Source organism: Microcaecilia unicolor, unplaced genomic scaffold (assembly GCF_901765095.1).
Source record: "Microcaecilia unicolor unplaced genomic scaffold, aMicUni1.1, whole genome shotgun sequence".
In the NCBI taxonomy this organism is placed as follows: Eukaryota; Metazoa; Chordata; class Amphibia; order Gymnophiona; family Siphonopidae; genus Microcaecilia; species Microcaecilia unicolor.
Genome location: NW_021963379.1, coordinates 1 through 109,523, shown reverse-complemented (window position 1 = coordinate 109,523; position 109,523 = coordinate 1). Strand labels below are relative to the sequence as shown.

The window sequence follows — 109,523 nt, the reverse complement described above, 5'->3', positions numbered from 1 at the left end:
GTGCAGGTCGGCTGAGCAGGTTTCCTGGGACGTTGTCCGAGCCGTCCAGGAATTGGCACGCTGGGAAAAGGTGGAGGGGGGGGGGGGGGTACATAATTTTGGGGTTTGGTGGAAGCATGTCCGCTTGAAGTTGATTTGAATGTATGGGGTGGGGGGGATTTGGGGGGGACGGGTTTTATCGGGTTTGTATTTTTTGTATAAAAGTGTAGTGGGGCTGGTTTTACAACGGCATGATGTAATGTCTTGAATATTGGTTTTTTCCGTTTTATTTAATAAAGGAATTCTCCAAGCATCCATCACCCTCTCCGTGAAAAAATACTTCCTGACATCTTTCCTGAGGCTGCCCCCCTTCAACCTCATTTCATGTCCTCTCGTTCTACCGCCTTCCCATCTCCGGAAAAGATTTGTTTGCGGATTAATACCTTTCAAATATTTGAACGTCTGTATCATATCACCCCTGTTCCTCCTTTCCTCCAGGGTATACATGTTCAGGTCAGCAAGTCTCTCTTCATACGTCTTGAAACGCAAATCCCGTACCATTCTCGTAGCTTTTCTTTGCACCGCTTCCGTTTTTTTAACATCCTTCGCAAGGTAAGGCCTCCAAAACTGAACACAATACTCCAGGTGGTCAACATCTTATACGATTCTGCACTGGTAACCAATAAAGGCTCTTCAGCATTGGTGTCACACGTTCAAATTTGAAAGCTCCCTTGATTAACCATGCAGCAGCATTTTGGGATTACCTGCAGTGCCCTACATTGTGTTTTAGGAGTTGTAGTAATCCAATAGGGAATTGTGTAAACATTCAAATGGTGCTGAAATTAGGAGAAACTCCATGCAAGGAACAGGTAGCACATTCAAAATGATCAAAGCATTTTTATTTTCCATTGTTTTTGAGAAGAATTCCTACATTCCATTTGCTTTATTCACTGTTACCACTTTCTGGTCTGAGGATTTCACTGTGTTGTCCACACTGACTCCAAGATCCTTTTCCTGAGTGGTGATTCCAAATGTGGAACTTAGCTTCGTGTAGCTATAATTTGGGTTATTTTCCCCAGTGTGCATCACTTTGTACGTGTCCACATTAAACTCCATCTGCCATTTAGATGCCAAGTTCCCCAGTCTCCAGGTCCTCTTGCAACTCCTCACAGCCTGCTTGTGATTTAACAGATTTGAACAATTTTGAGTCATCTACAAGTTTGTTCACCTCAGTCCTTGCTTCCTTTCCCAGGTTATTCATAAATAGGTTAGAAAGCAACAGTTCCAGTATAGATCCCTGGGGGCACTCCACTATTTCCCCCACTTTTTAACCAATTACCAATCTACAGTAGGATTTTCCCCTTCTGCTCCTTGACTTTTTACTTTGAAAAGTCTCTCATGAAAAAGGTCAATAAAATGCAATGAGATCATTATAGGGTCTTGGTGGCCTCAACATAATACCTCCTTGTCCCACAAAAACAATAGCAGTGCTGTAGCCCCCAAAATAACACCAACTTCACCTATAAAAAAAAAACCTGGAGCTCAGCTGCCCCAACATAATCCTTTTGATTCCAAGAAAAATGACAGGGGGTTAGCAGCTCCAGCATAGCATTTCCCAACTCCATAAAAACACCATCACCAGTGTTCCTTCCCAATCTGTCATTTACATAAGAACATAATAGCCATACTGGGTCAGACCAATGGTCCATCTAGCCCAGTATCCTGTTTCCAAGAGTGGCCAATCCAGGTCACAAGTACCTGCCAGAAACCCAAATAGTAGCTACATTCTATGTTACCAATCCCAGGGCAAGTAATGGCTTCCCCATGTCTATCAATAGCAGTCTATGGACGGTTTCTTCAGGAGCTTGTCCAAACCTTTTTTGAACCCTCTGATCAGTGTGCAGCAGCAGCTAAAAAATGCAAATAGAATTTTAGGTATTAGGAAAGGAATAGAAAGCAAAAATGAGAATGTTATAATGCCTTTGTATCACTCCATGGTGCGCCCACACCTTGAATACTCTGAGCAATTCTGGTCACTCCATCTCAAAAAAAAAATAGTGGAATTAGAAAAAAGTACAGAGAAGGATGACAAAATGATAAAAGGGATGAGCTGACTTCCCTATGAGGAAGGCTAAAACAGCTAAGGGGAGATATGATAGAGGTCTATAAAATAATGAGTGGAATGGAATGGGGTGAACGTGAATCGCTTGTTTACTCTTTCCAAAAATACTAGGACTAGGGGGCACACAATGAAGCTAATTTTAAAGCAAGTCATAGAAAATATTTCTTCACTCAATATGTAATTAAACTCTGGAATTCATTGCCAGAGAATGTGGGAAAAGCAGTTAGCTTAGCAGGGTTTAAAAAAGGGTTGGATAATTTCCTAAAAGGCCTTAAGTCATTATTAAGATGGACTTTGGGAAAATCCACTGCTTATTTATAGGATGAGCAGCATAAGATCTATTTTACTGTTTGGGATCTTGCCAGGTACTCATAACCTGGATTGGCCACTGTTGGAAACAGAAAACTGGGCTTGATGGACCTTCAATCTGACCCAGTATGGCAACACTTATGTTCTTATTCCATAGCTATGGGGAGCCTTCAGCAAAATTTTGCAGCTTTTGAACTTAACACCATTGATCTGATCATTCTAAACAGGGTTATTTGGGAGCTGTGCTATGAATCATGGCAGGTTTATGGCTACTGTTGCATTCTTTGGAAACGGTTGTTTAAAATGTTTTCTGTTTCACTGATAGAGGTTAACATTTTCGGAAAAGGTATAGCGTGAGGATGTGCCTTGCATTCTTCCGTCAGTGTGCTCCTCTGTTCCTATCAACTAGAATCCAGAGTTCTGCTGTGGGGTTCCAACAGAACAGCTAATTGTGGGATGTGGAAAAAGAATCTTGACCATATTAGGTTTTCCTACTTTATTTGACAATAGAAGTGTGAAATTGAAATTGTACTGGGATGGAAGAGAAAGGAAATCTAAGAATTAGAAGAAACAAGAGTCAGAACACAGGCAGGTTAGTGTTTTAACGATTTGGCCTTTTACTGCTGGTTCCTGGGCCATTGATGCGTGAGATGAGCTCATCTGAGCAGAGGCTGGTAATTGGAAACACACCAAGCTGAATACTTTTTATGTCAACAAAACCCTTCTTAAATCACAAATAGTTAAAACTACAGGGTCTATAGCTCCTTCAGTGTTCTTTTGGAAGCGTGATTGATCTGTTGGCTCCATTGTAGTGTCATACATTGCCATCCTGGAAACCCACTTCAATTCCTGAGCCTGGCTTCTTTCCAAGTTTGCAAGACAGGGCCAGGGATGCCACAGAGGCAGTGATAGCTATTGGAAAGGAATGAGGAAGAGGTCTGCCAGCTATTGCTCAACAGTGATTACTACTGGCTGGATTCAGCACGCACACATAGCAAACCAGGAGGGAGCTGCAATCTGTGGCCCTTAGCCAATGACTGTCCCTGGACTTGATGGAAGGGGAGGTAATTGTGACCAAAGGCTGAATGTGCAATATATGGCTACAGCAGAAACTGGTTCAGGTAGAAGCCTAGAAGAGAAGGAAGAATGATTAGGAGTTTTATAAACTTTATCCATTTTAAATAATGTATTATGGAGAGTATTTTTCCAACAGTCTTATAGCTATAAAACTATTAGATAAATTACATTTCTTATACACAGGGCTGATGGAAAGAGCATGCATGAGGATTCACCCTCCTGTTAGGACATGCAGTAATTGTAAGGTTTAGGGTTTACTTTATTTCGGCAATTCTTCTTTTAGCAATGAACAGAAGTTCTGTATTTTGTTATAAGCATTTATTCCTGAAATGTTAGTGTGATTGGGATGTGGTTTTTGAATAATCCAGAACATTTTGGATACGTGAAAATTTGGTTATGCTTTTCATCACTAGTCTAGGCAAACAATTAATGGGTAAATTTAAATCAGGCATTTGCCTAGAATTTAATTGTGAAATTTTGCATATTGTAAAAATACTGAATCTCTTTCTGACAGCATGCACAGTTATTGGATATCATGCTGTCTCCTTCACCCTACCCTGCGGGCATTTATGATGCTAGATAATCTCAGGAGGCTCTGAGCACCTAAAGTTTAGGGCCTTCTGCCAGATCCAGAGAGAAGGACAAAGGAGCTGATTCCCAGGAAGGTAGGACACAGGGATTGACCCTCTGGCGCAGTGGCAGAGCTGTGCCCCCCTTCTTTATCAGGCGATAATGGCCTCTCCCAAAATGTGGATAAGTTGGTCACAACTTTATGAAGATTTGTAACAGCTTATTAAAATTGAACTGCACAGTGCTTCCTTAGTGGAGTATTGTAAATCTGAAACACATCCAAGGGAGCTACAGATTCGTTTGGCACCTAAATTATTTAGTGATGATACTGAATTTGTTGATCATTGGAATAAAATTTTGAACTGCTGCTCCCTGGATTTGATGTTGTTGTTAATTCAATCCTTGAAAATTAAGGTAGGGGGTTAGTAGACTGAACTATGACAAAGCCCTAGCTGATTTACAGTGACAGTCAATATGCTGAACAGTTGAAGGATATCCATCGTAAACATGAAAAGTTTAGGAATGATTTACATTAACAGAAATGGAAAAAATACCATTGGGAATGTCATGACTACACCGATGGGTGTGTGAATGCGCAAAGACAATGGTGGTGATTTAAAAAATCTGCTCGGTTTCAATCAATGTCTGGTAGTTCCAGCGGCAGTGATGAAAAGCTTTCAGAAGATGAACGTGAAGGGGAAGTAGGGAAATGTTGTGGGAGAGGACGAGGATAAGGCAAGGGAGGAAGGGGTTCCAGCAGGGGCATAGTCAGACCTCAATGGGAGAGGGGGGCCAGAGCCCAAGGTGGGGGGGGGGCACATTTTGGCCTGCCTCCCTGCCACTGTTCTCCCGCCACCACTTCCGCCCCCCCCCCCCCCCCCCCGTGGCCGCTACCGCCTTCCTGCCACCACCCTCCTGCCGCTGTTTCCGCCCCCTACTGGCGCTCCCCCCACCACCACCACCACTGTGAAGGTACCCTGCGCTGGTCACACATTGCCTGACACCCTGTTCTGTTTTCAGTCACTGTGTACAGGACAGGGTGCCAGGCAATGTGAGACCTGCGTGGGACAAACGTTTTAGCTGGTGGGGTTGGGGACCCCCACCAGCCAAACCAGGGGCCCCAGAGCCAATTTGGGGGGCCAAGGCCCCCGTAGCTATGCCACTGGGTTCCAGACCTTTGACTTGGGCTCAAGTACAAGTGTGGTAAATTTGACCAAGAAAATATTGACAGAAAGTGAGATGTCTGTACTTTCTAAAGGACTGTCTTTTGTTAGGTTGGAATTGGAGAAGTTTATCAGAAGACTTCAGTTGCATTTGCACTTTGACACTCACCCTAGTGAAATGAATGATCGTTGTATGGTGGCAGATCGGTCTTTCTGGACACCTCCCCCCCCCCCCCCCCCCCCCCCCAGGCCCATTAGATCCTGCTCTGTTGACATTTAAATCTTTAGTTCTGAAAGAAGCGGAAAAAAATAGAACAATCTCCAGATTTTGTTAGGTTTAATTTGACTAAAAATGAAAGAGATGCTGTGAAGAGTTTGAGGATGGATTCTTCAATTGTTGTATGCTGTGCTGACAAAGGAGGCACAGTTGTCGTCTGGGCTAAAGAAGACTATTTGATTAAAGCCCAGTTGCAACTGAATAACACATAATTATGTTGAGCTGCCTACGGACCCTTCAGATCAGATTGCTAAATTACATAGTAACATAGTAAATGACGGCAGAAAAAGCCCTGCATGGTCCATCCAGTCTGCCCAACAAGACAAACTCATATGTGCTACTTTTTGTGTATACCGTACTTTGGTTTGTACCTGTCCTCTTCAGGGCACAGACCGTATAAGTCTGTCCAGCACTATCCCCGCCTCCCAACCACCAGCCCCGCCTCCCACCACTGGCTCTGGCACAGACCGTATAAGTCTGCCCAGAACTATCCTCGCCTCCCACCACCGGCTGGCTCTGCCACCCAATCTTGGCTAAGCTCCTTAGGATCCATTCCTTCTGAATAGGATTCCTTTATGTTTATCCCACGCGTGTTTGAATTCTGTTACCGTTTTCATTTCCACCACCTCCCGCGGGAGGGCATTCCAAGCATCCACTACTCTCTCCGTGAAAAAATACTTCCTGACATTTTTCTTGAGTCTGCCCCCTTCAATCTCATTCATGTCCTCTCATTCTACCGCCTTCGCACCTCTGGAAAAGGTTCGTTTGCGGATTAATACTTTTCAAATATTTGAACGTCTGTATCATATCACCCCTGTTTCTCCTTTCTTCCAAAGTATACATGTTCAGGTCATCAAGTCTCTCCTCATACGTCTTGTAACGCAAATCCCTTACCATTCTCGTAGCTTTTCTTTGCACCGCTTCAATTCTTTTTACATCCTTCGCAAGGTACGGCCTCCAAAACTGAAAACAATACTCTAGGTGGGGCCTCACCAACGACTTATACAGGGGCATCAACACCTCCTTTCTTCTGCTGGTCACACCTCTCTCTATACAGCCTAACAACCTTCTAGCTACGGCCACCGCCTTGTCACACTGTTTCGTCGCCTTCAGATCCTCAGATACTATCACACCAAGATCCCTCTCCCCGTCCGTACCTATCAGATTCTCCCCGCCTAACACATACATCTCCCGAGGGTTTCTATTCCCTAAGTGCATCACTTTGCATTTCTTCGCATTGAATTTTAATTGCCAAACCTTAGACCATTCTTCTAGCTTCCTCAGATCCTTTTTCATGTTTTCCACTCCCTCCCGGGTGTCCACTCTGTTGCAGATCTTAGTATCATCCGCAAATAGGCAATCTTTACCTTCTAACCCTTCAGCAATGTCACTCACAAATATATTGAACAGAATCGGTCCCAGCACCGATCCCTGAGGCACACCACTACTCACCTTTCCCTCCTCCGAGCGAATTCCATTCACCACCACCCTCTGGCTTCTGTCCGTCAACCAGTTCCTAATCCAGTTCACCACTTTGGGTCCTATCTTCAGCCCTTCCAGTTTATTTAAGAGCCTTCTGTGGGGAACCGTGTCAAAAGCTTTGCTGAAATCTAAGTAGATTACGTCCATAGCTCATCCTTGATTCAATTCTCCTGTCACCCAATCAAAGAACTCAATGAGATTCGTTTGGCACGGTTTCCCTTTGGTAAAACCATGTTGTCTCGGATCTTGCAACTTATTGGCTTCCAGGAAATTCACTATCCTTTCCTTCAGCATCGCTTCCATTATTTTTCCAATAATCGAAGTGAGGCTTACCGGCCTGTAGTTTCCAGCTTCTTCCCTATCACCACTCTTGTGAAGAGGGACCACCTCCACCGTTCTCCAATCCTTCGGAACCTCTCCCGTCTGCAAGGATATGTTAAACAAATCTTTAAGAGGACCCGCCAGAACCTCTCTGAGCTCCCTCAATATCCTGGGGTGGATCCCATCCGGTCCCATGGCTTTATCCACCTTTAGCTTTTCAAGCTGTTCATACACACTCTCTTCTGTGAACGGTGCTCTATCCACTTCAATCTCATTTATACGTGTCGTTTGCTCCCATGGTGGCTAATTTGTTCATGGCAGCATTTGAAGAACAATGGGTGTACACTTCTAGTTATGTAGAACATATTAAATATTGGATTCATTTTATTGACGATATTTTTTGTATGTGGACGGACACACTGGAAACTTTACAACAATTTGTAACTTAAATTCCTGCCATCTGACGATTAAATTTGCAGTAAAAAGTGATTGTTCTAAGATTACTTTCTTGGATGTATTAGTGGAAAAAAATGATCTACCAAGTTTGTAACCATTGTGTTTTCAAAATCTACTGATAGAAACTTTGTTGCAGGATTCTAGTATACATCCCTCATATATGAAGCAGAGTATGGGCTGAAGGTTAGGAACTGGGAGAAAAGTTTGTCCAGCGGGGTTTCCCAGAAGGCTTGGTTAAGCGTGCTCTGTTTAATCCATGGGAAGCATCGCTGCAATATAACACAACAAAGCAGAATGAGGACATTATTCTCTTTGTTATGAAATATAATGCGACCACTGAAAAATTGTACATAGCGATCCCACATTGCATCAACCTAGCTAACCCAATCTCCCTCTGTCTACCTGCCTTCTCATACTTCCTATATTGGCACACCAGATTCCACCATGAATCTAGTTTTAGTTTATCTGATTTAGTAACAAAGGAACCTGTATTCAGCGGTCTGTGTATCTGGGTTTTAAAAAAGGTTTGGACAAGTTCCTGGAGGAAAAGTCCATAGTCTGTTATTGAGATAAACATAGGGGAAGCCACTGCTTGCCCTAGATTGGTAGCAAGACCATTTGGGATTCTGCCAGGTTCTTGTGACCTGGATTGGCCACGGTTGGAAGCAGAATGCTGGTCTAGATGGACCATCGGTCTGACCTAGTATGGCTATTCTTATGTAATACAAAATTAATCATCTATAAGTAAGAAATTAACAAGTCATATTCCCACTAGCCCATATAATGAGGGGAAGGAAGAAAAAAATACATAACAAAGTACAGTACAAGCAACTGAAGCACAAAGCAATTTCTCTGCCCATTACATCACATCCTCAAACTCTAGTCACCAGCCTCTGATTGAACACCTTCCTTAGCTAACAAAAATTGTTCCAATTAGATAGAATCATAAAACGATACAAAGGCAATTCTATAAGCTGGTGCCAAGAGGTACATGCTACTTGTGCATATCAAAGGAGTGGCCTAGTGGGTAGCGCACTGGTCTTGCAATCCAGAGGTGGCCGGTTCAAATCCTGCTGCTGCTCCTTGTGATCTTGGGCAAGTCACTTAACCCTCTGTTGCCTCAGGTACATTGTGAGCCCTCCTGGGACAGAGAAATATCCAGACTACCTGAATGTAACTCACCTTGAGCTACTACTGAAAAAGGTGTGAGCAAAATCTAAATAAATAAATATATGGAATGTTGCTCCTATTGAAGATTCTACATGGAATGTTAATGTTGCTATTCCACTAGCAACATTCCATGTAGAAGCCGGCATCTGGGAACCGCTTGTGAACATGGAGTGGAGGAGTGGCCTAGTGGTTAGGGTGGTGGACTTTGGTCCTGAGGAACTGAGTTCAATTCCCACTTCAGGCACAGGCAGCTCCTTGTGACTCTGGGCAAGTCACTTAAAACTCCATTGCCCTATGTAAGCCGCATTGAGCCTGCCATGAGTGGGAAAGCGCAGGGTACAAATGTAACAAAAAAAAAACATGAACAGCAGCAAGTTTTTGCCGTGATGGTGGTTGTGTAGTCCCTCGCCCAAGCCTACTATTTATCGGATTAAATCTGACAGCGCGCTGGTGTGTGTAGATCAAGCGCATGGACTTTGTTATACATAGTGCTTGTGGGGATCATGCGTTAGTACAAGCAATGTACAAGAAAAGCTGGCTGTGTGAATGAAGACGCAGCTGAAGCAAATAAGCTTGTTTTAAGACCAGCAGCGCTTGGAAAGACAATAATTTGTGCTTTAAAGTCAATATTGATGAACTGTGTGATATATATTATGTGATACATCGTGCTCATGTTGTTTGTGGGCAAGTTGATAATGGTCATTGATATTTGAAGTTATTAATAGCAGGTATCATCTTATTTTCTTTTCCATGTTTTATTTTGTTTGATTTCTATTGATAACCTTTAAGAGTGGACTAACACGGCTTCCACACCTCTCTACTTAATAGCAGGCAGTAAGGGCGAGTGGTGTATGAATGTAGATGGATGTGAGTGTAGTCAGATGACGTATGTCACCTGTTTTGTAATAACGCAATTGGCAATAATAAAAAGTTAAGGTTTTGGTATATCACTGGAGTTTTTTTTATTGTGTTAGAGTAAAGTTATAACTCCGGTACTTTATTCTTTATCCGCTATTTTTTGGAATGGGGATTGTAGAATTGGTGCCAAGCACATGGCATTGGGACCCTCAAACGAGGTGAGACACATGGGAACTTAAAAAAAAAAAAAAAAAAAAAAAGAAGCTTCCAGAGCAAGTACCAGTGATTAGAGAACCTTTCCTTTTCAACTGTGTTGGATGAGCGATATCAGGAAAAAAATTGTAAAGGCCAGCGGCGTAACTGCAAGGGCGCACCTTTGTTGTGACTGCAGTGGCGTTCCGAGGGGCGCTGACCCGGGGCGGATCGCCCCCCCCATGCAGCGCGACCCCCTCCCGGCAAAAGAACCCCCCCAGGTTACTTCCTGTTCCGGGGCAGAGGGAGCATGGAAACCAATGACGCTGACCGGCGCGGACTGCCCCCACCGCCCCCCCCTTGGTACGCCACTGTGTGACTGGCAAGGATTCCCCAGTCGTGCTAGCTGAAAAACTCCTGGCAGCAATGTTTCTGGGCTGCTGCAGCCATGGGCATCCCATTCATGCTCAGTTTTTCTCACGTGTGTGAGAACTGAGCAGGTGGTGGTGGCTGTCAGGGATACGGCCACCGACTGCTGAGCTAGGTAGAAGTTCTGGCCACCTGTGTCACCCACCCTATATTGAGTCTTATTCTGGTTTTTGTTTCTCTGAAGAGTTCCAAAGAGAGCACAATAAACAGGAAATATGTGGCCTTACCTTGTAGGTCTTTCTAAGTTAAAAAAAAATAACAATTTTGGCCCATAGACGTCGAAATATTAGGTCTGTTTTGAGGACCTGGGCTCGTTTAGACCTTTTTTGTCAGGAGCCACATAGCACTCCTTGAACTTGTGTAACCCTGCAATTTGTCTCCGGGTATTGCCATGGAACTTTGACGTTGATTATGCTTATGATTTTTTTTTTTTTTTTGGGGGGGTGGTTAATTTCCGGGGGGGGGGGGGGGGTTGTTTGATTTTGTGTTTATTTTTGCATTCTCTGTATGACAAAACCTTTAATAAAAATATATTAAAAAAAAAAAAATATATATATATATATCTATTTATAAAATATTTATTTATTTATTGCATTTGTATCCCACATTTTCCCACCTTTTTGCAGGCTCATTGTGGCTTACAATATATCATGAATAGTGGAAATATATTGGAAAATAGACATTTAGTGTTACAGAGGAACTTGGGCAACATGATAATGATAAGACATGATAGCAGTATAACAAGCAGATATTCATAGGCGCCCGGTATAAGAGGCTTGGGGAGGCTAAGCCTCCCCAGCCGCGCCCACCTGATAAGCCTCTGCTGCCTCCACAAGGTATCCAGAGCACGATGCACGCACCACAGCATCAACACAAAGAAAAAGCAGCAACTTGGTGAATCCCGGGTATCCAGGAGCGGAACTGTGCCTGGGGCTGTTACACGCTCTGGCCAATGCCCGGAACTACAGTGCAGAGACCGTCACCGGAGGCAGGCGGGAACGGGGCCCCGAGGTCCGACATGCGCGTCACCCATCCACGAGCCCCGCGGGAAGGAATAGAAGGAACCCAAGTTACCGACTCTGTCAAACTTGTTTCCAGTTCCCACGCGTGTACGCCTATTTTCTTATCAGTGCACTACAACCAATCAGAAGCGATGGCCCAAAGAAACCAGCCAATCAGAAAGGGACAAGGTGATACCACGCCCAGAAGTAGGTGGAGCACAAAGAAAGGATGTATGACGTAAAATACTTGAAGGGGGCGGGGAGGGGAAAACTGAGAAGGGGTAGGGAGTAGGGATGAAAAGGGAGGGAGTAGAAGACGGGTTGTTTGATCCTGTTTCATGTAAGAAGATTAAATGTATGATACTTATACCTGCAATTAAGAATGGAAGGATGAAGTGAAAAGCAAAAAATCGTGTTAGGGTGGCATTATCTACTGAGAATCTACCTCAGATTCATTGGACTAATGAGTTACCGATATAAGGGATTGCTGATAGCAGATTAGTAATTACAGTGGCCCCTCAGAATGATATTTGTCCTTAAGGCTCAGATAGGATGAGGAAGAGGGAGGAAGGCAGGCTGGAGATGAAGGGGAGAGACAGGCTGGAGGAGGACAGAAAGGATGAGGAAGGGAAGAGGCAGGCTGGGAGAGAGGCTGGAAGAGTTAGGGGAGACGCAGGTTGGGATAGGAAGGCAGAAGGGAGACAGGTAGAGAAAAAAAGGATGAGGAAGGGGAGAGGCAGGCTGGAGGAAAAATGAGGAAGGAGAGAGGCAGACTGGAGGAGAGATGAGGAAGGGGAGAGGTAGGCTGGAAGAGGAGGGAAAGGGAGAGGTAGGTTGGGAGAAGAGGGTAGGAGTAAAGGGAGACGAGAAGAGGGGAGGCAGCAGAGGATGAGTTCAGTATTTTGTCTTATATCTGTTGTGTTTTTCATGTGTGATCAAGATGTAGTATTTGCAGCCTTTTTTGTTTTGTTTTTGTTTCTCTTGGTTGTGTACTGGTTTTAGAGTCCGGTATAATTACAGTGCTGCCTTTCCACGCATAAGGTTATAGCTCGTCCTGTCCTTGGAATTAGTGCTGTTATGGTTTGGTAAGGTTATGAGTTGTGTTTTTGCACAAATTTGTATATAGTGTTTTGCAGTAGAGAGATTGTGTGTTGGCCTTACATCAGAAAGGGTGTAGAGCCTAAATCATGACACACTACCTCTAAAAGGGTGTTTTGTGGCTCTGCATGAGAATTGTGATATTATGATCCCTTGTTTCATATTTTTGACGGTCTGCATTTTCTGTATGGGTGGTATATTGGTGTATTAGAGTCTGCCCAGTGTAATATTTAGGGTACAGTAAGGTTCTGAGTGTGTTTTTGCACAAAGTTGTGCATAGTGTTTTGCAGTTGAGCGATTGTGCTTAGAATATGCTTTGAGCAACCACTTTATTCTTTGACATATGATACATATCTAATATCTAAATTTAATAAAAGGAATTAATTGTGACTATTTTATTTTTACTTATTTTTTTTCTATGTTGTCAGACAATTATGGATGTAAGCTTCGCCCATGGCCCCACCCCATAACCCCGCCCCCTTTAGCCTCCCCAAACAGTTGGGCCACCGACCGCCTATGCAGATATTGTAAGACAGTTCAGAATAAATGTGGAGGAGTTGTGTGTGTTCACATTGGTTGATCTTTGTGGTATGCCTTGTTAAAGAGATGGGTCTTCAACAGTTTGCGGAAGTTCATTACTTCGTAAATCGTTTTTAGGTTACGCGGCAGTGCGTTCCATAACTTTCATTGACTTTAACACATGCTCCAGGCTGTGTAGTGGTCCCACATCCCATGGAAAGCTGGTTCTTAATAATAAGAAGGGTGAAGTTTCTCCTCTGCCTTCAAAGGGCCTTTGTGAGCAGGGATCCTCATCCTGGCTGCTGAAGGGTTACTCTGCTGAGGGCTGCCGAGCATGAACACCTTTTCAAGGCCATCTGTGTAAAGTTCAGGACGTTGCACTCAGTTTCTTGAAATCTGGCAGGAGGATGCAAGTCCTGTATATAATTAGCAGCTGGTACAATCTAATTTCTCACCAGCTGGACAGCTGCAAGGTCACATTTAAAAAGCAGAGGAGAGGGTTTTAAGCAGGGGTGTGCTGGTAAATGTTTAACAACAGGCTCTTTCTCCGGACGTAGCCAGCTCTGCAGTTTTGTTAGGGCCAGGGGTGGCAACACTTGCCTCTCTCTCCTCCCTCCCTTCGTGTGGGCACGCTAGGCATACCTTTGCTGGCAGTCAATGAATGGACTGTCACCACTCCCAGCGTCTTGCTCTGAGCAGCATACTGGAACTTCTCTGACATGCTGGAGAAGTCCCAGCCTGCTGCCCAGAGCTGGAAACAAGGAGCGGGGAGCAGCAGTAGTCTATTTACTTGGCTGGCAGGGCTCAGCATCCCCACCCGCAAAGTAAAGGATAATTCAGCAGGGGGCCCAAGCCCACATTTTGGGAGCCAGTTGTTAAAGTAGCCATGGAGAGCCCTACTTTAACAACCGGCTCCCAAAATTCTTAAAAACTTAACAACCGGCTCTTGCGAGCCTGCTCCAGCACACCACTGGTTTTAAGAGATGCCTTTTCATTAGTTTGTGCTGATCTGATCTTCAGTGTCTTCAGCAATAGAACGCAAGTGGCAGAATTCCCAAACTGATTTCTGGGAAAAGTTACAGTATGTGCCTTGCTTTGAACTGAGTCCTTCTGGCTATGTTTTGATTACAATTCACATCTTTTTCATTGAACATTGTTTTAACAAAATGTTTACATTTGACTTGGCTGATGTTTTGTGTTAAAAATATTTATTCCCCATGGGTGGAACATAAAAACTTCCCAGGGATTGATTGCTGCCTCTTTAACTGCATAGTCTGGCCTTCTACATTCAGAGGAATTTAGGAGGAGGAAGGCAAAAGAGGAGCTGAAGGAAAGGGAGAAACAAGGAGTAAATGTGAAAAGACAAAATTCTGTGAAAAAGGCAAAATAGATGAAATAGGGGAAGATGAACAAGGGATTTAAAAGGGATGACAGAAACCAGTAAAAATGAAATAGTTAAAAGACTGTGGCTTCACCCCCACATTCCCACATATATACGGATAAAAGGAAAAAGTCAGCCGGTGGTGGGAGGCGGGGAAAGTGCTGGGCAGACTTATACGGTCTGTGCCAGAGCCGGTGGTGGGAGACAGGGATAGTGCTGGGCAGACTTATACGGTCTGTGCCAGAGCCGGTGGTGGGAGGCGGGGATAGTGCTGGGCAGGCTTATACGGTCTGTGCCAGAGCCGGTGGTTGGGAGGAGGGGCTGGTGGTTGGAGGCGAGGATAGTGCTGGACAGACTTATACGGTCTGTGCCCTGAAGAGGACAGGTACAAATCAAAGTAGGGTATACACAAAAAGTAGCACATATGAGTTTATCTTGTTGGGCAGACTGGATGGACCGTGCAGGTCTTTTTCTGCCGTCATCTACTATGTTACTAAGTCAATGTTTGCTACAGAAAAAAAAAATATATATATATATATATTTTTTTTTTAAATTTAGTTCACACTTTTCATTGGTAGCTCAAGTCAAGTTAAAATTTCAGGTAAAATACATATTTCCCTGCCCTAGAGGGCTTTGTACTTGACAATGCAGGGCATGGAGGAGTGGCCTAGTGGTTAGGGTGGTGGACTTTGGTCGTGGGGAACTAAGGAACTGAGTTCAATTCCCACTTCAGGCACAGGCAGCTCCTTGTGACTCTGGGCAGGTCACTTAACCCTCCATTGCCCCATGGAAGCCGCATTGAGCCTGCCATGAGTGGGAAAGCATGGGGTACAAATGTAACAACAACATGGAATGTTGCTACTATTGGAGATTCTACATGGAATGTTGCTACTATTAGAGATTCTACATGGAATTTTGCTATTCCACTAGCAACATTCCATGTAGAAGGCTGCGCAGGCTTCTGTTTCTGTGAGTCTGACGTCCTGCACGTATGTGCAGGACGTCAGACTCACAGAAGCAGAAGCCTGCGCGGCCACATTGGTGATCTGCAAGGGCCAGGCACAGGCAGCTCCTTGTGACTCTGGGCAGGTCACTTAACCCTCCATTGCCCCATGTAAGCTGCATTGAGCCTGCCATGAGTGGGAAAGCGTGGGGTACAAATGTAACAAAAAAAAATATGATTTGCTCACAATCACTAGTATTACTGGTATTTGAATCTTGGCTTCTATGGTGTTCATCCCACTGGGCATGTCTCCAGTGAAGAGACAAATGAAGAAAGAGATGAACACATGATGGAAGAAGTAAGGAACAGTAAGGCCCCATGGAGAAATGTTTGATAGCTCATATGCTTCATTCTTTCTGTTTGAATATTTTTACTGCTGTAAATTGTCTATTGCTTATGTTTGACTAATTCTTACTGTACACCGCCTTGAGTGAAGTCCTTCAAAAATGCGGTAAATAAATCCTAATAAATAAATAAATATGGTGATTTGTCTATGCAGTGCCACTATTGAATCAGGTGCTGTACAGTTCTCTATTTTGGGGCATGGCTGCTATTGTCCAGCCCTGGGAGTACAGGAGAGAGGTGGGGAGGGGGTGCATGGGCATGTCAGGGGACATGTTCGTTGCAGGTGGCTTTTCCAGTAGTTAAATGGCTATTTACATCTTCTACACCCTAAATCTCCTAAGAGAATCCCAGGAGATCCATTCAAGCTCAGAGTCTGTCCTCAGACCTTTCTGTGTGTTATGGTGAAAGATAGTGGTTTCATTCTAGACTTTGCTGCAAATGTGCTTAAATCAGTTTAGTTTCGCCTTCAGTGAGTTTGAAGCATAAACAAAGGAGAATTTGTTCTAATCAGATTAAAATGTATTGCATTACTGGATGCTTGAAGCATAAGCTGGAATTTCAAGCTGCTAACCCATGATTGAGGTGTTTTTGAAAAGGGCAGCTGGAGAATTCCTTGGCTGGAAATGGGAGCTAGGTCTTTTGCAATGAGAATGGTGTTATTGTAAAAGGATGCATTTGGGCTGGCCATATCGTATCTCTGTTTCAATTTTTTTTAACTTCCACACACACACTTTCTCAGCCACTGACAGCTATTCACTTACTCATACACACACACAGTTGTAATTTTATTAAATTTTGCAAATAGAAAACTACCACTATTAATCCGTAAATGAACCTTTTTCAGAGACGGGAAGGTGGTAGAACTAGAGGACATGAATTGAGGTTGAAGGGGGGCAGACTCAGGACTAATGTCAGGAAGTATTTTTTCACGGAGAGGGTGGTGGATATGTGGAATGCCCTCCTGCGAGAGATGATGCAGATGAAAACGGTAATGGAATTCAAACATGCATGGGATAAACACAAAGGGATCCTGTTTAGAAGGAATGGTTCCACGGAATCTTAGCGGCAATTGGGTGGCAACGCCGGTAATTGGGAAACAAAATGGGAGCTGGCCAGACTTCTACTGTCTATGCCCTGATTGTGACTGAATACATAGGGATGGGCTGGAGTGTAAATTTTAAGGGACGTCTACGTTAGCGCCAGAACTTAGTACAAGAACAGTGCTGGGTAGACTTCTACGGTCTGTGCCCTGAGAAAGGCAAGGACAAATCAAATTCGGGTATACATAAATGAAGTATCACATACCATGTAAATGAGTTTATCTTGTTGGGCAGACTGGATGGACCGTACAGGTCTTTAGCTGATGTCATTTACTATGTTACTATGTTACTATGTTACTACTACTTATCATTTCTGTAGCGCTAGTAGACGTACGCAGCACTCTACACTTGAACATGAAGAGACACTCCCTGCTCAACAGAGCTTATAATCTAATTAGGACAGACAAACAGGACAAATAAGAGATAAGGGAATTACTAAGGTGGGAATGATAAAATATGGGTACTGAACAAGCCCCCTCCCTGCCCATCTTCAAATCCTTACTCAAAGCCCTCTTCAATGTTGCTTTCGGCACCTAACCATTATACCCTATTCAGGAAATCTAGACTGCCCCAATTTGACTGACTGCACACTTTGTCCTTTAGATTGTAAGCTCCTTTGAGCAGGGATTGTCCTTCTCTGTTAAATTGTACAGCGCTGCGTAACCCTAGTAGCGCTTTAGAAATGTTAAGTAGTAGTAGTAGTAGTAGGAGGAGGAGTTAAAAGCAGCATAAAAAAGGTGGGCTTTTAGCCTAGATTTGAAGACGGCCTGAGATGGAGCTTGGCGTACCGGCTCAGGAAGTTTATTCCAGGCATATGGTGCAGCAAGATAAAAGGAACGGAGTCTGGAGTTAGCGGTGGAGGAGAAGGGTGCAGATAAGAGAGATTTACCCAGTGAACGGAGTTCCCGGGGAGGAGTGTAGGGAAAGATAAGAAGAGTGGAGAGGTACTGAGGAGCTGCAGAGTGAAATCACTTGTAAGTCAATAAGAGGAGTTTGAACTGTATGCGGAAACAGATAGGGAGCCAGTGAAGTGACTTGAGGAGAGGGCTAATATGAGCATAGCGACACTGGTGAAATATAAGTCATGCAGCAGAATTTTGAACAGATTGAAGAGGAGAGAGATGGCTAAGTGGGAGACCCGTGAGAAGCAAGTTGCAGTAGTCTAAGCGAGAGGTGATAAGAGTGAGGGTAAGGGTTCTGGTAGTGTGCTCAGAAAGGAAAGAGCGAATTTTGGTGATATAGAGTAAGAAAACATAAATCAACATGTACAAGATCAACACCTTTAACCCTCCCAAACTCCCCCTCTTACCCTTCGCTAAATACAGGTTTATACTCTATTTGGATATTCCCTTACAGACCCCATCACTGTTTAAATTGATCTTCTCGATTGTGTCTAAGACAATCAAATGTTCCATCAGGGCCACATGATACAGCCTTTTGTCATCACATTGGATTTCCACAATCTAGCAATCTCACACTGTGCAGCCATAAAACAATTACCCAACCACTTTTGAGTAGAACGATCTAAATCAGAAAGTCCCATGAACAAATTTCCAGTGAAAAAGTCCATCCTGAGCCGATGTACATTGATTTTCCACTTGTACTTGTTCCCCAAAAAAAAGGACGCATGCCCGGACAGGACCACAATATATAGATATAAGTTCCCTGTTCCCCACAGAGCCTCCAGCAGGAAGGACCGTGTCTTGAATCTATATAGCATACAATCTTTTTGGGGTCATGTACCAGCGCAGTAAGTCTTTCAAATTATATTCTTTTAACTTAGCTAACACAGAAATTTTGTTTGCAAAATCAACATCCATGTCTAGCTGAAGATCCTTTTCCCAATTGTACATACATTTTTAATTTTTTTAATTTACGGGTCCTTTTACCAGGGCTTTTTTTGAGGGGGTATTTGGGGGGTACTGAGTACTGGCACCTTTTCCATTGTCTGATAAAATTGACCCATGGACCCCAAGTTTTAATGAGAGAGCTCAGGCTCTACACACCAATTCTGCCTTGTCATAGATTCTGTGACTGGTTGCAGGAGGTAGGTCCCTCAGTGATCACCCCACCTTGAAAGGTGGCCTAACATTTGAGTACTGGCACCTTTTTTGCTAGAAAAAATGCACTGCCTTTTACCATGTGGCATTGGAGCACCTAAAAGGAGGTACCTGCTTATAGAATTGCCCTCTTAATCTCTTTTCCCAGGCTTCGTGGTGCAGGGGTCCAATGGAGAATATGCCTACCTGACAAGAGAGGAAAGGGTAGAGGTGGTCCACAGAGTGCGCCAGGCAGTTCCAAAAGAGAAGCTTCTTCTGGCTGGATCAGGTTGTGAATGTAAGTGGCAGATCTTTTTGGTCCACAAATATTCTCCCCAGCCTTTCTCCAGGATGGGGTCAAAGAAGCCTTTCTGCTGAATTGAGCATCCTGTGACAGCACACATTTACTCCTGAATGTACCCTGGAAGAGATGCAGGGAGATTTATATATATATACTAGCCGTTGAGCCCGTTAAAACGGGCTAATATGGGGTTTTTCCAAGGCCCCCTCTCCTCGCTGCTGCAGGGCCCCCTCCCCCCCCGGAGTCGTCGCCACCACCCCTCCACCCGGCCCGTGCCCTCTCTTCGCTATTGAACTTATGTCGCCGAAACGCAGCAACAGCACGCAGATCAGCAGAGCTCCCGTTGGCCTTCCTTCTCTGCCTGTGTCCCGCCCTCGTGTGATCTGCCTGCTGTGTGTTGGCGATGTAAATTCAATACCAAAGAGAGTGCTCGGGCCGGGTGGAGGGGGCGGCGGTAGTGGCGACCTCGGGGGGGGGAGCGGTAGCGACGTCGGTGGTTCCCTCCCTCCCCTTCGCGCAGTTTCCCTCTCTGTCCCGCCCCCGTCATCACGTATTGACGCGGGGGGCGGGACAGAGAGGGAAGTCTCTACTGCGCATTTGCGAGTGAGTAAGGTCACTCGCCATTTATATGTTTGATATTTTTTTTAAATTGCTGCAGATCTAAACATATGGAAACTAACAAGGAATAAACAGCTGCTTTCACTCGTCAATCATGTTTCTCTCCAGAAAACCTCTGTTTTCCTGAGATTCAGCTGAATGTTTGCTGTGGTACAACTTAGCAAGCATTACATTTTGCAGCTAGATTATTTTCATTACATTTTGAAATTCTGCATTACCAAAAATTGTGTGCCCACTATTTGAATTGCTACTGTACAGCTTTCAGCATCTTTCAGGGTCTGATTACCCCCCCCCCCCCCCCCCCACCACCACCACCACCACCACCACCACACACACACACACACACACACACACACACACACACACACACACACACACACACACACACACACACACACACACACACACACACACACATCACCACCATTCCTTCCACTCATGGGAGCATTTGTTCTAACCTTTCAAGCAACACTAAAACAAGAGGACATTCCATGAAAATAATAACCAGCAGATTGAAAACAAATTTTAAAAAACTACTTTTCATGCAGCACATGATTACCGTATATACTTGAATATAAACCCATCTGAATATAAACCATTTTAGGGGAATATTTTTCCCCTAAAAAAGGGGGTGGGGTGGGAAATGTTAACTTTAGTATAAACCAAGGGTTTATATTCAAGGTTTTCTCTCCTCCCCTCCCCCATGGTGTCCTACATTCCTCCCCTCCCTTTCTTTTCCTTCCCTCCCTCCCCTTTGGTGTTTCTCCTCCTCCTCCCCCCCCCCCAAACCAAAAGAGTGTTCACTTCCTTTCTCTTTCCTGCCCCCTGTACTGAGGAAGCTGCCCGTGAGACTACCATACAGTCCTGTTGGTCTAGTGGAGAGTTGAGGCAGGAGCGATCCTCACTCGCTCCTGCCATTGCCGTCTTCCTCAGTCAGAATGGCTGTTGTGACTTCCATTCTCATGAGATTGCCACTGGAGGTTGTGGCAGCCATTTTGAAATTGGAGTCGGTAAGGGTAGGAACATCCTGCCCGTGCCGGCTCCAGTCCCAAAATGGCTGCCATGACCCCCAGTGGCAGTCTCGCTCAGTGCTACATTACATATGACATTTGTTTCTCTCACTCCTCTCCAAGCCACACAAGCCACTGTTGAGATGACCAACCTCATGGCTCAAGCGGGAGCGGATGCAGTGCTGGTTGTCACACCGTGCTACTATCGTGGAAGCATGACCAGTGCAGCACTCATTCACCATTACACTAAGGTAATAGTTGCATTTGGGTCATCGTCGTTAAGGACTAATATGTCTCATACTGGACAGAAGTCTATGTTAATGTGTTTGTGTTAATTTCTTCAGCCTATATTCTTAAGAATAAGCAGCCTCTGAAAAGCTTGAGAGTTCATTTTAATAGAGGTGTAGCAGTTTTGTGGGCTGAACTCCAGGTGGTAGCGTCCAATGATACTTAAAAGGTAGCAACGTGGTCTTCATTGTATACATTTGCTAAGCGTTATAGATTGGACGGCACTTCCAAAGCAGAAGCTTCTTTCAGAAGTGTCGTATGTATCTGTTTTTGCTGAGTATCAATTAATTTTACAAAGCATCCACCCATCAGTGGGCAAGTACTGGATTGGACACCTAGTAAAAGCGGATGTCAATGATAAGACTCAGTTTTGTGTTAAACATGAATATTTCTCAGGCAGGAGGCCCAATGAAAGGTAAAACTAAAAAACAATCGTCTTTAATCACACAACACCTTTCTGTACAGTCACAGTGAACCTGAGAGGTGAGAGAAATTCTCTATTATTTTGGCTTTAAATAAAGCACATTGAAAGAGAGTTTCTCATCTTTTTCTTTAGAATGCATTTGCCTGGCTGTTTGAAGGGAGATTTGTGATGGAAAGCAGGGTCTTTCTTGAAATGCATCAGAATAGGGGAGAGTTTGGGATGGAAATAGAGGGCAAATGAAAATGCACTTTGGCCAAATGAGAGGGAGTCTGTCCATAGGCGCCCGGTATAAGAGGCTTGGGGAGGCTAAGCCTCCCCAGCCGCAAGCCCCAAACGTCTCTCTCTCTCTCGCTGCCGGTAGCAGCATGCCAACCTTATTACAGCTTGCTTCAGGGCTGCTCGGCCTGACGGCATGACGTGCCCCGCCTCCTCTGACCAGTCTTCCTTATGATGCGTGCAGCCCTCGCTGAAGTAAGAAGGCTGGTCAGAGGAGGCGGGGCACGTCATGCCGTCAGGCCGAGAAGCCCCGAAGCAAGCTGTAATAAGGTTGGCGTGCGTTATTCAGGTGTGATATGCATTGATGTGCTTTAAGGGGGAAAAAAAGCAATCAACTCTTAAAACATCCTCTGCCCCTTCCTCCTCTCCCAGTACCGAATGGACTCAACTGGCAGCGGGGCTGCGCTCCCAAGAGAGCGGGGAAAACACCTCTCACTCACCAGCCGCTCACGCATGACATTTAGCCCCGCCCCTTATTTTTGGGGGGCCCGGTCCACACCTCCTATGGCGCCAGACTCGGCTGGCTCGAGCGCACATCTAAAATCCCGCCTTTTAGCTAGCCTACTAGCGGTAGCGTCTCCATCTTGGAGGGAAAAGGCAAAAGCAAGGCGGGAAGTGGAAGGAAAGTGGCCTTCAGGCAAAGAGACAGAAGGATAAAGAAAACACATAGTGGTGAGGGCGCGGGCGGGCAAAAAAATAATACAAATACAATGAAAACCCGAACCTATGGTGGTGAGGTGGAAAAGAAATGCCGAATGTGGTGTATCTTTGGGGGCCAGGTTGTGACAGAAAAGGGACAGCTTAAAATGCCATGGAGGAAGATGGAAATGGATTAAAAATGGGAGAAACTGGCTAGAAGCAAGATCCCGTAGCCTATAGGGACGGGACTAGATCATGATGGTAGAATTAGACATGAGTGTTGTCAGACAATTATGGATGTAAACCCCGCCCCTGGCCCCACCCCCTAACCCCACCCCTTTAGCCTCCCCAAACAGTTGGGCCACCGATCGCCTATGAGTCTGTCCCCTGAAGAGGGGATGTTGGCAAGACAGCGTTTGGGACTGAATCATCAGACCCTTTATTCCAGCTGAAAAGCATTATTTTATTTTTTTAAGGTTTGCTAGTACCTTATTGATATTTTAAGGCTGAAAATTAAATTCACTAATGAAAATAGGTAAGTTGAAAGCTTGGCTGTGATATATGACTGCAGTGATACTGGTAAATTGGACATAAAAACTCAGAGATGAACACTGATTCATCTCACTTATGCAACAGCCTGCCTGTCATCTCGCTCTCAGATCAATGTTGTTGGATGCTCTGTGGTGATAGATAAAAGGATTGATTTTTTTTTTTGGCTAGCTAGCTTCCTTTTACTCCTGCTTCAGCTATGGTCCTCTGTCTATACTGGGGAGGGAAACTAAGGGGTCCTTTTACTAAGGTGTGCTGAAAAATGGCCTACAGTAGTGTAGGTGCATGTTTTGGGCGCGCGCAGATCCATTTTTCAGCACGTCTGCAAAAAATACCGTTTAAAAAATTTTTTTTCAAAAATGGATGTGTGGCAAAATCAAAATTGTTGCGCGTAAGTCTCACGCGGTAACCGGGCAGTAATGACTGCGCATCAAATGCCATTTGGTGCGGGTCCGATACGCACATCTGAAAATAATTTTTCGGATGCGTGTATCGGACTGTACTAGGCTGCGCAATTTGGTTTGCTATTCGCTAAAACACGAATTCTATCAAATATTATAGAAAAAATTGTACAGGAATTAGAGAGAATTAATTGTCTTTAATTACTCACCCACCAACACAGCATCAGACATCAGTTTCAAGTATAACAAACTTAGAAAATCTAACATCAGTACCTCTGGTAATTATAAGTAATTAGACTAATTAGATAAAGAAGAAAAAGAAGGAAGAACGTTTGTTCCTCATACAAAGGTCACAGAAAGAGAAAAAGAAAATAAATTAGATTCTACCAGGTATGAAGGGGAGGGAGCAGACCCCTTGGGGAAAAGCATAGGCCATTGGATGGATCTGAAACTCTCTCTCCAAGCCTAGTTTTTCAGAGTTCCTTTGTCTGCAGCGTGGTTTTATAGGCTGTGGTGAGCATCCACCTCTCCTCTACCCTGGGCCAATCATAGGTGCTGCATATGGGCTGGAGACTTGTAATTGGGACTTTCATATGTGCTGGAAGCTTGCAATTGGTCCTTGCTATTCCTCTTCTCAGTAACGTATTTTCATAACAGGATATACCAGGTATCTGAGTTGCCTTAGCAACATGAGACCCCATCAAAGCATGTGACCAGCCAGAAATTCCTTCATGTGACTGATAGGAAAAGAGAGATGGGGAATGGGAAATAGTGCAGTATACCTGCAGTAAAACTGTATAGCTTATAGCTAAAAATATAGGACAGGACGCATGCCAAAAATGAAATTACCGCAAGAATCACGTGGTAGCCGGGCAGTAACTCCGTTTTGGCATGCGTAGACACTTATGCGGCTTAGTAAAAGAGCTCCTAAGGCACCATGAACCTCTATTTTCTTTTTTTTTATTATTTGTATGAAGTCTTTATTAAACATTAATACAAAACAATGGGCTCTGAAGTGGAAAACATCCTTACTCAAATACAGAGATATCAAGTCAAACAAAGGACACCTGACATACTCAAAGCTCTCTGCTTACAACATCCAAAGATTTACCTCGATTTACTTCATTAAATTTTTATATTTTTATGTTGATTTATTCCCCACCAAACAGAATATGCTGGATACAAACTATCAGAGCAAATGATAGTTTGTATCCAGCATATTCTGTTTGGTGCTACGTGATCAGTGAGTTGACAACACATATACAAGTAGGACTCTTCGTTTTGCATTCATTACTTGGTGTATTTATTGACCCCTGATGCAGACGCTTTTTAGCGTCGAAACACGGCCTGTGTCGGGTCGTTATCTCTGATATAATAAAGACTGTTGGACTCCAGTGGTGAATTGTCTATTAGTCTCTGCTTTTGTCTTCTATTATTGCTTGTGTGACAGTCAGGGCTCTTCCTCTTCAGGGAGCTGAGAACACAATATGGTTTTCAAAGGTCTCCTTCTTTGATGGTTATGCTGAACCCTGTCCCTTTTTGCTCTTCAGGTGGCAGATATGTCTCCAGTGCCAGTGGTTCTCTACAGTGTACCTGGAAACACGAGCTTGGAGCTGCCTGTGGATGCTATTATTGCCCTATCCCAGCATCCCAATATCGTAGGGCTCAAGGATAGTGGAGGAGATGTAAGTAAATCCTGTGCTTCTGAAGAATATAAGCTCCCTTTAGGTGTCAGAATGGAGAGCGCCACAGGTGCCAAAATATTGAGCACATGATTTGTCATCTGCCCTCCTGGTCCCTGTTGCCTGCTACCCTCTGGACCCATCCAGCACCTCCCTCCCTTCCTGTTTGATCGCCTCCTGCTCTTTACCTTCTTTATCAACCAGCAGAGTGCAACAGTGGTATAGACCGGTAGCAGATACAACAGTTTAAAACGAATATGCGTGGCTGGGCCCTCCCACAGGAGCCTCTTCCAGCCCTGACAGTGGTAGAACCCTCTGACGTGTTCTGCCCCCAAAGGAAATGTATGTCAGAAGGGCAGAACACATCAGAGAGTTCTACCATTCTCAGGGCTGGAAGCAAGATGGCCTATGAGTTGGTTCAACCATTATCTCTTTCCTGGGAACTCTGAGGGAATTTTCCTTTTACTTATCCTCTGTCTGTTTCTTTGAGGCCTAAGAGGAGGGCTAAACAGCAGCAGATCCCTGCCGATTCGCAGACTGTGAGTCTATTTCGCCAGATGGAGACTACTGTCTTTTTCTCAGTTATGATGGGCGAACCGACAGGTCAGGGCATAGGGAAGAGCCCTGACCTCAGGAGCAATGCTCATCCCTGCCGATCCAGTTCCGCCTCTTGCACCGAGCAGCAGAGGAGTTGAGGCACAGTGTCAAAGCATTGTTGCCTATCCCTGTGGGCGGGGCTCAGCCTCTGTAGCTTGAGTTGAGCATCAATGATGTCTGACTCTGCTTTTGCAGAAGGTTTCACCTCAAGCGGCGAAGGAGCTATCAAGCTGGGGGAATGAGACATTGTTCCTACCCCCGTTGCAAAGATCTGCTCATATAACTTTGGATGCGATATGGACAGCATTGGATTCTATGTGCTGGTTTAAGTCCTTCGGTACAAAGCAACACAGAGAATATTTTGAAGTTGGACTGTTCATTGGCTCAAAGGCTAAGATTGAAGATATTTCTTCTCAAATGAATCAACTAAAACAATCTCAATCGTCTGTTCAACAAGATAGACTGATGTTTCAGAGGAAACTTGAAAATCTTGGTAATTATACTTGTCAAAAATGAGAATTTTTGAAGTTTTCCTAAAGTATTGACAATCTCTCCTAAGGAATTGTTTGAAATATTCTGAATCTGCCTATCCACCACTCCATAAGATCTATGCCTGCGAAATTCCAAGGAGGGGCATGTGAATTGGAGAATGTTTCATCAGATAGTCTTGATATTTCTGCTCTATTGGAGAGTTCAGTTGAAGAACCTATTGAGAGATCTACTTTGATTGTTTCCTTTGTTTTCAGGCAAGATAAAGAAGAACTACTTCGATTATTCTTTTGTGTTAATGGATGTGCTTTTATGGGTGGGAAAATTTCAATTTTTCCAGATGTTTGTAGATGGACTCAGACTAGGAGAACAAGATTTTTGTCCTTTCGCCCCCAAGTCCTTCCTGTGGGAGCAAAGTTTCAATTATGTTATCCCTGTAAATGTTCTGTTTCTTTAGATAATTCTAAATATATATTCTATGATCCTTCACAACTTTTCTTTTTGGAGGGCAAGGGGGGCTGGTGCTGTTGGAATATCGAAGCCTTAGTTTAACTGGACCTTTAATAGTTTTCAGCTGGGACTACTCATGATACTTCGTTACTTATTTCTTGCACTTAGACCATCTTCCTTTGGTATATTGATTTTGTTTTCTCCCTGGTGAAGTCTAATGTTAAGTAGGAATGTTAATTCCTGATTAGTATTACTTTTTTCTTTTGTATTCTTTGATATAACTGCTTGTTTTCCTTTATAATTTGTTTGTAACTGAAATTCTTTTGTAAAAAAAAAGAGGCAATTGTAATTCTGTACTGCACGTGAAGAACCTAAGCAAATCTGCTGACTTTGAGAGACACTGCAGATGGGTCTGATTTTTAGCCCGATTTCAGTGGAATTCATTAGGCAAGAAATGCTGTGGCTCCGTAGGGCATTAGAAATGTCCGTTCTAGTGTACAGTGAGCAGTGCTGAACAGAGCACAGTTTAGCTATGGTGGCGACAAGACTGTTTTCACACGTACAGACACCTTTCTGCTGCTGGATTAATTAACACAAAACCAATCAATGGGTGTCGGTGTTCAGCATCAAACCACTAGGTAAGGATGAGCTCACCAGGACACAGTGGTGAATATTCAAAAGGATTTAGGTGGTGTGATTTATTTTCTCCCTTCCTTAGCCCTCGCAGGGAGGGGAAAGCACAAAAATAATAAGACAGAGAACTTAGGCTCAGTTAGGCGCAATCAGTTATTATCCTTATGGATATCTTACAGAGCTAAATACAAAAAATAGTTCTCTCCCTGGAGCAGGTTGCCAATCAGCAGTGCACATCCTGAAAGACAAGGTCTGCTCAGCTAATACTGCCCCGGACATCACATATATACTGTTACAAGTTACATTTTCCCAGAAATCATGTGATTTCCCATAAACCAGAACCATTAGGTAGCCTTATACCATATATGGATAGGTCATGTATTCTATCAGTCTCTCCTGATGTGTTTGCATGTGAACAGTCGGTGGCCATTGGTTAATTGCTTATGAGTTCTGTGTCAGTTCTGCGTGCATAGCCAGAACAATACTCTTGTGTCCTCTCTCTGTCTATCTCCCTTAGCTCTCACACTGTGTCCTCAGCCTGTCAGCAACTGCCAAGGTTACATCCACCTTATATGAAAAACATACTCAGCTGCAAACTAAATGTTATGAAGTGTCAGTTCCTGAGAAAGCAATGATTGTTACACAAGATGCTGAGTTAGTAGGCTAACATGTGAGAACCAAACTGAGCAAAGTACAGGCCTTAGGCCTAGCCCTTAGGAACAGGCCTAAGCATAGGAAGGCATATACAGTGGGTAGAAGAAGCTCCTGCCTGGTTAAACTCCACTGAGTGAGCTGGCACCTGCAAATAGGTGGGGGAATGTGGGATACAAATGCAATAAATAAAATAAATATTTAGTGGCATTTAACTGGTTAGTGCCACTGAATATGTCCACTAACCAGACATCGCCTAACCAGCTAGGTTAAGGACAGGACGGAGGCAGAGTGGCAGTTTAGCTGTCCTAACTTTATTTGGCAGTGATACATAGTTTGGTTGTCACCCGGGGTGGGTTGCCGCTGAGCCCCCCCCCCCCAGCATGTCACACGCACCACCCTTCTTCCTAGCAAAGGGGTGCACGGAGCAGTCGCATGGCCCCCGGAACAGGAAGTAATGTCAGAGGGGGGCAGGGCTGTGTGAATGGTCCATTCACCCCCTTGCTGCCTGAACCCAGGGCCCCACTGCCCCGCCCTTGGTAAGCTACTGTTATTCAGCAAGTTATCTAGGCACTGGTCTGAATATCAGCTGGTGCTTGATTAACTTTTGGGCTGGTCGACATACCTGGATATTCAGTACCGGGAGCCATGGTTTAGTTCAGCTCGCACCAGCCACTTACCACTACCAGCTAAATATTGACCCCATAAATCTTTTTTTTGTTAAAAAAAAAATGAGGCATCAACATCTGACTTTCAAGTTGACTCGCATTGTCCATAAGACATTATTAGGATGGACTTGGGAAAATCCACTGCTTATTCCTAGGATAAGCAACCTAAAATCTGTTTTACTGTTCTGGGATCATGCCAGGTACTTGTGACCTGGATTTGCCGCTGTTGGAAACAGGATGCTGGGCTTGATGAACTTTCAATCTGTCCCAGTATGGCAATACTTATGAACTGCAGAATGGTAGTGACCTGGATTTGCCACTGTTGGAAACAGGATACGGGGCTGATGGACCTTTGGTCTGTCCCTGTATGGCAAAATTTACATACTTATGTATCGTTCAACCCCCTTTCTTAATATCCGCCTGTATTATCAGTTCCCAGCATGCTCAGAATGTGGTGACGAACTGCTGCTTATCACTTGCACTGGTAGAACATCTCAGGCTTTCTCATCTTCCTCTATGATTCTCACAGCACCAACACACAGTCCCAACACCCGTCCCCTTTAATGTCTTATTACCAAAGTAATCTATACAGCCACCCAAACTAGCAAGCTATTGTTCAAGTCATCCATCCTCCCTATGCTTATGCCATGCAGGTCCCCCTCCCCAGTTGCTTCTTGGAGGTCTGATGCAGTCTTGCCACTGCTGTTCAGGTTCTAACTGCTGCCCAGTGCAGATTAGCTTTTGGCTTCCCTGCATCTTCCTGTCATCACTGTTGCCTATATGGAACCCCCCCCCCCCAGTTTTACCCCCAATGATCTTATACAAAGCTGCAACCAATCCCCTTCCCTTATGTCCTTGGTACAAAAGTTCTTCTAAGGGTGTAAGCTTTCTAAAGAAGTCCTGCTGGTGTGTGTGGAGGTAGTGATTAAACCTGAAGCACTGGTTTGACAAGAGTTGATTTCCATTCGGAAGGAATGATACCCGAAGAACGACTCACCTTGAGCTACTACTGAAAAAGGTGTGAGCAAAAGCTAAATAAATATAAAATATTCAGAATCAAAGGCAATAATGCATGAGAAGAGAATGATAGCCATAGGAACTGAACGGGGTCAAGAAGACAGGTTGTTTTATGAGACTTAGAAAATATACACTCAGTAGAAGTGAGCGAAAGAAGGTTAAAAGAAGACCAACGATGGAATAAGCTGGGGAGGACTGGGGTAACAGCAGGAGGGGTAGAAACAGAAGACTGAGATGGTAAGGATAAGGTGGAGAGGAAGCTGGAAAACCGGTAAGAAGAGCATCGATCTTCCCTGAGAAATGAGCAGCAAAAGCAGGAGCAGTTAAAGTATGCTACTACTACTACTACTACTATTTAGCATTTCTATAGCGCTACAAGGCGTACGCAGCGCTGCACAAACATAGAAGAAAGACAGTCCCTGCTCAAAGAGCTTACAATCTAATAGACAAAAAATTAAAAAAAATAAAATAAGCAAATCAAATCAATTAATGTGAACGGGAAGGAAGAGAGGAGGGTAGGTGGAGGCGAGTGGTTACAAGTGGTTACGAGTCAAAAGCAATGTTAAAGAGGTGGGCTTTCAGTCTAGATTTAAAGGTGGCCAAGTACTACTACTATTTAGCATTTCTATAGCGCTACAACAGATATAAAGTCGAGGATGTAAAAGAAGTCAAATCCTTAACAACTTGAAATACTTAGGGCGATTGGGGGCCTTATCAATCAAGGTCATATAAAAAGAAGCCAAGCTTGGAAAGGTTGGGGCCTTGCAGTACTCTATTAAACTCGATATAGGGTTAAGCTATTACCCTCTCACTCTCATTCCTCTCTAGAATCCTTACCTTTCACCTTCAGACTACACCTGCCATACACTTCCTTCTCCTTTATCACCCTCCTGGTGGAGGAGTAGCCTAGTGGTTAGTGCAGTAGACTTTGATCCTGGGGAACTGAGTTCGATTGCCACTGCAGCTCCTTGTGACCCTGGGCAAGTCACTTAACCCTCCATTGCCCCTGGTACAAAATAAGTACCTGAATATATGTAAACTGCTTTGGATGTAGTTGCAAAAACCTCAGAAAGGCGGTATATCAAGTCCCATTTCCCTTTCCCTCCTGCTCATTCCTTTCAGCTTCTGTAGCATATACTCACTGACCACTGCTGGCATGGCTGCAACCCTTTTACCCTAGGAGACTTTAATATACACTTTGATGATCTCACCGCACCTTACCTGATCTCATTAGACTTATCTCAGATCTAAGCCTGATCCAACCTATTGACAAGCCTACACACACTGCAGTTCACACCCTTGATTCTTGCCATGGACTGATCACTGTCTAATCACCTTTTCTTGTGCCACATCCAAGCATCTCTGAAACAACCAGCTCAGACTTATAATTATTGAGATCTTAGTAAGCTGACATCTGAATTTCTCAAACAAACCCTGAATTAGATTATGACGCCTTTTTTGGACTTCCTCTGTCTGATCAGGCTTCGTGTTGGGATATCGCCCTCAAGAAAGCCTATGATAAAGTGGTTCCAATTTCTCACCTGTGCTTCTTGGTACAAACCAGAATTAAAACTCCTGAAACGCCAACTCCGTCACACTAAACGCCAGTGGAGGCGCCATTGCACTGTTACCTCCCTCCTTGCTTACAAAGAAAATGCACAAGTATGTAAATCCTCTATTTTGGAGGCTAAGAGGAAATACTACACAAAATGGATAACTAGGACTCTCAATACTTCAGCCTTTTATCTATGCCATTCTTAAATCTCTTACAAAACATTTCATTTCCTTTGACTCCTGAACTGTCCTTCTATCAGCTCAGGAGCTAGCTACGTTTTTTTTCAGAAAAATTGATATCTTTTCAAGACTCCTTAAATGTAGGGTTACCATATGGCTCCAGAAAAAGGAGGACACATTGATCCAGTCCGGGTTTTGCTTCCATTGACAGCAATGGAAATAAAACCCAGACTGGCTCAATCTGTCCTCCTTTTTCTGGAGCCATATGGTAATCCTACTTAAATGCTACCACTAATTCGGACAGTTTATTTCCAGACCTAACCACTCATAACTCCCTCAGTAGCTCCTTAATCAGCTTTAAGATCCCCTCCCTTCCTATGGTTACAGCAGTCGTAAAAACAGTGAAGCCCAGCACTTCATGACCCTAATCCCTCTAAAATCATTAAGTGTTTCTTCATTCTGCTAGGCCCCTATATTCACCTCATGATCACAGATAATCTTTCACAGGGCTATTGACCCTGAGCATTGGAAGACATTTATTATTGTCCAAAGATCACTCACAACCCTCCACTACATGTTCTAATTATCATCCGATCGCCAATCTTCCATTCATGATTAAGATCCTTGAAAATATTGTCCTCTCTCAGCGTAATGACTTCATTGATAAGATAAATGTCCTCCAACTGAACCAGACTGGCTTCAGAAAACATCACAGCACAGAAATGACATTAAAAGGTATCACCACAGCTATTTATTATTATCTTGGTCAAACTACATCAGTATTCCTTCTTTCTTTAAATCTTTCAGCTGCATTTGATCTTGTAGATCACTCCATCTTACTACAACAGTTATATGACATTGGAATTATAGGATTAGTGTATGATTAGTTTCAATCATATCTGACATCCAGAAAACATACAGTAAGGTACCAGAATATATGTCCACATCAAAGTCGTTGGACACTTCGAGCTTCATAAAAGCTCTCAGAAGGTTCCTCTCAATCCGCGGCCCAGCCAAGCAGATTCGCTCTGATTGTGGATCTAATTTCATAAGCACTTGCAAAGAGCTGAAAATACACTCAGAGAAGATCAACGCACCAGCTATCGAAAAATACCTGAACGACCACCACTGCACGTGGATATTCAACCCCCCCCATGCTTCGAATATGGGAGGAGTTTGGGAGCGCATGATTGGGATTGCTTGCCGCATTCTCGACTCTATGCTATTAGAAGCAGGGGCTAATCGCCTCATCCATGAGGTGCTGACCACACTTCTGTCATCAATGCGAGACCTCTGATCCCAGTGTCCTCAGATCCAGAGTCGCCTTGGGTCCATACTCATCTGATTGTGGCATATCCTTGGGTCCATACTCATCTGATTATGGCATCGCCACTTTTTAACATCTTTATGGTGCCACTACAATCCATCCAATCCATAGGTTTTACAGCGTACATATATGCAGATGACATTCAGATCCTTTTTTCTTTTGATTCTTCCATCATGCAGGACATTCATAATATCAATGACAGAATATCACAAATTGCGAACTGGCTGACTGACAATAGACTGAAGCTAAGTCCCAATAAATCTAAGGCTTTATTATTTTCTGAGCCAGTTGATATGACACTTTCATCTCCAATCCTTCTTTGTGGCATCCAGGTTCTCCCAGTGCCTTTCCTATGGATACTGGGAGTTATACTGGAAAGCACACTTAGTTTTCACCCTTGGATCTCATCTGTAGTCCAGTGCTGTTTTTTTTTTAAACTATGCATGATAAGATTAGTCAGACCTCTTCTTCAGCACTCAACTCTTCAGATTCTTATTCATTCTTTTGTTCTTAGTCAAGTAGACTACTGCAACACGCTGTACAAAGGCCTTAAAACAAAAGAACTGCAGGGTTTACAATTGATACAAAGTAATAACTGGAACCAGGAAATTCAAGCATGCCACTCCGTTCCTAAAAGCTGACTCTTTCTGACAGAATAACTTATAAAATCCTTTTACTGGTTTTTAACATTCAAAGCACAGGCTTTGCGCTCTTTCTATCCCGTTTACTGATACCATATTCTTCACTTCATGCCCTCAGGTCATCACAACCACGACGCTTGGTAGTCCCTTCTTTCAGACTAAGTATGATACCACTTGTCACTCTCTCTTCTCCATTACAGGCCCTACCTTCTGGCATGCATTGCCCCTCTCTCTGCAAACACAGACCTCTTTAGACAAATTCAGATCTGATTTGAAAACTTTTTAAAATTTAACCATCTTTACTTAAAACTCTCAATAATTTCCACCCTTTTCATACAGGGTGTTCTGTGAGACGATTCTCAGCATGATCCTGCAGGCTATAACACTTATCGCCTCTTCCCCTTCCCTTATTACTCTCCTTACTTTTTCTATCACAAATTGTAGTTCTTCCCTCTTTCCTTACTTCTTTCCCTCACCACCAAGTCTTTTCTCTACACACTATTCCTACATCTGTATTATTGTATTAGCACTGTAAACAACTTAGCAATCACTTAATAAACTTGGAAACTTGGCATGGTCCTTGCTTTCCAGTCACCCCTTAGTATGAAAGCAGCACTGCATGTAGAATAAGTGTGTTTCAATTGTTAGCTTTGAGATTTTGCAAATAGAATTATGAACATTCCAAGAAATTCCAAGAACTTTATACTGTCAGAGGATTGGACAGTGCAGAGGAGTCTACCAGCTGCTATAATGTTATGAATGGTTTAATCTTTATTGTCTCTATTTTTAGATAACTCGCATTGCCCTGATTGTTCACAAAACCCAAAAGCAAGATTTCCAGGTGTTGTCCGGATCAGCAGGATTCTTGCTCGCGGGGTACAGTGTGGGTAAGTTGATTAGAACTTTTCTCATTTACTCTTGGGACCTGATATGGCAGGGTGTTCCCTCTTCTGAGCCTGAGGGGAAAAAGGTTTTATAAATCTATTTTAGTCAGGAGACTTCTGTATTAGTGAAGTATTTTTACGATTGTTTTACTTTTGCAAAATGCCTTGAACCCCCTGTCAGGAGATAGAAGTGGGATAGAAATGGCCAAACTGAACTAAAATAAATATGGCCTATTGTATCTTGTTGAGCATTGGCGGCACACCTTCATCTAGAATTGACGTCACTCTGTTAGGGCACATTGCCTGGCTTTCATAGTTTTGCTCTAATTTCAGAATGTACTGATGGTGAATTTATATACCATATATACTCGACTATAAACCCATCGGAATATAAACTGAGAACATTTTCCCCTAAAAAAGGGAGGAAAATGTTAACTCAAATATAAACCAAGGACTTATATTCCGGCATTCCTCACCTTCCCCCCTCCCCCAGGATGTCTGGCATTTCCCCCCTCCCTGTGATGTCCATCTTTCTTCTCTTTACCCTCCCTCTCCTGAGTTGGCCAAAGCTGACATAAAAACAATCACGGTGGACTGGTGAGGGGCCTTGAGCATCCTTGCATGCTCAAAGTCTGCTGGCTCCTGCCCCTTCCATAACAGGAAGTTTTAAGGGGCAAGAGTCAGCAGGCCTTGAGCAAGCATAGATGCTGAAGGCCCTGCATGGACCCAGCACAATCCTTTTTGGGACAGCATCGGCCAGCCCAGAAGAGGGAGGGAAGGGGGGGAGGAATGTTGGGCAGCACAGGGGAGGGGGGAGGAGGGAAGGGGAGGAATGTTGAAGATCACAGGGGAGGGGATGCAATTTTTGATTTTTTTTGGGGCCAAAAATTCTTGGTTTATACTTGAGTATATATGGTACTCTTCCAACACCCTATCCTCTTTTTTCTTCCAGCAATACAAGGTGCTTTTTGACAGGGCCAGCCTTAGCAATTGCACAGCCCTGTGTGGACCAGTTTGGTGGGGACCCCCACCGCCCAGGACTTAAAATGTTAAATGAATGATCCTTCTAGTCATCTCTCCTCTGTTAATATGACTGTAATTGAGGTTGGCTTGGAAAAATTGGTGCTACTGCAGGACCCACCCCCACATTTTATTTTATGTATTTTTGTTACATTTGTACCCTGGCTCTTTCCCACTCATGGCAGGCTCAATGCAGCAGGCAATGGAGGGTTTAAGTGACTTGCCCCGAGTCACAAGGAGCTGCCTGTGATGGGAATTGAACTCAGTTCTGCAGGACCAAAGTCCACCACCCTAACCACTAGGCCACTCCTCCACATAACATATGTGAGTAGGTGAAGCTGAAAATAAAATGGTGCTATCCCTTTGAGAAGCGTAAAACCAAAGGGCAAGGGGGAGTGAGAGGGAAGAGATGTAAGGGCTGGCCTGTAGTGTGGCGGGAGGAGTATAGAGCATCAGTGCTGGGAAGCATGATTTCTAAGGGGGAGAGCCGGGAGGAGAGAGAGAAGGAGATTGAAAGGGAAAATAAGCTTTAACTTTTGATCAGCCACTGGTTGCAAAGCTGATTCAGTTAAGCACTGAGCCTCTAGGAGCATAGGGAGGCCATCCCTGTTATTCCTACTTAACGCTGGCCCCACTTTTTAGCTTTAAGATTGGGGAATATGAAAACCCCTAAAAAGAAAAAGCCATTGCTCACAGTCTTTCCTGAAGTTCAACCATCAGGGTGAACTATCCCCCACCTGAAATGAGAGCAAAGGCACAACAGAGAGGGATATTTGATGTGGGATTTTTGGTTGGAGAGAGGAGGTATTTTTGCTTCCAACAGGGGTCAGAAGGGAATGAAGGAGTAGCCAGGGAAGCCAATATTCAAATCTCACTGTGGCTCCTTTGTGATCATTGGGCAAGTCGCTTAACTCTCTAGTGCTACTGTACCTGAATGTAATTCACCTTGAGTTACTATTGAAAAGACATGAGCTAAATCTAGGGTTACCATTTTTTGTCCTCTGAAAAAGAGGACACATGTCACGCCCCCCGCCCCCCCCCGCCCCCCCATGTCCCTTTCGGATCTCCACCCCTGTCACATTCCCTTCCCCCCAGGCCACATATTCCCCACCCCCGCCCCCCGTCACCCTCCCCTCCCCCTTCTCATATATTCCCCTCCCCTTACTTACTATCTACTGCCCTGGTGGTCTAGTGACCTCTTCGGGCAGGAAAGAGCCCCCTCTTTCTGTCTGGAGCACTGCCTTGCCCTGCATCCTTCTCAGTATTGGCTCGGGATTCAAAATGGCCGCCGAGAGTTGAAATCTCCCAAGGCCGCTTCAACTCTTGGCAGCCATTTTGAATCCCGAGCCGAGACTGAGAAGGATGCAGGCAAGGGCAGACAGCACTCTGGACAGGAAAGAGGGGGCTCTTTCCTGCCCCAAAGAGGTCACTAGACCACCAGGGCAGATAGTAAGTAAGGGGAGGGGAGGGGAGACCCACAGTGCCGCCCGCCCGCCCGTTTGTCCAGAAATCCGGACAAACAGGCAGGCAGGCAAAACCCACCAGACGCCCCAGACATGTCCTCAAAAAGAGGACATGTCCAGGGAAATCTGGACATATGGTAACCCTAGCTAAATCCAAAATATTACTTCCAGCATGAGATGGTACCCTGTAGTGATAATGATACATAATACAGATAATGGCATAATCCTACAGGTTAAAGACAGGATCATTCCTGTAATAAAGAGAGAAAATTACAGTAGATGAAATCTATACAGCCTATCCAGTCTGCCCATCCAAAGCAACTGCTCATTTCTACAATCCCTTCTTCTTTCTCAGAATAAGAACATACAGCCAATGTTTAAACATTGTGGTTGACATTGCGGCGGTATTCAGACCGCTGTCCAGATAACTATCCATACAAAGTTAGGACATATCACAGCTTTCTTGATAACTAGCTACTTTGCCCACGCTCTGCCTCGGCACCATCCAGATAATGTTGCTGAAAATTGACAGCGCAAGTTATTCAAAGTGGTTAAATTGCAAGGGGACCTTATGAAACTGGGCATCCAAATGGCAGATGGTATTTAATGTGAGCAAGTGCAAAGTTATGCATGTGGGAAAGAGGAACCCAAATTATATCTACATGATGCAAGGTTCCACATTAGGAGTCACCGTCCAGGAAAGGATTTATGTGTTATTGTTGATAATACGCTGAAACTCTCCGCTCAGTGTGTAGCAGTGTCTCAGAAAGCAAATAGAATTTTAGGAATTATTAAGAAAGGAATGGAGAATAAAACTGAGAATATTATATCTTTGTATCACTCAATGGTACGATTGCACCTTGAATATTGTGTGCAATTTTTGTCACTGCATCTCCAAAAAGATATAGCAGAATTAGAAAAGGTACAGAAAAAGGCAACAAAAGTGATAAAGGGGTTGGGACGATTTCCCTATGAGGAAAGGTTAAAGAGGCTAGGGCTCTTCAGTTTGGAGAAGACAGCTGATGGGAGATATGATAGAAGTCTATAAAATACTGAGCGGAGTGAAACGGGTAGACGTAAATCTCTTTCCAAAAAACTACTAGGACTAGGGGACACGCAATGAAGTTACTAAGTAGTAAATTTAAAACAAACTGTAGAAAATATTTCTTCACTCAATGTGTAACTCTGGAATTCATTGCCAGAGAATATGGTAAAAGCAGTTAGCTTAGCAGGGTTTAAAAAAGGTTTGGCTAATTTCCTAAAAGAAAAGTCCATTAGCCATTATTAAAATGCACTTAGGAAAATCCACTGCTTATTTCTAGGTTACAAAAATTCAAAAAAACAAAACTAATGGCTAAACCTTGTCCAACAATAATTTGTAGAAATACACAACAATAACTAGACAAAGTAAATGTATTGCAATAAAAAATCTAACGACTGAAGAGGTTATCTCATAACATCCAGAGTGTCCATGTATGCCAACTGCTGTTATGGCTCACAGGTCTGTATATATTTGTAATCATTGAACACCTCCAGCCAGCCAGTAGTACCAAATAGTGCTCATATAAAATAGCTTAAGTGCCTCTTTGTTATTCACTGATTTTTCATTGATTGAATGAAAGCATAGATATCTAGGCACAGGAATATCAATGTGTACTACTGTTCAAAAAAATTCAAAAATTAAACATTATTGCAATAAATAAGCAAATAATGCACAAAATCCACTTAACTTGAGAGCTCCAAGCGCTATCTAGTATCTTCTACGGCTGGAGCTCATCGGGTTTCACCTTGACATTGTGAAACCTCATTGGCAACTCCGATAATGTTGTAAGCCCGACAGGACCCTGTTTTCGCGGTCTCTTGCTTTGTCAAGGGCATAAATTTCTGAAAAACGGAGAAAAACTTATTAGTATTAATAACAACTTAGCTAACGCTTACTTGCTATAAACACCTGGCGTCAGGACTCACTGCAACAATGACTAATGTCGGTATATCGCCAATCCAAAATGGCGTTGGCGTTGTAGTTATATCTCTTATAGGCTCCACCCCTTGAGGTCACGTCATGAACAGCTGATCGTGTAGATGAATGAAAATTAAAAGAAACAGTTCCAATGTAGATGAGCATTCAAGCCCTGAGGCTCTACTGTGTTCAAACGAAAAATCCATTGAGTTTCTTTCTGTAACAATAGTCTATTAATGTTGCCTCCACGAGCATTAGGCATAATACAGTCAATCACCATGCATCTTAAAGATTCAATCGAGTGCTGATTCAAAATGCAATGTTGGACAGCGGAGCTCCAATAGTACGGGCAGAAATTCTAGATCTATGTTCAACCATTCTTGCATTCAAGGATCTATTGGATTTACCAATGTATATCTTATCGCATGGACATCTAATGTAATAAATAATGTGAGTAGTACGGCAGGTCGTTTGATGTTAAGTTGAACTGTCTGACCATTATGGTGGAAGCTGGCTGTCTCGATAGTCATTGGGCATGTTTTGCATCCATTTCTATTACATTTTTTGTGACTGCCATGCATGTTGAGCCAGTGGTTGTAAATCTGGCAAATCAGCCGGACTTTGGAAGGGTACTGCCAGCGAAACTAATAGATTTTCAAACATGGTTAAACAATTGTCATCCTCGGATTCAGTTCACTGTGACTTTTTCAGATAACAACATTCATTTCCTTGATGTAGAAATCACTTTGAGGGACAGTGGTTTTCAAACTAAGGTATATACCAAATCTACAGATAGGAATTCTATCCTAGAATATGGTAGCTGTCATCCTAAAACCCTCCGCCAAAGTTTGCCGTTCTCACAATTTTTACGATTCAACGGATCTGTACAGATGAATCGGAATTCCGCCAGCAAGCCCACACATTTAGCTCTAAACTACTACAACGAAACTATCCTAAAGCAGTTTTGAATAAAGCTTACACGAGGGCCAAATATGTGAACCGCGACTTGCTCTTACAGAATATGACACAGATCCACAAGAAGATCCTATGATGACCTTTATTATGAGATATGTACAAGGAGGAGAAGCCGCTACACACATTATCAAACAGCACTGGGATATCATGCGTGCCCATCCCATTTTTCGAAAATTGCCGCTTGAGGATGGCTTTCTCCTCGTGCACGCAACCTTAGTGAAATTTTAAGTCTGGCTGATTTGCCAGATTTTACAACCACTGGGCTCAACATGCATGGCAGTCACAAAAATGTAATAGAAATGGATGCAAAACATGCCCAATGACTATCGAGACAGCCAGCTTCCACCATAATGGTCAGACAGTTCAACTTAAACATCAAACGACCTGCCGTACTACTCACATTATTTATTACATTAGATGTCCATGCGATAAGATATACATTGGTAAATCCAATTAGATCCTTGAATGCAAGAATGGTTGAACATAGATCTAGAATTTCTGCCCGTACTATTGGAGCTCCGCTTGTCCAACATTGCATTTTGAATCAGCACTCGATTGAATCTTTAAGATGCATGGTGATTGACTGTATTATGCCTAATGCTCGTGGAGGCAACATTAATAGACTATTGTTACAGAAAGAAACTCAATGGATTTTTCGTTTGAACACAGTAGAGCCTCAGGGCTTGAATGCTCATCTACATTGGAACTGTTTCTTTTAATTTCATTCATCTACACGATCAGCTGTTCATGACGTGACCTCAAGGGGTGGAGCCTATAAGAGATATAACTACAACGCCAACGCCATTTTGGATTGGCGATATACCGACATTAGTCATTGTTGCAGTGAGTCCTGACGCCAGGTGTTTATAGCAAGTAAGCGTTAGCTAAGTTGTTATTAATACTAATAAGTTTTTCTCCGTTTTTCAGAAATTTATGCCCTTGACAAAGCAAGAGACCGCGAAACAGGGTCCTGTCGGGCTTACAACATTATCGGAGTTGCCAATGAGGTTTCACAATGTCAAGGTGAAACCCGATGAGCTCCAGCCGTAGAAGATACTAGATAGCGCTTGGAGCTCTCAAGTTAAGTGGATTTTGTGCATTATTTGCTTATTTATTGCAATAATGTTTAATTTTTGAATTTTTTGAACAGTAGTACACATTGATATTCCTGTGCCTAGATATCTATGCTTTCATTCAATCAATGAAAAATCAGTGAATAACAAAGAGGCACTTAAGCTTATTTATATGAGCACTATTTGGTACTACTGGCTGGCTGGAGGTGTTCAATGATTACAAATATATACAGACCTGTGAGCCATAACAGCAGTTGGCATACATGGACACTCTGGATGTTATGAGATAACCTCTTCAGTCGTTAGATTTTTTATTGCAATACATTTACTTTGTCTAGTTATTGTTGTGTATTTCTAGGTTAAGCAGCATAAAATCTGTTTTGCTGTTCTGGGATCTTGCCAGGTACTAGTGACCTAGATTGACCACTGTTGGAAACAGGATACTGGACTTGATGGACCTTCGGTCTGTCCCAGTATGGTAACGCTTATGTTCTTACCTGCTTTTATCCAGATAATCCCTTTGAACATTGGGCCCATAGACCAGAATGGTAGATAGAGACTACAGCCAATTTAGAAGGGACTGGTTTAAGGGAAGTTATCAAGGTGCAGTAAAAGATTGCCTTTTACTGCACTGTGATATACCATGGGATTCAGCACACATGTAAATGGCAGTTGCACGCTTAGCACTGTTCTGTAATCTTAGTGCACAAATGGCTTAGTATGTAAATGGAAAGGGATGTTCACAGGGGAGGAGCATGGGTGGGACATAAATGGGACCTGTTCCCAAGCTCTGCACCATGGCACCCTGGTGCACTGCAGCAAACTCTCAGCTACTGCTCCCCCCAATCTAGCATCTGCCTCCTCTATGTCCCTGCTTCCCCCCCCCACCCATCCCTGCTGCTGCTGCTTCTCTAGGTCTCTCGGCGGCCCTGATTTTGGCCTACTGAAGTAGCTTGTGGAAGGAATTACATTTCTTTTATGAATCACTTTTATTGAGTTTTAGAAACTGGATACAGTGTGAACCAGGAACAGTGTGAACCAGGAACAGTATAAACCATTATTATAAGAACATAAGAATAGCCATACTGGGTCAGACCAATGGTCCATCTAGCCCAGTATCATTTTTCCAACAGTGGCCAATCCAGGTCACAAGTACCTGGTAGAAACCCAAATGGTAGCAACATTCCATGTTACCAATCCCAGGGTAAGCAGTGGCTTTCCTATATCGATAGACATGGGCATATGCAATATACAACTCCCCCCACCCCCCATTTCTTTTAACCTGCTCCTCTTCGTTCTAGGTGCTGTTGGTGGCGTGTGTGCACTTGCTAACATCCTTGGAGCACAAGTGTGTGAGCTGGAAAACTCTGGTGGGCCGGCCAGTGGGATAAAGCTAGAGATTTACAGTACCGTCTAATAGAGCCAAACACTGCAGTAAGCTGGAGACAGGCTTTATTTTATATATATTAGAGGCTCAGAGTATTCTCATTCATTGTCCTTTCTCATATCTTCCTATTTCCATTTGAAGGAGTGCATATAGATGACTGGATGTGCTGTTTCTAGATTCTTCTCTTCTTTCTATTTACTCAAGTCAAAATGCAGTGTCATTATTGCGATAGCTCATTTATAATAGCTCAGAGGATCTGTAAATGCTGAAAGTGGGGAGGGAGGTTAGTAAAGGGTAAAGAGGTCATAGATTTGATATACTGCCTTTCTGTGGTACAACCAAAGCGGTTTTACATTTATTTTATGCAGGTACTTTCTCTATCCCTTGCGGGCTCACAGTCTAAGTTTTGTATCCGGAGCAATGGAGAGTTAAGTGACTTTCCCAGAGTCACAAGGAGCTGCAGTGGAAATCGAATCCAGTTACGAGCATGTGCATATGGAAGGCTGCGTAAAGGGCCTGAAAATGCTCAAGCCTGGCATTTTTCTACAACTTGGTATGAGCTGCACTCCTTTTTTAGATGGCAGCAGCATGCGGCATGTATTAAGATTTCAGTTCTAGTGTATGGGGACTCACCAGAAGTGAAATCTTAATAACCGCTGTTTGCTGCTGGAATCTGAGGAATGAGTGGTGCTATATCGAAATACAAAAAAAAAAAAAGATGCTGGGCTCAAGCCACTTCTCCTCCTACCTCTGGGCATTTCTTCTCTGCTGCCACCCCCTCAGAGCCTTAGACATGTGCAAATGAACAATTTGCTGCTTTGAGTACAGTGGGTTTGGCTGGCCCACGGCTATGGAGTGGCTTGTGCCCTTTCAGCCCCCCTCCCCTCGTGGCTATGCCCCTGTGTTTGGATTCTAGGGAAATTGAGGGCACAGATATTGGCTGATTTCAGTGTATTACCATACAGGTAGAAGTGGCGCTTTCTGTCACAAACTTTGGAGCTGGATAACTGGTCTGGAGGAGGCCTCAATTAGTAGGAGACTATAATTAGATGGCAAATTCCATGTGAGATAGGACTCCAGTGGGTAGGGAGCAATATAAGTAAAAGGAAGGTATACATTGGCTCTGTAAAGAAAGGGTTCCAGGGGAGGAGGAGTATAGAAAGGCAGTATAGAAATAATTAAAATAAATATTTCTAGAGTCCACTGTACGCAAAGCAGACTAGATTATATTTTAGATTTAAATGATTTTATTGAACAATCGGATACATTCAAGTTCAGTATTTTACAATATCTCCCTTTCCTTCAACTTCCCACCCATCCCAATAATAACTTGTAACATATATTAAACAAATATAGAGAGTTATACCATTAAATAAGCATCTGAAATATGCATATTTTACAATAGTAAATCATACCAAACTCCCTCCTCATTTTACCTCCGTCTACCTCTGTTAAATCTGTTGTGTTAACAAGACATCAGTGGTGATTCTAGGTCAGCTGCCACCCGGGGCGGATCGCCACTGTGCACCCCCCCGCCCCCGGGTGCAGCGGCGTCCATCCCCCCAGGGTACAGCACGACACCCCCCCTCCCTGGCGCATCAAGCCCCCCCCCCCCCCCCGTGTGCATTCTTGGCTGCTGGAGGGTGCAGAGAGCAGCTGTGCGCCTGTCGGCTCCACTGGCTCCCTCTGCCCTGGAACAGGAAGTAACCTGTTCCGGGGCAGAGGTAGCAGGGAACCAGCGGAGCTGATAGGCGTGCAGCTGCTCTCTGCACCCTCCAGCAGCGTGCACCCGGGGCGGATCGCCCCCACCGCCCTGCCCTTCCTACGCCACTGCAAGACATAAAGCCCCATCTTAAAAGATACCAATTGTACACTATTTGTAATATTGTATGGGTCTGATAGTTGGCATTTCTCCCTTCCTAAGCTTACCCTCTTTCCCCTTCTTTTTCTAATCACCCCCCCCCCCCCCCCAAGAAACAAAAGATACATACCTTCTTACACGAGTGTCACGGTCTATCTCGGTTAGTCACTTGAAAATTGGACACAGACCCAAGAAGTGAACCCTTATGCTGATCCCAGGGTAGAGAGCCAGGCGAGGAGTTGATCCTAGAATAGGCAGTCTGATAGGCCCAAGGCTTCACCTGTGGTGACTGCCATTCCACAGAAGTTGAGCCCCTAGGTTCTGGCGGCCAGCAGGACTTCAATGGAAATTCCTGTGAGGAGACAGCGGGAACCTGGTCAAATACCTTTTGACCAGGTTCCCGCTGTTTCCTCACAGACAAGACAGGTACATCCCGGGTAGTCTCTTCCAGCCCAAATGGTGCTGCACATTCAGAGAGCACAAGGGATAATCCTTTCTCCTGAGAGAATGTAATAGTCCTGGAACTCGCTCCAAATTAGTTATTACTTATATAGTCTATTTATTATAACTTATGTTAACAGAAATTTTAACTGTACCATCCAGTACACAAAAGCAACAAATAACAGCAGATTTCCATGTCAGCTGTGATCCAATTGGACGTTATCCTCTATTCTAGCCTGGATATTAATCTTCCCACAGTAAAGGTGGTGTGTCAGAAAATCTTATCTACTCAGTCAATTACAACTTGAATGTCTAGGAGCCTGCGCAAAGCAAATCTATCACAGGCAATCGCTAGTCTATTGTTTTCATAGCAGTAGGCTTATTCTCTATTATAATTCTCTGGAGGGGGTTCGGAGCAAGATGGCGGCATGAGTGGAGTGTGTGAGCATTGCTCTGTGTGGTGCCGTTTTTCTTCTGTTTCCTAGTTCCAGTGCCACATACAAACCATAAAGGAGTGGTTCAGGTACTCCCCCCCCCCCCCCCACCAGCCAGAACCTCTTTGGCACAACAGAGCATTGAATGCTTCACCACCTGGAACCCCCAGAATACTGGTGTGGGTTCTCCTGCTGACTGAGCTTAGAGGAGCAGCCGTGGTCTTGGGAACGGAAACATCTTTCTCCCCTGGAAACCTGTTCCACCGTCTTGTTCAACAGAGCTCTCCACTTGTGTTCAAGCTCTCTCTGTGTCCGAAGTGGCAGGAGATGAAGAGCTTTGTTGAGGGGCCTGATGTGGAATTTAGGCCTGCTGTTGACGAGGTCAGCTTGAGAGCTGGTAAAGCTCTAGGGACGTGACTCTTGCTGAGATATGGGAGGTGCTCTGTAAGCTGGAAGGTATGGTGGCCAAATCTTCGTCAAAATTTTCATCATTTGTGAGTAGAATGGACTTAATAACCTGTTTCTGATATAACACAATAGTTTTTAAATCAGCTTTCTGAAGTCCTGGAAGAAATTGTGGCTTTGAAATCTGTATCATCCTCTTTGGTTAAAGATAATATGTTGATTCATAATAAGCTTGAGCAATTTGAAAACTATAATAGAAGATTAAATCTTTGCGTTTTGAATTTTCCAAAACCATCTGGGATGAACCCTATGGATGTGTTTCGAAAATATGCTGTGGAAATTTTTGAAGTTAGCCTCTGAAACGATTCCTCCTTTAAACAAAGCCTGCTTTCTACCTGTTTTGAAATCATCTGGTGAATTACAAGGGGCTCAACCACGAGTGGAGAAGATTGATTTATGTCTGATATAACTGAAAGAGTTATTCTATTGGCATTATTTATATTTGAGCAAGAACAGAATGCTGTCTTTAGATTATATTTTAGAAATGCGAATGCTTTGTTTTGTAGGCAGTGTATTTGGGTTTACCCAGATGTACATAAGAGTACGCAGGAGAGAAGGAAAGCCTTTTTGACCTTGAGAAAGGCTACTAAGGACCTTGGGACTAGTTTTCTCTTGGCTTATCCTTGTAAATGCTTAGTTCATTTTGCTGGAGTGAAATATGTTTTCTTTTTACTGCATCAGCTGAAGACCTTCCTAGATGTAAAAGCCTTTTATATAGATAGATAGAAAATAAAAAGTCTCTTTGGAGTCTACAGAGTGAAAATATTTATAACAAAAGAAGGCTGAGTAGAGGAAACATATACACAAAATCAAATTAACTGAGACAAGAATCCTTTTGTAGGCTAGATGATGTCTGCCTCTTCTGTAAAAGTTAAGATTAAGAAATAGTAAGAAAGTGATACTATCTGGTTAGATCTCTGTGTTCATCAGTTATGAAGATAAATCCATTCTCCTAAGTAAATATAAGAGCTGTTATAAACCATTCAAATTTAACTGGTGCATTTGTAATCCATTCAATAAAATTTTCAGTATAGATATTTTACCATGCTATCCTGGCACATAAGAAGCAGCAACTGATTGTCCTGGTCTCCATGCCAGTTGATAGTGATCCCCCAAAACTTTATCAGAAAATTTATTCCAGAAAATCTTATGCACCAGGTCAAGTGTAACTCATTATGCACTGCTTCTATGAGTTCTTTTAGCTGAGTCTGCCACAAATAGTTATTGATAGTTTCACCAACCTTTGTTGCTGTAATATTCGATTTACTCTAGTTTGAATCTTATCCACAAAATGAGAGGAGCATCACAAAAGATGCTGGTTGAACTCATTATGGCATCTCCACCTTATCTGTGAGAATCATTTTCCTGAAGCTGACGTTGAGGTGTCCTAGAGTCCATTTTCTTGTAAAAGTTTGAGCATCTTGGACCGAATTAGACAATCTTAGTTCTCCCTCATGCACAATTCTTAATTTTGCTGGGTACAAGAGTGCAAATTTAATGTTAGCCTTTACTTGCCTTCTACAGATCGGGGCAGACTCTGTGCCGTCCATATATTTTATTCAAATAGTTTTGGAAGCAGAGGAATTTTTTTTCTTCTGGTACATCAACTTATTATGTCTCCATAGTGCATGAAATATTTTTTTTTTTTTGCGAGCATAATTAAGGAGGTAAAATATGACCACTCTTGACTTCAGGTTTGCTTCTCTCCAAGGCCCTATCCTGTGGGCTCGCTCTATACATAGACTAGCCAAGACTCCAGGAAGCTGTACAGATCTGTGTCCAAAGTGGACTCGGGGAGACCCACTAACCTTAGGTTGTTCCATCGGTTTCAGTTCTCGATATCATCCAATGTATCCTCTAATGTCTGCAATTGCATCTTTACTTGTTTGTTTTCCTGGGTCACACACTCAACATCCAACTTCAGCAGGGTTATATGACTCACTATAGCGAGGAGATTTTGACCCATGCCCTCATTCCTTTCATCCATGCTATTTAATTTTTCAATGATTTGTTGGAATTGCCCTCGAAGAGATGCCCCTACCACTGCCGTGAATGCTAGGAGTACAGGTAGGCAGATGGTGTGCTCTGATTATGCCCTGTTGTGATAGAAATCTGCTTTGAGAGAGTTGGTAAGGGAAATATTTGGAGAATGTCTGGGGATTTGTGTGAAGGCCTGAAATTTGTTCAACACATTAGGTAGCAATGGCAGGAGTGCAAGTTGTGTAATAGAGAGCAGAAAGATAATCTACTTCTGTTTTGGGCCCTACTGCAGAAGTCTGCTTATTAGACATACATGACCAGCTTTCCTGGGGAGAGAAATGGGTATGTTGCATGTTCAGAAGGCATAGTTGGCTGTGGATCAAAGTATCTTGGTTTGGCTAAGTGGATAGGGAGCAAATCTCCCCTATTCAATCCCTGGAGAATACAAATGCATGTTCTGGTTCAAATGGAGTGAACAGCTATGACAGTGAAAGTAACTATGAGGACATGCTTCTTGACTATATAGTACCCTTTTCTAATGGCACTTACTCTAAGTTGCAGAGGTGAAGTAGTAAATGCTATTGTCATTTAAGTGAGTGGAGGGGGAATTTGACTGTTAAGTTGAAATGTAGAGTTGATATAAATTGTATTTTGTCATGTATTCTTTCATTTGTCTGACCTGCAGCTCTCTGCACTGGTTGGCCTTCCAGGTTGCAGCATCAGTGCTAGGGCTTGTAAGATGAAGATCCCTGGCTATGTCTGATTGGTCCATTGTTCTTAATTAGGAGATATATCTTCCAGTGCAAAATTAAGGATTAGTTCAAAACCATAGTTTATTAACATTTGCTATACTGCTGAAACTGAAATCAGCGCAATGCAGCACTCTAGTTGTGGAATATGAATGTATTTGCTATTTGAATCTTTGTGTAGGGTTTTAATATTATACACTCTATGTTCAGTAGTTGGCACTTGACCGATGACGTCCAGGGGTAACATGGCATTTGCACTTTTCTTTCGGTAACTGTTTTTGTTCTGTGCATTGCCAGGTAACTCGGAAGTTTGGGATACCAGCATTAAAGCAAGCCATGGAATGGTTTGGTTACTACGGCGGACCCTGTCGGCCTCCTTTGCTCCCGCTGACAGACAGTGAGATGAAGGAAGTCCAAAGAGCCTTTTCTGCCAATGGATGGCTTTGATGAAGAAAGAGTGCCATAACACCATACAGCTTTTTTGTTTGTTTTCATGGGTTTATTTCTGTTTTTCCTAAGACTTAACCTTTCTTACGCTGCTGGTAGAGCTGCCCCCTCCCCCCCCCACACAAGTACCTTTTCTCATGTAGCTCACCTCAATTTGCTGCACTGTGGTGCTTCATTAACTTGGAATTAGAAGGTAACTCCAGGCCACCTCAGGTAGGTTGAGCTGGTCCTGGTTTTTCATCAGGGGGTTGATTTTCAGGTCAGATTTTGTGATAGAGTTGCCAACTTTTGAGAGAGGAAACCCCACCACCTGCTAATGGCCATACTTCACCCCTGCCCCTTCTCCCCACAACAGATAACTGCATTGGAGGCAACAGCACAGGCTTCAGTGTCTGCAAGTCCAGCGCTGCCAAGTCTCACTCAGTAGGAATGTACCACACTCTCACACTCTTTGAGCCTCTTCTCTCACTCATTAGATCCTCAAGTACCAGTGCACTGATTCCAAGCAGCGCTTTCATGAGAGGCAACGTTAGAAAAGTAAAAGCAAAGTGGCCCAAGTAGTAGGAAGAAAGCTGAGCACAGATTCCTGCATACTGTCTTCCCCTCTGTTATCCCTTTTCCATGGACATAGCCTGTGAAATGTATGTGTGTATCTTTAATGACTGAGTGGAGGGCATATTGCCTCCACTGTGTCTGTATCCTTTAAGAAGCTGCAAAGAAAAGCAAATATTTTATTCTGGTTTCATTTGTAAAGCAATACTACACGTAAATCTTTCTAGATTTGTACCCTGGATACACCTTCTGAAAAGTCTGAATCTTTGCCTTCAGTCTCTCTTTCTGGCATACTGCAGGCTGTGCAAAAGGTTGCTTCCTTCCATAGAGGCTCATTTTCAAAGCACTTAGCCTCCCAAAGTTCCATAGAAACCTATGGAACTTAGCCTCCCAAACTGCTTTGAAAATATGCCTCAGTCTCCCAGCATGCACGTTTCCACATATGGTATTACATCCAGACATATAATTTTGCCTCTGTAGAACCCCCCCTGGCTTCTCCTCCAGCACTGGGAGGAGAGCAGAGCTAGGACCTTTCCCCTAAAAACATACCACACAAAAAATAATTTCTGATTATAGTGTCACCTAAGTAACATCAGTATAAACCCTCTTGGTATCATACATATTGTAAAGTAATACAAAACTACAAAAAATGACACCCAGTACCTAGAGCAAATCTATCTTGCCAGCACTAAGTTCCAAAACTCACACAACAAGGACCCTATCTAGGAAATGGTGGAGCTGTAAATACTGCAGTGAGCCTTAGAACATCAATACTTGTATTGGGAAAGCTAAACAAGCCATATTACTACAGATCACCACAGAGAAAATTCATGTTCAAAGACTACCTAGCCTTGGTCACACACCCACAGTATAGATAGATCCTCACAAAATACCAAATAGGTCACCATGGAGTGAAAATAGAAATATGTAGATAAAGTTTCAAGAAGCCACACTGCATGAAGTACAACACCAGAGAAATAGTATATACAGAGGCAGTGAAGCATTTGCCCATGTACTATGTAAAATATAAAGATAGCATATTCTAATCCTTAAACTGGAAATACATTTTTTCTCTTTGGCTATTTTATTTTCTGGATCATTTTGATCTCTATGGTTTCTGTGTTCCTCTGTCCATTGTTAACTTTATTTCTAGGGTCTCATGACAATTTGTCATTTCTTCTCTCGCCTACTGACCTCATTTGCTCCACTACATCAGTCTCTTAACATTGATCATATAGATCTCTTCTTTTCAGTTTTCTTCCATTTATTTTTGTGCTTTACCCAGATTTCACTCCTCCTCCTTACCAGCTAGCTCTCTGTTTCCCTCTTTTTACTGCATCAACCTACAACTTTTCAACTTACACCCAACCCTCCCATTCTTTCCCCTTCCTCTGCCTAGTGTTTCACTAACTCTCTCCCTCTGATATCCTGCATCTCTGCTTCCTTGTCCAGTGCCTTCCTACCCCCTCCATATATAACATTTTCTCTCTGTCCTTAGCCCCCCCAGTCTTTCTTCAAGGGGGTCTTCTGTTTGTCTCTGGCAGTGGTTGCTTGTGGCCAGGTCCAAAGCCTTCCCTCTGACCCATTCTGTCCATGCAAAAACAGGAAGCGATATCAGAGGAGGCAGAATGGGCCAGAGGGAAGGCTTTGAAGCTGACTGCAGGCAGCATATGTGAACCACTGCTGGGGACTAACAGAAGACGATTTTTAAAGAAGGCCGACATATGAGGGATAATGCTGGAGGAAAATATGCTGGATCATGCTGAGGACAGGGGTCGGGAGTGGAAGAAGACAGAAGATGCCGCAGTGTGATTAAATACTTTAAATCGCAACAAATTTTTAAAATTGTGATCAATGATTAATGTAGTAATCACATATTTAACTGCAATTAACTATGTGATTACTTGCAGCCTTAATTATGATAAGTAACAATAATCCATAAGGCAACCCGTACAACAGCCTCTGTTCACATACTGAGAAGAATCTGTACATTAGCAATCAAGAGCCTTGGATCTGTTAAAGAGGGATGCTGCAGGTCCAATACTTTTTGTGATAAACATTCACTACTCACATCTATCCTTGTGACTCCATTTCTTTCAGTGATAAAACAGAATAGCCCAGCTTTATTTCTACATTTTTCTCTTTTATTTTCTTCTAAAATGCGTTCTTATTAAAAACAGTACAATCCATAGATAGTACATGAAAGCAAGGCACAAATTTCAGTATGCACACAGACATTTCTTGTAGATAAAACATTTGACATCTTGTCAGTACATATTATATACATATGTGTGTCAAATACTGGCTGCCACATTGAATACAAATCACAAAACATAACACACTGATTCACATTAGATAGTGCTTTCCATCCACCACATATAATATAGGTCTGCTACAATGCTCTGTGAAGAGCATAATATCAAATCACACCATGTTTTTAGTCTCATGCAGTACACCAATGGTCTCTAACGTTTCTCATACCTCACACTAACACTATCTACTTTTGTCTCACCTAGAGTGTAAACCACACTGAATCCTGGAAAGGGGATAATAGCAGTATACAAGAATTGAGTTTTCTGCTGATTCTGCAGACAAATACTAGTAAAGCTGGTAAATATGGGAGTTTGAAAACTGCTGCCATTTGTTTGTTTATAACTGGTATAACAGTAAGAGATTGTATTAAGTCCGTGGTAGAGCTGATGCTGAATCAGTTGCTCATCTGCAACAAAGGTGACCCATTTCCGTTCAGTTCTTACTATCCCATTCCCAATACGATTCAAGGTGATTTGTCAAAGAACAAAGGCTTTGCAAGAGAGCTAAATTAAAGTCAATTGATAGATCAAGACAGTAACATTAAGCAGACAAGGCACAAGATAAAACACAGCAGAGAGATATTAACTCAACATAAGGCTAGAGTCTGCTCTCTGCCCTTGGTCACACGTGAAGGGTGGGCGACCACTTTCAGAATCACACATTGCAAACTAGAGGTAGATATTCCAAAGCACTTATGCAGCAGGCAGTAGAGCTGACCACATAATATGGTCATTCAAAACAGCCTTTGCCCTCTTCCAACATCCCTGCACTGTCACCCAATTCAATACAAACACACAATGAAAACATACTACAGCAAATTGGAAACACTGGCTGCAGCTTCACTTGTAATAGTTGGAAGGTTAACATCTCACCTGATCACAGCACCAGGACAATATATATACCATTTTAATGAGCCAAGGAAAAACTGGTGGCTCTGTAAAGACTACCCAGCATGTCATTAGCTGAGGCCACAAAAGACACTTAAGATAAGCCATGCTGCCCAACTGGAAACCTGCCATGCTATTAGCTAAGGTCTACTGCCCCACAGCTGGGTCCCCAGACCCTACCGGCAAAGGCCTGTTTCACCACCTGAAAAAAAAATGGCAAGACCCATCCATCGCAACCCCCCTTCCCAAACCTAAGAAAAGCTTGGGGGACTACTACAGGTACCTTTTTAAAGCCTTCAGTTCTTCGCCAGCAGCAACTCATACCTTCATCAGGTATTCCCTCTCTCCACAAAAAAATGAAGCTGCAGTGCTAGGTCTTCCACACTGGACTAACCATCTTGATGTCATTGATAAACAGTTCCTAGCATGCAACAGGTATACATCGTGTCTTGCACATAAACTCTTCACAACCAAGATCCACCCAGTCATGTCACATTTGGCCCCCATCATAACCCAGCACCTAAAGACCAATCTGCCTATTAACCCTGGGACTGTCGCTTTTCCCCTCTAAAGCAAGGCCTTAGAATTATGTCAAGATTATATGAGCTAGCAGGGAACCAATTCACATTTTGACGGGTCTCTTGCTCATGCAAAAATCAATTGTTCCTAACTCATTACCCCCCCCCCCCCCCCCCCCCCCCCAGATGGATAAGCAGTACATCTACCTGTCAAGAACTCACACGCTATTGATGTAGCACAGGCAAAATTTAGTTCCAGTGCACGCACCTCTCACCCAGTAAATAAAGGCGTGTCCAATTGGCCAAACAGTGGAGACAGTTATTTGCATCTACCACAAAGATAATCAAAGACATCCCTCTCCCCTGACCTTGTGAATCCTCAGGTATCACTGAATTGCCCAGTAGGAATTCACTAACCACCCCAACCCTTACACTGGCCAGTTAACCCCAGCATCACCTTATCAAACTCAGTAATTTTTATTTGTGGTTGTAGATTATTAATTAATGCATTATTTGTTAATCAGCTTACCTCCTAACAGCCATCAAAGGCTTTTGACTCCCCCCCCCCCACCTACCATTTTATTTTTAATAACAACTGTCCCCAGGCCTGCAGCCTCTGCACTCATGGCTCCCCCAATGGTGAATGAACTATCAAGACTTTTCAAAAACTGTAGTAAATTGGTATCTGGTCAAAGCCTGCTCATCCTGGTGAATAAAAAAAAAAGACCCTGTACCCTGGAGCTGAACAGTTACATGTCCCTGAAGGAATGTCAAAGAATAACCACGCCATCCACCTTTTTAAGCACTGCCCCAACCCCAGTTGAGGATAAAAATTGTACGATCCAAAACCGATCTTCATATTCCCTAGATACCTTTACACCATCTATAGACTCTTGCTCACAGCTGCCAATTGAGCCACTAACTCCCCCACCTGAAAAGCCCCCTTCCCTCCAAAAAGGCAAAACTAGAGGCACCCTAAAAGCAAAACTTTGTAAGGGGAAAAAGCAACCTCTGATAGCTTGTGCCAGAGCACCACCAAAACATCATGGTAGTTAATTTGCAAGCACTATGAGTTTAAACATCCAAACCCTGGCATACGGAAGTCATCGTGGCCAAAACAGAGAAATTGGCATTTTACAAAGAGGCCAGGCCAAAACATTCAAGCCATCCCGGCTGTCCTCTATGACAGCATTGCTTGGTTTTAAAAGTTTTCCCTATCCCCATTTTTGAAGACATTGGAGATATACAAACTTCACACAACCAATACCCAAACTGTAACCCCTGAGGCAGGCGTTGTTTAACGCCGAAACACGGCCCTTGTCGGGTCATTCATTAATAAAATACTCCTGTTGTCTCAGTCTTGAAGGCCCAGTGTTGCTTTTTTTTTTTTGTTTGTGTACTCTCTGGCTCATCTTTTTCATACTACATGAAAAACTAAGTTAGGATTTCAGAGATTATTTTATATAAAACTTGAAGCACAGGAAACAGAAAAACTGACTAATCAGTTATTAATGGAATAAACCAAAATGAGACTTAAAAATATGGAGACATGCTTATAACTGGTAATACTAACATTTTCCAGCATAGCCAATAGGCTCTACATAACTGCAGACCTGCTCCTGTCTATACCATTTAATCTTCCTATAGGCTCCCAACAGATCCAGCAACACTGCCTCTCTCTCAATTTTCTTCTTCCCAAGTTTTCATGGGTGGGGTTGGGTACAAAACAGGGCTTCCATTTTTGAATGTTTTATATCTGTGACAGTTTCCCTTTATACACCCAGAAAGCAGATTTCTCCAGTAAAATTCTGCGAATTCCACATTACTACTTCCAAGTTACTGGATTGAAAATAGCCTATTTTACCTTTGCCGCAGCCCTCCCCTTCCCAACCTCTCTCACTCCTGTCTCCAGTGGAAAAGCACCACGAAAACAGATCAAACACCGCAGCCAACCACCACACAATGTACTCTTCAGTATAAAAGGACAGGCCACAGAGGTACAGTATATACTCGGAGATACAACAGCACCACAATTCCATAACAAAGATAACTAACTGCCTTGTAATACCATCATATGAGAGAGCAGGCAGCAGGATAATTTATAGACAAAAGATTCTATTTTTCACCCCAGAAGAAAATTTTCCAAATAAAGGTGACAAGTTTAAAGCAAATTGTCCTATCTCATGCCATGACACCACCAAGCAACAAAGATACCATCTGAACTAGCTGAAAACTGGAAAAAAACATGCATCCTTGTTTGTGTGACTTTCACTATTTAAAGCTTTAAGTTTCACATCACTGTTTTTAAAAAAAAACAAACAAACGTCTGGATCTACCAGAGAAGGCTGGAAAAAAAAACCCACATGGATGGACCTCTTCAGTCAGGTAAAATGTGACCTATTAGACAGAGCAATTGGTCGAGAACCAAGGAAACGTAGACTGATATCCCAGTTCACCCACCAACACTCCTTGGAACCTTCAGCAAGTCTGTCTTCCACTACTTCAGGTACCAACTTTGGCTCCCTTTGTTCAAAACAATGGTACTAAAGCCAACAGCACCCATCCAATAGTGCCAGATCAATGCAAAAATGGAGCCCTCCAATGCTCAAACAATGTGCACTGTAAAACTGAAAGCAAGTTTCACAGTAAGCACAGCTCTCATGTGCTTGCACTTCCAGGTTTGCTCTGACTCGCACACGTTTGTATACTACTGGGGCTTATAGGTTCCATGAGCTTCCTTCCGCATCTTAACACAAAGCCAGAAGTTCAAAGTGTAAAATTCTGAAGAAGTCCTCTTTCCAAGACCTTAAAACTCCTCCCCCGAGCTAGTGGTAGGTTTCCACATTAAGGGTAGCAGTTTTCTCCGCGCTGTTCTGAGCATTGGGAGGGAATACCAAATGACCTTATCAACATCTGTCTTGACTACAACTGATTATGATTTGTGGCCATCTTTGGTATACGTGGAGGAGCATAATCGAAGGGGGTGCCCACGTTTTCCTGAGGATGTCCTCGCAAGACGTCCCGGCAAAGGGGCGGGGAAACCCGTATTATCGAAACAAGATGGGTGGCCATCTTTCGTTTCCATAATACGGTTGGGGACACCCAAATCTCAACATTTAGGTCAACCTTAGAGATGATCGTCCCCAGTTTTTGGTGATAATGGAAACCGAGGACACCCATCTCAGAAACGACCAAATCCAAGCCCTTTGGTCGTGGGAGGAGCCAGCATTTGCAGTGCACTGGTCCCCCTCATATGCCAGGACACCAACCGGGCACCCTAGGGGGCACTGCAGTGGACTTCATAAATTGCTCCCAGGTGCATAGCTCCCTTACCTTGGGTGCTGAGCCCCCCAAAACCCACAACTGTACAACACTACCATAGCCCTTACGGGTGAAGGGGGGCACCTACATGTGGGTACATTGGGTTTTGAAGGGCTCACATTTACCACCACAAGTGTAACAGGTTGGGGGGGGGGGGGGATGGACCTGGGCCCACCTGCCTGAAGTGCAGTGCACCCACTAAAACTGCTCCAGGGACCTGCATACTGCTGTCAGGGAGCTGGGTATGACATTTGAGGCTGGTAAAAAATATTTTTAAAGTTGTTTTTTTTAGGGTGTGAGGGGGTTAGTGACCACTGGGGGAGTAAGGGGAGGTCATCCCCGATTCCCTCCGCTGGTCATCTGGTCAGTTCGGGCACCTTTTTGAGGCTTGGTTGCAAGAAAAAATGGACCAAGTAAAGTCGGCCAAGTGCTCGTCAGGGACGCCCTTCTTTTTTCCATTATCAGCCGAGGATGCCCATGTGTTAAGCATGCCCCAGTCCTGCCTTCGCTATGCTTCCGACACGCCCCCGTGAACGCTGGTCGTCCCCATGACGGAAAGCAGTTGAGGGCGCCCAAAAATCGGCTTTCGATTATGCTGATTTCGGTGACCCTGGGAGAAGGACGCCCATCTCCCGATTTGTGTCGAAAGATGGGCGCCCTTCTCTATCAAAAATAAGCCTGATATTGTTTCCCGCACTAGTGCCCACTGAACATCCTGCGCAGATTAACACCAACACTAATTGCCTCTATCACTGGCATTATGGTTTTGAGAATCGGAGCCTCAGACTGTAAGCTCTTTGGGGGAAAGGACTTATTGAATTCAAAATTCTACAATAGTGTAAGTGACCTTAAAATCTCATATGGAAAGGTGGATTAAAAAGCTAAAAAAAAAAAAAAAGGGTTAAGGGCCTTGACACTTAAAGCAGTGTTTCTCGAGCTGGTCTTGGAGACCTCCTTAGCCAGTCTGGCTTTCACACTACTCATACTGAATATACATGAGCTAGAGTGCACACAGTGGAGTAGAGACCTGCACGGGAATGGGGCTCATGGGAATCCTGCGGAACCTATGGGATTCCTGCGGAGACGGAAGTAGTTTTGCGGGGTTCCTGTGGAAGTGTATGCTGCACTTGTGCCAACTCTCACCTACCGAGTACCAAGCTCTTTGAGTGCCGTCTCCTCCTCGCTGTAACAGCACAGAATCGGAACGTCTCCTTTAAGGTGGTAGAGACACAAATGGTGATGAAATTCAAAAAGGCGTGGGATGAACACAGAGGATCTCTAATAAGAAAATGGAAGTTATAAAAAACCTAACCTTAAATGGCTGCATGCATGTGGATGTGTCGAGTGACGCTTAGATGGCGACTCTGGCTGTAATGAAGTAGGGCCGATACCAGGCAGACTAGCACAGTCTCTTTCTCATATATAGCAATCTGATTTAGGATGGGCTGGAAAGGGATAGTCAGCAACTTCAGTGGCTGGTACACGAGGACAGTGCTGGACAGACTTTTATGGTCTGTGTCCCATAAATGAGAAGATGAATAGGCTGGAGTGGGCCTCGAGGGCAACTCCAGCAGTTGGAACATAAGGATAGGGCCAGGCGGACTTCTATGGTCTATGTCCCAGAAACATCACAGAAAGACCAGAATCAAGTATATAATATCACATTCATTGTTGATTTAATCACGTATTGACAATGAGTGTGACTATTGGGCAGACTGGATGGACCGTTCCAGTTTTTATCTGCTGTCATTTACTATGTTATTAATCCTCTCTTCTCCTGGGCTGCTGCGTAGACCTCAGCTCTGACATAGGCATGAGCATGAGATGTCACCCAACCTACTGGCACGTACATGTGGCGACCTCTTAGCACACAGTGCCAGTGAATCAGAGACAAGTCTTACATGTGCGTACCAGTGTATTCCAACTTCCATTCCTTCCTTGCCTGCAGGTCTGTGGCTGGAACCCAGAGAGACTGAAAGAGCCAACCGGAATTTTTTTTTTTTTATGTACTACTAAATTCTTGCGGGACTGAGTGGGGACAGGTTAAATTCTTGCCCCCATGCAACTATCTACAGTGGAGTACTCCAGGACCAGCTTGAGAAAGATTGTTACTGATAACTTTTTCATGGCACTTTTGTAGAGATCCTTTGCTAGTTGAAAACAGATACACTTGCAAAGAACGAGGGTTTTCAAGTGTAGAAAGTGGGCAAAGTCAAGTGTTCACACATCTTCCCAACTTCCTACCAGAAGAATAAGGGAAATGTCCCAGTGGGTGAGGCCCAAAGCAGTTTTTTTTATTCCTAGCTCTTGAGGGCTTCTGAGTTTAAGTACACAGGTGGTGGCATATCAAACTAGAATACTTGGTATCTATGCAAACCATCCAAAACACTCAAAGAAAGAAGACAATACAACCCCTCGCCCACCCATAAAAGCCTTTGATACCTTAAATTCAGGTTATAAAGTCACAGCTAAATGTCCTACATATTAATAGATATATATTAGATTTTCAAGTATGTTACGAGTGCTTTTTGAAGGCATGCTGCAACACAGCTTCTCTGTTGGCAGAAGGAGGAGCTGCAGCGTGGGGCATGAACAAAGGAACTGGAAGCAGCCTGCACCTGTTCTGTGTTCAGTGATGTACCGTTTTGGTGGTTTATGGGCTGGGGAATAAAGGCATCTTACTCCACTGCTTAAACCAGCAAGCAGTGCTGAAGTATAAGTGAACATGTGAATGGGGCAGGAAGGACGTTCACATACAGTGAGGGTCATTCCGTTAACCATTAAACGGCCAAGGGTAGCGATCACACCATAAGATTATAGGCAGACTTGGATGCACTTAGTGCCCTCTGGATTGTTGCTTGACACTTCTCCCTCTTCAATAATTTGTTGTTTTCAAACAGACCCTCATTCCTCGGGATCCCATGAGAACCATCTGGAAATGTCAACAGTCCTGAAATATTACAGAAGTGGGAGTTAGGGATAAGCATAAGCTGGACATGTTTATGCTATAAATGTTATAAAATTGACCTGGGTGAGGGGAAAAGAAAAGGACAGTTTTTGCATAGATCTGCAATGGCTGTGTTCACAACTAATACACAGTAAAAATGGTAGGCAGAGCTGAAGTGGCACTACCACAAAATACATACCGCAGAATGCAATAATCAAAAAACATGCAAATTACTGCCACAATGTAATGGGCATCTCATTGATAAATATCACTTTTCCTGTCAGTGCCTAAGCAGTGACTGGCCCAGGCACTGACAGGGTGACATTAAAGGGCAAGCACACCACAGCATTTTACCTGCCCCATCCCAACCCCATAATTATTTGACCCTGTTCCCCTCCCATCCCCCTGCCCCAATTAAAAAAAAAAAAAGAAAAAAAAAAGTTTCCTATGGCACCCTCTCCTCACAAATGATCAGCCCCTCCCTCCCTCCCTCCCAAACTGTTTCCCTAGTGTCTAGTGGCAACCTTCCTTCCCTCCCCCCACCCAGAATTTAAAAACAAGGATTCCTTAGCGACAGTAGCAGATGAATCTAGAGACTAATGGGTTTTGTCCATCTACCAGCAGGTGGAGATAGAGAGCGCTGAACTGAAATGCTATATAGGACATCATGCTCCTAGCCCAGTCAGTACTCTGTGTCCAGCAGGTAGATGGACGTTCCCCATGTGCACCTGGCTTCTGTGCTGCGCTTAGTTCAGTGTAGCCTTGGGGTGAGCGGCTGTGCGGTGCTGCCTTTAGGAGGAACACCTGGTCACCCCAGGTCCCTCCCCCACCCAGCTCCCTCACGAAAAAAAAAAAGCCAAACAAAAAAACAACAGGAGAGAGTCTTGGCAGGCTTAGCGGTCAGGGTTTGATTTATGTCTGTCTGATTCCCTGACCTGCTGTGGAGGATTGCTACTCAGCAGTTACTGGGGGCATAAGAGTGGTATGAGTGCAGCAGCAACTATCTGACCTTCAGCAGGACTCTAGCCTTCAGCTGGGTGAGTGTTCTGTGAGCATCATTAACAACAACAACAACAACAAAAAAAAAACACACCACCACCAGCGCCATGGCAGCAGAGCTTAAGCGCTGCTCCCGCTGTAGTAAGTGGAGAACAGCTTCTCTCCATTGTTGGAGGCTGGGCCTGCAGTAGCAGTTTTCCTGTGTGCTGGAGCAGAGTGAGGAGCCTTTGACACTGGGCGTGCCAGCGGCCATTTTGCAGCACGAGTCGGGGATGATGCTGCTGAGTTCAGCGATGGAGGATTTTAATGCCGCACAGCTGATTCCAGCTTCTGACCAGCTCAGGGTTACCGGCAGGGGCAGGCTGTCTGACCTGTTCTCCCCGGAGTTCATTTTGCTCCTTCATAGAGCTTATTTATTGAAGGAATCAAGTTAGTCTACAAGGGCTCCTAGCTTGGGGGCTTGCTGGGACCAGGGACCTCTGTGTTCTACAGCACAGCTGCCAGTGGATCCTGTCCTGAAAAGGAGGTGCTGCAACTCTGTGTCTGAAAGGGGTGGGGAGGGGTCCATGTTCCCCCCTATCTCTTCCCAGTATCTGACGGAGAGTTTTCTGGAGCCGCGTTGTTTACTCGAGTGCAGCAGGAGATGGAGGGGGAATGTCCTCAGGAGGAAGCTGAAGTCTCCTCTACAGTGAGAGTGTTTCACAAGGAGGAACTTCCCTCCTTTATCACAAAGGTTCTTCAGGCTCTTAATATTGCCACCACAGATCAGACTATTTCAGCTGCTTCCAATCCTAAAGGATAGCCAGCATTTAGAAGCCACCACTGTCTTCTCCAGTACATGAGGCCATGCTAGAGATAGCGATCCTACGAGTGACCAAGGCTATGGCTAAACTCTATCCGTTAGCCCCAATAGAACTGGATAAGCTCTGAATGCCTAAAATGGATACCTTGGTGGTGGCTTGTCACCAAGATGACCACCCTCCCCATAGAGGGAGGGGTGGCCCTGAAGGATGTTCAGTATAGGAAACTGGAGGCATCCCTTAAGCTTTCCTTTGAGGTGTCAGCCCTCTCCTTGCAAGCAGCTGTTTGTAGCTTCTATGCTACTCGAGCCAGTCTTAGTTGGGTGCAGCAGTTTGCTGATGACTTGCAGGGTGCTAAGGTTCCATTGCCCAAGACTTTACTGGATGTGGAGTTACGGCAAAGCAAATGTCTCTGGTGGTAGCTGCAAGGTGCGTACTGTGGATGTGCCATTGGGCTGCGGATTTTGCTTCTAAGCAGTGTCTGGTTAAGTTGCCCTTCAAAGGCAAGCTGTTATTTGGGGAGGCTCTTCAGAAGTTGGTCAAGGATTTGGGCAACTAAGACTCAGTGCTAGCCAGAAGATAAGGCTAAGCCTTCCCCTCGGTCGAGTTCCTCTCGGCCTAGGTTCAGGGATACATGCTGGTACCATCTAGGGCTCAGTGGTCTCTCTATTCCGCGAAGCAGCCCTTTCGACCTGATAAGTGGGCCTCGGTGCCTGCAGCCCGACCTTCCTCTGGCTCCCCATTGGCGGGGGGGGGGGGGGGGGGGGGAGGAGACTGCCCCTCTTTGGAGAGGGATAAGTTCACATCACGATGATCAGTGGGTCCTCAACATTGAGACACTTACAGGTTAGAATTCTCAGTTCCAGTCGCCCTGCAGAACCTGCTCGAGTCGGGAGCTGTAGGCCTGGTACCTCTGGATGAGCAAGAGACGGTGAGGTACTATTTACTTTGTGGTTCCCAAAGTGAAGGGAGATGCCTTCCAGCTGGTTCTTGACCTCAGAAACAGGTGCCTGAAAGCGAGGCATTTATGCATGGAAGCCCTGCAGGCGGTGATGTCAGCTGTGCAGTTTCTCATGGCTTTGGATCTCAAAAAGGCTTCCCATCTGGCTTCCGCATTGTTTCCTATGCTTTGCCGCTCTAGGACAGCATTTTCAGTTTCAAGCGCTGCCATTCAGTCTAAGCATAGCTCTGCACACCTTCTCCAAGGTCATGGTGGTAGTGGCTGCTGTTTTATGAAAACAGGGCACAAGGGTCCATCCCTATCTGGACGACTGGCTCAGAGTGTTGTTGGCTCAGCACAGCAGTCGGGCTATGTCTCGTATCATCACAGTGTTGCAGTTGTTGGGGTGGATCATCAATTTTCCCCAAGAGTCATCTAGTCCCCATTCAAGTTCTGGAACATCTCGGAATGCAGTTCAACACTGCTCGGGGCAAGGTATTAACATAGAAACAAATATTTTCTAGAGAAAGGAAGTGGTAAAATTAAAGGACATGAATTGAGGTTGTGGGGTGGCAGACTTAGGAGTAATGTCAGAAAATTCTTTTTCACGGAGAGGGTGGTAGATGCCTGGAATGACCTCCCGAGGGAGGTGGTGGAAAAAAACCAAACCAAACCGAAATCTTGTGCTGGAATTCAAAAAGGCATGGAATGAACACAGAGGATCTCTAATTAGAAAATTAATGATATAGAAGACAAAACTTAAAGGGTGGAAATGTGTTTGTATGTCAAGTGGTGCTTAGATGGCGACTGGCTGCATCAACTAAGGCAAGTGCTGGGCTGCCTTAGTTGATGCAGCCAGTCTGAGTCCTGCATATGGCGATCCAGTTTAGGATCACCATATGCAAGATTTACGGTCTTTGTCCTGTAAAATGACAAAACTGATTTGGATAGGTTGGAGTGGGCTTTGACGGCAACTACAGTAGTTGGAACATAAGGACAGAGCCGACTGGACTTTTACAGTCTATGTCCCAGAAACACCAAAGAAAGACCATGATCAAGTATATAATATGTTCATTGCCGATTTAAATCTTGAAATAATGAATGTGACTATTGGGCAGACTGGATAGACCATTCAGGTCTTTTTCTACTGTCACTTCCTATGTTACTATGATGCTGATTTTGGGAGCTCCATGCAGCCTTAGACTTGGCGGCAGATTTCTGGTGTTAAGCCCCCATGACAGACATCAGCTCACAGCTCTGCATGCTGCGGGGTACCTTATATAAGCTATTTAGTATGTATTTTAATATTCTGTGCATGGATGTCTACTGCGGCAGTGCAGAAGCCCTTTCAGCATACAACAGCCATAACATAGTAGATGACGGCAGAAAAAGACCTGTACGGTTCATCCAGTCTGCCCAACAAGACAACTTATATGTGCTACTTTTTGTGTATATCTTACTTTGATTTGTACCTGTGCTCTTCAGGGCACAGACCGTAAACTGCTCTTAAGGGTGTACTGTAGTCTGTGGCAGCTTTCTGCATTGGTCCCTATGCTTGCACAACACTTTCCTGCACGTCACCTTCATAGGAAATACTATACACAACAGTTCTGCTTATGACTGTGGTCAGACAGATCAATCCACAGTACTTGTGGGCTCCCTTCAGAATTTCCTCTTTGAAAATGATGTTGGGCCAGTGCCAATGAGGAGTCTCTACCCTGTACACTTTGCATACGCAAAATATGCATGGTAGGCGTGGCACAAAGCAAAAATCCTGGTGCTTACTTTCTCTTACCTGGGGACGGTCAGGATCAATTTTCAAATAGGGCTTTCTTTGTGGGTCAACACATGCTTATCCATGGAGATTCCCTTTAATAAAGCTGCCCCTATAACAGTTCACATAGGACTAAGTATAGCTCTGTTTAGCCACGGGAAGGACCAAGATGTTGCTAGACCTTTAAAATCAAAGCAATAAACTTACTGTCTCAATCTAGACAGGAGACACTACGGAAATGAAACTTAAACCTGGATTCATGGACTATAAAAAAGAAAGAAAGACTCAGAAAAGGAACCAAGCTTACCATAACCTTCCACCCGGCCACTTTTGAACTCCCCCTCAAATTTCATGTTGTCATAGCGGGTGAAGACTCCAGCACCCTGGAACTTTCCCTGGACAAACTCCCCTTCGTACCTGCAAACAGAAGTTCCATGAAGTTCAGGAAACAAACACCTACCCCACAGTTTTGAGGAATTGATCATTTCTAGTCTGCCTTGTCCAGGGCGGAGTACAAACATACATAAAATCAGGAGAAATCCAATACTGATGTACTTGGGGGGAAGAGACACATTCAGGTGGAAGTCTCCTTGCCTTCTTCCTTCCTCAAATCCAGAACTGTCTTTCAGAACCACTCAATAAAATAAAAAAAAAAATCAAATCAAGGTGAGTACCATTCAGGTAGCCACACTGCGTCAAGGAGAATGCCAACTCAACCAGATGCACAGAATCAAAACCATAGAATGGTAAACTACACATAGGTGCTTCTGGGTCTTTAGACAATACCAGCACTAAAGCAGCCAAAGTCAAAAATTAGTGTGAATGTATGCAGCTGAACACACCTAAACTAGGGTGACAAACAAATACATGCCTACTTGTTACATCCCATGTGTACAAGCATCCACAACTTTTATTAACAGTCTTTTATGGGAATACAACAGTGTTTAAATGCTAAAACCTTTATTAAAAAAATTAACCTTGGAAAAGTTCAGTTTTAGTGCACAAACCAATAAAGCAAAGATACTTACCTGGAACAAGTATTCTCCAAGGACAGCAGGTCCTATATTCTCACATATGTGTAACAATTCACGTTGCCCAGTCTGGAGCTTGTAATAAGTATTTCAGAACTTTTTGAGCACAAGTCATGCTCCACCGCACATGCACGAGTGCCTTTCTGCCCGCGAGAGTGCGGGACCAACAGTACAATATTATAGCATATTACAAAGAGGAGACAACACCAAGGGGAGGTATGTGAGACTATAAGGCCTGCTGTCCTCAGAATACCTGCTACAGGTATTTTCACTTTCTCCAAGGACAAGCAGGCCTATAATCCTCTCATTTGGAAATCCCTAGCTATCAGGCTCACTGAAAACCACCAGTGGTGAACTGAACCTCGCAATATGAGTGTGCAACCTGGAATAGAACAAAATGGGCCTAGGAAGTTGGGGTTGGATTCTAGACCCCAAACAAATTCTGCAGTACTGTTTGTCCAAACTGACTATCACGTCGGGTATCCTGCTCAAGGCAGTAATGAGATGTGAATATGTGGACTGAAGACCATGTTGCAGCCTTGCAAATTTCTTCAATGGAGGTTCACCTCAAGTGGGCTACCGACACAGCCATGGCTCTGACATTGAGCCTTGACATGACCCTCAAGGGTCAGCCCAGCCTGGGCATAAGTGAAAGAAATCAGTCAGCCAATTACAGATTGTGTGTTTCCTGATGGCGCCCCCCCATTCTGTTGGGATCAAATGAAATAATAAGCTGGGTGGACTATCTGTGGGTCCTAGTCTGCTCCAAGTAAAAGGCCAATGATTGCTTGCAGTCCAAGGTGTGCACTCTTGCCAGGATAGGCACGAGGTCAGGGAAAGAATGTTGGCAAGACTATTGACTGGCTCAGATGCAACTCAGACACAACCTTAGGCAGGAACTTAGGGTGCATACGGAGGACTACTTTGTTGTGATGAAACTTGGTATAAGGTGCATTCACTACTATGGCCTGAAGCTCACTGACCTTGTGAGCTGAAGTAACAGCACCAAAAATATGACTTTCCAGGTCAAAGTATTCAGATGGAAGGAATCAAGTGATTCAAAAGCAGCTTTCATAAGCTGTGTGAAAACGACAACGGAATGCTTATCAACAGCAAACCTCTCATGAAGCGAACTAGAGGCTATCCAGAGGTAGCTTACCCTCTGCATGTTGATAAGAACTAACTGTACCAAGGTGAACCCTTACCGAGTTAGTCTTAAGGCCAGACAAAGGTGTAGAAGGTATTCAAGCAGAGTCTGTGTAGGGAAGAAACAGGATCTAGGGCCTTGCCCTCACACCAGGTGGCAAACCTCCAGTTGAAAGAGTAACATCTCTTAGTGGAATATTTCCTGGAAGCCAGTTAAGACTCTTGAGACACCCGCTGGAAGATACAAGGAAGCATATTCTAAGTTCTCAACATCCGGGCCATGAGGATCACAGACTGGAGGTTGGGATGCAGAAAAGGTCCCTCGTTCTGCTTGATGAGGGTTGGAACACACTCCAGTCTCCACAGTTCTTTGGAGGATAACTCCAGAAGATGGAACCAGATCTGTTGGGGCCAGTGGAGTGATCAGAATCATGGTCCCACAGCCTTTTTTGAGTTTCAGCAAAGTCTTCCCCAGAGAGGTATGAGAGGATATGCACACAGGAGACCATTCCCCCAATGAAGGAGGAAGGCATCCAACTTGTCTGTGATGGGCCTGGAGCAAAACTGAGGAACTTTGTGATTGATCTGAGTGGCAAAGATATTCACCCATGCTCAGAAGATCTTGCTGGCAGCGCCCATGTTGAGACACCACTCATGTGGTTGATTGACCCTGCTTAGTGTCTGCCAGGCTGTTGGATCTGCCTGCCAGATAAGTGGCCCCGAGGGAGCATTCCAAGGTGGCCTGCCAAATGCCACATCCAGATGGCCTCCAGACACAGAGGATGTGAACCGGTGTGCCCCCTGCTTGTTGGTATAGTACATTGCAACCTGACTGACCAAATTGTACTCATTCAGACAGATAACCAGCCAATCTCTGAAAGCCTGTAGAGTGTTCCAGATCACCAGCAGCTCCAGAAGGTTGATGTGGAGGACTGTCTTCTGGGTCTACCAAGCACCCTGTGAAGTCCGCCTAAATGAGCTCCCAACCCCAGGTGGGATGCCTCCGTTATCAGCACCTTTTGAAGCTGAGGAATTTGGAATAAGTCCTAGAGTCAATTTGGATCGAATTGTCCAAACAAAGCAGAGTGAACCAGCTCTGGAGACACTCAGATGACATCCTCCAGGCTCCTTGTGGCCCGACACCACTGGGAAGCTAGGGTCCACCAAGCAGCTCTCATGTGAAGACGTGCTATGGGTGGCCCAGCAACATCTGCCAAGCTGTGACCTGCTGACTGGCTTGACTGAGCGGCAAGGGAGACAAATGTCTGCCTGCGTCACAGGGAGAAACGCTTGAACCTGCTGTGCATCTAGCAGGACTACAATGAACTCCAATTGCTGAATAGGAATCTAATGGGACTTTGCACCGTCCCTCAACGTGCTCTTCATTAGCCAATCGTTCGGATAGTGATGCTGCGACTACTGCAAGACACTTGGTGAAAACCTTGGAAGCCGAGAGGCCAAAAGGCAACACAAGATACTGGAAGTGATATGTCCCCAGCCAAAACTGAAGATATTTCCTGTGAGCTGGAAGTATCGAGATGTGAGTGTAAACATCCTTTAAGTCCAGAGAGCATAGCCAATTTTTTACCTGAATCATGGGGAGAAGGGTGCCCAGGGAAACCATCCTGAACTTTTCTTTGGCCAGGAATTTGTTCAGGGCCCTTAGGGGGGATGACCTATCTTCTTTTGCACAAAGAAGTACTTGGAATAGAATCCCTTCTTCCCCTGGTGGAACGGGCTCGACTGCATGGGCCTCTAGAAGGGCAGAGAGTTATTCTGCAAGTACCTGCTTGTGCTGACAGCTGAAGTGATGTGCTCTTTGTGGACAATCTGGTGATCTCTGCCGCCAACGCAGGGCGTAACTGAGACAGACTAGTTGAAGAACCCACCGGTCGGAGGTTACAAGGGGCCACCTTTCTTGAAAGAACTTCAGCATGCTTCCTGAGAATTGTCCATTTAAACCTGAGCAGAAAAAAAAGCTGTTTCCTCGTTTAGCTATGTCCTGTTACAATAGCGCACACACTGACAATGTGAGAGTGTGACAACTGCTTAATGCACATTCTCCCATGCAGATTCCATAAAATAAACTGCTAAGCTACAGGTCCAAAGTGCTGTATCCAGAAAACACCAACCTTGAACCATCTGGGAAGGTCAACACTCCACAGCCACTGAATAGTCCATTCTCAAACTGGCCCAAATAGATGCTCCCATCTGCAAATGTTAGCTGGCCCATACCATGCCTGCGGCCTGAAAATAAAAAGATAGATTAAGTTAGAAAACAAAAAAAAAATATGTCAAAGACCCCAGTAATATCCTTACAATATGATACAGACCAGATATATACTGGAGCCAACCTATGGTGAAAATTGGTACCTGTTAATTTCCTTTCCTCTAGTCCAGTCCACACTAGAGGGTTGCTTCCCTTTGCTAGCAGATGGAGGCAGAGAAATTTGACTATTCCAGAGACATCATTGTTAAAAGAACTGGTGCTAATTCCAAAATCAAAAGTCATAGAACCAAACCATAACCAAACAACATGCAGAAACTAGGATCCACAGAACCCCCAAAGGAGCTCTCTGTAAGGTATCTATAATGTACAGCCAGATTGACAAGCCAGAATCTGCTCAGTTAGAACCCAGGCCACAAACTTCCTGGGAGGGATGTTGGACTGCTCTCAAGGAAAGGAATATAAACAGGTAAGAATAAATTCACCTTCCTTATTCTGCAAACCAGCCCACTCTAGTGGGATGTACCAACGCTTTATCCCTCAGAGTGGGAAATAGACAAGGCCTCCACTAAAACCTTCTTTGACAAACATCTATCCTATAATGTCCATTGAAGGTGTGTAACAATGACCATGCTGATGCCTTTCAGATTATCTTCTGGAAAAACTGCTCTAGCCTCTACACAAGCAGCCACCAGTGACCTAGATGAATACACCCAGAGTGCTACCAGGAACACTTTGTGATTGAGAAAGTATGCCGGCTCAATTGCTACCTTAATCCATCAATGATTGACTTGGATACCACCTGTCCTTTATGTGGCCCACCAAACACAAAGACAACTTGATCTTCTGAAAACTGTTGAACTCCAGGTATCTAAGCAGAGTCCCAGATACATCTAACTTATGGAGATCCCTCCCCATCACCTCCTGCTCCGGAGACCTGAATTCTAGAAGAGACTACTTTCATCAAGAAGGAAGAAACTGTGTAAACAGACACCAATTCTTCTGAGACATTTAAGGGCTGTTGACATTAACAAATGGCCTATAAACAGACATGCTGACCAAAAATGCCACAAAGAATGATGCTTTCAAGGACAGGTCACAAACACCCTCTTTAAAATGGGCAGTGGGATACATACCTGACATCAAAATCTCTTTTGGGAAGTACAAACTCCCCCCTCAAATCATAAGTCAGGAACCTTGGAATACACACTTATTCTGATTCCCCAAATCCAAGCAACCCTCAAGAGCAGCTTCTACTATTTGCGACAACTATGCTGCCTCTTCTCCTTATATTGAGAAGGTAAATCTTATCCTAGTTGTGCATGCCATATCAAGACTGGATTACTGCAATGCACTATACAACGACTACATAGGGCCTGCACCACCTCCAATTGATTCAGAATGCTGCAGCAAGTCTCATAGAAGGTTGCAAGTGATGTGACCACATCACACCATTTTTGCAAAACCTTAACTGGCTACCAGTACAATACAGGACCAAATTTAAAACTATGTCTGATCTTCAAGGCCCTTAAAGGAAATGGCCCAAGAGTACTTGAAGAACAGGATGACCCTCTACACACTGCCATTACACATTCTGGATTGCACTGTCTGAAAGGCTCCGCTTAATAGAAGACTATCTCTACTTCAGGAAGCAGGTGAAAGCTTGGCTCTTCAATGGAAGTAGTAACTTGTTAGTTTCACTCACACACACAAGAAGTGACACAGGCTGCACATATTGCATCAGGACATGTTTATCTACTCTTACTCTAGCTGGAATAATATTTAACCATCTCTTTGACCTCATGTGCAAATTTCTTTAAATTAGTCATCTTATTTCTAATTTCTCTTACATTATCTATATGTTCTATCTTTGCTTATACCCTTCACTGTCAATTAAAATGTTCTATTACATATTGTGTTGACATTTTAAGTAGTATACAATGCCATGCTTTGTATTGTTACTTGAATATTTTTACGGCTGTAATTGTCTATTGCTCATGTTTGAGTTATTCTTAATGTACACCACCTTGAGTGAATTCCTTCAAAAAGGCAGTAAATAAATCCTAATAAATAAATAAATAACTATGGAGGTACGTGCAGCCATGGAGCACACAACTGGTAAGCAGCTTCAGCTTATTTTAGATAAATTGGATGGAGCAAAGGTTCACCACACTCACCAAGGATCTTCAGGCCATCAGGACTGTGGAGGATGAGGTGCACAAGCTGGAACATGACAAGCCTCAGGTGGCTGTGAAACTGGACTAGCTTGGATGTAATACCCACAAGCGAGCCTTTTCCAGTAGAAATTAGCTTAGATGACAGGATCGATGATTTAGAAAACAGCGCTAGGAGAAACAACCTCCATTTCGTGGGATTGTCTGAATCCTTGTTGGAGCTTGATTTGTGGGGATTTTTAGAAATTGGCTGGTACAATCCCTTAATCTTCTGCTACTGGCAGATCTTTTGAGGATCAAATGGGCACATGACACAGAATACAGCAAGACCATGGGTGATCATCATTAATCTGTTGAACTATGCTCATAAAACTGAAATTTTGCAGGCTTCAGAGGTGGGAAAGAGTTAATCTATAAAGGTATGCCTGTCCTTTGCTTTCAGGACTACTCTGCAGTGGTCTCCTTAGAAAGGAAAGCCTATACTAAGTTTGTGCAATGGGAGATCTGTTTCACTTTGGCATACTCTGCTAAGCTTCGAATTTCCCATAATGGAACATTTAAAGTTTTTCACTCTGCAACTGAAGCCGCCAAATTTGTGGTCCAGCTGGAGACTCCTCTTCAGGGCTAATGTAGAGAAATTTTTCACAAGATTTCTACTGGAATCTGTTTTTGTAGTCAGGACGATCAGGCAGCTTTGCATGGATTAACATATTGAGACTTGGCTTGGACTCGGACCAGGCTTGTACAATCAAATAATAATAATAATTTATCTTTACTTTGCCTTGGTGTTAGTGCAGACCCTGGTACAGTACAATGGCCAGTAACATGATTCTCTTCCTTGCAACGAATGGGACTGTAGGATTTTTTTTTCCCTCTGCTTTTGATCTTGCCATGGAGTTAGTGTGGACCTGGAACTGATTTACTCCTCAGGATGGTACTGCACAATGGCCATTTTCCCGATTTCTCTTCTTAGCAACGCAAGGGACCTCAGATTTTTTTTTTTTTTTTTTGCTATAGGCATTAGCAGCTTGTCTCCAATTGCTGGATTTTTAAAAATATTCAGTGCAGATAACTTTTGTAGTTTGGTCCCTCTACCTCAAGTGGTTTCTTTTGTTTTTCTGTTACATCAGGGTTTTCTATTGAGCTTGGAGTTAGACCCTTATGCAGGGGAGTTCCTAGTTTTCAGTTCTTATGTTCTGGGGTCTGTTTTGTGGAATTTGGTATATGGGGGATCGGGTCCTTCGGGATAGTGACACCTTATAGGTGGTTGTGACTATAGGGGTGGGGAGGTTAATAGGGTTGCTGACGGTAGTAGAGGGCTTATACCTATGGGGGATTCTTTGATTGGCTGTGGGCAAGGCATCAATGGCTGGTATAGAGGGCTTGTAGGGAAGATTAGTCCCTTTTTCTACATTGCTGGAGGGTTGGTGGCTGGGACACTCCTCTGGTTTTAGTTGTTGGAGATTGATGAGTTATTCTCTTGGCCACCTTCAGTTCTATGTCTCTTAACATCTATACCTGGAATGTGGGGGGCATACAGTCACCTGTCAAGTGCCAGAAAATCCTGGGGATTCTGTACAAGCAGGGGGCATCTGTAGCTTTTTTTTTTTTCTCTTCAGGGAACCCATTTGGATGCCATAGAACATAGGAAGCTCTGTAGATGGTGGGTTGGGGAATATTTTCATGCACCTGTTCGAAAAAAAACTGGTGTGATCATTCTTATTAGAAAAGGAATTCAGGTGGTCACTCATAAGGTTGTTGCGGATCCTGGGGAGAGGTTTGTAATTGTCTTGGTATCTTTATGTAATGTTTATACACCAAACACATATGACAAGCATTTTTACACATCTTTGTTGAAAGCGCTGCATCCATAGCAGTTCCCCATTATTATGGGGGGGCAATTTCAATGAAGTCCATGATAGTACCCTGGATAGATCTCACGGAGTGGGGAAATTATGTCGGAATTCCTTGGTGGGGGGGGAGGGTGGCTTATCAGACTATGTGGGGCACTGGACTTTGTGGAGGATGATTCATCCTACTAACGGATTATACTCACCTGTCATGAGCGCATTCCACCATGCCCAGAATTGATTATATCCCGATTACTAGGGGTCTCTCTATTGATGTGGTCTCAGCCACCCTAGGGCCCATTGAGGCATCTCATGCTTGGGTAGAATTGGTGCCTGGGCTATCGGTGGGTCTGGGGAGGATGCCCCAATGGCAATTTTCTGCCAAGCTATAGAAACAACCACCCCCAGTTTTTGGATTACATAGACAAATGGAAACTTTATGAGGCCAGCAATCAGGTACATGTAAATGACCCAATTCTTTACTGGGAGACGGCAAAAGCCATCTTGAGAAGCGAGAGGCGAAATTGCCTATTCGAGTTTTCGGAAGCCCAGAATAGAGAATTGTTATGTTTAGAGAGAACAGTCACCCAACTGCACAAATTTTATGGGCAACTTCTGACTATGCAGAATAAAACCTTGCTTTTAGAGGTCCAGCAGGCGTTGAATTCGCTACTATACCACTTGACCCAAAAGTCTACTGATTATTACAAAGTTTGCCTATATAATCATGGTAATAGAAATGGCCAGCTCGAGCCAGAGGCCCCAACAAAATTCTAGCTCTCCAAGATAGTACTGGAGCATGTGGATGCTGGCAATAATCATATTTTTAGGTCATTTTTTGCCAATTTGTATTCCACTTCTGCTGACTTATCTTGATAGTGATATTTATCTATCCAGCCTTGATTTACCCCTGATTTCTTCTGTCAACTTGGAGATGCTTAATGCGTACATCCGCTTGGAGGAGATGGAATGGGCCCATATGCAACGCCCTCTGAAGAAGGTGCCAGGGCCCGACGGATTCAGGAGCAAGTTTTATAAGCTATTGAGGGACAGCATTGCCCCTATACTTATGACAGTGTTTAATGCCTTCATTGATATAGGTTCTTGCCAGACACACAGACTGGCCCAGCTCATCACTTTGTTAAAGCCAGGCAGGGATCCAGAGAGACTAGAGTCCTATCAGCCCATATCCCTGTTAAATTTTGAGGCCAAGTTGTTTGCAAAAGTCACGGCCAACAGACAACTTCAAGTGTTGCCCTTTTTGGTGGCAAGTGGGTTTTGTCTGATTGGGTGGTCTCCAAAAATATCAAAAAGATCTTGGTGGCATTTGAGATGGCAAATCATGGGAGGGCCCCTTCATTGCTTGTCAATTTTGACACTGAAAAAGCATTTGACCGGGTGGTGAGGGTTCCTTCATGGAGTGTTGGCAGCATATGTTATCAGGGGTCTGTTCGCACAGGCTATTTGGGTGCTGTATTCTGCCCCTCAGGCTAGGGTGTGGGCCAATGGTAGTTTGTTGACTCCTTTTGAGGTCCAGCAGGCTACAAGGCAAGGTTGTCCCTCTGTCTCCGCTGCTCTTTGTTTTAACCCTTGACCACAGAGATTCAGGCAAGTCTAGAGATTGTGGGCCTAGAGGTGTGTGTGTGTGTGTGTGTGTGTGTAGGGGGGGGGGGAGGGGTAGTTTCAAGACTGCAGCACAAGTTAGTTTATCTGCAGGAACCTCAGAAGTCATTGTCAGCTTTTGTTAAATAGCTGAATACTGTGATTTTGCTTTTCATCTAAATGAAGCATTGGCAGAGACACATGACAGAGTAGTTAGCAGGGCCTTTCCCACTTCAAGGGGCACAGGGTTTTTTTTGTTATCTGGGAGTGGAGTCTGTCCATGGATTCATCTCAACTCTATCAGTTGAAAGTAGACAAAGCATCTACAGGACACATGAAAACAGCTGGCTCAGTGGGCTCACTTGCATCTCTTGGTGGGAAGAATTAAATTATATCTGTGATGAAACAGTGAGTTTTCAGGCTTGTGAACTGTAAATAAATAACTTCATGAAAATGTATTTCTAATTAGCCAGCAGATGGCACTTGTTTTAAAGCTGTTGCAGAAAGACTTTTCTAGTCAACTTATAGAAAGGCAATCTGCAGTATCATTGGCCAGATACTTTCAAAGTTGATGCCCTGGGGCTCTGATTGGCCCTTGACTTCAAATCTAGACAGGAGGGAAGTACTGGATTTTTCATTAATCTTGGTGTAAGGGTACAGAGGAGAAACATCTCTGTCCTGAGATCCTGTTCAAGGTTTGTGAACAGTTATGTTTCTGAACTCCCCAGGTAGTAACAAATGTTAGATAAGGTTAGCTGTTATTGCTTGCTATACTTTTCCATCTGTTTTTTTTTTTTCAAATGTTCACTGTTCAACTTTTTCATGATAATAAACCTATAGTTTATTAGTTCTGATGTCCTGAACTGATTAAGAATCCTGGTTTGTGTTTTGGGGTCTGTGGGTACTTTCTAGGAATGGTGGGACCCTGGAGTGTGGCCCCAGTGTCCTAGAAATCACGAGGGAATAACCTGTGAGTGGGAGACTAGCCCAGAAGCAAGCTGGACCCAGTCGGTGGGAGGAGGGTGTTAGTACAGAGCATGTGCCCAGCTGCAGGCAGGCTTGAGCAGTGCTGGGGACAAGACCCTCCAGGTGGCCGCAGGCTAATCCCAGGTGGGTGCTAGGCATTTAGTGACAATATCGTACGATTATCTTTCCACGTTGGCTCTATGTCTTAGACTCTTCCCTTGCGCTTAGTGCGAAAAGACATCAAGGCTGCACAAAAGTTGGTAAGTGCTTTTTGTTGGTCTGGTACTTCCCACCCCTAATGCACCGTCATATCCGGGACTACAAAAATATATGGAAGCAGAAGAGAAGAATATGTCTGTATGTCTCTCAGAAACAGGTAAGTTATTGGTCCTGGGGTGCCTCTCTGCATGGCGGTTCTGTGGTTCAGATCTTCCCTGGACTAAATCTACTGATACAAAATGGCTCCTTTTGCCTCAGATGACACTGCTGCTCCTGCATGAGATCTTTACTTCAGTTTTGAATTACATGATTTTACACTAAAATTTTTCAAACAGCAATTTAGCACAGCTTGCTACGTTGAGAGCAATTTCTGATCTGGTGGGATTACATGTAGTTTGTGTGTTAGCCGTACCATCATTGAGTACAATGATTATACTGTGGATTTAACATTGCTTCTGATGCAGTAAGTTTTAGCACATAAAAACCAAAAGTAGACTGCCATGTTAAAAAATAGCTATTTATGTACAGGCCCTGTCAGGTAGAGCCCGCAGCTTACTAGTGAATTCACTCACAATATAGCTTGTGACAAAAAGAAGAGTTGGTAGAATAGGCTGACGTGGGAGGGAGGAGGGTGGGCAAGGAGATGGGAGGGAGGGGGGGGATGTGTGTTGTGTTTATGCTGCAGCAGATGAAAACAGAGTTAAGGTAAAGAAATGTGGTTTTTATAGGAGAGTAATAAAACTCAGCACACAGAATGACACCAGTGATTTATATTTATTTTTAAACATTGTTACATAATGTTTAGGTCACTCATTGATACATGTCAAAAATCACAGGCAGAGTTATTGACCATAGTCATGTGTAACTCGGTTGCATGCATATGCCATTGTTAATTCATATAGTAATATGGAGGGGAAGAGGGGGGGAAAGGTGAGGGGAGAAATAAAAGAAAAATTGATGATAGTAGTCTTGCTGTATTAGTACAGGATGGTAATGTTAATTGTTTGAGTTATTATGTTTAACATGGAATGGTGCTGTTTCTGCATTCATCAATAAAAATTATTAAACCTAAAAATAGCTATTTATTACATTAGCCTTCATGTGCACCAGGGGTTCCAAGTCATAGCTACCCACCCAGTGGTCTGTCTGTTCAGCATCCATACAAAATCTCATCCACTGGACTTTGTGCAACTGTGTTTGGTTATTTTAATTAAAGGCAACCATGAGTTTGCTCTAGTGCTAGCAGAACATTTGCTCTCAAACATTTTGGGCCAAAGAAAAGGGACTGAACTTAGCTAGGACCAAACCACTACTCACCTTCCTTCCACTCACCATCATACTCTTCCCCACTGGAGTAGGTGAAGGAGCCTTTGGTTAGGGTCATACTTTCAGGTCAGGCAGAGAACAGCTGTAAGGACACAACCAGAAGATTAGCTTGTATTCCTACATTATCTCATCCAAGAGATTTCAGAACTCTGACATTACTGTGCAAAGCTGCATTACCAGTGGAAGGACAGCATATGCCAGTTTCTGAAGAGTAGAACTGGCCCAGTTATTGAAGTAATGGAAGAGAACCAGCTCTATATGAATGTGTAATACAGGCGGCAATTGCTCTTGAAGTAATCGAAAAACGGAGACTCTGTTGAGCAGCCAACCGCTGTGCTACCAACAAGATAAGTGTTAGCCTTTTCATAAAGATATACATTTTTACTGGTGCAGCATCCTGGTAAGGAAATTTTTGCTTGGTGTTATTGTTTGAGATTGAAAACAGGATTTGTTTATGGACACCTTGCACCACTGAACTGCACATATCTGATTTGAAAGCGCTTAGAGTGCCCTATAATGTAAGGAGAGCACTATGAATACCCCATTTTATTTCTAGCATTTTGAAATCAGTGGCTCTGACTCAGGCGAGTCCTTACCGAAGATCCTCCATATTTTATACTATTACTGTTGCCACCCGTATTCTCGTTACACATTCATATAGGGTGGGTTCTCTTATTCCATTATTGTGACTATCTACTACTACTACTTAACATTTCTAGAGTGCTACTAGGGTTACGCAGCGCTGTACAAATTAACAAAGAAGGACGGTCCCTGCTCAAAGGAGCTTACAATCTAAAGGATGAAATGTCAAGTTGGGGTAGTCTAGATTTCCTAGGTAGAGGTGTAGTGGTTAGGTGCCGAAGGCGACATTGAAGAGGTGGGCTTTGAGCAATGATTTGAAGATGGGTAGGGAGGGGGCCTGGCGTATGGGCTCAGGGAGTTTGTTCCAAGCATGGGATGAGGCAAGGCAGAAAGGGCGGAGCCTGGAGTTGGCGGTGGTGGAGAAGGGTAATGAAAGGAGGGATTTGTCTTGAGAGCGGAGGTTACGGGTAGGGACGTAAGGGAAGATGTTTTGGGGTATTTCATTATTCCCTGTTATTGAAGTGTCATTGCAAAGCCATTATTTCACTTAAATGCTTAGTACTATTAGAATTTTAACAACCTCAGTGGTGACTTCACATGAGCTACCAGCTCATGACTCACATGCCTCATCAGTTATAGAAAATCTCTATGCAGGCTCTATTTTATATTAATAGCTAAATACTTTATGCTTCTCATTATTTATATTAAAATATTTAACTACTTAGCTTTTATAGCATGTCTACAGATCTGCTACCTACACAGACCACGTTTTGTAGGTTATTAAACCCCAGCTGCATCAGGGTATGGACCTGTATGCCATATGCCAGCCTTTAAGGTACATACATTGTAGATTCTAAGCTCTTTTGAGCAGGGACTGTCTCTTTGTATCAGGTGTTCAGCGCTGCGTGCGTCTGGTAGCGCTATACAAATGCTAATAATAATAAGCAAATCCGTGAATACCAAACGCGTGGATAGTGAGAATGCACTGTACAGCTCGTTGCTAGGGTGTGTATCACTAAATGCAGGTCCACCTGCCTTGGGCTAGACAAGGCTAGAACCCTGATTAACTCTGCACCATACGAGTACGTGCCAAAGCAGGGACCAGCTTTAAAGAAATTAGGATATCAGAAATTACATATAGAATCGTCACCTTCAAGCTTCTTTCACTAACCACCACCAATTATTTAAAATCACTTGGCTAGCACTGCTGCTATTTCAACATTAATTTCCATGACTTTGGGGAAGTGAGGTCAGACTTCTGAAACACATACCTTGGACAGTGTTTTATTCCAACAGCCTAAAAGTTAGGAATGAGATGCCCATTGAGATATCAGAGTAGTAGTAGTAGTAATATCAGAGGCTACTCTTGGTACTGCGAGTTGGCTGCATTGGTCAAGGCATTCAATTATGAGCACACAACAGCACCCTACTGATAACTAGGGCTGCACCAAATATTCGTATTAGATTCAATTCGGCCCCAAATAGTGCCCTGAATACATTATTCTTATTCAGCCAAATAGTGCTTTAAATTCAAGTATGAATAATCCGGGGCTTTACTGTGCTAAGTCCAACTGAAATAAAACACCTGATCTCCGATTTCACATTGCTTCTTTTATTATTTGTTATGTTAAAGGTCAATGCCCATTATTCATATTCGGTGTGTGCATTTGGCCAAATATTTTTCATTATTCCTATTCAGTACAGCTCTAGTTCTAACTTGCATTCCTAAGCAGAAGTTTTTTTTTTTTTTTTTTACATTTGTACCCCGCGCTTTCCCACTCATGGCAGGCTCAATGCGGCTTACATGGGGCAATGGAGGGTTAAGTGACTTGCCCAGAGTCACAAGAAGCTGCCTGTGCCTGGCCCTTGCAGATCATCAATGTGGCCGCGCAGGCTTCTGCGAGTCTGACGTCCTGCACGTACAGACTCACAGAAACAGAAGCCTGCGCAGCCTTCTACATGGAATGTTGCTAGTGGAATAGCAACATTCCATGTAGAATCTCCAATAGTAGCAACATTCCATGTAGAATCTCCAATAGTAGCAACATTCCATGTTGTTGTTACATTTGTACCCCGCGCTTTCCCACTCATGGCAGGCTCAATGCGGCTTACATGGGGCAATGGAGGGTTAAGTGAGTTGCCCAGAGTCACAAGGAGCTGCCTGTGCCGGGAATCGAACTCAGTTCCTCAGGACCAAAGTCCACCACCCTAACCACTAGGCCACTCCTCCACTTAATACAAAAGAACATACCAATAGCCATACTGGGTCAGACCAATGGTCCATCTAGGCCAGTATCCTGTTTTCAACAGTGGCCAATCCAGTCACAAGTACCTGGCAGAAACTATCCACTCCCTCCTCCTCCCACGCTGCCCCTTGCTTGTTACATAAAGGCAACAAAGGTGCAGTCTAGGAATTCCCACTACCTCCTGTTCAAAGAAAGTACAGTAGTGGGGGGTCCCTTAACCAGCACACTTTTTATGGCCAGTAGGAACACAGGGGTGGGGAATTCTCCTGTTTGTAACTTTTGTAAGCATGTGACAAAGTTTTATGCATTTTAAAATATATGAGGTAGGGAAGGAAGGGGGCTGGTGGCCATGGGGAACATTTTTAAAGAGGGAGGGAAGGAAGGGGATCTAGCAGCCTATAGAGGTATTTTTAAACATTTAAGATGGAGATGGAGGGGGCAGGGGTCTGGTGACTCCATAGTAGCTCAAGGCAAGTTACATTTAGACACACTAAATGCTGCTAAGGCTCTAGTGTAGTGGTTCTCAACCTTTTTTTCAGTTGGGACCAGGGCTACCAAATGATGCTTGCATATGTGACCCTCATAAGCTTTCAGTCTAACACAGGATATAGTAGTTCTTATGAGTTAATGTAAACATGATCTGCATCCACAAAAATCCATCCCCACCCCTCTCACAAAGTGCAGAACAGATGTAGGACACTTATCCATGGAAGGCATCATATAACGAGTAAGAAATGCCCGTTTCGGGAAAAAATGAAACGGGCGCAAGTGAGGTACTCCCCCCCCCCCCCCCCACCATCCTCCCTCCCGAGTTCCAGACCCCCCTCCATCTGTTCCTTCCGAGTAGAGACTTGCACGGGAACGGGGTTTACGGGAATCCCGCGGAACCCGCAGGATTCCCGCGGGGACGGAAGCAGTTCTGCGGGGATCCCGTGGGGACGGAAGCAGTTCCTGGGGAGTTCCCATGGAAGTGTATGCCGCACTTGCGCCAGCCTCTCACCTACCGAGTACCTAGTTCTTTGAGTGCATTCTCCTCCACCTCCTCCTCCTCCTTGCTTTAACAGCACAGATATGGAAAGTCTCCATTAAGGAGGTGGTAGAGATACAAATGGTGACGAAATTCAAAAAGGCATGGGATGAACACAGAGGATCTCTATTTAGAAAATGGAAGTTATAACAAACCTAAACTTAAATGGCTGCATGTGTGTGGATGTGTCGCGTGACACTTAGATCATGACTCCAGCTGTGATGAACTAGGGCCAATACCGGGAGATCTGTACGATCTGTGTCTTATATATGGCAATTTGGTTTAGGATGGGCTGGAAAGGGTTTAGACAGCAACTTTAGTGGCTGGAACATGAGGACAGTTCTGGACAGACTTTTACAGTCTGTGTCCTGCAAATGAGAAGATGAATAGGCTGGAGTGGGCTTTGAGGGCAACTCCAGCAGTTGGGACATAAGGATAGGGCCAGGCGGACTTCTATGGTCTATGTCCCAGAAACGCCACAGAAAGACCATAATCAAGTATATAATATCATATTCATTGTTGATTTAATCATGAATTGATAATGATTGTGACTATTGGGCAGACTGGATGGACTGATCTGGTTTTTATCTGCTGTCCTCTCTGCTTCCGGACTGATGCGCAGACCTCAGCTCTGACATAAGCGTGAGCATCAGATGTCACCTGACCTACTTGCGCATGCATGTGGTGATCTCTTAGCACACAGTGCCAGTGAATCAGAGAAGTCTTATATGTGTGCACCAGAGTGTTCCAGCTTCCGTTCCTTCCTTGCCTGCAGGTTTGCGGCTCAAACCCAGAGACAGAGAGCTGACAGGAATTTTTTTAATGTACCTTTGAATTCTTATGGGTGAGGACAGGTTAAATTCTTGCGGGGACGGGTAAGATTCCCCGTGGGGACGGGCGGGGACAGGTTAGATTCCCCACGGGGACGAATGGGGACGGGTTGGATTCCAGTGGGGATGGGTGGGGACCGGTTGGATTTCTGTTCCCGTGCAACTCTCTACTTCCGAGTTCCACACCCCCCCTCTTCCTCCCTCCCTCCCTCACATTGCGAGTTTGCAATGAATGTTCGCAGCGCTCTCCCCACTGCTGTAAGTGAATGTCAGACTCGCACGTTGTGCCTTCGCCGCCCCGCCCTCGACGTCATCGCGTTTTGACGCGAGGGCGGAGCTACAGTGACTGCAGGCCAAACCGGATATCTCGGGCGCCTCATCCGGCTTGAGGCTTCATTGGAACGTTGGAGGTGCCTTTTATATATATATAGAATATTCAGAGTCTAGTGTCATCTGAGCAATAGCAAATAAAATCTCTCCACTAACAAGCACATTGTGAAATACAAAACCCGAAAAAAAAAAAATCCTAACATACATGTACCAACATGTCATACAACTGTAGCACTAATTTCTATGATTCAAACAACCCCCCCCCCCCCCCCCCCAAATAGAATAGGCAGCATTACCAACATTATACTGGGCCCTTGAACATCAATACAACTTTTACAACAAGTGGGACAACTAGAAGTCTCTATACACAAGATAGATTTATTTATTTGGATTAACCAGTTTTATGAAGAAATTCACCCAAGGCGGTGTACAGCAGGTACAGTTTTAACATAAAACTTGCAATTTTCTTAACAGCATAATAGTAAAATAAGCAAGTATAAACATAAATAAAGTATAGGAGGTAAACATGAAAACAGTAAATTAAAACCTAATAGAACTACTTTGAAACAATATAAAAAAAATATACACATTTAACAGCACTGGAATTCAAATACAAGAGATATAATACAATGTTAGCATAATACTAATGATACACCTAATAAGAACGCATTAGAACATTCAACAGATACAATGCTAATGATTTTCTACAATACAGCTTACCATATAACCGAGGGACCACATGCAGATATATGATGGGAACAAGAAGCGTGGCACAGAGTCAGCTGGGATAATTTAATGATTAGCTAAACTCAAGGCACATTCTTTGTATAGTTACACAAGAGATAAGGAACTGATCTAAGTTACAGTGTGTGTAGCAAGCTAGTCCAGGTGCAGAATGAGTGTGTAGTCACACTATGAATTAAAGGCTTGAGAGAAGAGACAGGCTTTCCACCTGCTTCCTGAAGTAGAGGTAGTCTCAAGGGAGTAAATTCCAGAGTGTGGGGGCTACTCCTACCCTAACACCACTGGCCTGCCTAAATTTAGGCATAATCATTTATGGCAGCTGTAAATGGGAAGTCCTAAGTGTACCATGCAAACTGCATAACTTATAGCATTCTATAAGCTGCGTGCATAATCTAGAGACACAACCTCCCCATGCTCAACCCATGTGAACCCCATGCCCACAGAATACCATACTTCAATCACGCGCAAAACAGACAAACCTTCACTAAATACCAAACAAGGGATTACAAATTAGAAATGGATAACAAAAAAAACCTCATCCACTATAAAATATCAGTAAGGTAAACAAAAGTAGACTTAAAAAACAGTTATCGCATGAGGAATTAAAAGGGAATTAAAAGAGAAAAACAAGCATCATAATACAGCAGTGTGATATCACAAAAAAAAACAAACCACAAGAAAACTAAGATCTATATCTTGATTTAGCCTATATGGAGATACTGTATTAAAATCATGGTTAAACCTTTGCTCTGTTTGAAAAAGCAGTATCTAGATCCCTTCCCCTCCAGGAGGGCCGTGGCATGCTAAGTACAAAAAACTGAAGTTCTCAAACTTAGTGTTTCTGCAAGAAATGTTGTACTAATAGCTTTTCAACTGCAGATCTTTCTAATGCACTTTTAAGTTCAAGAATGTGTTATTAAAAAAAAAAGTGTATAGTTTTGCCTATACATACACATACATATAGCAGTATACACCACCACAACACTCTTGCAGTTATTGAACTTCAAAAGATGTTTCATTCCTGTAGCTGGATGGGTGAACACCAATATCGATAGTGACTCCACAAATTGAACAGTTACCACATTTGTGAAGCGCTGCGTACAACCGGTAGCGCTATAGAAATAATTTGTAGTAGTAGTAATTTGTGGTGTCCCACCAGTCTCTGAGTGAGCTGCTGGGAAGGTGCAGCGAAAACATGTCTTCAAGGCTTTTTCCCTTTCATGTGTGCAATCATGATCTCCTTATTGCTAAAATGGTCAATCCCTTGGACAATATGACTATACCAATTTTGGTGAAGAATTTTTATGATACCCCAGACAAGTGTGTCAATGGTAAGACAACTTTCTCATTAGATTCAATTTTGGTTTTAACAAATCATAAGAACTAACACACTACTAACTGTATCTGATATCCTGTTATGACAATGTCAACAAATCTATGTAAGCCACATTGAGCCTGCAAATAGGTGGGGGAATGTGGGATAGAAATGCAATAAATAAATAAACAAACAAAACAAAAACAAACATAAGAGTAGCCATACTACATCAGACCAATGGTCCATCTGATCCAGTATCCTGTTTTCCAACCAGTGGCCAAGCCAGGTCACAAGTACCTGGCAGAAACCCAAATCGTGGCAACACTCCATTCTACAAATCCCAGGGCAAGCAGTTGCTTCCCCATGTCTGTCTCAATAGCAGACTGTGCACTTTTCCTCCAGGAAACTGTCCAAACCTTTTTAAACCCAGCTACGCTAACCGCTGTTACCACATCCTCTGGCAAAGAGTTCCACAGCTTAACTATTCATTGATTGAAAAAATATTAGCCCCGTTACTGAAGTAATGCCAGCTCTATATGAATGTGTAATACAGGTGGCAACTGCTCCTGAAGTAATCATGTAACTTCGACTGTCTCGTAGTCTTTGCACTTCTGGAACAAGTAAAAAAAAAACACACAAAAAAAAAACCTGGATTTACTTCTACTCGTTCTACACCACTCAGGATTTTGTAGACCTCAACCATATCTCCCCTCATCTGTCTCTTTTCTAAGCTGAAGAGCCCTAACCTCTAGTCTTTCCTTATACGACAGGAGTTACAGCCCCTTTATCATTTTAGTCGCTCTTTATTGAACCTTTTCTAATTCCACTATATCTTTTTGGAGATACAGTGACCAGAACTGAACACAATACTCAAGGTGCTGATGCACCATGGAGCGATACAAAGGAATTATAGTATTTTCAGTCTTATTCACCATCCCTTTCCTAATAATTTCTAGCATCCTGCTTGCATTTTTGGCCGCTGCCACCGCACACTGAGCGATAGATTTCAGTGTAATATCTACAACGACACCCAGATCTTTTTCTTGAGTGTTGACCCCCAAGGTAGAACCTAGCATCAGGTAACTGTGAATCAGATTATTCTTTCCAATGTGCATCACCTTGCATTTGTCCACATTAAATTTCATCTGCCATTTGGATGCCTAGACTTCCAATTTCCTTAGGTCTTCCTGCAATATTTCACAGTCCGCACGTGTTTTAACAACCTTGAATAGTTTTGTATCATCTGCAAATATGATCACCTCACTCATCATGCCAATTTCCATATCATTTATAAATATGTTAAATATGTTAAATAGTACTGGAACTCCACTGTTCACTCTCCTCCGTTGAGAGAAATGATCATTTAACCCCCCCTATCCTCTGTTTTCTGTCCAATAACCAATTCCTAATCCACACCAGAACCTTGCCTCCTATCCCATAACTCTTTAATTTTCTCAGGAGTTTCTCATGAGGAACTTTATCAAAAGCTTTCTGAACATCTAGAAACATCAGATCAACCGGCTCGCCTTTATCCACATGTTTATTCACGCCTTCAAAGAAATGAAGCAAATCGGTAAGGGAAGACTTCCCTCGGCTGAACCCATGCTGACTTTGTACCATTAAACCATGTTTGTCTACGTGTTATATAATTTTATTCCTTATAATAGTTTCCACTACTTTGCCCGGCACCAACATCAAGCTTACCGGTCTATAATTTCCCGATCACCCATAGAACCCTTTTTTAAAAAATTAGCATCACATTGGCCACCCTCCAATCTTCAGGTACTACAGACAATTTTAATGACAGGTTGCATATTACTACCAGCAGATCAGTATTTTCATGATTGGGAGTTCTTTGAGTACCCTTGGATGTATGCCATCCAGTCCAAGTGATTTACTACTCTTTGTCAATTTGGCTCAGTACATCTTCAGGTTCACTGAGATTTCTTTCAATTCCTCCGTATCAACACCCTTGAAAACCATTTCCCGTACAGGCAGATCTCTTACATCATCTCCCATAAAGACAGAAGCAAAGAATTGATTTAGTTTCTCTGCTATGGCCTTGTCCTCCCTTTTGTTCCTTCGTGATCTAACGGTCCCACGGATTCCCTCACATGTTTTCTGCTTCTGATTACCTGAAAAAGTTGTTGCTGTGAGTTTTAGCCTCTGTGGCAAGTTTCTCTTCATATTGTCTTTTAGCCTTCTTTATTAATGCTTTGCATCTGACTTGCCAGTGCATATGTTGCTTCTTATTTTCTTTATTTGGGTCCTTTCTTTGAAGGACAATCTTTTGGCTGTAATAGCCTCTTTTACTTCACCTTTTAACTTCACTCTTTCACACAATGGCTGTCGTTTTCTCTTCTTTCCACCTTTGCAAATACGTGGAATGCATCTGGACTGGTCTTCCAAGATGGTATTTTTGAATAACTTCCATGCCTGATTTAGTGTCCTAACCTTAGCAGTTGATCTTTTTAGTAGTTTCTTTTTAACCATTTTCCTCATTATAGCCACCCTTTTGAAAATTAAATGCAGCCACAGTAGATTTCCTTTGCGGGTTCATCCCAGATAGTAGCTCAAACTTGATCATCTTATGATCACTGTTTTCTAGGTGACTCAACACCGCCACCTCTTGCACTATGCCCTGCACGCCACCAAGCACCAGATCCAAAATGGCTCCCCCTCTTATCAGTTCCTGGACCAATTGCTCCAAGAAGCAGTTTTATTATATCTAGAAATTTCATCTCCCTGGCACTCCCTGATGTAACATTATCCAGTCAATACTGGGGTAATTGAAATCACCCATTATAGCATTGCCCAATTTGCCAGCTTTCCTAATCTCTAAATATTTCTTAATCCATCTGTTCATTCTGTCCTGGTGGACAGTAGTACAGCCCCAGAAGAATACTCCTTCCCTTCACACTTGGAATTTCTATTCATAATGATGCTATACTGCTGGTTCATGTGGAATGTTTATTTTATTATATAGTGCAACCTCCCCCCCCCTCCAATTTGATCCTATCATTGCGATACAATTTGTACCCCGTTAACAGTGTCCCACTGATTGTCTTCTTTCCACCAAGTCTCTGAGAAGCCTATTATATCTACCTCATCATTTAGTGCTATATTCTCTAACTCTCCCATCTTATTTCTTAGGCTTCTAGCATTTGTATACAAGAACTTAAATTGTGTTTTTTTTCCCTTGGATCCACCAGCTGCTTAGAAGTTGAAGGGAATAAGTTACATCCTTTATCCTGCTCTCTCATTAAGCACACCTGGCTTACTTTCAGCATTGTTGAAACCTCTCTAATGAGATTCCCTAAACGTCCTGTTTCAACAGTATCCTGGATACTCCATACCAAACTATGCACTCCTGGGCGACTGTTGGCTTTGCTGCTGCGGCCCCCCCCCCCCCCATTCTAGTTTAAAAGCTGCTATATCTCCTTTTTAAAAGTTAGCGCTAGCAGCCTGGTTCCAACCCAGTTAAGGTGGAGCCCATCCTTTCACAACAAGTTTCCCCCTTTCCCAGAATGTTGCCTAGCTCCTAACAAGTCTAAATCCCTCATCCCTGAACCATCGCCTCAATCACGCATTGAGACGTCAGAGCTCTGCTTGCCTTTTGGGTCCTGCACATGGAATGGGGAACATCTCTGGAAACGCTACCTTCGAGGATCTGGACTTCAGCTTTCTACCTAAGAGCCTAAATTTGGCTTCCAGAACCTCCCTACCACATTTTCTTATGTCATTGGTACCTACATATACCGAGACAGAAGTTCTCAGAGACATATCCTTGGAACGAGAGGATAGTGCATCCCCTGGTGGTCAGGTCCTGGCTACAGGAGTACTTCCTACTTCACCAGGGTGATGCTCTCCTTCTAGGAAACCTCCCTCCTCCAAGGCAGCACCAGGGCTGCTGACTGGCGGTGGGGTGGAACTTCTCTACAATGTCCCTGTAGGTCTCATCTATGTACCTCTCCATCTCCCTCAAGTCTGCTATTCTAGCCTGAAAAGAACTGACCCATTCTTCGAGAGCTAGGAGCTCTTTGCATCGGACATAGACATATAACTGCTCACAAACTGGAAGATAATCATACATGTGACACCCAGTGCAAAAGACTGGATAAGCACCCCTCTCATTGCTGGACTGCTGTAGTATTTAGTCTTTGGAATTCACTGCCAGAGAATGTGGTAAAAGCAATTAGCAGAGCTTAAAGAAAGCTTGGATAATTTCCTAAAAGTCAATAAGCTATTAAGATAGACTTGTGACAATCCACTGCTTACATCTAGTATAAGCAGCATAAAATCTGTTTTATTCTTTTGGAATCTTGCAAGGAACTTGTGACCAGGATTAACCACTGTTGGAAACAGGCTACACACGCCCCACTAACTTTCAGGCCCCTCTCCCAAGAGTCTGATAAACTTAATCATGATCATCACACAAACATCCAATAAAAATGCAGGTCAAAGTATTTGCTGATGGGTCTTTGAGTTTATTTGGCTGTCAGGATCTATTGTTTTGACTGCAGCTGCTCTTTGCTGCTCTTCCTCCCCCCCAACCCACACAACTACCTAGTTTTGCCTAAGGGTTGTGCCAGCCCTGCTGCCCTGGTCATCAATATTTAGCACCAGTCCTGGTAACCTGATGCCACCAGTAAGGAAAGCTGGACTCAGCCTAACACTGCACCTACTACAGTTTAAGGTTGTACTGATTTATTAAACGTTTCTGCAAAAAGTGAAAAACAAACACGTAAAACCAAAATGTAGTTTTGGAGGATTGGGTTTAGGATGTCTACAAAGCAGAGGTTGGATGATGAATAAGAACAGAAAGGCGCAGTGCCCCCTTGGGTGCACGGAGCCGAAGATAACATGGCGCCGTGCACCGAGGGGGCATGCGCGAGCAGGCCAGCGGGGTGCCCAGGGCAGGTACGAGGTGTTCGCCTGCCCGACGCAAAGAGGCACCCCGCTGGGAGAAGGGAGGAGAAAAACGGGGTATAAAAGCCCCAGGGAGGAGCCCGGATGCCCTCTTTCCTGCCCGGGCTCCAGGTGCTATGTTTAATTGCATTGTTCTATACTGTCGCAGCTTTGGCGGGGTACCAAAGCCTGATGGTTGAAGCTAAGCAGCTGGGGCACCTGCGAGTACGGTGGAGCCCCCTTGCTAGACGGCGGGGAGCGCAGGTTTACGATTGGTCAGTCCTGCTAGGACGGCGGACTGCGGTTGAACATTGAGCCAAAGGCTGGAGGAGGCTTGGGTATGCCCATATGTAAGATGTTTGTATATAAATAAAGCTGCGGCCAAGTTATACCAGATTAAATACATTGTGTCTTATGATGATTAATGATGTTACTGCAAATCTGCAAACCGAGGTCTCTCGGCTGCCTATGTTATAAGCTAAGGAACGAAGGCTCATCTGTTCTTTCCTGTAGAGACCAAAGCTAAGTTAAAAGAATAACATGCCATTTGGAACGCAAGCCATTCATTCCTGTTCTGCAGAAACGAATAGATGTCACAGAAGTCTAGACAGCATGCCCCCAGGGCCTAATTTGCTAATGGTGAGGGTTGAGTTGTCTCCACTGCACAGTGCGTAGGCCACTTCCCTGTCTTTGGAGACAGATAATCTCCAGATCAATCACCCAGGGCCAGTGAGACCCGGTCCGGCCTAGCCCTACCCCATCCCCTTACCCTGAGGAGCACAGTATAGCCATGAAAACTGGGCTGTTTTATTCGAGCCCTGAGAACAATGACCTCATTTCACGCCTGGCCACCACCCTCTGGGCTCTTCTTTATACAATCATCCACAGTGACGGGAGTGGGCGGCCTGGACCATTGCTGGCAGTCGTGGGGTGGGGCAGAGGTGCAGTTCCCGCGGGAAGGAGATTCGGCGCGTGCCAGCCACTCACCCCCCTCCACCCCTTCCGTCACGGTCCAGCAGGCAAGGACCTGGTGCGCGCTCAGGAGCCATCCTCTGGCCACAATTTTTGTAAGGTCTATTAGGGCAGGAGAGGGGATCCCTGAAATGCCACCTTCCTTCCCTCCTTCGGGGCTGCTTACCTAGCTGTTTTGTGCAGCAGCAGCCCCCATCCGTACTCCCAGACCGGCTTCGCTTAGCTAAGTAGTGGTGGTACTAGCAGCAGCATACCCAACCAGCTCCAGCACGGGTTGTTGCACTTGCAGTCGCCGGCACGCACGCAACTAAAAAGAAAACATGTTGTTACGCAGAGCCCACCCCCACTACAAAGAAAGAGACGAGACATTGGGATAGGAGGTGGCCGGAGAACATATGTCCAATCGCAGGCTTTTATAGCCTTTAGAACGGGGCGCGGCTTAACCGCTCCGGCGGTCTCTCTCCTTTCATTGGCTGCCTATCCCGGAAGTAAGCGTGAGTCAGCTGGTTGTCAGCTGACGGTGAAGAGTCTTTTGGCCGCCGGTGTTGTGGGACGGTTTGCGTTGTATCGCTGCTTCCCGTCACTGACGGTTCACATGGACGAATCGAGCCCGCTGGTGTCCCCCGTGCGGGACCAGCCGGATTATACGTTTCCATGTGGTTCTTCGCCTCCGGGGGCCCAACTCAGCCCCGCCACCGGTCGCCTGCCTGGAGCGGTGGTGCGACTTCCCTGCCCTGCAGCGGCGGCGGCTGTCGGTCCCTCACCCCCTGGCTCTCCTGGCGCCCGGGACCGCGAGCGGCAGCCGTTGCTCGAGAGGTCCCAGGCCCGTAGTTTAGGGGCGACGGTGACTTCGGCGGCGGCTCAGGCCCAGCGGGAGCGCAACGACTTCCCGGACGATCCCGAGTTTGCCGAGGTGGTGCGACGGGCCGATGCCGCTATTGAGCGCGGTATCTTCCCGGAGCGGATCTACCAGGGCTCCAGTGGCAGCTACTTCGTGAAGGACTCGCAGGGGGTGAGTGCAGCGGCAACGGATCACCCGACTGGGACTCGTAGCTCAAACATTCAAGATTATTCCCCCAACAGTTCCTTCAATAGATCACTGTTCTTCCCACCAGTTTCCCCTTTCCTGATCTAGTGACTCCTCATCACCCCATCTCAGTGTTTCTTCTGTTCTTCTAGTTTTTCCCGTCTTCTCATCCTCTGTCCCAGCCCTCTTTACCGATTGATTGAGGTCACCCCAAAGAGGCTGAGTCAGTTTTGGCTATATCCCATTGCATGCATACAGACAGAGTGTGTAGTCTTGGGATTTAGGACAAATCAGAACCTTCTTTCTCAACCGTTTCCTCTTGTCTGCCTTTTTTTTCCCCCTCTGTCTCTTTTACTCCAGGCCTCTCATGTCTCATTCTTCTGTAGCTCTGCTCCATCTCTCTACTTCGATTTTTCCCGGGTTAAGTGAACCGTTCATTTTTTTTGTTAGGCCAGGTACCCAGACTGAAGGGGTATGCTGAAAACACTGAATTTGGATTTAATTGTCCGTCTTTCCAAATCGGAGATAACTTTTATCTTCACATGGGTAAAAATGTGTTTAGGTGTGTAAAATGGCCTTCTAGAAGTATGTGCAACATTTAATAGTGTATGTACTTTCAGGGCAGTAGGTTAAGTAGTTTCTTTTCCAAGAGGGCTTACATTCTTAAGTCAGTGGAGGGTTAAGTAACATTCCCAAGACCACAGAGTATGTGAATAGTTTCTTTTAAGTTGTTATGCCTAGAAACGTTGAGTCATGGTCTGAAGTTTATATAAAGATTCATTTATTGGTTCTTTCCTCATATCTCTCTCAATATTGTTGTACTGTCTAATATTTAAGTCTGATGTAGAGGTATGAGGAGAAGGTGGCATTTGTTTCATAGTCTTGATTGGAGGAGCGGTGTACTTAGGAAACAAGCACAGTGAGGAGATGGAAACACTTTGTGTAACCAGCAGTCTTTATTTCTAGCAAGTTATGGACCCGACGTTGCCGTGTTTCAGCAAAACATTTGCCTGCGTCACGGGTCTGGTAACTATACTGCTGGTAAGAACTGACAATAGCAAAAATGCTCCAATAAACAAATATGCAAATCTGATTAAGACCGCATAAGATTCCGCAGTGCCGGGCTAGATACCAAAAACCGGCAGAAAACTTTTCTAGGAGACAATCATGTAGCTGAACATTGCACAGCTATGCAGTGCTATGCAAATAGCAAAAACGCTATAGCAAATAGCAAAACTGAGCTACATGGTTGCCTCTTAGAAAAGTTTTCTGCAGGTGTTTGGTATCTAGTGCGGCACTGTGGAATCTTATGCAGTCTTGATCAGATTTGAATATTTATTAGAGAATTGTTCATAATGTCAGTTCTTTCCAGCAGTATATGTTGTCAGACCCCTGACGCAGGCAAGTGTTTTGCTGAAACACTGCCATGTTGGGTCCATAACTTGCTGGAATAAAGACTGTTGGTTTCACAAAGTGTTTCCGTCTCCTCAGTGTGTTGCTGTGTCCTCATCGTGAGGACTGTTCATCCTTTTTCCTTGACTGTGGGTGGTGTACTTGACATAGCCTAGCATTTTTGCAAGCTGTCTGTTGATAAAGAGGCTGATGTACTAGCTCATAAGATTTCCTGTGGGTTAGCGGCCTATTTCTATGAAACTTTGCTATAAATGCAAATATAGCTATAGCACTGACTGAATAAGATAACTACATTTTAATAAAGTGTAGTTATCTTTTTGCAAAATGAGTCCTGCAAAGATGGGGTGTGATTTTCACTGTATACTGGATTCAGTTGCTTTACATGGTACTATTGCAGAAGCTCATTAAGGGGCCCTTTTACAGTGCTGCAGTAGAGCTAACTGTGGTGTCGGCACTACCACTGGCCTACTGAGTGAGCCGGCAGTAGTGCCGCTCCCACCGCATGCCATTTCTGGTGTGACAGGAAATTGTTTTCATTTCTAGCGCCAGGGCTTACCCAGTGGTAATCGGGCAGTGCTGCACACAGCCTGGCTACTGCCGGGTTAGCACAGGAGCCCTTTAGGAGGCAGTAAGGGCTCCCCCAGGAAATGACTGTGACCAAATATTAATGAACATTAAAAAAAAAAGCGCACAAAACAGACACATTAGTATCACACATACAACAACATTTTACAATCGGATTTAGGGGTCCTTTTACCAAGCTGTGGTAAAAGGGGCCTCAGTGTAAGCAAATTCACTCGTTGACACCACCGTAGGGCCTCTTTTACCACAGCTTGGTAAAAGGACCCCTAAATCTGACTGTAAAATATTGTTGTATGCATGATACTATGAGGCATGTTTTCAAAGCACTTAGCCTTCCAAAGTTCCATAGGTTTCTATGGAACTTTCGAAGGCTAAGCGCTTTGAAAATATGCCTCCTAGGTGTCTGTTTTGTGTGCTTTTTTTGGTCCACTGTCTGCTCAGTAGCCTGTTGGTGGAGGGGTGCACAAGTCACCTAGTGGAAAGTTCTTGGGAAACTGGTTATTTTGACTTGTGGTTATCTGTGTTGTTCTGATGTGTTTCCAGGATTGTATTGACAGTATTCTAATGTATAAACATGTGAATTCCATTTGATGTCAGTTATTTCTATGCCAGATAAACTTGTGGTTAGTTGTAATTCTTGTTAAAGCTCTGATGCTGATCTGCTGTCAAAAGCTGAAGGAAAGCATCTACCTAGGGACCATTTTATTCTTTTACATTCATATAAACAGACTGTGATGGCAGAAAAGAACAGTAAGGCACATCTAGTCTTCTGTAATTATTTTCTATTACAATGTTTGGTTAGACCAGGGCTTCCCAAACCTGGCCATCTGATCTCTGAGTCAGTTGGCATTTTACATATTCACAATGGTTATACATGATATACTTGTATACATTGGAAACCCAGTTCAAACCCCAGTTAACTGACTTTCCCCTTCACTTCTTTGTTACCGGTAAGGATTCCGTGGGACTATCCAGTGAGCTTTCCTGAGTTCTCTTACCACTATTGCCTTTTCACTTCAAGTGGTTGTCTTATATTAATTTAATGCTTTGCTTTGCTTTACATTTAAAATTAAAAAAAAAATCTCCAAGTGATTTACATATGATGGATTTTAATAACTGTATATTTTTAATTCGTAACTACTAGGCTGTACCGAACATTCGGATTCTATTTGGCCCAAATATATTATTCATATTCGGCTGAATAGCGATTTAAATTTGAATACGAATAATCTGGGGCTCTACTGTGCTAAATCGTACTGAAATAAATGCTTGGTCTCTGATTTCACGTTGCTTCTTTTATTATTTATTTTATGTTAAAGCTCAATTGTTTGTATTCAAATTTGGTCAAATTTTGTCATTCATATTCAGCTGAATAGTATGCTGTTTGGTACAGCTCTAGAACTACTAACTGGACTAGTCCAAGAGAACTCCAAGTTGTTTCATGGATCCTATTCCAAATTATTATCTTTGAATTCTCTACCCTTGGGAATTTGCACAAATTCTAACCATTTAATATTTTGAAAAACTCTAAAAACTTGCACTAGTGCCGACACAGCCCATTCACTTTGAACTAAAGCCCATCTAAACTACAGTATCAATCTTTGTCATGAATTGTCGTTGTTCTGTTGTCTTTATTTGAAGTGTGTGTGAGGAGAGCGCAGATGTATTTAGGAGTCAAGGCCTATACATGTTACTTACAGAGGCATAGATAGAGCAGTGGTCCTCACCCTGTGCTGAAGGCACACACAGTCATGTAGGGTTTCATGATAGCCATGTGTTACCAGCGTAGATAATAGATTTCTACTCCTGTAAAAGTAGCGTCTTCAACCCATAAAGACAATACACGGGTAAGACACCTAGGGCCCTGTTTACTAAGATGCGTTATAGGCGCGTTAACATTTTTAACGTGTTAACTGTGTGTGCCTACAATATCCCTACAGGCACCTACGTGGTTAACACACGCGCTAATTGTAGGCGTGTTAAAAACGCTAATGCGCCTTAGAAAACAGGGCCCTTCGTGTGTGTAACTTCTTTCTACATAGCCATAAAATTAAAACATAGCTTTTCAAACCTAAATTGAGAAAAATGTGTGTTTGTCAACAAGTGCTTAAATTATACAGGTGCAGACGTAATCGGAGATGATGCAGATGTGGCTTGTCCAGCGCAGCCCTTCTTCCAGGTCTCACTGCCAGATGTTGGCAGATGCCTTCTCCACGTTTTTGCTTTGTTTTGATGTCCTGTCCTTTTCCTTCGTAATCTATAATCATTGCTATATTTTCTAAAGATGTTTAGCCTAAGTTGTTCCTTGAAGTAGTTGTATTTCATCACAGACATGTCTTTCCTGGCTTAGATGAATGTTGAGATTTTTAACCTGGATGGTTTAAAATTGGCATAAGATTTCATTTTCAGTGCATTCTATTAAAATGAAAGTGATAGTTTTCATCCATCTGTGACATCTAATGTCACAGGCATGGACCAGCAGTGCCTGTAATATGCTGCAGCTATAAGCAGGCAAACCAGTCACTAAAGCATTGCGGCAGCTGGGGCTATGTGTCTGGCAGGACTTCTCAGACCTTACCAGCTGAAGAAAACCCACCCACATCCTGAGCAGCTACTCCATTGTCCCCTCCAGTGGAGCCCATATGACTACTGTGAAAGACTTCTGACTGCCATCAGGTTGCGAAGGACAGAAATGCTTACTGTGGCTGGCCTGCAGAGGACTTTGACTATTGCTGAGACCCCAGGCAGAAGTCTTTTTGCTTTTGAAATGAAACATTACCCCTGTAGTTCCTGTAAGCCCCTGGGAATCGATCCTTGCATTTCATTGATTCTAAGTGATGATGATGTTATAATTGACGTACATACTGCAGGAACCAATCAGTAAGAAGTGACTAAGAGGCTACAAGGCAGAAAGGAAATGAAAAAGGAAATAAAAAAAATCATAGAACTAACAATGAAAAAACCCAAGTTTAGCATTGCATAACTGTAGCTTGCAGTTCCTCTCTTCTTGCAGAAGCCATAACATGCACTGGTTTAAATTGCTACACAGTTCTAGACTTGTTTAGATATGGCTCCCAATAAGATACACTACAGCTGTATTGTCTGATAGGAATGCTTGTTAATTAGCCACTAGCTTCCTTGGATTTATTGTGTTCAAAGTTACAGTGCTTCCTTTGGGAAGGATGGAAAAGAGTGATGGCATGGGGAAGGGGAAGTATATATCAGGGGCGTAGCCAGACCTGCCCAATTTGGGTGGGCTTGATTTCAGATTGAGTGGGCACACACTATTTTGTGCCCCCCCCCCCCCCCCCCGGAGGCCCCAAATTCAGTCAATACTTGAGCTGGCAAAGATCCCCAGGTTCTGCTCTGGCAGCCCAGAACACTCCCGTACTCACTGCAGCCATCGGCACTCTGTAGCCTAGTAGTTAGTGCAGCAGCCTGAGAACCCAGGGAACTGGGTTTGGTTCCCATTGCAGCTTCTTTTAACTCTGGGCAAGTCACTTAACCCTCCATAGCCCCAGGTACAAAATAGGTACCTGTATATAATATGTAAACTGCTTTAATTGTAACCACAGAAAGGCAGTATATCAAGGCCTATTCCCTTTCCCTCTATATGCTGCTGCTATGTGGGCCTTCCTCCGGCACATGTGCAAAAACCAAGCATGCAAGGGAGTGGGGTGAGCTGGTGCAGCAGTGGTCCACTGAGAGTGCCACCGGCTGCAGCGAGTATGAGAGTGTTCTGGGTCACTGGAACAGGACCTCTTCTACTGATGGGGCTTGAGGATCCCTGCCAGCCTTAAAAAGGGTGCCACAATGTTGGGTGGGCCTGAGCCCGAAGAGGGTGGGCCCAGGCCCACACATGGCTACACCACTGGTATATATGTGAGAGTCAGTCTAGTAGGGGAGTGAGGTATATACGTCAGTTGGGGAGGAATATGTCTGTTAGAAAGATGGGAGTGAGGTGTATGTGTACCTGTGTGGGGAAAAGAGTGAAAGTATTAAAAAAAAAAAAAAAAAGAGGAAATAACTGAAAAGAAAAAGGACCTGGGAATCTAATCAGGAAGAGGAGAAAGGGAGAACAGTTCAGAAACATCTAGAAGAAAGTGAGAGAAAAGAAAACAAATCAGTGGTGTAATGAAATGTGAATAAATAAGAAAAAGATATTAAAAATCTATAAATGAAAAAAAGTTTTGAACATTTTTTTTAAATTAAAAAATATTATGTGACTCCTGCTCTGCTAATGTACTCTGTAATGTGTCAGGTAGTGGTGGTCTTGGAGTTATTCAGACCTTTCAAGAGATTCTTTTGGGGTCCCCATTGCCCCTGGTACAAATAAGTATCTGAATATACTATGTAAACCGCTTTGAATGTAGTTGCAAAAACCACAGAAAGGCGGTATATCCAGTCCCATTTCCCTTTCCCTTTCCCTTAGAGGGCTGACATTGGTTTTCGCTGATAATGGAAACTAATGGCGGCCATCTCAAACCCGGCCAAATCCAATGCATTTGGTCGTGGGAGGAGCCAGCATTTGTAGTGCACTGGTCCCCCTCGCATGCCAGGACACCAACCGGGCACCCTAGGGGGCACTGCAGTGGACTTCACAAATTGATCCCAGGTACATAGCTCCCTTACCTTGTGTGCTGAGCCCCCCAAACCCCACTGCCCCCAACTGTACACCACTACCCATGGGCGTAGACTGGGGGGGGGGGGGCGAGGGGGGCAATGCCCCCCAAACGACGACGACTGGCGCCAGTAGTAAAAAAAAAACAAGCAGGCACGCTCATCTCTCCGTCCGCTTTGCTTCCCTGCTCTCTCAGCGTCCCGCCCGAAAGGAAATGACATCGGAGGAAGGCGGGACGCAGACAGAGAGGGCAGGGAAGTGAAGCGGACGGAGACGAGCGTGTCTGTCTACTCCCTCTCTTCCTCCCTCCCTCCGGCGCAGGCAGCAGTCTTCTTCAGCCTTTCTGTGCTCCTGGCAGCGGTAGCGACGTATACACGCTGCCTTCGGCTCTGCCCCGAAGCCTTCTCTTCAAGTTCCTGTTCCCGCATAGGTGAGGTTCTATATGCGGCACTTAAAAAAATCTGCACTGAAATCGGTTCCCACTTACATGTATTCTATGATCAGTGCCTAGATTTAGAAGCCGATTATAGAATACACTTAGTTTATATTTCAGTGCCTAAATCTACTCACATCCATTTACACCAACAAAAACAGCCCGTCAGTAGTTGCCACCCCCAGCACACCATCGTATCCGGCACTATTTTTGTAGCACTGGTGTGTATCCAGTGTTAATCGGGGAGTGCCGCACGCTGCCCGGTTACCACTTAGCACGGTGGCCCCCTTACCGGCGCCTCAATGGGTGGTGGGGCTCCCCTCGAAATTGCCACGCGGCAAGTGCTTTACCTCCCACACGGCCATTTCCTGCAGAAAAGAAAGACCTACCTTTTACTTGGCTGCAGTAAAAGGGGGGGGGGGACTCAGCGTACGTTAAAAACCTATGCCAGCACAGGCCCCCTTTTGCCACAGCTTGGTAAAAGGGGCCCTCAGCGAGTTGTGTGCCTATTAATGCTAATTATTACTTGTTAGTGCTGTTATCAGCGCTTATTAGCTTGTTAAGTTGCACACGTTATAGAATCTGCGCTGATTTCAGCGCAAATCTCTAGGCGCATTATGTAGAATCCGGGGGATAACATCATTTGAATTCAAGTTTAATGTATATCCAGAACTATTTAGCCTATAATCGGGGTTTTCACCCGATTCAAATTCTATCTGGCAAGCTATGCAAAGTCTGTTAATTGATAATAGCTATTAGGCAATAGGAATTGCACAAAATTTATTTAGTGCTTGGGTTAAGGATTTTATATGTAGTATTTTTTTCTGTAATAGTTTTTGTAACTATTTTAATATTGATTGAGAAATGGTAGATTATTGTGATTGATATTGTGTATCACTTTAATTAGATTGTGAACCCAATTGTTGGGATTGATTTCAATGCATATTTATTAGGGATAGCCCAAAATCCTGACTGGGTTTAAGGCTCTTCAGGATTGCACTTTGATACTCCAGAACCAGAGATTCCAAGGACCGATCTGACTGTAGATATAAATGGGCTATTGTTGCTAAGCCTAGTTCCCTTAAGTCCAAGTCCAGCACCTTGGGAAGAAAAGAGCAAATGGAACTGGATTTACTAAAATTGGCGATGTAAATAAAACAACCCTTCCTGAGTACCAAGAAATCTGTAGACCTGCTGACACATTTGAAATGCATCTGACCTCCAGTCAGGGGCGTAGCCAGAAAACAGATATTGAGTGGGCCCAGGCAAGAAGTGGGTGGACACCAAAGGTTCTCCTCCCCCCCCCCCCCCCCCCCAAACGACCAAAAAAATATCTCGGCTTGCGGAAAAATGCTTCTTTCCACCTTGGAAGTCTGCATCAGGAATTTTTCTGAAAACTGAGCAGGTGCTGGTATCGTGGAGAGTAACGTTTTTGTTACCATTAGGGGGAAGTCTTCAGCTGGCGGAGCTTGGGATCCCCACCAGCCACCGCTAAATATGTGCTACTATTGGGTGGGCCTGAGCCTTAAGCCCATCCAGGCCCACCTGTGGCTACGCCACTGCCTCCAGTTAACCCCTACGCCGGATCAGCATCTGGTTATCAAAGGAGAGTGGGATAGCAGCAGCCCATCCATGTAGTTAGAAAGCTAATTCACAGCTTTACAGATAGCTAATTTTCTGAATCTGAAGAACAAAGGCATTTGCTTTTTATTTTTAGCAGAGTAACATCGGGGATGGTGCAATACTCCACTTGTTTCAGTGGTCCTGCATCCCTTAGTGCTACTGGCGCCAAAAAGCGAGAACTTACGTCTCCCTCAACAAGCTGGGTTACCTGTGACTTGTTAGAACGGTTACAGAAAAGTCTTCGTCCTTGCCTTGCGGGAAAGCCATTGCAAAGGATAGAACCTTGATTGTTCAGTCCAGTAAGATACATTTCATAAGGACTGAGCTGATTAGACCCTCTTCCAAAGAAACACCCAAGGTTATATCTGAAGCCTAAATGATAGGTTCTATGGACAGACAGTGCTTCATTCACTTCTGGGATACCACCTGAGCATATATTGGATGCCTTGGAGCATATATATATACATAGGTTTAATTGTAGTAGTACTATTGATTTCTGTAATGCTACTTGGCATATGCAGGGCTGTACAGAGATGTGTAAAGAGACTTATAGCCTAGCCTAGTCAAGACAAAACAGATACAAAACAAGAAACAAAGAGGCTTTGAGCTAAGGCAGCAAGGCTGTGATGTACGAATGTAGCTATGTGCTCTGAGAGTGCATTTTTCTGTGGGATGTTATTTGCAACAGAGGCAGCCAGATGCCTTGGATGGATATTTCCTCACATTCCAGTAAATGATCCCTTTCCATTGCGCTGCCATAGAGATGACTTTCTGTGTTCCAGATGTGGCCTTTTCTGTGCACCTTTTCCAAAACCCACCTATTGGATAAGCAGCTGTCAAGGAGATGTTTGATCAATGTTCTTGGAAATAATTCCAAAACATTTTTAAGTCCATATTTGGTGGTGTTGCTAATAAAAATAAATTTTAAAACGCTGTATATTTTCAGCAGCCCTTATAAGTGTTGCTTTGAAAATCCACATACTTATACCCGCTATTTACCCATTGGCATTTGGGCATATGTCATATGTTATGAGTTTATCTTGTTGGACAGACTAGATGGACCGTACAGGTCTTTATCTGCCATCATCTACTATGTTTAGCAGCAGCATTTGCCTCTGAATGTGTACATTTTTTTTGTCCTTCTCTTGGCTTGCCCCAAATCGCTCCTCTCTTCTGGACTCATGTCTGGCTGTTTGCAAATAAAATGGCCAAAGTTAAATATACATCTGCTGCAGATTTTTAACAATGAAATACTAATGCCCAGTTGTTGCTTGCTGACTGCATATCTGAATATCAGCTTCTTCAAATCAAAGTGGAAATGAGTATTGCTTCTTTCTTTGGCAGGTTGCTGCTCTTGTAGCTTGAGCAGAAATGCAGGCACTGTATAAAGTCTCTTGTCTTCAACTTCAGCTCCTTTAGCAAGTCTTAACATTACCTTGAAGATTTTATACATTTTACATTGTGACGGAAGGAAGAGGCTGCATGTGCCTGTTTGTGGAGATCCCAGCAGGACTTATGTAACTCTTGTGGATTGTGATTTTTTTCCCACGAATGGAACTTACTGCAGCATTTAGAATAGAGTGGTGTGGTAGCCATGATAGTGCACTTTTAAAGGTAATCAATAGAAATCAAACAAAATAAAACATGGAAAAGAAAAATAAGATGATACCTTTTTTTATTGGACATAATACATTTGTTGATTAGCCTTCGAAGGTTGCAACCTTCGAAAGCTAATGAAGAAATGTATTAAGTTATGTCCAATAAAAAAGGTATCATCTTATTTTCTTTTCCATGTTTTATGCAACATTTAGGAAACAGTAGGGTGCGTGCTCTGCTTTAACTTTGATTTTCAGAGGTAAAATGTAGAGAGGAGGGAAGGAGGCCTCCCTAACACATCTGAAATAACAAGCTTGCATGTGATGGGCATTTCACTTTACATTTCTCTAGTACGTGGAGGACTTGTACTGTTCCCTTGCTGTGCCCTTCAGACTATCCTCAGTATGTGCATGCAGTGAATCAGCCCTAGGCTGAGACTCCTTCTCCAAGGCCTCGAGTTCTCGTGTCCTTGTGAATTCTCCATGAGAGGTTCAAACCTGCCCATCAGCATGTGATGGAATTCACTTTGAAAATGGCATAATAGTGACAAGATCTCTCCCTGCAGACTGCCACAGAACCTTCCTTTTTTTTCCAAGCAATTTCCTCCTGTTCTTGAATCAAGACTGTGATCTGGCATATCAGTCCTCGTTCATTCTTGCCCAGGGACTCCCCCCCCCCCCCCCCCCCCCCCCCCCCCCCACCCCCCTCTTTTATAGTCCCTCTCAGCTTTGCTTGGTCCAGTCATTGCAGGGAGAGGCCTGCATCAGGACTCTTTCTAGAAATCCCCACAGGGTACAGCTGTAGTACAATGGCATTGACTCAATTCCCCCCTCCCCGCCAGACTTTGAAGCCTGCTGTCTCCAACATCTCCAGCCCTGGCCGAACTGGGGGCAGAACCAACCCTGTGTCCCTTTTCATTGCAGGGCACAGTACCTGCCACTGGGCCAGCTCAAGAGTGACCCTTTCTGAACAAAGCTTAATTTCATTCTTTGTCAAGTATCCTTGCTTTGTCACTCTTCACATTGCACTGTACTTATGCTTCTCATCTCTACGACTGACTGCGTTTAGGGGGCATTTTAAACTGAAAGATTACTGAGGTAGTTCCTACTAGCGTTTTGTTGAAAAAGTAAATGAAATCTTTCATTCTTTAAGACTGTGGAGAGGTTTTGGGCCTATTATTTAGGAAAGTGCTTCTCGCCATGTTTATATTTATTAGGCATTTGGTATACGGGATTTCAGCGGGGACAATCAAAGCAGTTAATTAATAGCAATCAGAAAAGAAAAGAATTACAGTGATAAATAGAAGAGTGAGATGGAAAGAGAACTTCTTTCTTGACTTTGGTTGTGGTGTGGGAGTGTGGCTGATTTCAGGAGCACAGGTGACACTTCATGAAATGTTTTACATAGGATATGGTCAGTCACTGTGGCTAAATGTTCCTTTTCTAAATTTTGTGTTTGTTTTTTGACAACAGAAAATTATTGGTGTATTTAAACCCAAAAATGAGGAGCCATATGGCCAGCTGAATCCCAAATGGACCAAGTGGCTACAGAAGCTGTGTTGTCCCTGCTGCTTCGGGAGGGACTGCCTTGTTCTGAACCAGGGTTACCTATCGGAGGCAGGAGCCAGCCTGGTGGACCAAAAACTGGAGCTCAACATTGTGCCTCGCACAAGGGTAAGTCCTGGAGAGAGAGATACATGAGTGAAATGGTGTTGATCAGGAGCTAGAAATCTTACCTTGTTTTTCCATTTCTAGGTGATGGCTACAAGTTTAGGGGTCCTTTTTACTAAAGCTTAGTGTGCGCTAAATGCTAAGATGTTTTAGCGTGCATTAATTCGTTAGCACACAACACAGTAAGCTTTAGTAAAAGGGCCTTTTAGTGAGCAAAGGCATTGGATGCACTTCCCAACTCACTGTGTGCATGTAGATCCATGAAATACATTTCAGGATGGTCTAGTTTACATGAAAAATAAAATTGTATCCATTTTGTAAACATACATTTTGGTAAACATAACACCTCTGTTCTTATAATCTGCAAATTACCTATTCAGATCTATGCGGATAACAAGAAGATTGGGACTATCCAGGAATTACAATTGAAAACAATAATAAATGCATTTTTTTCATTTAAGACCAAAGGCACATGGGATAAACATGATTTGTATAGTAGATGTTCACAAAATAAGACAATCTTCACCGCTTTTCCTATTTTTGTCCCTTCATCCTTATTTTATGTGCTGTGAGTATCTTTAGAGCCAGTCTGATCTGAGTCACGTTGGGGATAATTCTATAAGCGGGTGTCTCTATTTAGGTGCCCTGATGCCTAGTCTGTAACAGAATACTAGCATAACCTTGTGACAGAGGGCCATACGTTTATAGAGCTGGCATAACTGCAGGCGCCTAAATGTGGCAGGGAAGCGTGTAAATTACCGTATTCTGCAAGTGGCATGCATAAGTGGGTGGCACCGTTTATGTGCTCTCATGTTCCATGCCTGTGAACACCCCCTTGAATTTATTGGGTTTGGGTTGGATTTATTACTTATAATCCGCCCTTAGCCAGGGCGGCAAACAGAAGAATGTACATAAAATCACATAAAAACAAATACAATAGATTCATCAACATACCATAATTGCAAAAAAACAAAAAACAAAAATAAAATCCAAGCTTAGTCAATAAATCAAAAACCAGCAGGAACATGATATGCCAGACACAATAAATGTGCTTTCAAATGATGTTTAAATGTTAGCAAATGATGATCATTTTTTAGCCCAGATGGAGGCATATTTTCAAAGCACTTAGCCTTCCAAAGTTCCATAGAAACCTATGGAACTTTGGAAGGCTAAGTGCTTTGAAAATATGCCTCATGGCAACTTGTTATGGGCTGTGGAGGCTCTGCTATATATTAGTGCCTCCGTTTAGATGCCCCAGTATCATGCGTGTAATGCTAATTTTATAATGGTATCTTGGCACTATAGAATACTAGTGCAAGGTTGGCATTGGTGTGCCCATGTTTAAGCATGCCCTGTTGGCGAGCCTAAGTGTGCAAAGTGATGAGTGTAGTTTTCTGTATTGTAGTAACTAGAAAACATGCCCATGGCCCCTATGCTGCGCCCACACACATGCCCTCCTTCCATTTAGATGCTATACCACTTAGGGCATTACTGTATAGAATAGTGCCTGGTGCGTATAGATCCTACTTGCCACTTACTTTATAGAATCTCCCTCTATGCTACTTAAGAGCACCCTCATAGAGTAGTGTGTAGTCATTTTGCTGCCACTTAAAATGTGTAAGTACTAGTATTCTGTATGTTTAAGCCCACAAGGCAGAGGTTCCCAAACTTTTTTGGTTCATGGCACCCTTAGTGTCTGAGCAATTTTTTGTGGTCCTCCCCCCTTCAGCCAACATAGGTCTCCACCCCCCCCCCCCCCCCCCCCCCACAGTTCTCTACGCCCCCCCTGCATTTTTCCACTGCTCACCTTCACCTGGAACAGCCCTGGGGGGCATCCTCTTCCCAATGTTCCTCCCTGCCCAGCATTTTTTCTTTGTCTTGTCTCTCCCCATATTCAGCTTCTCCCTTCTTTTTTTCCCTTCTTCCGGTACTATCCTGCCCTGCCCACTCTATCCCACTTGAGTGCCATGTCTCTTCCTCCTCCCACCCCCTGAACAGTCTGACTTCTCTCCCCTTCAACCTTCCTCCTCCAATCAAGTCTCTCTTCCCTACTCCCAGTGAGCCCTGCATCTCTCCCTCTTGCCAACTCTCCTCTGTAACCCCAGTCTCCTGTACCTCTCCAGCAGTGGCGATGATTAAGAAAGTTTTCCATCAGCATCAGGGCCTCTTCTCCGGCGCGTGCCGCCTACGCAGATAACAGGAAGTTGCATCAAAGTAGGCGGGATGCTCCAGAGAAGAGGGCAGCTCCTACGTTGGTGGAAAACTGTCTCAGTCACCGCTACTAGAGAGGTACAGGTGCCTGGGGCTGTAGAGGAGAGTTGGTGGAAGGGAGAAGGAGAGATGCAGGACTCACGGGGGAAGGGAAGAGAAAAAGAGACATAATGAGTGGGCAGCAGCGGTTTGGGTGGCAGTGGGAGGGAGTTCAGGATTTGCTGCAGCACCCCAGCAAGTTCGCTATGGCGCACCAGAGTGCTGCGGTGCACAGTTTGGGAACCGCTGTTAAAGGGGTGCATTACTGCAGGCACCCGGTTATAGAATTGCCCTTATGACTGAGTAGAACAAAGGGATGTAGGTAACTGACCTCCTTCCAATCTGCTCTTTTGCTTGCCAAACAGGACTATTACATCCAGCCGACTAATTCTCTCGGCTCAAACCCTCGACTTCTCTTCGCCACACTGAACTGAACTCTCTCCTCAAGGTGCCTCCATCTCCAACTGTCCCCTCACTATCTCCTCAGACCCTAGCTGAGTTCTTCCACGACAAGGTTCAGAAGATAAACCTCGAATTCTCAACCAAGCCACCCCCACCTCTCCTTCCCCTTGTCTGATCCCCTAACTCCCCAACCCCTCCGTCCTTTTCCTCCTTTCCCGAAATCACTGATGAGGAAACAACACATCTTCTTTCCTCCTCAAAACGAACTACCCTGTACCCTCTTATCCCCACCTCTTTAATTCCCTTACCTCTTAGTTGTTCTGTCTATTTGCCTGTCCTATTTAGATTGTGAGCTCTTTGAGCAGGGACTGTCTTTTCATGTATGGTGTACATACATATGCCTTGTAGCGTTATAGAAGTGATAAGTAGTAGTAGTAACTGAACAGGGTCTGAAAAGGTTTAATGAAAATAGGAAGTCTGTGTTCATGTCAGCATTAAAACAGTTATGTGTATAATACTGCTCTCAAGTCTAGTTGATCTGGAAATTTGCTCCAGGAAATTAACCAGTTTGTTGCAAAAAAAATGGCAGTCTTTTCTGTGAAAATTATATAGCATAAATGCAACAAGGCCACCCTGCCCAGACTTGGGGGAGCTTTCTGTGAGCATGGGGATTCTGCTGTTTTCCTCCTTGTGAGCGACATCTAGTAGACAGAACGTGTGCACTGTAAAAGTACTGCTGTTTCAAGCCCTAATAGTTTCCCATCGAGTAACTGCTTTTGAGTTTGGTGCCAGAAACACATTAATGTTTGTTTCTGTTTGATGTCTTCCCAGGTAGTGTATCTTGCAAGTGAAACCTTTAACTACAGTGCCATTGACAGGGTGAAGGCCAGAGGGAAACGTTTGGCGCTGGAGAAAGTGCCAAAAGTTGGCCAGAGATTCAACCGAATAGGATTGCCTCCTAAGGTATGGTATGATGAAATCGCAACCAGACCGTGGCATTCAGGATTCTAAAATCACCTCCCTCTTCTGAGGGACATGTACATTGGGGGGGAATTCTCTGTAGCTTGTCTAAAGTTAGGCGCGTGGATTTGCATGCCATTTAGGGAACATGCACTTAACTATAGGTGTGAGCACTTATTCTAGCTCAGTGGTGTCCAAGTCTAGTTGCATTTTGAAAAGATAAGTGCCAAAAAACTCTATTTAAGAGTGAAGATAAATGCCAAATATTCAAGAGTGAAGATGAAAGTTAATATATAAGTCAAAGATACAAGTCAAGTTAAGCTGTATATGCTTACTTTCTTATGGAATGATCTTTCTCTGTGCAAGGAGGAATGAGACTGATCTTTTACCATTTTCTAAGTATTAGAAAGTATTCTGTTAATTGCATGTACTGCTGCTAGGCACGCCCTCTAACCTGCCTATACCCCTCCCAGATCTACATCCCCCCTTACATGTACTTAGTATGGTAAAAGTTTGTCACAAAGAGAACCTCACAAGAGTACCAGAGAATCCATTCGGGATTCAAACTGTTTATATGTGTGGTAAAAGCTACGATCATAAGGCACTCCCTCACCAGGCAGCAGAGAATTCACACAAAAGAGAAACCATTTTCATGTCCTGAGGCTTCAGTGATAAGGGAGTAAGAACATTTTAGAATAGCAGAGAACTGCTGCAGGAAGTAGACACATATAGGTAGAAGGGGGAATCGGAAGGGAGTGCAGTAAGAAAGATGCCACAGCAGCCAAATGATGGGGCAACAGGGTTGATATTGAATCAGTGGCGTTCCTAGTGGGGGGCGGTCCGCCCCGGGTGCACGCCGCGCCTGCCTGCCCTCCGTTGTTCCATGCTTCTTCTCTGCCCCGGAACAGGTTACTTCTTGTTCCGGGGCAGAGAAGAAGCATGGAACAATGGAGGGCAGGCCGGCACCACCCCCCCCCCACCCCCAGCGGCATGCATCCGGCGGGGGGGGGGGGGGGTTCCTTCGCGGGGGTGTCCTTTCGCCGGGGGGGGGGGGTCCGCGCTGCATCGGGGGGGGGGGGCGAATCGGCGATCCGCCCTGGGTGCCAGCCCCCCTAGGAACGCCACTGTATTGAATGTTTGAGGTAGAGAGATGAAGACAGGAGATCTAGAATTGGAAGAGAGAAAGATAAATGAAGAACAAATCAAGAAGTCAATAGAAGAAAAAGATGATGTGAAAGATCCAGAAGTAGAATTAACAGTTGTGGCGACAGTACTACCAGACTGATTACATGGATTTTTGTTTGTTATGCTGTGCTTTATTTCTTCTATCCTATTATTGAATTGTAATTCCTTTTTTCTTTTCTTGATTACTATTTAAACCAATCTGTTTGTTTATACTGAAGGCCGGTATAACAATGAATAAACATAAACATATTGGGCGTGGAGGAGTAGCCTAATGGTTCGTGCAATGGACTTTGTCTGGTGACCTGGGTTCAATTCCCACTGCAGCTCCTTGTGACCTTGGGCAAGTCACTTAACCCTCCATTGCCCCAGGTACAAAAACAGAGATTGTGAGCCCTCTAGGGACAAAGAAAGCACCTGCATATAAAGTGTACAGCGCTGCTTACATCTAGTAGTGCTATAGAAATGATTAATTTTATTTATTTATTTATTGCATTTGTATCCCACATTTTCCCACCTTTTTGCGGGTTCAGTGTGGCTAATAGCATTGAGTTTCGTGCGATAGGGTTTCTGCGCACAATTTATAGAATACCTATTAATGTTAGTTACAGGCATTGCTAATTATTGCCTAACTACCAATAATTGGTGTTAATTGGCACTAACATCAATTGGAGTGGAGGAGTGGCCTAGTGGTTAGGGTGGTGGACTTTGGTCCTGAGGAACTGAGTTCAATTCCCACTTTAGGCACAGGCAGCTCCTTGTGACTCTGGGCAGGTCACTTAACCCTCCATTGCCCCATGTAAGCCGCATTGAGCCTGCCATGAGTGGGAAAGCGCGGGGTACAAATGTAACAAAAAAAAAATTAGCAGCTAATTAACCTATAAAGTTAAGTACACAGCTGACACTGTTTGGTAACTTGCGCACAGCTTTGCTTGCTAAGGGACTCATTTTCGAAACATAAAAAAAAAGGAGACACAAAGCAGCAGATGGTTGTTTTTTTCTCGCAAAAATGTCTATTATTTTGAAAACTTATTTTTAAGATCTTTTTCTGTGCAATTCGTCTAAATCTCAAGGGTGTGTGTTTTGTGCGGGACTAGGGCAGGCTTACAATTTGGATATTTTACTGTGATAATGGAACACTAAAACCGTCCAGGACAAAAAATAGGATGTTTCTGGCTTTATTTATAACCTGCTATATCTGTAAAATTCTAAGCAGGGAACAAATCACATAGAAAATATAAAAGAACAGAACAATAAAAATTATTTCTTTGCACAACAAACTATACAAAAAATGACTGTTACTCTAAAATTAAAACATACAGCAGATTAAAATTTACATGGTAGTAAAATTATATCATACATCAGAGGAACCAAAAGCCTGAAGAAATAATGACTTTGTCAATGCTTTTTTAAACTGGTCCATATTTTGTAACAACCAAGTACCAAAAAGATGCCCAAACTGACCAGTTGACCACTGGGAGGGATAAAGGCATGCCCCCCCCCCTTTAATCCCCTAGTGATCACTGACCCCCTCCCGCTCCCCTAAGAGGTGAAAGTGACAGTACATACCAGGCTATATGACAACTGCAGATATAATGGTCATTCCTTGTCATCAGCATCAGACGAATCCAGACTTCTGGATTATGACCATCTACCAGCAGGTGAAGATAGAGTACCAAACTGAGCTCTGCCACATAGAATGGTATGCTTCTTGGTCAGTCAGTCAGTATTCTCTATCTCCAGCAGGTGGTGGATGGTCTCTCACAAGCTCCTGGTTTCTCTTGCTTCTTTGGCTCCTGTTCAGGTTCCCTGGTTCAGTTAAGCTTGGGGGTGCCTGACCTGATGTACATCTGATGGTCCAAAAGAGACTCTCTTTTTTTGGATTGCTGATTTTTTTTTTTTTTTTTTTATCTCTCAAGCTTTCTTGCATTTTGCTTGTACATCTGCTGGTACCAGGTACCTCCCCCTCCTCTTTCCCCCTGTCTCCTGCCAGTTCCTTCCTCCTCCTCCTCCTCCTCCTCCTTGCAGAACTTTGAAAAAAAAATTGCTGGAAGTGAGCAAACTTCTGTTTATGTGGCATTCTAGAAGAGAGGGGGTGTCTCTACGCTTCTGCAGTTGTCAGGATTCAGCCACCTGATCGGACTCAGAAGGCCTTTGGGTACCGGTAAGGCTGACAAAATTGCATGGCGACTTCCTGCACAGAAGAAACCTGGACCTTTCTGCTACCAGATCACTCTCTGCTTCTTGGCTGCCCTTGCAGCCTTCTCTTGGTGGCCTTCTCCTGACTACTCCTCCCAGCTGTGTTTCCAGTCTGTAGCTTATGTCTCTTTCTGAGGCCTTGGCTATGCTGGCATGGGTTGTCTTCTTTTCGGAGGGGAGTGTATTTCCTTCTCGCCTTGAGCTATGGGGCAACTTTGCTTCATGGTTGCCTGGCCTGTTCTTTCCCGGCTGCATAGGCAGCCTTTAGCTTGTGCCCAAGCTTGCAGGGGCGTTTGCAGCCCTCTGCTGCATTTACTCTAGGTACTGGATTGCGGTGTGCCTCATTTTGGTAGCTGCGGCTCTACGCTGCTTGGACTATTTTTTTCTCCTTCCTGAAGCATGGTCCTCAATGCTGCAGGGGCAGCTGGTGGCCCATGTCCACATGAGCATCTAGCAGTGCGCTGCTGTAGCAGCCACCTTTGGGCCACGTTGATCCTCCTAGCATGGCTCAGGCGGCGATCCCATGCGGCATCAGGATCCCCAGATTCCTGATTGTCTGGCCTATTTTTTGGTCCCTTGCAGCACTCAGCCTTC

The 109,523-nt window shown here is 44.0% G+C and overlaps 3 protein-coding genes across 4 annotated transcripts; 2 read left to right on the top strand and 1 right to left on the bottom strand.

The window, feature by feature from the left end:
• Positions 1-19,056: 19,056 nt before the first annotated feature.
• On the top strand, positions 19,057-49,159 carry LOC115459261 (4-hydroxy-2-oxoglutarate aldolase, mitochondrial-like; the record flags this gene model as incomplete). The annotated part of the gene is given in 7 exon segments (XM_030189113.1): positions 19,057-19,189; positions 20,944-21,071; positions 24,948-25,082; positions 34,077-34,173; positions 41,963-42,022; positions 42,025-42,095; positions 48,276-49,159. Coding segments are annotated over 7 exon segments (774 nt in total), but the record flags the coding sequence as incomplete, so codon positions are not given.
• An 8,899-nt stretch (positions 49,160-58,058) lies between these two features.
• Positions 58,059-89,311, bottom strand: LOC115459262 (MORN repeat-containing protein 4-like). Of its 2 annotated transcripts, none has more exons than XM_030189114.1 (5): positions 89,138-89,311; positions 76,009-76,099; positions 67,786-67,900; positions 63,784-63,893; positions 58,059-58,966 (listed from the first exon to the last, which is right to left on the bottom strand). In XM_030189114.1, exons 2-5 carry the CDS (start codon positions 76,073-76,075, stop codon positions 58,818-58,820), a joined length of 441 nt encoding a protein of 146 aa, XP_030044974.1. In that variant the 5' UTR covers positions 76,076-76,099; positions 89,138-89,311; the 3' UTR covers positions 58,059-58,817. The 2 variants fall into 2 exon arrangements, with proteins under 2 accessions (XP_030044974.1, XP_030044975.1); XM_030189115.1 differs by having other exon boundaries at positions 76,024-76,099.
• Positions 89,312-89,479: 168 nt separating this feature from the next.
• Positions 89,480-105,551, top strand: LOC115459263 (phosphatidylinositol 4-kinase type 2-alpha-like; the record flags this gene model as incomplete). Its single annotated transcript, XM_030189117.1, is given in 3 exon segments — positions 89,480-89,983; positions 101,739-101,939; positions 105,420-105,551. Coding segments are annotated over 3 exon segments (750 nt in total), but the record flags the coding sequence as incomplete, so codon positions are not given.
• Positions 105,552-109,523: the final 3,972 nt, after the last annotated feature.

Excerpts from the sequence above, each read along its gene's own strand:
- LOC115459262 (XM_030189114.1), bottom strand. The coding sequence starts at position 76,075 with ATGACCCTAACCAAAGGCTCCTTCACCTACTCCAGTGGGGAAGAGTAT. Across the intron at positions 67,901-76,008 it reads TGATGGTGAGTGGAAGGAAG|GCCGCAGGCATGGTATGGGC; the intron begins GTGAGTAGTGGT and ends TTTTATTTTCAG. Across the intron at positions 63,894-67,785 it reads ACCTTCCCAGATGGTTCAAG|GTACGAAGGGGAGTTTGTCC; the intron begins GTTGGTGTTTTC and ends TTCTGTTTGCAG.